The sequence below is a fragment of the Saccopteryx leptura genome, chromosome 9, assembly GCF_036850995.1.
Source record: "Saccopteryx leptura isolate mSacLep1 chromosome 9, mSacLep1_pri_phased_curated, whole genome shotgun sequence".
In the NCBI taxonomy this organism is placed as follows: domain Eukaryota; kingdom Metazoa; phylum Chordata; class Mammalia; order Chiroptera; family Emballonuridae; genus Saccopteryx; species Saccopteryx leptura.
In genome coordinates this window covers 10,273,454-10,401,793 of record NC_089511.1, presented here as the reverse complement: position 1 = coordinate 10,401,793, position 128,340 = coordinate 10,273,454, and the positions used below count along the sequence as shown (strand labels likewise).

Below are 128,340 nucleotides of genomic sequence, written 5' to 3'. Positions count from 1 at the left end.
ACAGGAAAGCCCGAGGGAGGTGCCCACCAGGGCTCGGCTCTGGATCTGATCCGGAGTGCGGGCAAAGGGTCGGGACTCAGACTTTCCAGAGTTTGTCATTGGAGGGTTTTACATGTTGATCTAAGAGTTTGCTGGAGAAGAAAGTGTGTGTGTGTGTGTGTGTGTGTGTGTGTGTGTGTGTGTGTGTGTGTGAGAGAGAGAGAGAGAGAGAGAGAGAGAGAGAGAGAGAGAGAGAACATGCTAGGTGGCAAGAAAAATACCCAGGAGAAAACCCCGCAGAGGCCACAGAAACGGGCTGGTGACAGGAGGGAGAAATAGTGAATCTCCACGACGCAGAGTCAGACAGATGGGGCCTCTGTCCCCGAGTTTCCATTTACCCGCATGGCGACTTGGGCAACGTTTAAAACCAAGCGATGACACCTACCACTCAGCGCTGTTGTGAGGAACAACCAAGTCAGTGGGCATGAGAGCGGCTCATCCACTGGCAAGTTCTCTGCCCTTGGTAGCTATCGGTATTATTTTAATAATGACCGTTTTGGCTGAGAGAAGAGGCCCACGTGTGAGCTCACAGGCCTTTGGAGCCAGAAGCAATGATAGCGGTTCTATCTTCCCTGAGGAGGGCCTGAGAGAGCAAGGCTCTCAGCCGGTGCCTCCCTCCACCAGGGCCCACCGGGGCCCCAGGCTCTCGGGAGGAGTAACAGGTGCACGAGCCCCCGGGTCCCCGGCCTGGAGCTGCAGACGCCCACAGGGGCTTGACCCTGATCACTGAGCTATGCAGTCCACCCAGTTCGTGAGAGGCGTCTTCTGCCTGTCGTGTGGCTCTTTTCCCAAGGCAAAGAGATGCTTTATGGTCCCTAAAATGAAATCCACTTAGGAGGGTTTCTTGTGCTCACAGTAGCCTCTGGGCATTATGGCCTCTCAGTCAACGGATATAGAAATACAACCACCACCTGCTGAAGGGTGAGTGCCTTTTTTTTTTTTTTTTTTTTTTTTTTTTTTTTTTTTTGGTGTAAAAAGGGGCCTTTTTACCTGGCAAGGGGTAAAAAAAAAAAAAAAACCAAAAAACTAAATGACTGTCCATTTGTCTGCTTCCTCCTTACAGGAAAACGACGGGATGGACTCTATCAAATGTGCAGAGTGGTCTGGAAGAGTTTGACTTGAAGTACAAGGCATGTGGCCTTCAGGAAATTTGCCTCGTGGGGAACACAGAAGCTGAAACTGAGCTACGACAAGGAGAGAAGGACAGCCAGTGTGGGGACCGGGGCCCCGCGGGTTCAGGTGCGGCGGTCAGAGAAATCGCCTGTGGTTTGGAATACGAACTCCGCGGCGAGGGAACTGTGTCCATGAGGCCGGGGCAGGGGAGGAACCGGAGCGACGCGCAGCTTTCAGGACGCCCGGCCTACCTCCTTGGGCGACACGGTGAGCGGGCACACCTCCCGGGTCAGGTCCATGAGGCACAGCTCCTGCGAGCCGTAGCCGTTGACGCAGTAGGCGTCGTAGCCGGCGCCGATGAGCATGGAGCAGAGCAGCACGCTGAAGTCGAAGCAGTTGCCTTTCTGGCGCTTGAGCACCGTGGTCGAGGAGAACAGGTGCGAGGGCTGCCCATGGCCGGCGGGTCAGCGCTGCCAGGCCCTCTGCGCCTGGCCCGCCATCCCCACGCCTCAGGGCTGGGCGCCAGTGCCTGTGCAGGCTGGACCCCAACAGGGCTCCTCATCTTTGTCAGGCTGGGGGGGGGCCTGCTAAGGTTGGGGGGGGGACCAGAGACCCATGTCCAGAAAGAGCCATCACATTGGCTAGCATTTTCAGGGACTGTGGGTTTCCTGATGGGAGAGACCCTGTGGGCTGCGGAAGCGCGTGGTCTGATGCTCTCTGGTGGGCAATTGTATGGTTTGATTCCAAAGTTCCCCTCACCAGCTCCCCCGTCCCTTCCTTCTCATCCTTTCCTCGGTTCCCACTAGAGGACGTGTCCCTTCCCCCCTTCCTCCCTCCTTTCTCAACGGCCAGAAGCTCAAAGATGAGGCTGTGAGTCCTGAGTAGCAGGGACCTCCTCTCTTTCCTTTCCCCACTCCCTGGAGTCCTGAAAGGAAGACGCTAAAGGTGGAAAGAGACAAAGAGGTGGGAACCGGAAGACCAGGCTTGCTGTGTGACCTTCGGCAAATGGCTGCCTCTCTCTGGGCCTGTTCCCCCACCCTCCCCAAACAGACTCATGGGCTGAGCCTTTCTCACCACACTTGCCCAGCTTTCCATCGCAGGCCGGTGAGGATGCAGCCCAGAGCGGCACTTACCGGCTTGAGGGGGTCGGGCAGGGGCTCCATGGAGAGGAAGTCGGCCACAAACTGGGCACAGGTGTCCCAGTTGTAGAGCTCGGGGTAGGGCATCAGCGTGGGCCGGAGGGTTGTGCTCACAAACTTCTGCAAGGGCAGAGACCAAGAAAGAAAGACAAGGTGGGGGGAGAGATCGAAGGTCCTGGGAGGGCATTCCACCCGGGTGGAGGCCACCGCGCTCCCAGGAAGCCAGAGACCCTGGGCTCAGCCTCTGCCCCGGTGCCTTGGGAGTTGGTAAAAGGGATTTCTCAAAGCCTTTCAGTCAGCTCCAGAATAAGCTGGTGCTGTTCCCCGGTGCCGGTGCCGGGATGAATCGGCACCTCCCCGTCACCGGAACAGAGTCTGAGCGTCTCTGTGGGTTGCCGTTTTACAGCCTTTGGATTCAACCCTTATATTCCAGGGACGGGCCCTGCGTCATGGGACTGGAAGGAGGGAGTCCAGTGCTTGGGTTCTGGAGCCCGTCCTGGTCGTTTTGTTTTATTTCTCTCTGCCCTTCCCTATCTGTAAGCTCTGATACAAGACAGGGCCGTGCATGGGCCCACCTCCCCTGCCCTCTGCTATCGAACCCACCCCCTGCCCCCCCCCACCTGGCCTTACGGGCACTTCGCACTCATTCAGCGGGTACAGGAAGAGGGGCATGCGGTCCGGGCACAGGTGGCTGTACTGGCGGGAGAAGTTGTCTGCCACTTGCAGCAGGTGCTCCTCCTTGGGCGTGTTGGTTCGGTAGGAAAGGGGCAGACTGGAGATGTCAATCGTCTCCTTGGTAGTGACCCTGTGCCCGGAAGAGGATGGCATTAGTCATGTGCACGAGGCTCGGCCTGGACACAGGAACCCTCAGTCCACCTTAGCTGCCATGGGCTCTGTCCCTTCCTCGTTTAATCCTCACAGCAACCTAGGAGGGAAGCATCACTATGAGCATCGGCCCCTGTAAACAGATAAGGGAACCGAGGCACAGAGAGGCTGAGTGACTTGCCCAGGGTCACACAGCCAGTGAGGGGACAGTGTGGGGACTTGGCCCGGGCAGTCTGAGAGCAGAGCCCTCACTCTTCATGGCCTCCTCCTATGTCCTGGTCCTGCCTCCCAGCCCAGGTGCCTTCCTTCTGCCGGGTTCCGACTTGGCCCCGCCCTGCTATGACCCTCTCGAGGGCTTGTAGGTCTGAAAGCCCCACCCCGACGCTCACAAGGGCTTCTCTGGGACGTCGATCGCGATCTCCGACAGCTTCTTCTCCAGATCTCTGAGCATCTCCTGCGTCATGGGGAGCTCCTTCTTCTGCACTGTCGACTGCCTCGCCGACTTCTCCTCCCTCTCTGCCCGCTCGGCCACCTCCTCCCGCTCGGCCGCCTCCTCCTCCTCCACCTTCTCTGTCAGGACCTCCATTCCGGCGTGTCTCTGGCTGTCTAGAGATGGGGTCTCTGCAGCAGGGATCAAGGCACTCAGAACGGCTGACTTTAGACGGGGAAGGGGCCACCGAGACCACCTGTGTCCCTGGGTGGTGGTTCTCGGTGGATTAGATTGCAGAGGGAGGCTGTGGGTCTCCCTCAAACTCCCTTTCCATCCAGCAGAAAGCCTCTGCTGGGTGCTAACCTGTATGACACCCTTTCTAGCATCCACAAATCTCCCTCCAAAACAAAGACCAGCGGGCCACAGGTCGAGAATCATTGTCGGGACAGGAGAGGGTAGCCCGAACCTAACACTGCTTGCCTTCTCCTGCGATTGTTATAACCCTGTCTTCTCTTTACGGCAACTGATTCGATGCTAAATGGATTACTGTAGTATTGTAAAATTTTCTATTTAAATATATTTATTAAGCCCAATAAGTACACTGGCTTAAAGAAAATTATTCATAACAGTAAGGTGGTAATACAGAACAGGACAAAAGGCCCTGGCCGGTTGGCTCAGTGGTAGAGCATCAGCCTGGCGTGCAGAAGTCCTGGGTTCGATTCCCAGCCAGGGCACACAGGAGAAGCGCCCATCTGCTTCTCCACCACTCCCCCTCTCCTTCCTCTCTGTCTCTCTCTTCCCCTCCTGCAGCGAGGCTCCATTGGAGCAAAGATGGCCCGGGCGCTGGGGATGGCTCCTTGGCCTCTGCCCCAGGCACTGGAGTGGCTCTGGTTGCAAAAAAGCAACGCCCCGGAGGGGCAGAGCATCGCCCCCTGGTGGGCAGAGCATCGCCCCCTGGTGGGCGTGCCGGGTGGATCCCGGTCGGGCGCATGTGGGAGTCTGTCGGACTGTCTCTCCTTGTTTCCAGCTTCAGGGAAAAAAAAAAAAGAATAGGACAAAAAAATAATAATAATAAAGGCAACATCACCAGAGTTGGAACTGAGACACAGCGGGGGCAAAAGCAGGGCTGCCACCAAGGCACCTGGACCAGGGGCAGGTTTGGGGGGGGAGATACAGCGGGCACTGTCCTGGCCAAGCCCTGTGTCAGCCCACAGGGTGCGGTCATTTGGGAGCCACACGGAGATGCCATATATGTATGTGCCCTAGGAAGGCCTTGGCATGGCCGCATAGCCAAACTTCACTGAGGTGGACTGCTAATTCCAGCCTTATGGAATGTAATTCTGTTCCATAAACTGAACCCCAGTTTTATTGGGGGCAGCAATGTGCCTGGTTTGAACTATTCAGCCTTCTCGCCTCCCTTGCAGCTAGAGTCAGCCCAGTGATTTGGACCCAGTTTTGGCTGCTGAGACATGAGTCGACGTTGTAACATGTTAAAGAGATGAGCCCAGCTGGCACAGACCCTTTGCCCTTCTCCTCTTCCTGCCTGGGACAAGGACTCCAAGCAGGAGGTGGGACGGCCACTGCGTGACCACGAGATAACCGCTCCTGAGGACCAAGCTGCCTATGAAGGACGGCAGAGCGAAGACACGGGGGGAACCACGATCCCCAGAGGTGCCGCGGCGGCCTCAAGTCCCACCGTCCCAGGAGGAAACAGCCTCTGGGCGAGCAGGTTCCTGTGACCCCATCTCAGCCGACCCAACAGCCTCCTGCCTCCCAGCTCCTGTCTTCCCGTTACCCCACCTCAAATATCTTCTTTTTTATTCTTTTTTTTTTTTTTTTTTTACAACAAGTACGGCAAAGGTCTAACGAGGAGAAAAACTACACCAATGCCCATGCTGTGGGGGCAGAGTGAGGACTGCAGAACCGTTACAAGGCGCTTACAGTTCACTGAACGGCTACTGTGTTCCAAGCACTACGGGCCTAATGAGAAGGGGGAGACCCAGAAGGATGGCGGGGGTAGGAAGAGAACAGAGTAGGATGCCCTGGCCAGACGGCTCAGTTAGTCATTAGAGCATCGTCCGGATAGGCAAAGATCACCAGTTCGATCCCCGGTCAGGGCATATACAGAAAGAGATTGTTTCTGTCTATTTCTCTCCCTTCCTCTTTCTCTACAATATACAAATTAAAAAAAAAAAAAAAAAAAAAAAAGACGTAGGCTGGGAAGAGGGTCCAGGTGTCAGTGGGCAGCAGAGGCTTACAGCTGGGGCAGGCACTGAGGTGGGCCCCGAGTAGCCCAAGGTCACAGAACACCGTCATCAGAGGTGGTGCTGGACCAGAACCCACAGCACTTCCTTCCCCACATCAGGCTGCCTCGTCAGCTGTAGCGCAGTTTGGGGAAGGCGTCTGGACTCAAAGTTCCCTGGACCCTGCCCAGAGGCCCAGAGGCGTTCCCAGCCCCACAGGCCAGTTTTTGCACCCTCCTCCCTAGAAGCAACCTCTTCTTCCCCAACACACACAGTGAAGACTTCCCCAGAAAGGTCGGGGTTGAAAGATCCCAGGGAGAAGCCCTCTTACCACCAGCACCCTTCCCCTCCCTGTGCCAGGCTTGGGTCAGCCAGCCTTAGTCCCCTGTTCCCCTCTCACCCCTCTGAGGACAGCCTGTACCATCTGTTAGTGTGTCTCTATAGTAACAGCTTTCAGAAGCTGAAGGCTGCCCTGGGAGAGGAGGCTTCTGGGAAACGTAGTCTTCTGTCACTCTCCATGTCTGGGATGCAGGTCCCTTTGCCAGTGATGGGCTGCAACCAGCTTATGCCGGTTTTCAAGAGCTGACTGTTAACATTTCAGGAATGTTGGTGAGCCAGTTGACAAACACAGCCATTGTTAAAAATTAAATGATAAAAACCTAAAAGTAAATAAATTATATTAAAAACAAAGGCAATAAATACCTCAAACGCATCCCTTCCTAATTGTTTTACTACACTGTACTATTATCTAAGCTCTAGAGGTTATTCATGCCTGTTGGATCTGTAAAATAAAATATTATATAATGATGAGCTTCTCTGCGTCTCCCCCCAACTGCTGTTTAGTGATGTCACACTGATAAAAACTAACTTAAAACTGGCCATGGCATCATTTACATCACGGAAATGGGCGATTGCTACAGAACAGGCCTTTTTCTCTCATCGAGTAGTTGTTTGACATTTACCAGGACATCACTGCCCCTGCCCCAGACAAGGTCAAAGTGGTCTTCATCCAGACAAATGATGATTTTTTAACTTGTGTAACGGATACTGTGTTCGGATCTCCTGTTTCTTTTATTTTCACTCAGAACTGTATTTTTAAAATCCGTCCATGTTGCTGTGTGTGTCTACAACAAAGATCTGTACTAATAACTCCCATACTCTCCCAGGGGTGGACATGCCCTCTAGCACCAACTCCCTTCCGTGACAAATAATGCCACCCACGTCATTGGCCTTGTCCCTTTTAGACCCGTAAGAGCGTTCCTTTGGGGTGAGTAACCAGGAGTGGGATAGCTGGGTCCGCAGCAGCTCCCCATTCTTCTGCAGGCACTGAGGCCTACCCTCTCCCCACCTTCCACAGCGGCTGCCTAACATTCGCCAATTTCACTGTATCCCTTTTAAATGTCCATCTCTCTGATCACTCATGCTATTAAATGTGTCTTCATGTGCTAATGTGTTAGTTTTAGGTGCTTGCTTCTCTGGAATTGTTTAAAAACCAGCCCATTTCTCTCTTCTGGGAACATGTCCTTGTTTTGATTGGCAGGACTTCCTGATGTTAGTCACTGGTTTTCAATGTTGCAAGTGTCTTCCTGTATTCTGTCACATGTCTGCTAATACATCCTTGGGTGTCCTTCATTAAACAGAAAAGGCTTAATTTTGATGTAATGAAATATGCCAGGTTTGAGCCTGATGTTTTGTGCTTATGAATTTTTGCTTGAGAAGTCCTTCTTTGCCCAGAGGTTGCAAAATCTTTTCTTACATTAACTTTGTAGTTTTGGCATCTCATTTAAAATACCTTTAAATTTTCCTGGAGCCCATCTCTATATGAGGGGTCTGATAGGGATCTTGCTTTATTTTCCTACATTTAATGAACCAATTTTCTACCACCATTATCAAACCATTTATCCTTCTTAGTGATGACACTCTTGTCATGTATTAAGTTTCCCAGCTGTACACAAGTCTGTCACCAAGCCCTCTATTCTGTTCCACTGGTCTTCATGCCTATCCTTGCACAGACCCCATGTTGGATTTATCATTATGGTCTTGTAATAACACTTCTTAAAGAACCTGTAGATCAAGTCTCCCTTCTGTGCTCTCATTCATTAAGGTTGACTTAGCTATATGAGGCCTTGATACCTCCATATTAATTCTAGAGTATTTTTTAGAAAGTCTGAAAAAAAAAATCATATGGAATCTTTTTAAAATTGCATTGTATTCATAGATTAATTTGTGAAGAATTTTTGTCTTTTGATAGTATCCATCTGAAATCACAGACAAAATAGGTTTTATTTCCTGTGTATTTGTTATATTGTAATAAAAAAATACTAAGAATGAAGAAATTGGGGTAGAGCAGAGGGAACCAGGGAGCCATGGTGGGGATGGGGGAAACTTTTCTGCAGCACATCAGTGATGACTGCAGCCCAGGGCCAGATAAGGTGGTGGCCAAGGCAAAGCTCAGGTTCAGTCACATTCCTGCTGGGCCCTGGGCCAGGCGGGGCAGACGGGCCAGGCGGGCCAGGTGGACCAGGCGGGCCAGGTGGGACAGGCGGGCCAGGCGGGGCAGACGGGCCAGGCGGGCCAGGTGGACCAGGCGGGCCAGGTGGGACAGGCGGGCCAGGTGGGCCAGGTGGACCAGGCGAGCCAGGTGGGACAGGCGGGCCAGGTAGACCAGGCGGGCCAGGTGGACCAGGCGGGCCAGGTGGGACAGGCGGGCCAGGTGGGACAGGCGGGCCAGGCGGGCCAGGTGGACCAGGCGGGCCAGGTGGGACAGGTGGGACAGGCGGGCCAGGTGGGACAGGCGGGCCAGGTGGGCCAGGCCGGCCAGGTGGGCCAGGCGGGCCAGGCGGGCCAGGCGGGCCAGGTGGGCCAGGCGGGCCAGGTGGGCCAGGCGGGCCAGGCGGGCCAGGGCCTGGGCAGCCCTCTCAGCCAGCTCTCAGCCAGTATCTCACTCATTCCTTCGTCAGCCCTGCGGGGCAGCAGCTGCCAGCACTGCTGTCCAGGCTCAGTAGGTGAGGAATTGGTCCACGGCAGCTGGCGGAGGCAGAATTAGGACCAGGCTAGGCTGCTCCTAATCATGGTGCTGTCCCCCTCCTAGGTTAACACTGTGATGGTTCACTTGTGCCGGGCCTTGGGGTACATTTCCGCCATGGTCCCGCCTGGACTTAGCACATGTCCAGCTTGGCACTTGCTGGTTTTACAGTGAGCCCAGGCAATGAGGGACCCAGCCCCTCTGCCCCCACTTGGCCCTGCGGTGGGGAGCCTGCAGGAAAAGAGCACACCCCCATCGTTAACTACACCTCCCCCTGCCTTCTCCACCCGCACCGCGCAGGGAAACCGCTCACTGAGGCGCCGGAAACTGCTCACTGGGGCTTGCGACTCCCACTGAGCGTGTCTGGGAAAACCGCAGCCCAGGTTTAGGGGACTGGGGACAAGGTGATAATGGTCCAACCGAGGAATGCTCTGAGAGGACCGAGCGGGACCCCAGCCCTGGGGCGCCCCAGCCCTCAGAGTGGTCTTGCTCCGGTTGCTGGACCTCTTGGGGCCTTCATGCCCTGTCCCCACACAGGCCTGTCCACTGGGCAGAGCTGTGGAAGAAGCCTGCCAGGGAGCTTCCCTGCCCCCACAGTTCACATACAGGTTGTGGAGGGTCGTGCTTTACACCCCCCCCTCCCGGGTTTTCTTTGAGCCAAGGAAGGGAAGCTCAGGGAGCCGATTAAGTGCCACTGAGTCGTGCTGAGCGCTTTACCTCTGTCACCTCACTTAATGCTCTTAGGACAAGGCAAGGACTCGATCTCAATTTCACAGAGTGGGAAACTGAGGCTCAGAGAGAGGCGATGACTTGGCCCGGGTCACACAGTCCCTACGTAGTAGAGCCAGGATTTGAACCCAGGCCTCTCAGACACTGTTGTCTGTCTGTGCTCCCAGAGCATCGGCCGGTAACTCTGAGACACTGGGGTAAGGAGGCTGAGCTCTTCGGTGTAACAAACACAAGGCTGTGAAGATAAGCCTCCAACCCCACAAAATGTGTGCACAAAAATGAATAAAGTGAGGCAACTAATGTAATGTCCACGCCCTAGGATTTCTCTTCCAGGAACGTAGTGACTCGCTTAAAACAGGGACCCCGGCCTCCCTGTCTTTCAGTCTGCCTGCTGGTCCCGTCCATGTCAGGACTTGGCGTCTGGGTGGCGGCAGGCTGGCAGCCCCGAGGCTGTGAAAGGGTCTAATAATAACTTCTCATCTGTAGAAGGTGCTTGACCATCTCCAAAGCCCACTGGAGAGGCTGGGGGCTGCGTGGGGGCGAGATTCCCTAGCATGGGAATATGAATATGGAAGTGGGTTTGGGGAGGGGACCAAGCCCAGTGCTCTGCCTTCCTGGTCGGGCAGGCTGGGGTGGGGGTGGGGGGCTGTCTTTTTGCATCTGTCCCTCTCTCTCTCTCTGTTTTCTTCCTCTGTGTCAGCTTGTCTCTTAATTCTCTCTCTTTATCTCTCTATCTCTGTATCTCTTCCTGGGTCTCTATTCTCTGTCTCTTTTTGTATCCTACCATGGAAACCAGTACATGATCGCCCACACAAGGTCCAGCCACTGGAAGTGGGGTCTGGCCTCAGATGCTCCCCTGGCTCAGGGCCCTGTCAGGCTGTGCCAAACTCGCACATCCACCTACTAGGCCAGCAAATATTTATTCAGGGCCCTCGACGCAGCAAGGCTGGGCTGAACGGGTCAGTGAGGGCCTCCAAGTATCTGTTCTGCAGGAGCTCCGATTCCAGGGGGCAAACTCCTCCCTTTCTCTGCTCAGCCCAGCCCCCTCCCCGCCTGGCCCCGTGGGGCTCCAGTGTGTGGAGCCCTGCATCTCCAACCCACCGTGACAGCACACCCACTGAGTGGCATCCTCTGAAATTCAGACTCCCAGACACCTGGAGGGCTGGCAGTTCCCTAACTGGTGGGACTTGCTGGGACTAGGGGTAGGGGGGCTGGGAGGACCAACCCCCCCAAAACAAACACCCAGCTCACAACTACCCTGGTGCCTGAGGGGAGTGCACCTGCTGACGCCCTCACTATAGGCGGCCAGAGGGTGGAGAGGCCGGGACAAGGGGCAGGAAGGGAGAGGCGGGGGCTCCTTTGAGGGGTGTGCCAACAACAGACTCCCCTGTTTGGGCTCAGGCCCTAGAGACCAGAAGGTGGGTGAGGGCAGAGATAGGCTATCAAGGCAGGGGGTGGGCATAGCGGCCGGGGTGAGGGTGTCCCTGTGCTGGTAGGAGTCTCAGGACTGAGGATTGTAGGAACCTCAGACTCCCAGGACATAAATGAATCTGGATGAGACCTTCAAGGTCACGTGGTCCAACCTGGTCCCCATTCCCCGCCTCCCCAGCCGCATTGTACAAACATGGAAACTGAGGTCTGGAGGGAAGGCGGGAGCTGTCCAAGGTCACACCGTGGGTCAGAGCTGAGTCTAGAGCGCAGGGACGGCCCCCTAATCGTGTGACACGGTGTGGGTCTGCTCCATGCGGGCGGTGCCGGAAGAGGACTCGGTGCCCTGGCTGGGGAAGTAGAGCACGAGGAACCAGCAGAACATGAAGACACCTGCGGAGAGGAGAGGAGAGGGCCGGGTGAGCCTGGACCCGCCTGCGAGCGGGCGGCCCGGCTGGCCCAGCGGAGGGATATATAGCCTCGCAGTAAAAGTTCAGGCAAAAACAAAACGTACAACTGAACCGGGGTCAAATAGGAATCTGGGAGTCCTTGAAAACATATACAGCAGCCCCCTTATTCGCAGTTTCACTCTGCGGTTTCTGTTTCCCCGCAGTCAATCACCATGGCTGCGTGATCCAGGATTATAGTCCTGCTGACCCGCTGTCAGAAGGTTAATAGCAGCCTAGCGCCGCATCACGGTGCCTACGTCATTCACCGCCCCTCACCTCGTCTCATCCCACAGACACTCGGCCACCTCACAGCAGCCCAAGAAGGGTGAGCGCAGTACAACAGATATTTTGAAAGAGAGAGAGAGACAGAGAGAGAGAGAGAGAGAGAGAGAGCGCACATTCACATAACTTTTATTACTGGATGTTGTCATGATTGTTTTATTTATTTATTTATTTATTACTTTTTTACAGGGACAGAGTCAGAGAGAGCGATAGACAGGGACAGACAGACAGGAACAGAGAGAGATGAGAAGCATCAATCATTAGTTTTTCGTTGCAACACCTTAGTTGTTCATTGATTGCTTTTTCATATGTGCCTTGACCATGGGGCTACAGCAAACCGAGTGACCCCTTACTCAAGCCAGCGACCTTGGGCTCAAGCTGGTGAGCTTTGCTCAAACCAGATGAGCCCGTGCTCAAGCTGGTGACCTCGGGGTCTCAAACCTGGGTCCTCTGCATCCCAGTCCAAAGCTCTATCCACTGTGCCACTGCCTGGTTAGGCATGATTGTTTTTATTATTTAGTTATTGTTGCTACCTTCTCATCATGCCCAATTTGTATGTACATCAAATTTTATTATTTCCTATACGATAGGCACGTATAGGAAAAGACATAGTCTATATAGGGCCTGTACTGTCCACGGTTTCAGGCACCCCCAGGGGGGTCTTGGAAGGCACCCCCTGAGGATAAGGGGAGATATTATTGTCACAGACATACTGGAGGCCTCCTATGTTCCCTAAACACATTATCTCAGTCACTCATCATGGAATCTGGTGAGGTAAGTGTGGGAATATCCCAACTGCAGATGCCAGGCTCTGAGGAGCTGAGTGACTTGCTGGGGTCGTGAGTGGAGCAGGGTTTGCATCCAGGCCTGCCTGTCCTCAGTGCTCCTGGCCATGATGCCATGCAGTTTCATGAGGCACTGGGGGCCAGCCCTGCGTTTGTGGACTTACACCTGCTGGATCCAGGACAAGTGGGTTCCCAGGGGCTCCCCTGGATGGGATGAGACTGAGCCAAAGCTTGGGTAGGGGGTGTTCTCCTCACAGGCGGCTGAGAGGCTTTAAGCCGTGTGCATGAAACGGGGCTGTGAGGACCAAAGAGGACAGGTGCATGCAGGGAAACCTTGACCCATACCCTGGGCACGTGCTGCTTCGCTGGGACATCAGAGGAAGGACCCCGTGGGGGCAGGGAGCAGATGTATCAATCATTTTTTCCACTAGTCACTTCCTTCCTGCTTCCACAGCTCTTCATAGACTCTGTCCCTGTCATGTGGCCATCGCATCACATCACCTTGCCCTCCTGCTCACAGCGAATTGGACCAGAGATGGAACACCCGGCTAAGATGGCCCAATCAGATCCTTGGTTCTCTTAAGAATGCAGAAGAGACTGAATCCGACATTTTCACTAGACTTAGATCATATAGGGTTGAGGTGACCCTATTGAGCAGCCATTTGGGGGCCGTGGGTAGGAAGGGGCCGATGGAGAGAGAAGAATGAGGGAGTTTCCACAGAGAGAAGAAGGGGAGAGAAGAAGGCTACAAGTGGCTCCCGGGAAAAAGATGGAGGAAGTGTCTGCTTTGGTTTGGGTGGCTTTGCCTTGGCCTGACGTCAGCTCCCATGAGGCCAACCAGCCTTTCTGCTCCGAGGTTCCCGGGAGATCCCTGGGTGAGTAAGACCAGCAGCCTTGATGTGAGCATTCCCTCCCCACCTCCCAGCGCCCCCTGGTGCAGACGAGGCCCAGGAGCCTCACCTTGGAAGGAGTTGAACAGGGCGAAGATATAGACAGTGGACAGGCCCAGGGGCGTGAGGATGGCCAGCCCCCAGGTCACGCCCACCAGGCTGGAGAGGCCCAGCACGGTGAGGACCCCCTTCCAGGTCTGCCGCTGCTCGTTGCCTGCCTTGGCGGTTGACAGACTGAAGATCTTCCAGGCCACCAGGCCCAGGACCACCGTACTGAAGAGGAAGGTGACGAGGAAGTAGCCATGGACGGTGACGTAGAGGGCAGAGACACCAGTTTTCTCATGGAACCAGCACCTGGTGGACATGAGTGGCCGTTGGGACTGGGCCAGGTACCCCCTGACCAGCAAGCCCTGGGAAGTCTCCCCTGACTAACCTTCAAGTGACCAAAAAGATGCTTTTTCTTATCCCTTCCCATCAATTGCTGCTCTCCTGGGGCAGGAGCTCTCTTCTGCTGTCTCTTTAGACCAGTGGGTACAAAAGGGTCAATTTGGCCCCAAAGACAAGTTTCGTTTGCCCCACAGCGTGTTGTAAAAAAATTTAATGACCACCCTTTAAAAAGTAGGAGGTTTGGCATAAACACCCAGATTTCTGTGTCTGTTGTAAAACCACACATCTGGCAGCTGCCCAGTAGGTGGCTGTGTGACTGCCAGTCTACTGCTGTCCCCACCTGGGCCACCACCTGCACTGGTGTTACTATTAACGGGAACCCTGTGGCCCCTGCATTTGAGGCCATGCGGACAGGACCAAGGACAGGCACCCCGGGAGGGCATCAGCTCTGCCCCACGACTCCCTGCACTGCAGGGGTGAAAAGCCCAAACGAGCATGTCTATCAGCCACCCCCGTGCACAGATATTGTACAGATGAGAAGACTGAGGCCCAGGGAGAAGACGGGCTTGCCGAAAGTCACACAGCAACTCAGAGGCAGAGCCTTAATCGGACCAGAGCTGATGGGAATGGTTGGGCAGGCTGAGGGGGCTGAAATTCAGCTCAGCATTTGGCATGGCAAGGTGGGGGTGGGCGTGGGGAGCATTTAAAAATATTTGTCCCTAAGTGCCACCCGGGCTGGTGGTAAGCCAGGCTAGAGCACGACATTCTGCCTCCTGGTCCGGTTCTCTCCCCTCCTTCGCTGGACCCCTCGCTCATTGCATCTCCTCTCTCTTGGCCCCGGTTTACCCCTGCAGGTCATAAACTAGCTGGGTCTGAAGATCCTTTGCCTTGATTTACCCGGTCTCCCTCCCGGGGCTCTCTCCCCGCCCCACCTCCCTCTGACCTCGATACGGGCAGCCAGGGACCTGGCGCCGCTCCTGCTCCCCCAGGCGCCACTCACAGCTCCAGTGTGGTCCTGTTCTCTTTGTCCCGGATAGTGTACAGGCCATAGCTGTTGGCACTCCCAGTGCCGATGACCATGACGGCTGGCAGGCCTGGGTGGGAGAAGGAGACGTGGCATGGCTGGCACTCCTGTGGCATGTCCTCCTCCACGACCCCCCGCCCCCAGCGGCCCTTCCCTCAAACCTGGAGCCTGCCTGAGACAGGGAGCCGCCTCTCCCCCCCTAGGCGGTTCCCCTCCCTGACCCTTCAGGGCCAGCCATCCCTTCTGCGCATGCTGGCGGCCCCTACCCCAGCCCACGAGGCTCAGCTTCAGGAAGTAGTGCCCGAAGTAGGTGTTAAAGACCCTGATGACGAGCAGGTAGAGGTGGAAGGCTTCCAGGACCATCCAGGTGAAGACACAGAGCAGGAAGTAGTGGAAGACGGCCCCCTGGGCCCAGCAGGCAATAGAGGACCCATTCGGGCCACGCCCCACATTGATAAAGAAGGTTAGATTCAGGAGAAACAAGCTAATGCTCAGGGCCACGTGGATCTTGGGAGCATCTTCTGAGTTGAACCTTTTTCGGGAGAGCCTGCGGGGAGAAGGGCCAGTGAGAGGCTTCCAGCGGCCACAGCACCCAGGGGCCTCTCCACCCCACCCCCTCTGTGCCACCTCTGCCACAGCCAGACTGTGAATGCCCTCAGGCTCGGGGCCAGGAGCCCTCCCGTGGCCCCCGGATCCTGCTGGCCTCATCGCTCAACTCCAGCTCGATGCTATACAAACTGCCTAGCTTGCAATTCCCTGGGTGCATTCGGCTCTTCCATACCTCCCAGGCTTTGCCCTTACTGTTCCTTCTGCTCTCAGTGCCTTTCCCTGCGCTGTCTTCGACACTCTCCTGGGTGTTTCTCTCTGGAGAGGCTAGATCTGACTCCCCTTACCCCGGCTGTTTACCTTCCCCTTGTCACTGTCTCCCCACGCTGTGACCTGGGGCCCAGCACAGGAGGCAAGAGGGGCCTGGATGGCCCGGTTGGGCGAGTGGACAGACGGCACGGACGCCTGAGGCACAGGAGGCGGCAGGCAGAGTGGGGCTCACAGAGCAGAGCACGGGCTCCAGGCTCCGGGCCAGTGCTTTCCCCCAGTGTGCCCAGGGCTGCTTGGAAGCGGCATGAAGGGTGATGTCTGCTTCGCCTGAGATGCCAGGCACCGGCCCTGGGAGCTGGGGGCAATTCCGCCTGGCACGCCAAGCTAGATCACAGGGCCCAGCAATGCAGCCAGCCGCCAAGTCATGCTCAGCTTGTTGGGGGTGGGCTGGTGTCCTAGGCCAGGTCTTGGGGGAGGGTCGGAGGGGTGGTACCACTTACACCCGTGGTTGGGTCTGAGATGGAGTGGGTGGGGTCAGTAGGAGGGCCCTGGACTGAGAGTCAGGAGACCCCAGGGCTGCTCCAGGATAGGTATGGGTGAGGACGCAGGGGACGGGACAAGCTGGCAGTTCCTGTGGGTCCCTCAGCCACGGCCCAGGCCCGGGAGAGCGTGGACACAGGCTGCAGAGTCTCTGCTGTCCCTACCTGTCCTGTGCTGTGCTCATTCCTCCTCCTCCCAGAAACAGCCCCGGGGTGCCCTGAGGAGCACCTTCTCCACTCTCAGCCATGAAGTTTGGGTGAGGCTGGCCCTTCGTTAGCTCAAACCCATCAGCAGGCACATGACCTGGCCTGGCCAATCAGTGTAGTCTGTTCCTTTGACCAGTGACCTGTGCAGTCATGGGCACGTGGTCCAGGTTAGATCAGTAATACTCAACTCTGATATACATGGGATAGAACTGCCTTGGACACACACACACACACACACACACACACACACGTAAAAAACAGTGAAAACTCAATGAGGTCTGTGTTCTCGTTAGTGTCCCTGTACCAATGTCAATTTCCTGGTTTTCATATTGTACTAGAGTTATAGGAAATGTCATTTGGGGGAAGGCTGGATGAAGAAAGCATGGAGTTCTGTACTATTTTCACCACTTCCTCTTAGTCTACAATTATTTCAAAATAAAAAAAAATTTAAAGACTTCAATTCTGGAACTCAGCTTAGAACATTAACTGTCTGGGCAGCGAAGAGGCTGTGGGGCTGGCATGGGGCTGCCCAAGGCCCCTGAGCGTGGAGACGCTGCCTGACATGACTGACGAGGGAGAGAGCAAGGCTATGAGAGGCAGGGGAGACCAAGTCCTGGGGACGTGGTCCTGGATCGAACCGTACCTGAAGTTTTTCAGTTATGTGACCCACACATTTCTTATTTCGTTTAAGCCGATTTGCGTTGAGTTTCTGCCACTTGTAACTGAAATGGCCCCAACCCACTTCAACTTCTAACCCCATTGCATAGGTGAGGAAACAAAGGCGTGGAGAGAGTATCGGTATAAGTTTGCACAACCAGGGTGCCTTCAACCCTGCACCACTGCGGCCTTTGAGGACAGCAGGGAGCAGGGATAGGTCACCCACCTCAGGACAGTGTAGAAGACAATGGTGAAGACCAGGAAAATCATGGAGGATCCGCAGCCAGCCTGGGAAATTGTCGTGAGGGCCTGCGCGGTGACCTTGTCCAAGATCGGCCTCTGTGGGCAACGCCCCCAACCAGGACCCTATCAGTCGGAGGCCAGGCCCACCTACCCCCAAAGGCTCGGGCCCCTGCCAGGAAGCTCCCTCCCCAGGGCGGGAGTCTGGGCACTCCAGAGCTGCCGGGACCAGGGGGTGGGCTGTTACCAGCAGCAGGGCAAAGAAGGTCAGGTGGTCACAGCGGCAGACAGTCCCCTTGGCTCTGAGCTCTGTGGAGCAGCCCTCTGAAGACCAGTCTCCTGTTGATCCTGGAGGGGAGGGGAGGGGACCATATGGGAGGACAGGGAGGAATAAAGAAAGAGAAGGGGCCAGAGGGGAGAGGAGGGAAGGGAGAGGAGGGGCCCTGCACCCCTCAGGGAGCCCATACCCTCCCCCCCACCCGCCTTTACAGAGAAGGTCCTCCGGACCCTACCTTTAGTCACATCCCAGAATACACAGGTGAGGGTCATGTTCTGAAATCAGACAATGGGAGTCAGGGGAGAGGCGGGGGGGGGGGGGGGGGGGGGGGGGGGAGGGAAGAAAAGGAAGTGGGAGGGAGGAGCGAGGGCAGCATGCTCCCTTGTTGTAGCAGGCGTGTGTGCATTAGGTAGAAAGCCAGGTCACCCCATGCTCACGGAGGAACATGAACTGCAGCATTTGATGGCTGCTGGATCAACGGGTGAGGAGTGTGGGTGTGGTGACAGGCAGTGAGTGGGCGGGTGGCATGTCTGTGGGCCGTGTGCATGCGTGTGGCTGTGCCAGGCCTTGTGAGTGCCTCTGGGAGCACAGGAGTGGGGGGTCCCGGGTAGCATGTGGGCATATGTGCACAGGGCACGTGTCCCTGGCACAACTGTGTGTGCGGGCCTAATGGCTTCTCCTGGGTGGATGTGGAGGGCGTGCGATGCAGAATCCTGGGCACATCTGTTCGCTGCCCAGAGGTGCCCACCCACCCGTCTGCCCCTGAAACTGCCAGGCACGGCGGGGGACTCACAGGAGGCTGGCGCTGGTGGGAGAAGGTGATCTCCAAAGGCTCCGCCAGCCCGGTGACGTGCGTGCGGCCCAAGCTCACGCCCACCAGGCGGTTGTTCAGCACCCTGCTGTCGTTCTCCAGGCTGACCTGGGAGCCCTGTGGGGGGAGATGGGGGAGGCCAGGCTGCAGAGGGGCCGTCCCAGCTCAACCGTGGCAGGGGTTCCTGGGAGCCTCCGGGACCTGTGGTCCCTGCCTGGAGGGCAAAGTCCCAGGCCAGGGGACCAGGGGACCAAGGGGCCATGGGTGACATCCTCCCTGCTGTAGTCTCCTGTTTGGGCGGGACTAGGGTAAGCCCTGCACTCCAGGCAAACTGGTCACAAAGCCATGCACCTGACAGCTGTCCATCACTGGCCTCCGCAGCTCCTCTGCCTCGCAGGGCCAGAGGACCACCAGCCCGGAAATGGAGGGCAGCAGGTGTCTACGGGGTGAGCACCTGACCACGTAAACACTTGACCACACCAGCTCTCAGGCATACACCTGCCCGCATGGGAGCAGGTACAAGCCTCTGGGGACACATAGGACACACTTGCAAGAGCATGGGTACTCTTGCTCATGTGGATTATACATGCACCAGGAATAGGGAATAGTAAAGGGTGTGCATGTGTGTACATGCACAGGGACCCACGAGGGTCACGGGTACACTTGGGATACACATACAAGTCCAAGGGCATTGGTGCCTGCAGTCCAAACACCTGAGTGTGGGTGACCAGTGTGAGTTTGAAGTCCACAGACTCTAGAGACTGTGGTCTGGGATGACCGTGGGCTGCTTAAGAAATGTTCTCCAGAGGTTTATCCCACCACCATCCCCACGGGTTCCTCGGGGAAGACTCCACGTGGGCAAACATTGCCTGGGGGACCTCAGAGCCGCCCGGAGCCTCCCTCCAGCTCCTCCTCACCTTGAAGACACTCCCCGGCCCGATGTCCAGGACAGTTATGGCCAAGCGGACCGCTGACCTGCTGTCCTGCAGGGACGCAAACAGGCTCCGGGGCAGCCGGACTCGGTCAGGGAACTCATGTGTGTCCTCCGTCACCTGCACCGGAATCTGTAACCACAGACCCAGAGGCTCCTTCTTTACCCAGGGATCCCTTCCCCCACCACAGGTCCTGCCACTCTCCTGTGGGCAAGGGAAACTGAGGCACACGTGGTGGGGGGAGGCAGCACCTGAGGACCTTAGCTCTGAGAGACAGGACATCTGGGGGCACAGCCCAAGCTCTGCTCTGTCCAGGCTGTGAGCCCCTGAACAATCACGACACTCACAGAGCCTCAGTTTTCCCAATATGGAGAATGGCCCACAGGGCCACCTGCAAGGCTGGATGTGAGCTGTGAAGGGATGACCTCTGGACAAGCTCATGTGGCAGGCGTGTGAGGGAGGCTCGGCTGTGGTGCGCTGTGGCCAGGGCCCTGACAACCCTGTGGCTCCCAGGTCGTCACAGCCATACTGTCTGGCTTCTGACTCAGGAACAAGCGGAAAGAATAAGGCCATCAGGAAGGGAGATAATGAGGGCAGAGAGGGAGGACAAGAATTCACAGTGAGTGTGATTTCCACCCTTGCTCCCAGAAAACAAATTCTGTAAAAGCTAAGAATGCTCCAATAATAAAATAACGTCCATGGCCCTGACCGGTTGGCTCAGCGGTAGAGCGTCGGCCTAGCGTGCGGAGGACCCGGGTTCGATTCCCGGCCAGGGCACACAGGAGAAGCGCCCATTTGCTTCTCCACCCCTCCGCCGCGCTTTCCTCTCTGTCTCTCTCTTCCCCTTCCGCAGCCAAGGCTCCATTGGAGCAAAGATGGCCCAGGCGCTGGGGATGGCTCTGTGGCCTCTGCCTCAGGCGCTAGAGTGGCTCTGGTCGCAACATGGCAACGCCCAGGATGGGCAGAGCATCGCCCCCTGGTGGGCAGAGCGTCGCCCCATGGTGGGCGTACCGGGTGGATCCCGGTCGGGCGCATGCGGGAGTCTGTCTGACTGTCTCTCCCTGTTTCCAGCTTCAGAAAAATGAAAAAAAAAAAAAAAAAAAAAAAATAACGTCCATGGGTAACTGCACAGCATGTCTTGTTCATTATCCGGCCTCGCTGTTCCCTGGACTGCAGCCTGGTCTCACCTGGTCCTGCCTCAAAGCATCCCACGGGCAGAGGAGCCGGGGAATGAAGGGCTGGAGCTCAAGGCTCCGGCTTTCTCTTCCCAGGCCGGACCCTTGTCAACAGGACACGTGGGTGATTTCTGGAGCCACTGCACGCCCCACGCAGAGGGCTCAGCTCACTGGGTGCCCGAATAAAGGGGGCAAAAGGCCCATCCATCTGTCTCCCCTTCTGCAGACAGACTCGGAGGTTCCTCCTGCCTGTTGCCTGACTCTCTGCCCTCGGCTTCGTTCCTTACAGAGCCTGTGTCCTCGCCATGCCGAGCATCCCTGGGAATGATCGCATCTGCTCCCCCGATAACCTTGAAACTGGGCAATACTACCATCACGTTCCAGGTGGGGAAACTGACGCTAAGGAAAGTTAAGCAATTTTCCCAAGATTGCAAGAGCTGGTAAGGGGCAAGGCTGGAATTTGCGTCTAGATTAATGTAAATTCAGAGACCACCCAGTCAGCCCTTTGCAGGACCACTAAGTGCGGCTTTCCTGGTCTCAGATGTGCCCCTGGGTAGGAGAGCTCATGGGAACTTCAGACTTTGGAGGAGCCGGAGAGCTCATATTACAGATAGGGCTCCCGGGCCCCGAGAGCAGAAGGGATTCTAGCTCTTGTGAGGTGGTGGGGCATCAAGGACTAGAACTTGTTCCTTCACGCTCAACCCAGTGATCTTCCAAACGTCTCATCTTAGAAATCTGGACAATCTGTAATCAGCACCTACTCATCCAACTAACTCACTGGCACCCACCAGCAAGTTGGCAGAGCCTTACCGAAAGGGACACAGGGGAGAGAGGTTTTTTTTTTTTTTTGTATTTTTCTGAAGCTGGAAACGGGGAGAGACAGTCAGACAGACTCCCGCATGCACCCGACTGGGATCCACCTGGCACGCCCACCAGGGACTACACTCTGCCCACCAGGGGGCGATGCTCTGCCCCTCCGGGGCGTCGCTCTGCCGGGACCAGAGCCACTCTAGCGCCTGGGGCAGAGGCCAAGGAGCCATCCCCAGCGCCCGGGCCATCTTTCCTCCAATGGAGCCTTGGCTGCGGGAGGGGAAGAGAGAGACAGAGAGGAAGGAGTGGGGGGGTGGAGAAGCAAATGGGCGCTTCTCCTGTGTGCCCTGGCCGGGAATCGAACCCGGGTCCCCCCGCACGCCAGGCCGACGCTCTACCGCTGAGCCAACCGGCCAGGGCCAAGGGAGAGAGGTTTTAATGAACACCAAACACAGACCATGACTCTCAGAATTCTGCAACATATGCCTGAGGAAAACAGGCCAGAGCCAGCCAACAAGGATGGGGGCACTCTTCACCTCGGAGGGATTCAGAGAGAAGTGCAGGTCTTCTGAGATGTTGGTGCTGAAGTTCATGACAGAAGTCTTCAGGAAAGGTAAGTTCACTGTGTCTGTCAGACTCCCCTCCACGAGATGGGTCTCGTAGTCCAGCCAGTATCTGCAAGGGGTCAGGGGTCAGGGGCAATGTAGGGCCTTGCAAGCAAGCTGAGTTACCCGCTCTCCTGGTCCCCGGCCTGGATGATAGAAGAGAGACCCTGGGCAACGGTCATCAGGCTCTTGGGGCAGGAGGGGTGACCCAGAATATCAGAGGAAAGGCCCTGGGATCACCTAGAAAAAGAAGGGGGGCATGGGGACAATCCAAGCTTGTCCCGAGGGATTCCAGCTGTCCCCTTTAATATTTCATGTTCTTGTCTTTTTCTGATACAATCCATATAACATAAATTTTAATCATTTTAACCACTTTCAAGTGTACAATTCATCATCCCAGAAGGAAACCCTGTCCCCATTAGGCAGTCACTCCTGTCTCTCTTCCCCTAGACCTTGGCAGCTGCTAATCTGCCTTCTGTCCTCCATAAATTTGCTTCTTCTGGATACTTCCCATACATGGAATTATATGACACCTGGTCCTTTGTGCCTGGCTTCATTTACTTAGCATGTTTTCAAGGTTCATCTATGTTGTAACATGTATAAGTATTTCATTCGTTTTTATGGATGAGTAACATTCCATTGTATGGATACATCACATTGTATTTATCCATTCATCTATTGATGGATATTTGGGTTATTTCCCAGTGTTTGGGCCATTGTGAACAGGGTTGCTATGAACTTCACATACAAACGTTTGCTAGACTTTTATTTTTAATTTTCATTTATTTTATTGATTTTTAGAAAGAAACTGGAACATCAATTTGTTGTTCTACTTACTTATGCATTCACTGGTTGATTCTTGTATGTGCCCTGACCAAGGATCAAACCCACAACCTTGGCATATCGGGACAACACTAACCAACTCAGCTACCCAGCCAGGGCCTTGAAGACTTGTTTTCAATTCTTTGGGGGATATACTTAGGAGTGAAATTGCTGGGTCATACGGGAATTCTGCGTTTAACTTCTTGAGGAATCGTCCAGCTGTTTTCCACAGCGGCTGTGCCATGATACATCCCTGCTAACAACGTACATTTCAATTTCTTCATATACTTGCCAATATTCATTTTTCATTTTGTTTTTAATCACAGCCATCTTAGTGAGTATAAAGTGGTATCTCAGAGTGGTTTTATGTGTATTTCCCTAATGTGAAATGATGCTGTGCATCTTTCGATAAGCCTGTTGGTCTTTGTATATCTTCTCTGGAGAAATTCCTCTGAGTATTTTAAACTGTGGGATCATAATTGTGTGGCGTGCGAGCACATCATCACATTTATTGAGTGCTAACTGCATACTGGGAATTCAGTCTTTGGAGACCGAACTGTGTGGAAACTGACTTATGGGAACCGAGCTGTTGTCGAAACCACACAGAACATAGAAATTAATTGGCATTTATTTTACCGCAGCTCCCTCTTGCCTCAGCTAAAATATTTGGGTGAGGGAAGCCCGTAGCGCTCTCCGTGGTACTGAAACCTCCGTGCGAGCCAGGGTTTCTTTTCCTAAACCTGGGGTCCTAACATGCGCTGCCCGGGTTAGGGCTCAGAGAGCAGTGGGAGCAAAAAGCAGATTCAGTCAGGTCAAGGCTGTTGGAAAAGGGTAGCTATGGAGGGCTTTCCAGGGAGACAAAAGGAGGCTTTTATTTTGACATCATTTTTGAACACTCACCATTACCAAGGTAAAAAAAAAACACAAAAAAACAAAAAAGACAAGGAAACCACAGGAAAAATATTGCACAATATGAAGAGCAAACCATGCAAATATGTGCAAATATACTTGGGTGGAGCAGGCAATTAGAACACCATCAAGCCAGAAACAGTGGGGTGGCGTTGTCCAAACCCACTGATTGAGTTACACCAATTGAGTATAGCTTTTATTTACCTTTTAAATATCTAAGCAGACAAGTACTGTGATTGTTGTTACCAAATAAAATTGTAAATCCTATTTTATATATATACATAATATATACAATATATAATATATGTAATATATTATATACAATATATTATCTAAATATATAATATATATTTTACCTCATGCACTTAAAAAATTTCTTGGCTTCATAAAACAGCCCAATTTACTTTCTCAAGGACAGACTGAGAAAGCTCTGGCTCTCAGAGCATTTAAAAAAAATGTTGTAGTTGTGAAATATCACACATTTTTACAGTCTAAAACAACATTGACACCCATTTAAGCATTCTTGTCTGATATTAATATCCTTGTCTGATATTAATTATAGACACCCAGATTTCTTTTAGTTCATGTTTGCCTAATACATATCTTTAAACATTGTGCCTGTTTTGTTTTTTTGCTTTTTGGTTTTATTTTGTTTTCATGGCAAATGGTGTGATATTCAACAATTTGTCTTTTACTTTGGAGGAGATATCTTGACATTACATCTGAATGCCCAGAATATTCAATTAGGTGATGGGCCCTGAACTCTTGTGGGGTTTATCTTCCACCCTCTAGTTCACATATGTCTTCCTAGGACATCTTAAGTATGTGCCACTTTCCTGCTCATCAAATCTAATCAGCACGATGCTGTCAATATGGTGGGCTAGTGATGCCTTGTGGAATGTCAGGGTTAATCCGGTCCCTGTGGACTATGTTATGACAGCGATGAGGAGAATTGGCACAGATCTGAGGAAACACTGTGAAAGAATACTGTTGGCTCTGCCAAGTTAAAACAAACTGCATTTGGTAGTTCCTGAAAACTGGTGTGGAGAAAAGAGTATCAGACATGTAATAGCTGCATACCAATGACCAGGGGCTGTGTTAATTGATTCAAGTAAACATGTTTGTCTGAGACAGCAGCTGTAATTGGACTCACTGTGTGATCAAGTTAATGATGGTCCACAGTCATTCTCCAAGACCCACCTGACTTCTGCTGAGTTAAATGGAGTTGGGATAGGTATTACCACCCCTGCGTCTTTCAGATCTTTCATGGTGGCATTAATCTCTGCAGGGGTGTAGTTTTATTTCTGGTTTACTATCTTAGGAGAAGACAGTCCAGGAGCTTCCACTTAGCTCTTTAATGAAATGCCACCCCCCCACACACACAGTTAGGGAGAATATATCTGCGTTATATATATATATGCTAAGACATATATCCAGTATATATAAAGAATCTGTAAAACTCACTAAAAGAGTTCAAACAACCCCATAAAACAACAATAAAAACACTTAAAAAAGGCATTTCACAAAGAGGATATCACAATGTCCAATAAATATAAAAAAAGGTGGGCCCTGGCCGGTTGGCTCAGCGGTAGAGCGTTGGCCTAGCGTGCGGAGGACCCGGGTTCGATTCCCGGCCAGGGCACATAGGAGAAGTGCCCATTTGCTTCTCCACCCCTCCGCCGCGCTTTCCTCTCTGTCTCTCTCTTCCCCTCCCGCAGCCAAGGCTCCATTGGAGCAAAGATGGCCCAGGCGCTGGGCATGGCTCTGTGGCCTCTGCCTCAGGCGCTAGAGTGGCTCTGGTCGCAATATGGCGACGCCCAGGATGGGCAGAGCATCGCCCCCTGGTGGGCAGAGCGTCGCCCCTGGTGGGCGTGCCGGGTGGATCCCGGTCGGGCGCATGCGGGAGTCTGTCTGACTGTCTCTCCCTGTTTCCAGCTTCAGAAAAATGAAAAAAAAAAATATATATATATATAAAAGGTGTTTCACTTCAATGGTTAGCAGGGAAATGGAATGAAAATTATTTGTGCTACAGCACACACCTGCCAGAATGGCTAAAATAAAAAAGCAGACAAGACCAAGTGTTGACAAGGATGTGAAGCAACTAGAACTAACTATATACTGATCATGGGTGTGAAATTTGGTCAAAGCACTTTGGAAAACTGACGGATTCTGCTAAAGCTAATCACGTGTCTACTCTGTGACACCAATTGCACTCCTAGAAGCACACCTTACAGAAAAACATGTTCACCAAAAGACATGGACAGGAATATTCATAGCACCACTATTTGTATAAGCCAGAAACTGAAGACCACCTAAACATCCTTCAGTGAAAAAATGGATAAATGAGTTATGGTTTACATATTATGTAAAACACAAAATACTAAAACAAAATACACCAAAATGAAAATAATAGTTATCTGTGGAGAGTAAAAAGAGGAATTTTTTATTTCCCTTCTAAAGCTATTTTCTAAATATTTTGTAATGAGTATGAATTACTCTTATAACTAGAATAAGTTATTACAATAAAGAACACTCAAATTTATTGAGATCCTACTATTTGCTAATAAGACTTATAATGTATTATCTCATTTAATCTCAATACCACGAGGAAGGTAAGGGAAAGAGATTAAGAATGAAGGCTTTGGGGCCCTGGCCGGTTGGCTCAGCGGTAGAGCATCGGCCTGGCGTGCGGGGGACCCGGGTTCGATTCCCGGCCAGGGCACATAGGAGAAGCGCCCATTTGCTTCTCCACCCCCACCCCCTCCTTCTTCTCTGTCTCTCTCTTCCCCTCCCGCAGCCAAGGCTCCATTGGAGCAAAGATGGCCCGGGCGCTGGGGATGGCTCCTTGGCCTCTGCCCCAGGCGCTGGAGTGGCTCTGGTCGCGGCAGAGCGATGCCCCGGAGGGGCAGAGCATCGCCCCCTGGTGGGCAGAGCATCGCCCCTGGTGGGCGTGCCGGGTGGATCCCGGTCGAGCACATGCGGGAGTCTGTCTGACTGTCTCTCCCCGTTTCCAGCTTCAGAAAAATACAAAAAAAAAAAAAAAAAAAAAAAAAAAAAAGAATGAAGGCTTTGGAATGGTAGTAAAATGACCACACTGATAATGAGATCATGATAACAGCTCGCCTGTCTGAATTAGGTATTCAATGCTTGTGATAATTCTACAAGTTAGGTGTTATTTCAGCTCCATTTGACAGATAAGGAAAGAGGAATGCAAGCTGCCCAAAGTTTAAGGCCACTTATGAGCACCGGCAGTATGGCCCCAGTCTGTATCAGTATACACCTCCCCCACTGCTTTCTTCTAGACCGAGGTTCATATCTGACTTTGCTATTTACCTGCTGGATAACTATGGCCAAGTTATTTAACTTTTTGGAGCCTTGCTTTTCTTATCTGAAAAATGGGTTAATAACAGAACCTACCTCACTAGGATTGTGACGATAAAGGAGGTAACTCTGTTAAGTGATAGAGCCAGAAACAGAATCTACATCTTCTGATCCCGGAAACCATGCTTTTCCCAAAGTGCTGCCCCCACCATACGGTAGCACAGGGAACAGCTTCCTGGAGCTAAGAAGCCACTGGAGTAGCTTTAGGTGGGGATGGGAGGACATTCAGGCCACAGAAATGAGGTGGTTCAATCAGATTGCGGTCCTGACACTCAACCTAATAACACAGGCTTCCCACTCATGTTTTCAACAAATATGTGCTGAGTGACAACTGCGATTCTGTCATGAGTTTCCCAGAAGAGCTATGGGCAACTTTGATTGGAAGGGAGGGGAGGGAAAGAGAGGATCAAAGTAGAGATGTTTTATTCTAAGCCCTTTCCTCTCCCTCAATCCAATAGCTCTTGGTTTCTTGGTCTTATTGATTCTATATCATACAATCTCTCTAACCCAGTGGTAGTCAACCTGGTCCCTACCGCCCACTAGTGGGCGTTCCAGCTTTCAGGGTGGGCGGTAGCGGAGCAACCAAAGTATAAATAAAAAGATAGATTTAACTATAGTAAGTTGTTTTATAAAGATTTATTCTGCCAAACTTAGCAAAAATCTAACATAAAGTACTTGGTAAGTAATTATTATTATATATATTCTTTAACTTGCTATAACTCTGCTTTATAAATTTTATAAAGTAAAGTTACTTCCCTACTTTATAAATCACCATTACTGTGGAACCGGTGGGTGGTTAGAAAATTTTACTACTAACAGGGATACAAAAGTGGGCGGTAGGTATGAAAAGGTTGACTACCCCTGCTCTAACCCATCCCTCCTTTCTAGGGCACAGTGCCGATTGTTGTTGTTGGTGGTGCTGGTGGTCTATCCCTCACTCTTACCCAGACTACTGCACTTCCATCTTACCTGGTCATGGCTTCACCTGCGTCACCACCTTTGTATCCTTCCCTGGAGCCTGAACAATCTCTCAAAAATGCAAATTGCCTATGCTCTGCTTCTGTGTAAAATATATCATTGTTCCGCCCCCTCCCACATTGGTGTAGCTTACACAACCCTTCATGCTTTGCACCCTACTTAAATTTTCAGTCCCCTAATACTCCCTGAAGTACTGCTGCCTGTACCTCCTAACATTGCTTAAATCCAACTAGAAAACTCCTATGCAATCTTTTTTTTTTTTTTTTGTAATTTTCTGAAGCTGGAAACTGGGAGGCAGTCAGACAGACTCCTGCATGCGCCCGACCGGGATCCACCCAGCACGCCCACCAGGGGGCGATGCTCTGCCAATCCGGGGCGTCGCTCTGTTGCGACCAGAGCCCTCTAGCACCTGAGACAGAGGCCATGGAGCCATCTCCAGCGCCTGGGCCATCTTTGCTCCAATGGAGCCTTGGCTTCGGGAGGGGAAGAGAGAGGCAGAGAGGAAGGAGAGGGGGAGGGGTGGAGAAGCAGATGGGTGCTTCTCCTGTGTGCCCTGGCCGGAATCGAACCCGGACTTCCACATGCCAGGCCGACGCTCTACCACTGACCCAACCGGCCAGGGCCTCCTATGCAATCTTAAAAATCCTTTAATGATATCCCTCCTCTGTGAAGCCTTGGCAGACTTGTTTCTTTTGAGCTAACCTGGTACCTTGTCTCCACTTGTGTATGACCACACTCTAGAGCAGGGGTCCCCAAACTACGGCCCGCCGCATGAGGCCCCCTGAGGCCATTTATCTGGCCCCCCCCCCCGCACTTCCAGAAGGGGCACTTCTTTCATTGGTGGTCAGTGAGAGGAGCATAGTTCCCATTGAAATACTGGTCAGTTTGTTGATTTAAATTTACTTGTTCTTTATTTTAAATATTGTATTTGTCCCGTTTTGTTTTTTTACTTTAAAATAAGATATGTGCAGTGTGCATAGGGATTTGTTCATAGTTTTTTTTTATAGTCCGGCCCTCCAACAGTCTGAGGGACAGTGAACTGGCCCCCTGTGTAAAAAGTTTGGGGACCCCTGCTCTAGAGCATGGTTCTCAAAGTGTGTGCCAGGGCTCACTGGTGCACCCTAGAAGATTTCCAGATGCGCCCCATGGTATTCCAGAGAAATATGTGCCTGTTGGCGACCAAAAAACCAACAGGGTTTTTGGAGTTTAGATTTTTGGGGGACAGAGGTGTGGAGAATTGGCTGTAAGTTGACTGTCTGCCCAACCCCCCACCTCACTTGCCTAATTAAGTTGCAAAAGGCTATTAAGCTGTGGTGCTGGATTGTTTACACTACCCCCCATGTTCTCCGGAAAGACTGGAGGCAAGTTTCTTCTATTGTTTGTTTGGTGTAAAGTTAAGATTTGCTAATGGCCTCACTTTGCCCTATAAATAAAGCAAGATGTGGGTTTTGGGTGCTTTGTTCTTGCCAGCAGCAATTACAGGGCCCTTCTGACTCCATATTTTTTTAATTCCACACCATTCCCACTCAGGACCTGGAATTACTAGCTGTGCTGGTTCGCAGCATGTGTCCAGATATAAAAATAAATATAGTTACTCTATTATACCATTTCACTATGGAAATACCACTTTTTGTTAACACATCATTATATTATTTTTAGATAAATACACCCAAATAAAATGGATAGATTTTTCAAAAAGAAGCATGATATTGAAGAATTCGATTCTGAAAGTGAGCAAAAGTTAAGTGTAAATAAAATAGGACTTGAAGTCAGAATTTAATTTATAGCATTTTTCATCACTTAACACTGAACAATACGATTGAATTAGAAACCCATTCATGGAAGTTTCAAGTGATTTTGGTTTAATATTAACAGAAGAAGAAGAACTGGCAGCTATATCCACTGATCGTGGATTGATGATTAAACATAAGGAATTGTCTCTTGAAGCCTTTTAGATTTCTATAAAAGAAGAATATGTGACAATATCTAAAAAAGCTTTGAACATTTTACTACAATTTTCAACATCCTTTTTATGTGAATTAGGATTTTCTACCCTCAACACAATTAAGAGTAAAAAGAGAGAAATTCTTCAATGTATTGATGAGGAAATGAGAGTTTGCCTTTCAAATATATGCCCAAACATTGAAGAAATCGCTAGGACACATCAGGCTCATGTTTCTCATAAACACAAGAATGAAAAAACTTAACACATTCACGCCAGGACCTGCTGAATTTACTAAATCTTACTAAGAATGTATTTATATAAGCCCTGGCCGGTTGGCTCAGTGGTAGAGCGTCGGCCTGGCGTGCAAGGGGTCCCGGGTTCGATTCCCGGCCAGGGCACATAGGAGAAGCGCCCATCTGCTTCTCCACCCTTCCCCCTCTCCTTCCTCTCTGTCTCTCTCTTCCCCTCCTGCAGCGAGGCTCCATTGGAGTAAAGATGGCCCGGGCGCTGGGGATGGCTCCTTGGCCTCTGCCCCAGGTGCTAGAGTGGCTCTGGTTGCAACATAGTGACGCCCCGGAGGGGCAGAGCATCGCCCCCTGGTGGGCAGAGCGTCGCCCCTGGTGGGCGTGCCGGGTGGATCCCGGTCGGGCGCATGCGGGAGTCTGTCTGACTTTCTCTCCCCGTTTCCAGCTTCGGAAAAATACAAAAAAAAAAAAAAAAAAAGAATGTATCTATATATATAAAAAGATAACTTTTTTGTCATTTTTAAAATTTTTTAACTCCTCTTTTTTACAAATTCTAAAAAGCATAACTCAAAAATGTAACATAAAATAATGTCAGAATAAATTTAATTTTGTCGTATTTATTTCTTATACCATTAAAGCACACTTGGACTTTATTTATTTATTTTTATTATTTGACTTAATTATTATAACATATTTCTCAGAAGCTTGTATATCGTGCACCTACAATTATTTGTAGGATCTTAAATGCGCCCCGACTTCAAAAAGTTTGAGAACCACTGCTCTAGAGTCATCATCGTTTGGGTTTGTACCTGTCCCTCCACAACTCCCAATGGGCAGGGACAATTGGTTTATCTTTGTATTCACTGGGTCAAAGGGGTCTCAGTGGGTGGGCCAGAAAGAGTGTGGGTGTCAAACAAGAAGGTGGAAGGGAGAGACGGGAGCAGCACTTTCTGGGATCATGGGGGCTAATAGCTCCCCTTTCCTCCTCCCCATCCTTGCAGGAACCCCAGATTCCTGCTCCAGCTCAGGGGGCCCCATTACCTCTGCAAGTTTCTCAGATCACAGGCTTCATCCCCCGACTGGCTGCACTTTGCAAAGCACTGAGCAGTCCCCCCAAGTTCGAAGTCTCCGTAAAGGTTCTCATTGATGCGCCCCAGGCAGACATTCCTTGGCTCCTCCTTCTCAACTAAGGGAGGAAGGCAGAGTGTGAATGGGCTGGGTGGGGGGGGGGCAGCAAGGACCCCAGAGTCTCGCTGTGTGGGCTGGAATCCCAGCTCTGTCCATCCACACTGTGTGCACTTGAGCCGGACTCCTACCTACCTTGGGCCTTGGGTCCAAAGTGAAAGGAGACACTACTCCCATTTTACCGGGCCAGGGGGATATTTTGGAGAAAGTGTGTATGAAGGACTTGGGTATGTGACTCTGTAAATAAAAGGGTTACTATATTAGTGGTAGCACCCTTTACCTCCTCCTCCAGGGAGTCTGCCTGGCTTTTTTGCAGTTTTTCTACATGAGATTTTGCAAAGCCTTTGCAACTCTGGCCTCACGGTATCACCCTTGGATGAGTTGGTCTCCGTTTCCCTCATTCCCGTTACAACCCTCAGGGCTATCTCCTGAGGTGAGTAGGGAAGACAGCAAACTGAGACCCCTTGAGCATGGTAACTGGGTAAGGTCATCAGCTAGGTGAAGATGGCTCCAGGACGAGAGCCCAGCTCTTATGACTTTCAGTTTAGTTCCCTTTCACCTGGTACAGGGGATGGAGAGGAAGCTTTGGGTCACTTAGGAGCGGTGTGACCCCAGACAAGTTATTTCAAGTCTCTAGCTGCTCAATCTTCTTATCAGCCAAATGAGGCTAATGAGGCCTCCCTTGCGAGTTCTGGGGAGGATTAGCGATCACAGCACAGAGAACATAGCTCAGTGCAGGTGTTCAATAAACCAGTTGTGTTTACTCCGGGAGGTGAGAACTTCTTTGGAAAACTGGCTGTTTGTATCTTTATGCATTTATGCTGGATGAATAGATGTGTCTACATATTTATCTATCGCTCAACAAATGTAATACATACACAGTGTTAAAAAAAATTAAACCTTACCCAAGGACATAAAATAAAATGAAAAGTAACAGTCCCCACTGCTCCCAAGTTACACTCCAGAGTTCACCAACTGTAACAGTGTATTGCACAACTTTCCGGAAATTTTCTTTGCAAATATTTATATGTAAACCATCTCAAAATTTACATGGAGGGGATCAGCAAGTATAGGCGTCATTTTTTATACATATATGCGAGCTATTTCATGGGGTGTTGCAACACTAATTCGATGGCTCCTCTGCTGGTGAACATTTAAGGTTGTTGTTTTTCCATTTTGAACAATGCTGCTTACACCTTTGTCAACTGGTGGTAAGAATTCATAGAAAATATTTCTACCACAGGAATTTCTGTGTCAAAACATATGTGTCTTTAAAAACTGCTAGGTATTATTAAACTTCCTTCTACAAGGGTTATAGCTCTCACTGACTCCCAAAGTGAGCAAGCGTGACTATGAGAAATACTCAATTTCTCTGAATCCTAGACTTTACCAAACTTTCAAATCTTTGCCAATCTGAGAGGTGACACTGAACTTTCCTTTTTGCTTAGGAGGGGTTTGAGCATCTATCATTAAGTCTTTTCCCATGAACAGCGTTGTGTCAAATCCTTCACCCACTTTGAGGGGGGTTCTTGACAATCTGTCCATTTTCACCTCCCCCGGCACACCAGGAACTATTGGGGGGCTTCCTCTGGGGGGGTACAGTGCTGGGCTGAGGTGGCCAAGGAGACATTTGTTTTTTATTCCCTTCTCCAGGGTTGATTTTTTTTTTCTTAAATCATGTACATGATGACTTTTACAATGAAAGAAACTAATTAATTTTAAAGAGAAAAATAAAATAGATGGTAAAGATACTGACAGACCAAAGTTAGAGTACATGTAATGTTAAAAATAACATTTTAGAGTGAATTTTATAATGACGAGCTCTGTGTGTGACAAGGGTACACATTGTTATAAAGCCACTTTAAGTCCCTGGCTGGTTGGCTCAGCAGTAGAGCGTCGGCCTGATGTGTGGAAGTCCTGGTTTGATTCCAGGTCAGGGCACACAGGAGAAATGCTCATCTGCTTCCCTACCTCTCCTCCTTCTCCCCCCTTTCCCTCTCCTGCAGCCATGGCTCATTTGAGCAAGTTGGCCGCAGGCGCTGAGGATGGCACCATGCCTCTGCCTCAGGCGCTAAAATAGCTCAATTGCTGAGCAACAGAGCAATGCCCCAGATGGGCAGAACATCACCCCCTTGTGGGCTTGCTGGGTGGATCCTGGTCAGGGCATATGTGGGAGTCTGTCTCTCTGCCTCCCCACCTCTCACTTATTAAGAGGAAGGAAGGAAGGAAGGAAGGAAGGAAGGAAGGAAGGAAGGAAGGAAGGAAGGAAGGAAGGAAGGAAGGAAGGAAGGAAGGAAGGAAGGAAAGAAGATTTTAAATTGCTGTTAGACGTTAACAGCATTGTTAATGTCTGCATTAAACTGGTGCATTGTTTAATGGGAAAAAGCACATAGAAGATGAGCGTGCATATAATACGATCCACATTTGCTTTTTAAATAAAAGAGGACAAGAAAGAAGGAGGGATGAGAAGGGAAAATGAGGGGAAAGGAGGGGAGAAGAGGGGAGGGAAGGAAATCATCAACTCGAGGGGAGACACTGCGCTCTATACGAGCCCACTATGTGGCTGAGGGTTAAAGAACAGCTACTATGATGGGAGTTAAAGAGCCTCCCACCTGGCCGGCCATTCAGTATTATCTCAATCATGTGTGTGAGGATGTTGACAACAAGAACATCGTGCAGAGAAGATTATGAAATACCATTTTTGTGATTATTTCTGGAGGACACTGGAAGCATTTAGCCCAGACAGGGAGACCGTGAACCAGGCCTGTGTGTGGAGGGTGCCAGCCCCCTGCAGGTCGTCTCTCCACATCTACCATTCCGCTCTGCCCCGGAGGCCGGACTCTGAGGACTGCCTCAGTCTCGATTCAAATGGGGGGCGGCTGGATGGAGGTCCAGGGCAGGAGGGCAGGGCGGCACTGGCCGCTCCTCCGGCCCACACAGCCCCTCCGCAGGGCTCTCCCCCAGTGACCTGCTTTTCTCTTCCGTACCCACAGCCTCCCTACCCTGTGACCTCTTCTTGGTTCCCCTGGCCCTGCCCACACCTTTGTAGAGTGTCCCTGTATTAGAGTGTGTCTGCCTCCTGCTGGGCCCCCCCTAGGCCCGCCCTGGATTCCTTTGAAGCCCCTACCCCATCACTGCTAGACTGTGAGCCCACTGAGGGCAGGGACACGTGCTGTACCCGCACAAGGCCGGGCATTGTGCAGAGGGCACCATCGTGCTTCACGAATGGGCACTAAGCCATAAATACACACAAAGGGCGGAGCCTCACCTTCAGGTATAAACATCCCGTGGCCCCTCACGCCATTCAGTGGCTGGCACTTTCCCTGAACCAGAGCCCACACGTCACCACAGGGTGAACTTGGCCAGTGAATTACAGCTTTTGTGAAGGGCCCAGAGTCCTTAGGGTGCCCAGTGAGACCATGGGACAGCCATCATTGTTTATTAAGTTAATTGATCCATCAGGTGTTGCCCGATGGCCTGCTCTGCACCGCCCCTCCCCCCCCAAGCCACCAGAAGGACAGCACTGTCATTTTTCACCTTTTCCTTGGGGGGGGAGGGGGTAGAGACTAAACTTTGAACTTCTCTGCATCTCCCAACATTTGAAAAGGAGAGGGCTCTTTAAAGCTCAAAGTGCTTAATCCACGTGCCCAAAGCCACACGACCCCGTGTGACCAGACACATGGGGGACAGGCATGCGGGCCACTCACTGGGGAGCCAGCAAGGCGCCAGCTGACAGCAGTGAGCAGAGAGCGCCCCCTCTGCCTCAGGGGCCACTGCAGGCGTCCCAGAGCAGCAGGAAGGGGACGGGGAGCTGGCCAGCTGGGTGGGGGCGAGAGGACGGCGTTCCTGGGAGAGGGGACAGCAAGGACAAGGCCCTGGAGAACGGCCCCCTGTGGACAAGGCCGAGAGTGAAGGGGGCAGAAGAGCCTGTTCTGGGCTTGGGTGACTGAGAACTACGAGGCCATTGTGGGGACAGGGAGAGGGGAGCCGGTGGGAGGTGTAGGCGGGGAGGGCAGTGCAAGCCCCATCCGCCTGCCCCTCTGCCAGGCCTCAGCCCCGGGAGCGGCCCAGCCCCTTCCCCCAGGAGCTCAGAAGCCAGCTGAAGAAGAAGAGCTGGTCTAGGGCCCACCTGTGCCCCAGGGCCAGGCCTGCCAGGAGACACAGTCCAGGCGGGGGAGTGGGAGTCCTCTCCACACTCCCTCCATCTCCGGGGCATTGTGGGGAAGCAGAGGGGATCGGAGGCCCATGTGGACCAGAGCTTATCGTGATGACGTCGAACTCAAGGACGAGGTTAGAGAAGGTACTCAGACCTTCAGGGTGAGCTCCTTGGACACCCCTCCCAACCCTGTCCTTGTCCCTGTCACTGGGTCTCCTGGGCTCGGCAGGAGGGGATGAGGAGCAGCTGCTCACCTGAGGCCAGGAGCGGAAGGGGCAGGAGAAGCAGGACCCCCAGGGCCCGGGGTGTCACCATCCTCGGCCAGCCTTTCCCGCGCAGGCAGGAGCCTTGTGGCTGTGTGTCCGCTGTCCCGGCTATGCAGGGCCCTCCTGCCCCCCTCCCCTGCAGCGTCAGAGCTTCCTGTGGCCTCTTGGTCACCCTTCCTGCTCCATGGCGCCATCAGTTGGGTTGTGAAAGGTGTGGGGAACTGGGCAGTGCTCCTCATCTCGCCCCGTCCTGTGACCACCTGCAGAGGAAGCCAGACCCGGCAGGAGCTGCGGAACCCACCCAGGGACCCGCTCCAGGGCCCCACCTGGGAGGCTGCAGCGGGGCTGGTGACCACGGGGCTGGCGACCAGCGGTCCGGTGCCCACAGAGGCCTCTGCACAGGGGCAGACCTCTCGGGAGTGGTGATAAGCACAGGCTTTGGAGTCAAGCACTCCTAGCCCAGGCTTTCCTCTCCCAAGCGGGAGCCTCTCTGGGCCTGTTTCCTCCTCGGTAAAGCATACAGCTGTGGGCTGCCTCCCGTGACGGGGTCGGGGTTGAGGGCACTCATAACATGTGGGACACAGAGCCCGGCTCTGGGGATAGGGATGAAGATGCGGATGAGACCTCGGCTCACGCTTATGGTTTGAACAATGCCGGGCTCCACTCCATGCCTACCGGGGGCCCGGGAGAAGAGAAGGAGCCAGCCCAGGGGCCCTGGCGCTGCCCCTCCGGCCTGGAGAACAGGGGAGGCAGGATGGGAGGGGGCGGGGACAAGAGCATGGGCGCCGGGGATTGGTCAGGCCCGGGCTGACCTCCGTCCTGGCCACTTCCTGGCTGGACCAGCTTTCCTCAGCTGTCCTTACTCTGACCCTCTCACAGGGCATGTGGAGAACACATGAGATGAGGCCTGTGGAACTGCTCAGTCAATGTGCATGGCCATTATCATTATCATGTTATGATTATCACTACTGTGAAATCATGGCCATCGTGGCCCAGCTGGTCACAGTGGCCCAGACAGGAAGTCGGGGCAGCAAACACACATGGGGTGCGGCATGAAGGAAAGGGAGGGGCTGGCCACTTCGGTCCCAACACTGGTGGCCCCAAGGGAGCCTGTGGATGAGGCCAGGGCCCTTGGCACGGTTTCACCGCCATTCTGGGATCAGAGGGTGCAGGGCACCCTGCTAAGAGGTGTGTTTCACTAGTGTCCCCCCTCCAGCTCAGCCAGAGCTAGATCTGCTCTGCTTTGGGGGCCTCATGGGGACCTGCCCCGCCCTGAATAGCCACTATTTCCCCTTCCTCCCACCCAGTGTCTAGACAGGATTCAGTCCCCTGCTGGGCCCTCTGCACCTGAGGAGGGGGGGATGGAATGGTGGGGTCACTCATGGGGTGTGGGGAGCGGGCAGGGATTTGGCGTGGGGCCCTCGGCACATCCTCTGCAGGGAAGGCAGGAAGGACAGACGGGAACCACGGCCTGCTCCTCCTCCCCACCCAGCAGCCCGCCAGCCTCCCCCGCCCTCAAATCCCAGGACAAACAGAACTATAGGTTTCCCCTCCTGCCACTTCCCACACCAGCTTGTCCTAATGGTTGGGGGTGGGGGCGGGGGTCCTGTTTCCAGGGCCAAGGCCTCCAGTCCTCTGGGTGGGCTCAACCAGCACTCACCCCTCTGGCTGTTCCCGTCCAGCTCCCACACTAAAGGGACATTTCCAAACACAGACCTGGTCATGTCCCAGTGGGAACAGTGATCCTGTTGTCTGAGGTCCCACAGCCCAGGGAAGTGCAATGATAGGAGCCACCAAGGTCAAGAAGAGTCACAGAGCTGTCGGGTGGTACATCCAGGGCCGGTCGTGAGAAGATGCCACCCGGGACACCCTCCCCACTGCCTGAGCTGGCCTGGAAATCAGAAGCTGAATGTTGAACAGTGTTCAAGAATGGAATGACTGAGATATTCACCCATCACTGCTCCCCAGGGGCAGCCGGGGCAGAGGGAGGCGACCGTGGAGGGCAGAAAGCCCGGTGTGGACCTCAGCGGACGTGCACTGGCCTCTAAGACCTGGACACGAACAGTGATGATCAAACACGCCTGCTATTGTAACGCCACGGGGCGGAAGTGCACTTGGTCTGCCTCGCCTGTTCACGGGACAGGGAGGGGAGATTTGACTGGAGTGATGGGAGAATAGCCCAGTCACTCCATTCTAGCAGCCCAACTACCTCACACTGGCCCAGAACTGGTTGCACGCGTCACATGACCAGCCAAGAGCTGAATTCAGCCCTCCAATGTGACTTCTTGGACTAGCGAATTTTTTTAGACTAGCCAAAATTTTTAAATGAAAGAATTTGACTCCAGCACAATCTGGATTTCTCATTTCTCATTTAAGGCAGGTAGTCTGGCTCCACGGACCCCCATCCTGTAAGACAGTGAATAGCTGGACATGAGTCGCAGCAGCTCCCTCAGTGTGCGTTTGTCATTTCCAGTTCACCGCAGACCACACTGCTCCCTATTGCCTCCCCAACACTGAATTAAGTTGCCCTTTATCTTCCCCTTGTCCTGATAAAGTTTCCACCAGAAGATTTTTTTTCACACACGGTCCTCTTCTCTCATCCACATGTCCCAATCAGTGACTCTAATAGAAACAGAATAAAACCCAAAAGGCAATGCTCCAAGATGTTGACATTGGTTCATTTGGAGATGACAACAGCTAATTTTTATTTTCTTCATGACACTCTTCTATAGTTTCCAAATTATTTACAAATGTGCTTCTTTTCAAAATGAAAGACAAATAGAATTAGTAACTAAAAAGAAAATCTTCCCCATCTTTAAGGCTGAGATCCAGATCACATGCTGCCTCCTGCAGGAAGTCTTCCTGGATTCCCAGCCAGGATAGCTCCCCCAACCCCATGCCTGTAGCTCCAGGAGTTCTTGCCCTTGAACACACCTCACACACTAGATTGAGAGCTTGCAGGGGGAGTGACCAGTCTGACCATCTATGTCCAGCAGAATTAATGGCGCTGGGCTCTAGACCAGTGTGCCCATGGGAGATATGTCTCAGTCTTCAGAGAGCTTGAGTGGAAACAGTCAGTCTGCTATGCTGCATAGTTCTTGCCAGCAGAGGGTTTTAGGAGAGGCGGAGGTCCCCTGAGAGGTATAGGCTTGGCAGTGGTGAGCAGTTTATAGAGAGTCCCAGATGGACAAGTGGACCTAGCCCAGAACATAAATACTAAGCCTGAGTCAGGGGCCAGCAAGGCCCGTGCAGTAGATAAAGGGTTACAGCAGGCACCAGGCAGCTCTTGGGAACCACCACCCAAAATACACCATTGAAACTGGGGACCCCGGGCTGGGGAGGCTGATGGAGGATGAAGCCCTGAGCTCAGAGGCAGGGCAGCTGCTCTGTACACTGGGGGCGGGCTCACTCCCCTCCTCCAGGGGTCTAAAGCTTGGCCCAACACCTCTTGCCACGTGTACCACCCTTGGGTTAAAATAATGGGGGCTGCAAAGTACCCTCCTGGTGGTCACCAGAAACAGAACAGCTATGGCACATTTCTGTCCTGGGTGGGGGCACAGGGCCAAAGATGCCACCCGGCCTCCATGGTCCCGGACCCAACTCTGGGGCCTGCGGGCTCCCAAACCCCAGCCACGAGGGCTAAGCCCAGTGCAGGTGAGTTAAGACTGGCCTTCAGCCCCAGGTTAGAATGGCCAGGAGGATGGCCCCACTCCTGCGCCCCCTGTGAGCTGAACCCGTGAGCTGAGCAGTCCACAGCCCAGTACAGAAGGCCCAGCCTGGGAGTCCAGCCGCCATGGCGACAGCTCCAGCCTGCTGAGATCCTTGGGCCTTCTCGAGTCTCGGGCCCAGCCGGGGCTGCGGTCAGTGGTGAGGAGAGGCCGCGTGCATCTCTCCTTCCTCACACGGGTCCGGGCGTCCTAGATGCAGCTGGACGAGGTGCTGCCCGAGTTGATGGGCAGCCTGCTGCTGTCCGAGCTGCTCTTCAGAGGGGTGGGCCCGGTCTGGGCCTGCAGCCGCATGGACCAGTACCAGAGGAAGATGAGGAAGCCTGCGGGCAGCGAGGGGCACGGGCTCAGCAGGCGGGTGGCACCTGCCCCAGCTTCTCCCTCCAGAGTCCCCACTCCCCACCACTGCCTTCCTCATGACACAGGCGACTGGCACCGGTGTGACCCTGCGGTCACCTACAACGTGCCAGGCCCCGTGCAATTCACTGTGCGCCGTCTCACTGTGTTCTGACGTTCCTGTGAGGACAGGCCCATCCAGCACTGTGCTGTGCTACAAACACAGAAACCGAGGCCCAGGGCAGTAAGGGGACTCGGCTGAGCCAGGAGTCGAACGGCAGTGGTTGGGTTCCAGAGTGCATCCGCTTAATCAATCAATCAATCAATCCATCCAGGCCCTCTCCGAACCAGGGCACAGCATAGGGCCTGCCCATAGTAGGTACTCAATAAAGACTTGTTGAATGGGGAAACTGAGGCCCAGAGAAGGGATGCCTTCAGGTTGCCCGCCCGGGCCGGGGGGAGGGTCCTCTCCACGCCTACCTTGGAAGGAGGTGATGATGCTGAAGAAGTAGAGGACCACAAGCTGGAAGGTGCCGGAAGCGAAGGAGAAGAAGACCAGGGCCCAGGGCAGGCCGAGGACCAGGCTGAGGCCCAGCAGGGTCAGCACGTGGGGCCACTTCTGCGTGTGCGGCTGCAGGCGCAGGATCTGCACCACCATCGTGCCCAGCATGGCCGTGTTGAACAGAAACACCAGGCTGAAGAGGCCCAGGTTGGTGATGTGGCTGACCAGGGAGTCCCGGATCCAGCACCTGCGGACCAGGGCACCGGGGCCCAGAGAAGGGCGGCTCAGTGCGCGGCGGGGCCGGCTCAGTGAGTTTAGGGGAACTGCTTTAAACACCATCGGCTCATGGGGTGAGCAAGTCCCTCTCTTCTCCGTTCTCCATTATTCCTTCTCTGCAGTCAAAGGACAGGCTCGGTTTGGTTCTACTGTGTTTTTAACACCTAGAACGCTTCCTAGTCTCCCTTCTCAACACAGAGCCGGTCTCAGGTTCACAGCCTGCAGCCAACAATTAGAACCAGAGCCTCCTTGCCCCTGCGTTTATTCTTATGATGACTCACTGTTTCTGACAGTATGCTTGCTTCCTACTTGTAGTTGATATGATAAATTGTAAAAATAGATGTAATCTAACAAGTTAGATACTTTAAAGAAAAACATTAAGCAAGTACTAATATAGAGGTAACCAAGGTGAAGCCCCCAAAGGCCCCAACTCCCGTCCCTACCACACACAGCCACTCACATGGAAGGGTAGATGACGCTCTCTGGAGTCCTGTGCACGGACAGGATGATGGAGCCATAGTTGTTTACGTCCACCAGAGCCACCAGTGTCACCAGGAAGAGGGGGAAGCCTGTGGACAGCCAAGCATGGAGCTCCGTCTCCCACCCTGTGAGGCTCGCCCCTCCGCTGCCCTCGGCTGAGACCTGCTCTCGGGCCTGGACACCCAGGGCCCACCCAGTCCTGTCTGGGGTCGGTGTCCAAGCTTGGACCCTCCCCTTCTCCCCTGCAGTTTGGGTTCTCCATAGAGGAAGCCCATCTCTCCAGACCTTACCCCCGGCCCCTCACCATCCTTGGGGCCCTGAGGAGGAAGGTTTTTATATGTCACATGGAAAACGGGAGGAACAAACAGGACATTGGTGGGATAGGAGACAGTCAAAGGGGACGTCCGGAATTCTGCCCCCAGGGGCTGTCCGCACTGGGCCTTGACCTCGTCCATGAGGTGGATGGACACTGACAGCTCCCTGAAGGGGTCTCTTACCACCCATACCTGGTTCTTCACACAGAGAGCTACCTCTGAAGGAATTTCGGGTCAACCAATGGAGTGAAGCGAGAAGGGGCCGAATGAGAACCGCAGGACAAGCAGCAAGTTTGGGACAGGGACATGTGGAGGCTGGCGGGCCTGTGCAATCAATGCCCAAAGGACTGTGTGTGCCCCTGGGCCTCCGAATCTGACCCGAGAGAGGTCTGGGTCATGGGTGAATCGGATCATCATTGGCCAAGGACAAGAATGCCAGAGACACTGCACCTGTTACCCGAGGTTTGAGGGTGTCCACAGGCAGGGCCACCGCCGGCCTGAGTGAGTCAGGCGAGTGGAAGACTGGGTTACAGCCCCACCCATCCCCCACAGGGGTGCCTCTGAGCAGCGCACAACCAGCACCTCCGTATGTGGTCGCTGTCTGCAAACTCCCCTTTAACGGAGTGAGGGACGCGGAGAATGTATCAGTGTTTCCCGGGGACAGGGCTCATCCCCTCCTCTTCCTACAGGAGACCCTGGCCCAGCCAAGGGGAAGAACGCCTGAGGGTGGGGCCGGGATGGAGGAGGCAGTGAGGAGGCAGACAGAGGTGGGTGGAAAAGCGTAGCTAGGTGCCAGAAGCCAAGGCAGGTCCGGGGGACCCCCAACACCCCCCCAGAAGCTTACCCCAGCCCACAGTGCTCAGCTTGAGCACATAGCCGGGAACATAGGTGCCGAAGACCTCGACTACCAGTCGGTAGAGGTTGTAGCCCTCGAGGCCCATCCAGGAGAGGCAGGCGAGCAGGGAGAAGTGCAGGAACATGGCGCTGGCACGGCAGCCGGCCTCGGAGCCTGTCAGAGCCACCGGCTCGCTGAGCAGGAAGCTCACGTCCAGCAGGAAGACGGCCAGCAGCAGGTTCATGTGCACCTTGATGGTGTAATCCCGAGTCTTCCTCCTGCGGCAGGGGGCGGAGGAGGGTTACCCTGTGACCAGTGTGGGCGGTATGGGGGGGGGGTACCTGCTCCTCCTCCTCCAGGCAGCCTTCCCAGGCTACACACATACAATCCTATGGCTGCAGCCAGGTGGATCCCCACTTGTCCCTGTGTACCTGCTATGTGCCCAGCACCCACGGGCTCGGGCACTGGATATGCACTGAACCGCCATAGCCAGACAGAGCGAAACAGACACACTGGCCACCACAGTCAACCTGATGCTCCCAAAGTCAGAGGGGAGAGACTTTGGACTTATTGTTGGCTTGGAGAATACAGGCCACCCATGCAGTAATAGTGCATGGTGTGTGGACAGCTTGATGTGTCAGCTAGTACCATTATTATCCCTTTATTAAATGTGACCCCAGCAGTATCACATCTGATCATGCAAAGGGCAGAAATCTAGATTTTTGTGTCAATTTTCCTACTCTTCAATATTTGCAGTTAATAAAATTGGTAAGTGCTGTTATGCAAAGACCACGGAGCTGAGGAGGAGACGCAGCCCGGGAGGGGAGCTGCTGTTCTATAGAGCAGGTCTCCATGGCAGCGGGGTTCCAGCCTGCGGTCTGGAGTGGAGCGTCTCCCTGCCCTCCCCTCTGCCACCCCCTCTCGGGTCCTACCTGGAGCAGAGGTAGGCGGCGATGGTGAAAACGCAGGCCAGGGCAGAGATGACACAGCCCACGTAGGAGAGGAGGGTCAGGTAGTGCTTGTGCACGGCGTCCACCTCCACGGAGGCCACCTGGGTCCAGGAGACAGGTCAGGGCTGGCCCCGGGTGAGCCTTGGGAGTCTATGAACTGCCTCCCCAAACCGCGCAGACTGTGGCCCCAGGAGTGCATTTTTCCTGGGGGGACATCGCTTTCATCGCATCCTCCAGAGGGTCCCTGGCCCACAAAAGTCAAGAACCCTCAGCAGCTAACCCTCTTCAGTCCTGGCACTAATCCTTCTCTACAGCATTCAACACAGGATCAAGTTTCCTGTGAGGGAGAAAGTACTGCCCCCTGGAAGAGCTAAAGGCCGCTCTGGTCCCTCAGCTGCTGGGTCCTAAGATTCTGGGAATGTGAACCTTGGACACAAAGCTTCTGAGATCTTGGGGGCACTGATGCCCACCTCAAAGACCCCACACTGGGCCGCAGTCCCCTCTCAAGGGCTCATTAGAAACACACACCTGACCTGTGGAATCAGAATTCTAGATTAGGGCCAGGAATCTGCATTCTCACCATGGACCAAAACTTGGCAATAAACAGCAAGGGCTTTAGAGTCTAGCTCTTTTACTTATTAGCTGTGTGACCTTGGGTAAATTGCTTAACCTCCCTGAGCCTCCGTTTCATAGTCTATAAGAGGCGACAACAAGAGCCAGCTCGGGGGTTGTGAGGAGCAGACAGCAGTGTCTGACAGCGGCTGGCCCACAGCCTGCGTACGGCTGCAGGGCAGGCGGGGACACTCACACAGCCTGCAGGGCAGGCGGGGACGCTCACACAGCCTGCAGCACAGCACAGCTGCAGGGCGGGCGGGGACGCTCACACAGCCTGCAGCACAGCTGCAGGGCGGGCGGGGACGCTCACACAGCCTGCAGCACAGCTGCAGGGCGGGCGGGGACACTCACACAGCCTGCGTACGGCTGCAGGGCAGGCGGGGACGCTCACACAGCCTGCAGCACAGCTGGCTGCAGGGCGGGCGGGGACGCTCACACAGCCTGCGTACGGCTGCAGGGCGGGCGGGGACACTCACACAGCCTGCGTACGGCTACAGGGCGGGCGGGGACACTCACACAGCCTGCAGCACAGCACAGCTGCAGGGCGGGCGGGGACGCTCACACAGCCTGCAGCACAGCTGCAGGGCGGGCGGGGACACTCACACAGCCTGCGTACGGCTGCAGGGCAGGCGGGGACACTCACACAGCCTGCGTACGGCTACAGGGCGGGCGGGGACACTCACACAGCCTGCAGCACAGCACAGCTGCAGGGCGGGCGGGGACGCTCACACAGCCTGCAGCACAGCTGCAGGGCGGGCGGGGACACTCACACAGCCTGCGTACGGCTGCAGGGCAGGCGGGGACACTCACACAGCCTGCAGCACAGCACAGCTGCAGGGCGGGCGGGGACACTCACACAGCCTGCAGCACAGCACAGCTGCAGGGCGGGCGGGGACACTCACACAGCCTGCGTACGGCTGCAGGGCAGGCGGGGACGCTCACACAGCCTGCAGCACAGCTGGCTGCAGGGCGGGCGGGGACGCTCACACAGCCTGCGTACGGCTGCAGGGCGGGCGGGGACGCTCACACAGCCTGCAGCACAGCTGGCTGCAGGGCGGGCGGGGACGCTCACACAGCCTGCGTACGGCTGCAGGGCGGGCGGGGACGCTCACACAGCCTGCGTACGGCTGCAGGGCGGGCGGGGACACTCACACAGCCTGCGTACGGCTGCAGGGCGGGCGGGGACACTCACACAGCCTGCAGCACAGCTGGCTGCAGGGCGGGCGGGGACGCTCACACAGCCTGCGTACGGCTGCAGGGCGGGCGGGGACACTCACACAGCCTGCAGCACAGCACGGCTGCAGGGCGGGCGGGGACGCTCACACAGCCTGCAGCACGGCACGGCTGCAGGGCGGGCGGGGACGCTCACACAGCCTGCGTACGGCTGCAGGGCGGGCGGGGACACTCACACAGCCTGCGTACGGCTGCAGGGCGGGCGGGGACACTCACACAGCCTGCAGCACAGCTGGCTGCAGGGCGGGCGGGGACGCTCACACAGCCTGCGTACGGCTGCAGGGCGGGCGGGGACGCTCACACAGCCTGCGTACGGCTGCAGGGCGGGCGGGGACACTCACACAGCCTGCAGCACAGCACGGCTGCAGGGCGGGCGGGGACGCTCACACAGCCTGCAGCACGGCACGGCTGCAGGGCGGGCGGGGACGCTCACACAGCCTGCAGCACGGCTGCAGGGCGGGCGGGGACGCTCACACAGCCTGCAGCACGGCTGCAGGGCGGGCGGGGACGCTCACACAGCCTGCAGCACGGCTGCAGGGCGGGCGGGGACGCTCACACAGCCTGCGTACGGCTGCAGGGCGGGCGGGGACACTCACACAGCCTGCAGCACGGCTGCAGGGCGGGCGGGGACGCTCACACAGCCTGCAGCACGGCTGCAGGGCGGGCGGGGACGCTCACACAGCCTGCGTACGGCTGCAGGGCAGGCGGGGACACTCACCATCAGAACCGCAAAGTAGGTCAGGTGGTTGCAGAGGCAGGACGTCTGCGTCTCTCTCCGGAGGGTCTCACACCCAGCACTGCTCCAGCTCCCGGGGCTGCTCCCTGAGGAGGGGACAGCACAGCTTTCTGATCAAGCCCAGCCCCCCAGGGCCTCACCGCACCCCCAAATGCATGACGGTGGCACTCTTCTGAGCCTTTGGTCCACTTGGCAGATCTCTCATCTGCCATCACTCCCTCCTAAAATCCCACCTTTCCCAGGAAGCCCTCCTGATTAACCCCAGCTCCCCCATCCTCCAGGACCCCTTCCTCCTCCAGATACCTTCCCAGTGCAGGGACCCCTCCACACTCACATGCCGAGTTTTCAACCCAGAATACACACTGTAAAGTCGTGTTCTTCTGTAGGGACAAGAAGGGAGAGGGGATCCCTTTACAGTCCACCCCTTTGTGGGCCAGACTCAGGAAGTCAGGGCCAGGCCACCACCCCATTTGAACCCAACTGGCTGGTACCCTCAGCCTGTCAATCATTTCCTTAAAGACAAGTGATTCAGAAGAGAGGAGAAGAAAAGGAAAATGTGGCCAAAGGGGAGCCTCGTCTCCTTGACGGGTGTGCTCACACTCACCGGCTGTGGCTGGTGCTGGAATGTCACCACCACAGGTTCTGAGAGGTTGGCCACTGTGGTGTCTGGCAGAACAACACCCAAGACCTTCTCACCCAAGACTTGGCTAGAATTCTTGTCCTAGACATATGGGGTGGGGGGGGGGGATAAAAAGAGGGCTCAGCACTAAAAAGAAAGGCCCAGAAGTTCCCTAGGCTCTCTAAGCTCCTGTCTCTGAGATGCTGGATCTCCCTCTGGAAACAATTATTGCACGTGTAGTCATTTACACTGTAGTGAGAACAATACCATTTAGACCTTGCCCTGGGGAGATTTGCATGTTGCATTCCAGTTTCTGACTTTACCAGGGAAAGGCCCTGACTCTCGGAGGAGGGGACTGGGCTCCATGCCTTCCTTCCATCTTTCCATCAGACAGACACTACTTTTCCCGGGGGAAGGTGCCCCGGTGCAGGCCCCATACCTGGAAGAGAGCTTGACTGCTGAAGTCCACCAGGAGGAGCCTCTTGGCGGCCCCGCCCCTCCGGCCTTTGGTCCGGAAGAGCACGCGGGGCAGCAGCACCGAGTACGCCAGGACCTCACCTTGTTCCTCCTGCAGACAGAGCGAGCGCCATTAGCCTCAACCAGGAGGTGTCTAGACAACCTGCCCCCTGCCCCCCCCCACCTTCCTGGACGCTGCCATCTCTAAGCACACCTCCTTCAGGCAGCCACGCCTGACTCACAACAGCCCTTCGCACCCCCTCCTTCGTTTGGCAGCGTTAACTGGGGAGTTTTGTGGTTAGAGCCCAGGGCCCCTGGGGGCAAACAGGCCTGGGAAGGTCACATGGCATCCTGTCATATGGGCTTCAGACACCAACTCTGCCTATCTATGGCATCCTGGTGAGGTGGGGTATGGGTGGCCCCCGGCTAGCCTGGCCCACTTGCGGTCTCAAGACTGGGGTGTGTGCCCAGGCATTTTGGGGTTGGTCTTCTGTTCACGTAGGAGTGTCACAGAAGCCCCTCGTGCAGGGAGCAGGCCCCCCCACCCCTCCGTCCCCATCACTGGTCCAGGAAGGGTTCTCAGGCCACAGGGTAGCCACTGACTGAGGGTATTTCTTGGGCCTGGCTCCTTCCTCGTCAGCACACATCTGGCTCTAGAAGTCCCGGGGAGGGGCAGGCTCATGGCGTCCACATCTGCTTCCTGCCCCGGCCCGCCCCATCCTGAGCCCTGACCTCCTGCCCGGAGTGGATGTGCAGGTCCTGGAGGCCGGCTGTGGGCGGGAGCTTCCACACGGTGGCGTTGACCCGATCCTCCTCGAAGGACAGTGCGTCCCCTGCGAACCTCAGGGAGCTCAGCTTCGACTCCAGGCTCTGCAGCTGCCTGGCAGGGGAGACGGACAGGGGTCACTGCGCGGGAGGGGATCCGGGCTGGCGAGCCAGCGGAGAGCCAAAGAGAGAGGAGAGACGCAGGCAGACACGCAGGAAAGAGGCAGAGAGAGGGGAAAGAGCGTCAGGGGAGAGGAGGGAGGGGCAGGAGAGGAAAACAGCCCGGTGAGTGTGGGACTGGGAGAGAGACCTGCAGGAGGGAGAAAGCAGGAGCATCCAGGCAAACAGGAAAGGAGCGGGGGTGGGCAGGGGGCTGTCCTGGGCCCAGGTCCGCCTGGGCCGACCCACTCTGCGGCCATGAGCAGTGCTCCTCTGGGCTACAGCCTGCCCAGCTGTAAAATGGGCCCCTCACTTCTCCTTTACTACTGGGGAGAGGGCTTGGGCACACTGTCCAGGACGGCAGCAGTGGCATCTGTCTGGACTGACTCGGGCAGCTGTGGGGCTTGGCCTGCAGGCCGTAGCCCGACTCCTCCAGGAGGAGAGGGGAAGACAAGAAGACCGTGCTGGCCCCAGGGGAGGTCTGCCTCCTCCAGGAGGAGAGGGGAAGACAAGAGGACCGTGCTGGCCCCAGGGGAGGTCTGACTCCTCCAGGAGGAGAGGGGAAGACAAGAGGACCGTGCTGGCCCCAGGGGAGGTCTGACTCCTCCAGGAGGAGAGGGGAAGACAAGAAGACCGTGCTGGCCCCAGGGGAGGTCTGACTCCTCCAGGAGGAGAGGGGAAGACAAGAAGACCGTGCTGGCCCCAGGGGAGGTCTGACTCCTCCAGGAGGAGAGGGGAAGACAAGAGGACCGTGCTGGCCCCAGGGGAGGTCTGACTCCTCCAGGAGGAGAGGGGAAGACAAGAAGACTGTGCTGGCCCCAGGGAAAGTCTGACTCCTCCAGGAGGAGAGGGGAAGACAAGAAGACCGTGCTGGCCCCAGGGGAGGTCTGACTCCTCCAGGAGGAGAGGGGAAGACAAGAAGACCATGCTGGCCCCAGGGGAGGTCTGACTCCTCCAGGAGGAGAGGGGAAGACAAGAGGACCGTGCTGGCCCCAGGGAAGGTCTGACTCCTCCAGGAGGAGAGGGGAAGACAAGAAGACCGTGCTGGCCCCAGGGAAAGTCTGACTCCTCCAGGAGGAGAGGGGAAGACAAGAGGACCGTGCTGGCCCCAGGGGAGGTCTGACTCCTCCAGGAGGAGAGGGGAAGACAAGAGGACCGTGCTGGCCCCAGGGAAGGTCTGACCTCCAGGAGGAGAGGGGAAGACAAGAAGACCACCGTGCTGGCCCCAGGGAAGGTCTGACCTCCAGGAGGAGAGGGGAAGACAAGAGGACCGTGCTGGCCCCAGGGGAGGTCTGACTCCTCCAGGAGGAGAGGGGAAGACAAGAGGACCGTGCTGGCCCCAGGGGAGGTCTGACTCCTCCAGGAGGACAGGGGAAGACAAGAGGACCGTGCTGGCCCCAGGGGAGGTCTGCCCCCAGCCTCCCCTCCAGGTCCCAGCGCCCAGACCCAGTTCCAGCGATGCCCCTCCCCAGCCCCCAGGCCCAGAGCCACACTCACTGGCTGGCGGCTGGGGGGTGCGAGGGCCTCCTCGAGTTCTTCCGGGGAGGCTTCAGAAGCTGGCTGAGGAGCTGCAGGTCTCGTTTCAGCTCACACATGCCCACCGAGTCGTTGTGGGAGGCCTTCTGGGGGGGACCTGGGGGGACAGGCGGACCCACCTGAGGCTGTTGGCTGAGGTCCACACCCCACTCAATCCTCTCAATCCTCCTGCGACCCTGAAAGATTCATTCCTATTTTATGGAGGAGGACACTGAGGCTCCACGAGGTGGGGTAGACTCCCCAACGTCACTCAGAGATGCAGCCAGCCTGACAGGGGCTCTGTCACGTGGAACCTCCCGCACCTGCAGCCTCGGCAGGGTGGGATGGGACACACACACACACACACCCCAGGTGCCCTCTGCACACACGGGAGCTGGGGGGGCCTGTGCCAGGGCTCCGCCCAACTCCGCTCTCTTCTGGAGGAATTGGGGGGGGTCCATGTGGTGGCTCTGGGGACTCCATAGGGCCAGCTGCCCTGACCCCAGGTGCCAGATCCTCCACCTGGGTACCCTGCATCCCAGGGCTGCGACTCGGGTGCCTCTAGGGGTCAGACAGGACTCAGACAGGGACGGGAACACGCTGGGAGTACGGGGCATGCCCTGTGCCATGAAGGAAGGCGGGCCCTGGGTAGCTACATTTGAATTTATAAGGAAAAGGCCTGATTTTCTGGTGGTTTGAAACCTATGGCTCCTGGGTTTTTTGTTTTGTTTTTCAATTCTTTATAGGCAAATAAGACAGGCCAGATCTGCTCTTTGGGATGCTGAGTGGCAGCGGGGCCTGACTTGGCCCTGAACCCTCTCAGGCTGGGCCAGAATCCCAGAATCTCACTGACTACTGGGCAGCATCTTCGTGGGCTTGGAGCTGCTAAGTATTCAACATGCTGTGCCCCCCAGCCCCGACCCCTAGGAGACCCCCACTCCAAACCGGAGCTGCCTGGAAAGAACAGAGTCAGGGAAATTCTAGACACCCCCCCCCCCCAATAAAACCTCCAGCTCCTCTGCCACCCTCCCCTCCCCCCCACCTCCCACTCAGCACCTGCCACACCCAGGCAACACACGCGGTCTGCCCCCCAGAGACAGCCCCACGGCTTTCCTGAACTTTGACCTCTCTTGCTCTTCCCAATCCCACACCCATGCCAGTCAGCTGCTGGGCCCACATCTTGGCTCCCTCACTAACTGTGCAACTTTGCACCTCTCTGTGCCTCAGTTTCCTCCCCTGTGAAATGGGGACAAACCACCTGTGGTGATGCTGATGAAGCAGAATTTTCCCTCTGGCCCCTGCCCGCCAGCTCCCTTCCCCATTCTCTCTACTCCCACCCTGTTCGGACTCCACCTTCCTTCACCTGGCCGTTTCTGGCAGCCCCTGGATGGGACTTGGTTCCCGCCATCCTCACCCCCTCCCTCCCACAAACTTCCGAAGCACACCTGGATCACGCTCTTCCCCAATCCGACACCTTCAATAGCTCTCACTGCCTGTGAACAAAGCCCAAGCTCCATGAGTGGACCGTAAGACTCTGTCCACTTTCAAGTCTGCCTGGCATTCTTCTGCTCTCCCTGCCTCAGGGCCTTTGCCCAAGCTGTTCCCAAGGCCTGGCTTACTGTGGAAGAAGAAGGTGAAGTTGGCAGCATTGGGCAGGCTGCTGTTCTGGGGGCTCCACCAGGAGCTGACAGAGGTAGCGAGCATCAGGGGTCCCTGGACCAGGCTCTCCTGGTGCCCGAAGCACAGGAGGCCAGAGGCTTGGTCACTCAGCAAGAAGTCATTCTTGCCATAGCGAAGGTGCAATTTCCCAGCATGGCGGTTCCAGTAGAGGCAGAAATGGTAGAGGCCCCTCGGGTCAGGGAAGACTTGGGAAGCCGAGGAGACTGCCGGGAAGGGGGCATGGATGGTGAGGGCCTCCTCGGAGTTCTCGATGGAGATGCGCAGCTGTGTCGACTGCTGGTAATGGAGGCTGCTCTTCTGGGTCTGGTTCCGCTGGCCGCAGAAGCGGAAGTCCTCCCGGAAGCCCCCACCACGGGCACCTGAGGAGGCAGAGACAGCAGATGAGACTCTGGGGCCAGGGTCATGGGAAGGGGACAGGCCCTGGGCCCAGGACACAGGAGCCCAATGCCTGAGACCCACACACATTTCAAAGGCCTGTACCTCAAAGGGCCTACAAAAAAAATGTGAGTCTACTCTGCTCAAAAATGATTGGTTTCAAAATATGAAGAGAACAAACTCAAAATTAATAATAATGTCAAAGGTAAGCACATTTAAATGGCAATGGGGTATTTAATGGGGCCATGCCTACCACAGATAACTGTGCAGGCTTCCGAGGTGAGGGGGGCCAAACCTAGTCTGTGTCCCCCAGCCCCGGCTGTGCCCTGCCGGAGAATAAGGGGCGTCTTTCTCTTTGCTCCAAGGTAATATCCACTCGCTAAGCTGCAAGGCCTGTGCCTGCCCAAAGGGGTGAGTGGGTATACTGACAGCTGTCCTAGACACTGGGGCGTTTAAAGGTAAGTCACACCCGTTCCCGGAAATCCCACCTTGAACCAGGAAGAGCAGGCTCAGCAGGAGCAGCGCTGTCTGCCCTAGCTCTTGGGCAGCCATCTTCCTCCTTAGAAGTCACCCTGAGAAGTCACTGCCTGAAAGACACCAGGGATGAGTGTTAGCCAAGGGCTGACCCACAGGGTGGCCGGGCCAGCCCTGCAGCGAGGGAGGCCAGTGTCGCATGCAGGACGCGAGGAGGGGAGGCGAGTGTGGAAACAGTCCGTGGGCCGCCCCCAACCCGCCAGAAGCTGAGCATCAGGAGGCTGTGGCTGTCCAAGCCTGGCCAAGTTCAAGTCCTGGCTCCACGTCTTGCTTGCACATGACCCTGTATTAGTCACGGAAAACGGGGCCAATGACAGTGCCTCCCTCTGAACCCAGCACCATCCCCGAGACCCAGCTCAGAGGACACCTTCTGGAAGCCTTCCTCAGCTACCTCTGCTGGCTGACCTTCTTTGGTTCCCACCACTGGCCAGGGCACTCTCTGTGAGCCTCCAGGGGAGGTGCAGGACAGTGCATGCCCTCCTCAGCCAGCCAGGGAGCTTCGTTCTGATCCATCTCTGTGGACAGGGCCCAGTGCAGAGAGGGTGCTAGACCAAGGCTAGGTGAGTGAACATGTCAAGAAGAGTGAAGGATCCGCGTGCCCACGGCGCCCTCTACAGGGGCCGGAGGGGACTGAGCTTCCTGTCTTGACCACCAGGGGGAGCCAGTTTCCATGGCTCTGGGCAGCTGGAACGGTAGGGGGACCTCCCAACCAGGCAGAGAGACAACTCCCCTTATGGCTCAAGTATGGCTGGCCCAGCTACCCTCACCTCCACCTCCACTGCGGTGTAGAGGGGGCACTTCTGACCCATTATGGCCTCTGTTAGCTGAGCACCTACTATCTGCCAACCTGTGGTGACCCACCCCACCCTCATACCTACATTAATCTTCGCTCCAATCCCGTGGAGTGGGACATACTAAAAGTCCAAGAGTTTAAATGACTTGTCCAAGATTACTCCAGAAGCCAAGAGTTTTTCCTGCCTGGCAGGGAACCTGCGTGCCTGGCACTCATAGAGCGATGCCAAGTGGCTTGGTCCTCCCCGCTGCCATCTGGCCCTGTGACCAAGTTGGATGGTGACAGACACAGACAGGCATCCTCATCCTGTGAGGAACTGCATATAGCTGTGGTAACAGATGCAAACATCTACCACAAGCCAGAGGAAGGGAAGCCTGGCAACTTATGGGCATGCGAGGAGTCTGAGTTCAGGAGAAACCAAGGAGGGCTTCCAGGAAGAGGTGGCTTTGAGACGGCCTATTTGAAGGTAATGTTAAAGGGAGGGATGGCCCAGGAAAAAGCTCATTGTCTCCTGCTTGAGCCAGGCCTTCCTCGAACAAACCTGGCCCTCTCAAGTTAAAGCCAGTTTCCTATGTCCTACCATGTATAATGGAACCCTCATTTCTTGGGCTTCATCATTCTAATGACTTGTCAGTTGGACTCATTCTCCTGCTATGGTGGCATCACAGGATCCCTTAGAAGGAGGATGTGAAAGTGTTTTAGGGAAGAGCCGCTGTTTCCCAGGTTGTGATTTTTAAGGTTTCACTGCGTGGCTTCTCTAAGCATTCTGGCTCCTTTTGAAACTGCCTTTTGCCACCCCAGACCAGCAAAAGAACACCCAGCACTGGGACAGAAACGTCCCTCCTAGACCCCATCTTTCCTTCTCCTTTCTTCTAGTCTGTGTCACTTCCTTCCTGCTCCCAATCCAAACGGCACCTCTTCCAGGCGGCCCCCTCCCTGTGACCACTGCTCTGCACTAGTAAACTCACATTTCACAGGTCACTTTGAGAATCTGGCCCAAAGTCTCTAGGGAATGGCTTTGAGATTTGAGGCCTAGAGAGTGCCGACGATCTCCTGACATCACGCAGCAAGCAAGGATGGAGCTGGCCAGATGGATGTACCTCTCTGGCACACTGACCTCCAAAGTTACTGCTGTCAGCACACAAGATCCCAAGAAAGGGCAGAACTACCCACTTTGCATCAACCTTCCTGGATCAGCCTTTGAGAGCAAAAAGGCAGAGACAGAGAGTGAGTTCCCCATCACTGGAGGAGCACAAGAGAGGCTATATGACCATGGTGTGCCATGAAAGGGGTTCCCACACAGACGAGGAAGGGACCAACTGCATGACCCTGGCGCTTCCTGGCTCATCCCCACTCTACTCTTGCTGTTTGAACAGCCACTCCATGGTGGACAACTCTGTCCCCATTGACTTTCTCGGGATTTGAGGGGGGCGGGGCTGCCTGGCTTCCTTTAATCCACCTTTAGTAGAGTAGCCTCTGGAGTTAGACTGCTGGGGTTCACATCCAGTCCCTCCTGTCACTAGCTGTGTGTCCTTGGCTAGTCCCTCATCCTCTCTGGCTCTCACTTTCTTCCTCTGTAAATAGGACTAAAAATCAAGTCAATGGTCATTGTGGGAATGGAATGAATCAATAGTCATAAAGGACTTCGAACAGAGCCGTGCGTGTGGTAGGGACCACTGGTGTCAGCTAAATACCTCCGTGTCTTTTCTGACCAGCTCACGCCAGCCCCTCATGTACCCCCCAGGCCTGGTAGAGGCCCTTGCTGTCTCACCGCACCCCCCTGCCCACCCGCACGGCCTCCACGGCCAGCTCAACCTCCATCGCACCTTTCCGGGAAATTCTCCGAGCCTGGAACTTCCTTTCCGGGAGTGTCACGGGAAGACTGAGACCCCACCCAGAAAAGTTCCCTCCTCGCGGCCCGGACCTGACGCTGTCCACAGAGCCGTCCGAGGGACAGGAGCGTGGACCGGGGAACAGAAGATTCCAACCCAGCCCGGGCAGGGGAGGACACTGACTGCTTGTGCACTGGGCACTCCCCCACCTCCACCCCGCACTGCAGCCCTTCCCACTGCCCGTCTCACCGGCCGCCCCGGGCAGTCCACTCGGGATGCGGTCAGCATCCACATGGACGTTGTCACATACTCCTGCCCCCCACCCGCGGGGCCGCAGAACACCCTGGTCACCACTCTGGGTGCTCCTACCTGGCTCAGCCAAAAACGAGGGAGGGGGCTGAGGCTCTGAAGGCTGAACCCCACCCGTGAGCCTCCACACAGGACCACGTGGCCGGAACCTTGCCCCTGGTCTCTGGAGCTGCGGACTCGCAGAGCTGGGTGGGCCTTGGCCGTCAAATACGCTTAGAGCGAAGCACCGGCCCCAGGCCAGACCCTCGTCTAACCTCACGCAGCAGCTGAGGGGCGGTTCTCACAGCAGGACCACCACGATAACTACAGCAGCCCCTCTACACTACCACGTGAAATCCCCCGAGCCACCCACCAGGCTGGCCCCACTGCTTTCCCGTTGTACAGATGAGGAGACTGAGGCTAGGAATGGGCTCTCTCTTTCACGATCACCACGGGCTGGAGAGCTCCTCGCAGACCTGATGCCGGAGAAGCTCCCGGAGATGGAGACCCAGGCTCCCCTGGCTCGAAGGATCCCCAGAGAAAAGGAGAGAAAAGTGGAGGGCAGCCCAGGCAGAGGCCTTGGGGAGAGGGGGTTTGGGGGCCGAGACCCCAGGGCGCTCGACTTCCCAGCTCCCCTTCCCGAGCAGCTGCCCTTGATCTCAGGCTTTCCATAATCATGCTCAGAGGACACAGCTTGACACAGCCGGGGCCACCACCACAGGGTCCCCGAGGACCCAGACAGCGAGGGGGGTAGACAGGGCTGTCTGGGCCCAGGAGAAGGGGCTCTGGCTCCAGCTCAGGCCCAGCCTCGCCCAGCCTCGTGGCGGGGGAGGGGGCAATGGGCAGGAGACCCACACCTCACTTTCTCCCCTGGGGGCCTGAGTCACTTCCTCTGCCAACCATGTCCTGCCACGAGTCACTGCGAACCCAGTCCAGGCTCCTGGAAAAGCCATTTCCTCAGAGGATGGAGGTGGAAGTTGAGTGTACCGGACCTGGGCGGTTCTGGGCTTAACCCTTTTCTGGGCAGGCACCTCTCCAGGAAGATGGCCGGGGCCTGGTTCCCACTCCTTTCCTTCCCCTTCCCTCACGCACACTGTGGGTCGCTCCCCACCTCCAGTGTCCCTTTGCCTGGAATCCCTTCCCTATCCCTGTGACACCTGGTGAAGACACTCCTTCTCCTTGAAGCTCTACCTAACCTCCCATCCCCCATCAGAATAAACTTCTGCATTCTTGAGGCCAGGGTTACCGTGGCCCACACTCAACCCTATGTGCCCCCCATTGTCATAAGAATTCACACTAGAGGTGCCCAAACTTTCCTGAGGTGTGGACAGAGCCCCCCAGGGAGTTGACATGCATTTTCACAGCCCCACCCCCGAACTCTGAGGGTAGACGCAGCAGGTCTGGGGGGGGGGGGACTGGGGAGCTGGCTTTAGCAAGCGTCCCCCTGACTGACACTCCGCAGGCTTAGGGACCAGTGGGTGACACGCCTGGAATAAAACCAGCAGCCCTGTTTCACAGAGAGAGTCAGAGAGGGGTGGGGCTTGGCCCAAGATCACTCAACTGGTAAATGGCAGAGCCTGGAATGGGGGGGGGGGGCAGGCAGACTGAGACCAGGCGGAGCCTCTTCTCAACCCAGTGGCCACGATGTGTCACGCTTTCTGGAACCTAGGACAGGCCTCCCTGAACACAGCTGGCAAAAGGAGGGTGAGGGTGGTGAGGAGGGAGGGACCCCCAGGGGGTGTGGGTCTGCAGGATGAGCCGGGCCTTGCCCCCATGGGGGTGGGACTGAGGGAGAGGACCCACTCAGCATCCCTGCTTCAGCCCTGGTCCTGAGCTGCTCTCCAGGAAGAGTGGGGGGGGGGGGGTCAAGCAGCTGGCGACCCCCTTGAGCCCTGGGCAGAGGCCCTAGGAAGGAGGGGTTGACCCAGGACAGGGACAGGGGAGAGGGGTGCGTGAGGACAAGGATGAAGCCTTGAGACTATAAGGTGACATATGAGTGTGAGCACGGGTGTGCGTGCCCGCACGGGTGCCAGTGCGCAGGGGAGCGCAGGGGAGAGAGAGAGGGCTGGGCGGGGGGGGGGCGGGCAGGCAGGCTCTGAGGAGGGCAACAGAGGCCGCTCAGACAGGCTCCGAGGCCTGCTAGGACGGCAGTTAGTCCTGCAGGTGTTTCCTCCACGGGGCGGGGAGGGGGGCTGAGAGGACCCTCCCCCAGCAGTTCCCAAACTACTTTATAAAAGTCAACCTGACTTAGAAACATCTGTACCCAGCAAGTCAGAGGAGGTGCCCGCCCTGTCACCCCAGTGGGTCCCAGGGCCACCCCCCCCCCTCAGCCCCCAGCCCGGGGCTCCTGGAAGCACAGCTTGCAAACACTGAACCTCTCTTTCCTCCCTCCATTCCTGCTTGCAGGTGGGGTGACTGAGGCTGGCGCTAGGTGACCGCATAGCGTACCCCCCCCCCCAGGAAGGGTGATCCGGCATGGCTGGGGGAAACGGCGTGACTTCAGTTTTCAGGAATTTCTCGACAATAAAGGAAAGTAAAAATTAAGCAAGCGGCCTTCCCCCAGAGGCGGGCGGGAAGCCCTGCGCACTCACGGCCCAGGGTGAGTCTCACATTCCTGCTCCAGACCTGTTGGGGGGGCTGCTCCTGCCAGCCTGCCCGCCCCCCGCACTTCCCACTGCGGGGCCAGCCAAGTCCTAGGGCCATGACTCCCCTGCGTGCCCAGATGGGCCCTGGCGCTGTGGGAGACAAGGAATGGGAAGGAGAGGAGGGGCATGCTCCCCGCCAGCTCGGAGGAAGGGGCCTGCTCATGGGAAGACTCGGTTCCCCAAGAGCCCGTCACCCAGAGCCGCCCCACCCCTGCAGCTTGCTCCATCTGGAAAGGGAGCATTTGCTTAAGAGACCCCAGACAGGTCAACATATAGTCAGCCAACCAGAGAGCAGCCTGGGTTTGAGTGTTCCCATCTCCAGGCTCTCGCACACCCGGGACACCAGCCTCGGGACACGTCTGTGCGGTCCGACGCCGATGTCCTGAGCCTCTGGCCTCCACATCCTCATCTGACCACCTCCCTCCCCCAGCCACACGGTGCCCGACAGACAGAACACGGGATGGCGATGAGAGTGAACAGGGGTCTCTCTGGCACCGTGAAAAGGACCCTGGAATCCCAGCAGAGGAGGGGGAGGCAGCTCCTACTGGGTAAAAGCTCCATTCAGACCTGGCGCCCTGCAAAGCCCTTCCACAAACTACCATTCAATCCTCATCATAACTCCATGAAGCAAATGCTGTTATATCCCTACTTTAAAGATGAGGAGACTAAAGTCCAAAGAGGTTGAGTAATGCTCAAGATCTCACAGCAAGTAAGTAGCCCAACCAGGACTCGAGTCCAAGTCCATGCAGCCTTGAAGCCCATGCCTTTAGCCGCTGTGGTCTCCGGAGTCCCTTCCCTTCTCCGGGACTGCCTCCCGGAACTTCCCACGGGGTAAGGCGCCAGAGCGCTTTCTAAGAGGGACTATTTCCCCAAGTTAGAGAAGTCCTGCTGGCCGCACTTGGTCTTGTATATTATTAGCAGCACCGTGAAAAGTTCTGACAAGTCCTGCAGGAAGAAAACCCACAGAGCGTGGCTGGCCTCAGTTTCCCGACTCGACGTGGTGGTGTATCCTTCCCTTTGCACGGACAATCATGACCAACATGAAGATAAAGCTCTCAGAAATCTTGACACCACACAGACATGAAGCCTGTCGGCCTCCCCCACCCTCCCAGCCTCCAGCCCCCTCCCCTGCCCTCTGAGCTGTCCCAGAGGCCATTAGCTAGCACAAGATGGGCTGCAGGAGCCATTTAGGCTGTGATGGTCCCCAGGGCACCTCATCATCATCCTTGACACTTCCAGGCAAGAGGCCCCGGGGAGCCTGGGGTATACTCAGCCGCATCCCACCTCCCTTCGGCCAGCCTCACCAGCTCTTGGGGAAAGGGCACTGCCAGTCCCGTCTCCAGGTTGGCTGTTCCATTAAAGTCAACCACAGACAGCTGGGCCCTCAGCCTTGCCTCAAGCAGCTGAGACGCTTAGAATGTTGGAACTGAGAGGGAGGAAGGGAGGGAGAGAGGGAGGGAGGGAAAAGGAGGGGAAGGAAAGAGGGAGTGAGGGAGGGAATGAGAAAGAGAGAGAAAGAAAGAAGATGAGGATGCAGGAGCTGTTAGGAGCTGAGAATCAAAGTCTCTTAGAGTTCTAGAGTGGCCTTGGCCGGTTGGCTCAGTGGTAGAGCGTTGGCCCGGTGTGTGGAAGTCCGCGGTTCAATCTCTGACCAGGGCACACAGGAGAAGCACCTATTGGCTTCTCCACCCTTTCCCCTCTCCTTTCTCTCCATCTCTCTCTCTTCCCCTCCCGCAGCCAAAGCTCCATTGGAACAAAGTTGGCCCGGGGCACTGAGTACGGCTCCATGGCCTCCGCCTCAGGTGCTAGAATGGCTCCGGTTGCAGTGGAGCAACACCCCAGATGGGCCGAGCATCGCCCCCTGGTGGGCATGCCAGGTGGATCCTAGTTGGGTGCATGCGAGAGTCTGTCTGTCTGTCTGCCTCCTCCCTGCTTCTCACTTCGGAAAAATACCCCCAAAAAGGAGGGGATTATAGAGTGGATTGAAGTGACATAGACCCTAAGGGAAGAGGAAGAATCCCAGGGGGGTCCCTAGGAGGGGGTCCCAGATCTGGCTGAGCCTGGGGTGGGGCTCGGCACCGGGGTTTTGCATGAGCAGTCCAGGGACTGGGTGCCAGTCCCAGTCAGCTCCACACTCTAGGCCAGTCGGCAGCCCTGGCCAAGTCCCCCACAGCGCGATCCCCAACCCCAGGGCACACACCAGTCAGCACCTGCCCAGGAATGCCCCTGCTCGGAGCAGAGGTGGCGGGAGTCGGACACACAAGGTCCAGAGCCAGCTCAGCAGCTAGCTGTCCCTGGGCCTTCGGGCCTGTCTGTCTTCAGTCTGGGCCTCATCTTCCTCTTCTGTGAAGTTAGTAACTATGATCCCTGTCCCCTGCCTGCCTTCTCAGTAGCCCAGGGCCTCCGGGGGCTTACAAGAGAAGGGCAGGGCTTACCTCCCAGTTGGCGGCCAAGTCAGAGAGTATACAGATCATCCCCCTCCATCCCGGCCGGACTCCCTTCTCTGTCAAACCACAGTCGGACCTCAGCTGTCTGGCTGAAGTTCCCCTTCCCCATCTGTGCGCCCGCACTGCCCGAGGCCGATGGCAGGCCCACAGGCTCAGCCCAGTCACCTCCTCGCCGGCTTTCTGGGGGTGGCAGTTCGGCTGCCCTGCGCCAGCCCAGCAGATCACCTGTCTTTGGAGTGCAGGACCCTTCGTATCCCTTCCCAAGGTCCGCCACCAACCCTCCCTTTCTTTCCTCCTCCTCCAGGCCCCTGGTCCACGGCTGAGGGGCAGACTGGACACACAGCCAGGCGTCCTCCCCCCCCCGAGGGCTCGGGCCTGGGCCAGACTAGGGCTCAAGGCTCAAGTCTAGGGACACTGTGCCTGGAGCCCCTCCAGGGAAGGGCAGACCAAGATCCCATCCAGCTCCCTGAGCCCGCAGCACAGCCTCGCCGGGTCCACCGCTGCTTGCACACCCCATGGGCCGGGTGCTCACTACCTACAACATTAATTAAGTTCTTAGGAAATGCAAGACTTGATTCTAAGTTCTTTACGCAGGCTAACACATTTAATCCTCCCCAGACCTCATGAGACAATAACAAATAAGACAACTGAGGCCCCAGCAGGGCCCCAGCAGGTCCGAGTTACCTGCTGGAGGTCACAGGCAGCTAGCAAGAGGTGGAGCTGAGATGCGACCCTAGGGCCACCCCCACACTGCACCCCCACAGCTCCAGAACTCATGCCCTTGATGTTGCTGCCGTTTCCCATTGACCTTACCTCACTGTGAGTAAAATTCACAATAAAAGTTGCTTCAAAAACTGCATCCCCTCGGGGTTAGCTGAATAGTCCCCCAGGGCCCTGGTCCTAGGGACCGTCAGAACCCCCCAGGGGGCCTCTTCCCAGCTCAGTTTCTGTGCGCCATCCTCTGCAGGCCCTGGACCCTACCCTCAGAGGCTTGTCTTTGACCATTGCGGTGTAGAAAAAAATTTTAGCTGGAAAGGGAAGGGAAGGGGTGTGTGATGTGAGGACCTCACCCCAACCACTTCCTCGCTATTCTTGGGGCTGGTTAATAAACCGATTCCCCTCACAGTAGCATCTATGACTCCCCCAGGGTCCCATGTCACCCCGCCCCGTGGCCAACCCACCCATCAGCCTCATCATCAGTGGTGAGAAGAGGGAGGAGGAAAGAGAGAGGGAAGGGGAGTGTGTGGGGGGGAAATGGAGAGATGGAGGGAAGAGAAAGGAGAGGAGAAAGCTAGACGGGAGGCGAGGAGAGGGGAGAAGAAGGGAATGGAAAGAGCGGGTGGGAAAGAGGGGGAGGAGGGGGAGCAGGACCAGGAGTGAGCAGGACGGAGGAGGAGGGGAGGCGGACTGCAGGGGAGGATCGTACCTGGACTGCTGCTCCATGGAATCAAGTGGGCTATAGATACAGGAAGGGCTTGGACAAGCGAGCCGAGGCTCACGCTGTCTAACGGCTGCAGCCGCTGGGGTGCTGGTCAGTTCCCCCCCCCACACGTGCGAGAGGCCAGAGGGGGACTTTGAAGCCCAGCCCCCTCTGCCCCTGCCCCCTCCCCTCACGGAGCTCCAGACAAAGGGGGCAGCAGGGAAGGTGGGCTGCGTGGGAGAAGGGGTGCAGGGCTCACCTTGTCTGCAGCCGCTGGGGTGCTGGTCAGTTTCTCCCCAGTGCGAGAGGCCAGAGGGGGACTTTGAAGCCCAGCCCCCTCAGCCCCTGCCCCCTCCCCTCCCGGAGCTTCAGACAAAGGGGGTAGTAGCAGGGAAGATGGGCCAGCCCGCCAGCCCGCCAGCCAGCGCGGGAGAAGGGGCGCAGGTGACAGCAGCCCTTGGCAACTGTTCCCCTGGCAACCGTTGGCAGCTTCAGAAACTACGTCACTGCCCGGCTCCGACCCAACACAGCTCAGTCCCCTTAACTTGTCCCTACCCAAGTCCCCTGACTGGGATGCTGGCCAGGCCAGGCTGGGCGCTGGCAGGAGGGAGGGCAAGGTTTAAGGCTGCAGGTGATGGGGAGCACTTGTCTAAGTTTGTCACCATTAACTTGGAACCTAAATCCCTTTAGAACCCACTGGGGGGCTAACCCGGTGACCCAAAATGCTTATTGTCAGCTGCAATTGCCTCGAGAGGCTGCCAGCCTGTGGCCCTGACCTCAGCCCAGGCTGCACACTTCACTTCTCTGATCCCCACCACTGGCTCCATGAATGCAGAATGTGCATCATACTTTCCTGGAAGCTTCTTCTTCTTTTTTTTTTTTTAATTATTATTTTATTATTTTTTAATGTTTATTTTATTGATTTTCAGAGCGAGGAAGGGAGAGAGCAGGAGAGAGACGGGATTGTCTGCTCCTGTATGTGCCCTGACTGGGGATCAAACCAGCAACCTCTGCACTTGCTAGCTGCAGATGCTCTAACCAACCGAGCTACCCTGCCTGGGCCCTGGAAGCTTCTTACGGAGCCACCTCCTCCAGGAAGCCTTCTTAGATTGCCACAGCCTACCAGGAATCTTCCTTCTGAGTGATCCCTTCTGGTGATTCCCTTTGTTGTTTTTGTTTTTTGGTTTGTTTGTTGTTGTTTTTTTCAGACCTCCTTGGAGGCCAAGACTGGGTCAGACCTTCCTCTCGTGTCCTGGAGTAAGTGCCAGTCCTGGGAGGGAGGAGAATAGAGGCCAAGCTTCTGAAACCCCACCTATACGCCAGGCACTACACTGAGCATTTTGGAGGTCCATTTCCATCACTCTGAGAAGTTAGCCCTGTTGAACCCATCTTAGAGATGGGGAGACAGAGGCTCGGGGAAATGATATGACTTGCTCAAGGCCACCATGCTGGTGAGAGAAGGGATATGGAATTCAAACCAAGATCTCCTCTGAGACATGAAGACTTGGAGACCAAATGTCCACCTGATGCTTGACTAAGGCTGGCCCCCAGCCGAGGCACAGCCAAGCTCACTTCGATCACCTCTGTGACAGGGAACTCACTTCCTTCCCAGAGGGCACATCCCTTTGACCTCTAAAAAGTCCCACTGAGTCAAAAGGAAAAGAAAATCAGAGCTATGGGGTGGCCTCCACGTGCCAGAGAGGGCTCAGAAAAGAAGCAGGGCGGGGACCTCCACCACGGCCTTCGGCTGCAGACCAGCGGCAGATCGGGAGACAGTGTGGGTTGCCCAGGGGGCCGAGGGCCCAGGGTCTCCGCCAAGCAGCTACAAACACTTTCCCAGAACAAGTAGGGCCATCACACGCCGAGGGAATTTGGGATGATTTCTGGCAGAGGTCATGGGAAAGACAGCAGGAGCTGGCGGCCATGGGGCCGGAGTGCCCATGCACCCCCACACCTCCGCCCCCCACCAATGGACCAGAGCCAGGCGGCCTGCCTCAGTCAGGAGGTGGCTATTGTCTTGCTGCTGGCCCAGAGCTGTGTCCCATTCAGGCACTATTTTTGGCCCCCGGAGGAAGCGGAAGAGAAAGCAAAGAAAGGAGTTGCTGTTCTCGGTAGAACCTTGTCCTGGAAAAGATTCCAGGGCTACTGGGCCAGAGAAGGCAGTCGCTGTCGGATCAAAAGATTCTGTGCTTGAAAGAGGCTGGCAGGGGGCTGCGGCTCAGGGGAGCCAGGGGAGGGCACAGATGGGGCACCCCGGCCTTCTACACACACTTGGTGCTCACCAGCGGCAGCCACACAGAGAGAAACAGAGGCACAGAGTCCCGGGCCCCACCCACAGTCACTAAGCTCTTGTGATAATAAAAATACCTACAGTAGCACGTAGCTCACCGCTGCCCAGAGCCAAGTCTCTGCCAGAGAGATTGACGGCCCTCACTTAACAACCAGCACACTGCTGACCAGAGTGGACGTGGGAAACAAAACGACCAGGCTCGTGTGATAAGTCAGATAACGGGCTCGGGGGCAGCACGACCACCAGGACAACAAGCTGGTGACCCCACTGCACTCCCTCCACCTCCGGCACCCCAGCCTTCTGTGCATTTGCCGACTCCAGCGTGCCGGTCTTCTTTCTGTCCTCCGGGAGGTGGACATGCAGGTCCCCATTCTGCCTGGATGGCGGCTACTGCAGCCCCCCTTTCTGGTTCCCCAAAGCAAGCTGGGGGAGCTGGGGGACCCCAAGGCGTGCTGGCACCTGCCGCGGGGTTCCCACGGGGAGGTGTTGCTGTCCCCCACCTCCACCACAGCTGGTGATTGGCGGCTGCACCCAGGCCCGGCTGCCCCTCCCCAGCCCGGGCACCAGGACCCGGGCACGCTCGACTCCCAGACAGGAACTGGAGACCAGACCCTGCCCATCTGGTTTGGGGTGTGGACACAGGTGGCGGAGCCAGGGAGGGTGCAGCGGGCACCGTCACGGACATAGGATAAGTACAGCTTTGAGAAAACCACACGAGGATTCCTTCCGGCTCTGCCCACAGCGATGGCTCTCCAAGGCGATGTCACATGCAGGTCGGTGGGAGGAGAGGAAGTGGCTCAAGGTGAGGGTCGCCCCCACCCAGGCACAGACTCACTGGGTCAGGGAGAGCTCCATGGTGATGACGTAGGAGGTGGGTGTCCCCTTCCCCGCCCTTCCCTGCACCCTCCAGCGCCACCCCAGTCCCACACTCCGGAGACCCTCTCTCTCTCTGTTTCCCACCAGCTCTCCGAGTTATTAGCAGACTAGTAGGAGCCCCCGGGATGTAACTGAGTGGCACTAATGGCGGAAACCCGGGCATGGTGAGGGGCAAGGTTACAGAGAGGGTTTCTAGATGGGGGCACCCCCTGCCCACGACCACCGCCTGATGCTGCCCCAGTGACCAACGCACTGTCCGGGGCTTGATCCCTGGCAAGAATGTGGGAGCTGGGTGTCCCTGTCCCCCGGGGACAGAGAAGCTCAGGGCTGGAAGGAGCCCTGAAGAACCCCACATGATGCCTAAGTTCCCTCTACAATGCCCTGCAAAACTCAAACACCTGCAGAGACGGTGAACTCACTACTGCAACTGAGAATACCATCTCGGTGGCCCGGGGAAAAGGTCCCAGCTCAAAGGAAGGAGACCCGGATTCAGGCTCCCCGGACCTCCAGCTGAACTGGGGACCTGGGACCTGCTTCCTCATCTGTGAAATAAGGAGAAGAATTTAAATCTCGGAGGACTCACAGCAGCTGGGTTTGAACGAGGGTCTCTGTCGGCAGTGGAGCAGTAGCACCAGGGGTAGTCCCTTGGGTTACGAGTTGCCTCAAGGGTGAGACTCATATCCAGATGGTGACACAGCTAGAGACACAGTGGGTAGAGGGCAGTGGGCCAAGCATGACTCAGCTGCCCCAAACAGCCCCTGGGTTACCCCATGCATTTGTTACCAACGAAGCAGGTGGGTCTGGGCAGTTGTTGCCCCTGCCACAGAGTCAGAGACCCAGGATGCCAGCCACAGAGCCACACCCTGAGGGTCAGACTGACCAGGGACCCAGAAAGGGTCGGCCATTAGGGTCCAAGGGGACTCGTCCCAGTAGAGAAGTGACCAAAGCGTGCTATCCTAGGAAACTAACCCAACTTGAACTCAGGTCTGACCTGCAGGCCCGGGATAGTGGCCGGGCCGGGCAGGCCTTGGGTCTCAGGGAGCAGGAGGAAGTCCCAGGCTTGGACACCAACTCAGGCCAGCAGATCAAGACCCCATTGGATGAGACTGTCATGGCAGCAGGTTTTCTGGTGCCTTTCCCAGTGACATCATTGGGAGGACAGGGCCATTGCTCGGGGATAAACTCGCTGCTGCTCTCTAACAGAAGGGCTTCGGGGCTGGCCCAGAACAGTGACAATGACAACATCACCTACAGTGTGCCAGGCACTACACTCAGCACTTAAGATTTGGTGGCTCACTGAACCTTCTCACAGTGAGGTTACCATCCTCATCTTACAGGCGAGGAAAACAAGGCACAGAGAGGCTAAGACACCTGTCCAAATTTACACAGCTGGTGGAGCTGGGGCAGAGCCAAGCAGCCCCAGGGCTCTGCCCACCTTGCGCTGCCTCTCCCAGGGAACAGCCGAGCTGGGCGATGGGGCAGCAGAGGTCCGGGACAGCTGGGAAGTCTCTCCCTGCCCATGGGCCTTCACAGCACATGGCTGTCTCAATTAACCCCCACAGGGGTCTCATCTTCATCCCCATTTCACAGCCTAAGTAACGAGGCTTAGAGGTTTTAAGCTACTCGCTCGAGGTCACTTTCCAAGGGTTGGAACTTAGTTCTAACCCAACCACCCCACGGCTCTGAAGACAAAACCTTCAGCTGAGGTTTAAGGAAGACCTCTCGGCGGGGCACAGGTGTGCTAAGTCAGCCCACTTTTTGCAGAGATCAATTGCCCCAAATTCCAGCAATAGCCCTGCCAGGGGCGATGCTGTCCTCCCCACGTGTAGGTAAGGGCACTGAGGTCCAGGTGGCTGGGACGCTGGGCAGCAGGCAGGCTAGGAGCCCCGCTTCCCCCAGCGCGCTGAGGCCAGGGCTTCTGGGAGAAGAGAGGCAGAGCTCTGCCCGAGGGCAGGAGGGAGGGGACTGAGGGATAGCACAGGCCGCTCTCGTCTCTCACTGCTGCTGTTTCGGAGTTGGGTTAAGTGGCCCTGAGCCTGGGGAGCCACAATGGAGCTATTAGCTGCAGAACCTGCAGCCTTTTAGGGGACTGGAGCTGGGCAGGCTTCCGGACAGTGAGGCCCCCACCCCCAGGCCATCTCCCGCTAATGCAGAGGCCGGTCCCCTCATTCCCGGAAGCTGTGCCAGCTCCTCCAGGCCTCAGCTTTGATCTCCGCCTGCCTGGGACTCGCCACAAACCGCCTGAGCTGGTATCAGCCCAGGAGCTCCGGCAGGCCCACCCCACGGGCCCCCCGCTGATGCACAACTCAGGCTAGGATGGGGCTTTACCCAGAGCCCGGGGTGGGGGCGCTGGAGGAAGTCCCCCAAGCTGTTCCAAGGTATCCCTGGGCCTCAGTGAGCCCATCTGCCCAGTGGGGCGATCATGATAAGGCTAATATTTATACAAGGCAGGGCTGGTCTAAAGGCTTCAGTACAGCAGCCCTTCACCCTCACAACAGCACCTGACATAGATACTGTCGGGATCGATTTTCTCCAGAGGAGGAAACTGAGGCAGACGCCCAAGTTCACACAACTAGACAGGAACAAAGCCAGGGTTCTACCCAGGAAAGTGGCCTTGTGTTCTCTCTGTGGGTCCTAGAGGATTTGGGCAGCGGCAATGATGCGGTTCCAGACAGGGGCACCCAGCATCCAGAGCCTGGCCTGACCAAGGTGCCCCCTCCATGGAGGGAACAGGAGGGCTCCTGGACAAGAGCACCGACTCTGGAGCCACAAACACGACAGGTCACCCACGCCTCAGTGTGCTCGTCTCTAAGTGGGCTCAGCACGACCCCTGCCTCGCAGGAGTAAAGGCACATGCAAAGCACTGAGCCGGGCCGACAGGCTCTGAGGGCAGGGAAGGGCTGTGCGAGCCCGGGCTGGGCCACCAGGGAACCAGGGGGAGCCTGGGGCTTGAGGGGCCTGCGAGGGACCTCAGCCTACCTGTGACGGGCGGCTGGAACTGAGCAGGGGTCAGACAGCGTGTGTCCCAGGCTCCTTCCCCACCCGTGGCCCCTCTGCCCAGCAGCCCAGGCCTGAGCCCAGAATCTGCAGGGCTGGCTCCCAGGAACCTCAGGACCTCCAGGTGGGGCATGAGGACCAGACAGGCAGAGGGCCAGCCCGGGAGGCAGAGCCCAGCCAGGACCCCGCCCAACCACGTTTGAGAGGCCCCTCTGTGCCAGCCACGCACCCCCCACCTGCCATCTGCCTGTTCCCTGGGGCCCTGGTCCCCTCCCCACCGCTGCCAGGCTTGCTCACATGATGCCCCATCTGCTGTGAGTCAGAAGGAGGGGTCCACAGAGCGGCCCCGGTTGGGGCCGGGGGAGCAGAGCCCGCTCAAGCTCTGAGGGCGGGTGGCACTGGGGTTTGAGACTATGCTGCCACATTCCCCTCACTCCCCCAGCAGCTCTGCGCATCACTCTTCACCGCTGCCATGTAGAAGTCCACCCACATCCCTGAAGCGCACGGCTCCCACTGCCCACACACTGTCCCCCAAGCACGAGCCTTGAGCCTTGTGCCAGGAACCCTGCCCTCCCCTTTCTGCTGGGTCCCAGCCTGCCCCTGCCTACTGTGCTGCCAGAGTCAACCTACCATCCCTTCTCCCCCTCCCCCGAGTAGATTAGAACCTCCAGACCTGGCACTTAAGTCCCCATGAAATGACCCATGCCAGGTCTCCGGTGCCATCACCTGCCCCACCCCCCAAGGCTCTCACCATTCCCAAACCTTTTCCCGTGCCGTTTCCTCTGCCAGGAATGCCCCCCCACACCCTGTCCCCTCCCTCTCTCTCTCTCTCTCTCTCTCTCTCTCACACACACACACACACACACACACACACCTCCCACCCTCCTCGCCCTTCTCACCAGTCCGCAAGCCCAGCCGAGACGTCCTCTGCTGAGCATCCCAGTCCTCCAGGCTCAGAAAGTTCTCCTGCCTCCACCAGCAAGCTTATCTCACTGCTCAGCCTCAGATCCCAACTGCCTTATTTGTTTGTGTCCCTGACAAGATTCGAGCGTCCCAGACAGGCTGACCGGCCCCTGCCCAGTGGCCCAGGGCAACAACAATGCAGGCTGCCGTGCAAGGTCTCTCCCTCACAGACCACGCCTGCAGGAGTGTCCTCCGTGACCTGACACTCCCGGGAGCCAGGAGCCGGCCCCAGGACCACGGGATGCAGGGAGCTATTACCACCTCACACACCCATTTAGCATCCGGGCAAGTAAGACCCAGAGCGGGAGGCAAGGCACGTGGGTCTGTATCTTAGTCCCAGCAGCAAAGGGGGGTCAGGTCTGGCCCCAGGAGCGAGTCCCCTCCCTGGACTCCCAACCCCTCTCCAGATCCTGGCCTCGTCTGAGCTGGGAACCTCACTGACTGGAGACACTTCTTCCCACTCAGTCTTCTGAGAGCAGAACCAACCCTCTGCCCTCGGGGTGCGCACGGGGGCGGGTGTGGGGTAGGTGAGCTCGAGGGCTTGGCTCTGGATCTGGACCGCGAGTTCTCAGACACCATTCACTACCACGTCCCCCACCTCTGGGACAGGGCCTGGCACGCAGTAGGTGTTCAATACATGTTTATATGTATAGCTTCCTTAGCCCTCTGGAGCCACCAAGGCTGTTAAGGCTATTTCTACTCACCCCTCCCACCCAGGCCAGAGCTGCTCCAGGCACGGTAGGGGTGAGCGGGGCCATCCTGGACTCATGCCTCCTCCAATCTTCCTCAGTAAAATGAGCACAAGCCCTGCCCGTGGGGCCCTGGGAGACCCCAACTCAGCAACACGGAAAGAGACTGGTGGGGGAGACGGGGAGGACAGGAACCAACAGTTTCCCCAGGGTGGAACAGGTCAGCCCCTGGGTGAGAAGGTCCCTATCAGTACCCAGCAGGTGGGAGCTCTGGGTCTAGTGGTTAGGGTCCAGGGGCATGCTCTCCAGCCCACAGCCCATCTATCTGCCCAGGACATTCTATTGCCCCAAGTCCCCCGTGTTCAAACCCCACAGCCAAGACCATGTCCTCCCCAAAGATAGCTGCATGACAAAGGGCCCCACTGCCCCTGGCTTACATGGGAGCCCAGCCCCAGCGCAGCTGCGGGCGAAGTTTCCCTCAGTGCCCGGTGCTGGCCCCTGCGCAGCCTCCCATCTCCAAGGCTGGACCCAGACTTGTTATGTGACCTTAGGTAAGCCGCCCGACCTCTTAGAGCTCTGGTTCCCGCATCTGTGCACTGGGAGCAGGAGTGAACAGTCATCTCACGGCCGACGGAGCCCACCCCAGCTTACTGTGCCCAGTGACTGTACCACTCTGAGCCTCAGTTTCCCTGGCTAACAAATGACTAGCGGTTCTGAAGGGTGTCATCTTCTTGGACCCTGTCCCCTTCCTAGGCATCTACCGCCCTGTCCATCTCCCCCCAACTCTCGAGACCCCTCCCCACTACAGCAATGCTCCTCTGGGCTAGCTCCCACAGAGGTACGAACACCTCCCAACTCCCCATTCTCCCACCACCCCTGTCACACACGCCCCTTCCCTCCTCCCTCCATGATCTGGTACCTGGTGCCAGGGAGAGGGTCCTGCGTAGATCAAGGAGCTGAGCTGCCTTTTGCGATTCACCTCCGAGGCTTACCCGGCCAGCGGCCAGCGTGGTCCTGCTGCGGCGGAGGGAGCGGGAGCCGCACTTGCGGAGGGAAGGAGGGAACGCGTGCGGGAGGCTCCCTGCCCCTGTGCTGCGCAGGCGGGCCAGCGGGCAGGCGGGCAGGCAGCCAGTGCGGAGGAGGAGCCGGGGGAAGTGCTGGGGTGTGTTTGGTGGGGGGATGCCTCCACCCTCCTCCCTCCTCCCGAGCTGGGCTGGGGATGACGAACCATAAGTGACTCATGGGTTTCTCAGAGGGAGGCTGAGAGGGGGCATGTCTGTGAGCTGAGGGGGTGACCCTGGGGGATACCTATGACTCAGCATCGGAAAAGGGGGCACCTCAGTTTCACCCGTCATGCAGGCAGACAGATGCCAGACTTCACGGACAGACAGACAGACAGACAGACGCTGGCCAGGAATAACCCTGCTTCCTCGCCCTCCATCTGTCACTTCCCCAGGACTCTGCTCCCCAAAGTTCCCGCAGAGGCCAGGGTTGCTATGGCAACAAGCCGCTTTGATGCTGCCCCCACCCCCAGGCCCAGGCGACAACTGACCCTTCCTGAAGGAGCGTCCAGCCTCCTTGACAGCAGGCAGGAGCCCGTGCTGACCAGCAGAGCAGAAGGCACTGGGTAGGGGACAGGAGCAGAGGGCATCAAGTACCTGGCACGCAGTCAGGCAGTCCACGCACAACTGGCCACCTGAACTTGAGTCTTCCCTGAACTCAGTCCTCCCAGCAAAGGCACCCATCTCGGTGCCGACCAAGCACACACAGTTTCAACATCCCAGGACTCAAGCTCTGGGTACTGAGGCCACAGAGGCTGCTGGAAACGGCACCCTTTAGTCCATCTGCTGGGCCGAAGAGGAAGCTGAGGCCCCGCGCCTGCAAAAGCTCAGCGAGACACTTGGAAATGGGCCGATGCCCCCACCCGCTTTCTGGTCTGGTCCGGGGCCCCTGTCAGCAGCCTGCCCCCATGCTGAGGTTCTGGGAATCAGAGGCTTCCAACGGCTAAGGGCGACCCCGCAGGCTGGGGACTCCCGGCCTCCACTCATCCCTACAGCGTGGATGAATGGTTGCCAAGTCACCGGTGCTGTAAGGATGTCACCACATTATGAGGCTAAGTGATGACGATAACAGGATAATAATGAGGATTACAGTCACTGACCATTTACTACATTCCAGACTTTTCCCTCCCACCCTTGCCACCGCCCACGAGGCGTGTGTGTGTGTGTGTGTGTGTGTGTGTGTGTGTGTGAACGTGCTGCTCCGCCCAGTGCCTGGTGCTTGAAAAGCCCTCAAGAAATATTTGCTGTGAATGTGGTGATGAGGCAGGGAGAGCACAACACAGCGAAATGAGGCCCAGAGAAGGGAATTAACTTGCCTAAGGTCACACAGCTAGAAGTGGCGGAGTTGGGACAGGAGCCTGGGCGGTCTGGCTCCACAGTGGCTCTCCTGGTCACTCACAAAGTCAGCCTCCCCGGACTTCCGGAGTGGGGCCTGGACACAGCAGGTGCTCAGGGCATTGTAGGTCCCTACTCTACAAGGGAAAAGTCACCTGTCCTGGCACAAATGGAACTGTTTGGGCAGCCTAGGGGGCCGGGGGACCAAGCTGCAGGGAGGAAGAATCACAGTAAAGCTATCCACTGGGGTGCAAGGAGGCCCCCAGGGCAGAGCTTCCAGAGAGCAGTGCGGTGCTCGCCACACGGTCAGCCCCGCTGTCCAGGCTGTGGCCGATGCCTAGGGCAGGCAGGCAGTGTGGACAGTTGGCCTGCCGTTCCCTCCCATGGTCACAGCGGGTCTCCCTCATTATCAGAGTGGAAAGGGCTGGTGCATACTGAGGGACCAAGAAACAAGGGGGCAGAAGCAAGTTATCCAGGAAAAGATGGAGAGACCGTTACATGTCATGTCCCCAGGCAAATCACCACTTTTAAGCCTCAGTTTCCCCAAGGTCTGTCCTTCAGGGCTGGGCCTCCTGCTAAAATCCCAACTGTGCTCTTGGATCCAGGCCAGCAGGGCAGCCATCCCCCCAACTGCACACACCCCAGAGGGTGCTGGCCAGCAGGGCACAGACGGAGAGCTGGAGGCGCCGCTGTCAGCCCATGGCAGGGTCCTGCCAAGCTGCGTGCCCGAGCAAGGGACGCAGAGGCCTGGAGCCAGCTGCCACTCTGGCCACATAGAAAAGGCCTGTGAGGCAGCTGGCCAGGGCAGGAGTTAGGTTACCAAGCTCTGGCTGCCCTTCCACCATCGGGCTTCTCAGAGACCTACTATGTGCTGGGCACTGTGCCAAGCTCCAGGGCGGGGAGAGGGAGCAGGCCCCAGCTCCGAGTCTGACTATGACATTGGGGTGATACCAGGGAGTGAGTTTTAGCACCAGAGAGCTCCCAGAAGCCTCTGGGAGTCCAAGGAGAGAATCCAAATAAATTCTTATCAATCACAATACTGCCTGTCATCAGTCCCACTAACAGGACTGAGAATAGCCGCTTTGTCCATCGGGGTCGCTGTGTAAGACACTCTGCTTTGCGTGGGCCACTCCCATTCCATCCTCCCAACCCTGCGGCCGGGTCCCCCTGGCACGTTAGAAACAAAGTAACGCAGCCAAGGACGCACAGCTGGTATGCGCTGGGCCCCCCGATGTGTGGGCGCCAACCAACACCCATTAGGTGCCCAGCCCTTCAGCTTCTTCATGTGGTTCTCACATGAGGCCACCACCTCTGGTTCTCACAGCAGTCACGTCTCCGCTGCGTAGAAGAAGGACAGAAGCACAGAGAGAGTGAGGGATAGAGCCAGGGTTTGAACCAACTGCACTGTCCCCAGAGTCCCAGCTGGGTCTTGAAGGAGGTCTTTCGATAAACAGAGACCAATCGGAAGGGCATTCCCGATGGAGGGAACAGCATCCGTGGAGGTGGAGAAGAGAAAGGGGACATGGGAGCCGTTCTTGGAAGGAAATGGGATCTAATAGGGGAGTAAGGGGCAGATTCTGGAAGACTTTGAGAGTGTGGAGCTTGCATTTAATGGGGTTTCATCCAAGGCACTGGGAAACCAGGGAAGGTGTTTGGTGGAGGAGGGGTCTGTGAGCAGCATGCAAAATGCAGGCCACCGACCTGCATGGCCCGAGGACTGGTTGGAAACCCAGGATCTCAGGAGGGCCCCAGACCTGCCGAGTGAGAGTATGCATTTGGACAAGATGCCTCTGGGATTTCAGGGGATGCCCTGATCTGGACTCCAGAGGCGTGTACCAGCAATGGTGAGGTGGGATGGGGGGGTGGTCCAGCCGGGCCACTGGAAAATATGGAAGCAGAGAGGAGAGGCTGGAGAGCAAGCTTTGGTCTACAAAACAGAGTGAGGACCCCCACCACACATGTGCCGATAAGAGGAAAAGGTGTCAGAAATCGCCCTAAAGCATGGTGGGGCCCCGGATGGGGTGCAGATCTGAGAGGCGGGGAGGAGGCTGCCCTCAGGCTCAGTGGAGTGGGGGTACACCCTGACATGTGGGGTAGCCTCCTGACAGGCAGCTGCAAACACATTGCTGGGGCTCGGGGTGAAGGGCTCGGGGTGAAGGGCTCGGGTCCCCCAGGACCAGAGAAGGTGGCGAGCATGACTGGAGGTGACAGTGGCCAGAGACAGGGTGGGGATGCAGAAAGGCCTTCACTGTCAAGGATGGAGGAGAGGAGTCCGTGCTGCCACTGAGAGGTTGGTCTCAGGCCAAGTGGCTTCTACTCCTGGCTCTGCCAGCTGGGTGACTCAACTGGGGGCAACAACAGCACCATCGGTAATAATAAACAAGGCTACATACGAAAAGCTCACTGCCCAGGCACAAATGGGCACCCCTGATGCATCTGCAAGGGTTTTACTGTTCAGAGCAATCTGCGAAGGAGACAGAAATGGGGCCACCAGGGAGGAAGGAGAGCTGGGGGCACGTGTGGACCTCAGGACAGGGCGATCATGGTGCCCACTGTGACAGAGGCCCGGGCAAGGGGGAGGACGCAGCCTTGTTCCTGGAGCCTTAACCCTTCTCCATCTCTAGGCCCCCAGCCAGCCAGCGGGGTGTGAACCAGCCCGGCAAACAATGCGGAGCTGGGCCGCCTGCAGGAAGGGTCACCAGCAACCACTGCCTGCTGGGCGGTGAGTTTCTATTGGACAAGAGCGGCTCAAGTCCTGGCTTCTCTCCTTGCAAGCTGAGTGGCCTTGTAAATCATTAAGCACCATGCCTGGCACACGGTAGGTGCTCAACAAACATTGAGCCAATGTCATTATGATTATCATAAATTCAACACGATTGCCAAAAAGCCTAGCACTCCACAGCTTACAAAGCACTTTCATGTCCAGCAGCTCTTCCACAAAACAATGACGACTGTTCCCATTTCACAAAAATGGAAACTGAGGCTCGGTGAGACAACCTTCCCAAAGCTTGACAGCATATCATCAGCAGAGTCAGCACTTGAACCCAGGTCCTGGGATCCCAGACCACATGCTTTTCAGCCAATGCTCCCAGCCTCCTCCACATTCATTCCCGTGGGAACGGTTCCCAGCCACAGGCATGGGGCGGCCACAGCCCCACAATAACGCCATCTCCCATCACACTGCCCCAGGGCCCAGGGGGATGGCATTGCCTATGTGACTCAGCCACAGTCACAAAGGGAGCTGTGTGCCCTGTGCCCTACGCCTGCCTCTCCCACCCTCCACTCATCCCCCAGCTGGAGAAGAAGCAGAGAGCCTGACAAATCCAAGATGTGGGGAGAGTGAGAGGAATTGTCAGCCATTAAAGTGGGACAAGTCTAATGAAGATTCAAGCCCAGGCTTGGGGTCCAAGAGATTGGTGCAGCTCCAAGGATAGAAAGAAAGGCCCAGGTCCAAGCCTGTCTTTGAGACCTTATTTGGAGCTCCAAGGACAGACTCAACCTCATTGGCTCCCTCTGGGGTGGAGCTCAGAAAGGGGCCCCGCCCACATATACCTGGATCAGGTTTCAAAACTCTGGGGCTTGTGCAGGACAAGTCATTCATTCCCTGATGCCAGCCAGACTCCTGTGTCCACACAAGTGTCCCCAACACTGACCTCTGTCTGCCCCTCTCCTGAAGCTTTCAAACCCAGAGCCCATGTGTCCCTATTGAGCACCGATTGTGTGGAAGTCAAGAAGGAAGCTTTGTCCCATCGGCTGGAGGAGGAGACTGAGGCTCAGAGAGGGTGGTGTACCAGCCCAAGGTCACACAGGATTTGAGTCCAAGATCTGACTTGAAGGCTGCTTGCCTCCCCCTTCCTGGTTCCAATGGCATCTTGACCACTTGCCAACAAGAAGTGACCTTGGGCCCAGCCTAGACAGGCAGGCAGACAGACATCACCCCCACAATAGTCACCCTATTCCTGTCCTGCTGGAAGGAGGGGGCACTAGAGAATACAGGTCCTTAGATAGAGTTCAGGCCGACTGAGCCTCCCGGGGCCGCCTCTGCTGACCTTCCCAGGAGGCGGGCACGCCTGGGTGCCTCGCTGCCCGAGATAGAAGGTAGACAGGGCATCCGCCCCCTCTAACTTGGCATGACGGAATGTCTGCCCTCAGCCCGGCCCCCGCCCGCACTTAGGAGGAGGGTTGGATCCAGCCAGAAAAGGCCTGGAAGGTCACTGTGGTCATACTTTTTCCTCCCAGCCTTCCAAAGTCCCTGAGACCAGGACAAGGATGGGCCCACCACAGACAGGCCCAGCGCTCTCCCCGTTCCCATGCCGGTCAGCCGTGGGGAGCAGGTGCCAGGCCGTGCACCCAGAGGCCTGGGTCTCTCAGGTGGGGCCCTAGCCATAGACATGTCGGGGCCCCTTTTGCAGCTCAGAAGATTGGAGCTGGGTGGGCTCACCCTCTTCAGACAGAAGTGCAGCCCCTCCTTGGAGTATGACTATGGCTGGACTGGTCTTCCCAAGGGGACCCTTGACACCCTGCTCAGGTCTAAGAGAGACCTGGTGGTTGGGAGGCTCCAAGATGCCCCTTCCCCCACTTAGACTCCTCCCAGCATTTCCCCAGAGCCCTCAAAATAGCACAGCTTGGGACCCGGCATCAAACTGTCCAAATCTGAGCCGCCCGTGCCTCAGCATCCACAGGAGTACAGTGGAGACAGCAGACCTGTCTAGCAGGTCAGACAATAACAGGCACGGCCACTATCCTAGGCTCTCTTTTAAATGCAAATTCCCCCAATACAGGAAGTGGAAGAGGCTTCTGGTTTCTCCATAGGAGCCTCCCTTCCTGGACACAGGGCCCAGACAGGCCATCCCAGCCACTGTTGGTGTCGCCATGGTTGTGTCCCTGTTAGCGGCTCTTGTCAGCGGCTTCCTGGGCCCTGGCCTGTGAGGTTTGTGGGGCAGCTGCTCTGATGCCCAAGACTTGGTCCAGGTGTCTTTGGTAGGGCAGTGAGGCATTGTCACTCTCCTGCCATGGTTGACAAGTGAGGCCCAGAGAGATTTAGTGCCTGCCCACAGGGCAGCCCAGCATGGGCAGGAATAGCAGCCTTCGCTTTGTCATGAGGGTGACCATGCGCCATCTCACTTGACTGCCATAAGGTCTGCAGGGTCCATGATCTTGACTGACCTCCCCACGTGCCCCATTCCTACGCCTGCATGTGCGCCGATTGGTGCCCAGCAAAGAACAAATTGTGTTAAGGTGTGGGCTGCCGGAGATCACGGGGCTGGGAGGGGGGCGTCTAAAGAGGGTGCCTCAGTTTCCTCACCTGAAAACTGGGCTGCCCCCACTCCTCTTTCAGTAAATAAAGAGTTGGAGTGGGATGTCCTTGGTGGAAAGCCTTGCTCAGAAAGGCACCCCCCCGCCCCCCGCCACCAGGAGCCCTGCCTTCTGCACGCGCCTGTGCCCCGCAGCCAGGGTGCCCCCGGGTCTCCCGCTAAGTGCTACGGCCCAGATGGCTCAGGAGGCGTAATGGAGAAAGGATGACAGCTACTCATTAGCAGGGGTGGCCTAATTAACGGAGGGAATGTGTAGGGGGGCCCATTTTGCTGCCTCTACACCCCAGGGAGCGACACTGTGTGGGCAGAGCTGGCCAGGCGCCAGGGCCCCACCAACGCCAGCCAACCCCTCCCCTCCGCCAGGCTGCCCTGTGAGGCCAGGAGACCCGGTTGTCCCGGTGGGGGCTGCAGGGGGAGGCTGGGCCCCGGGTTGCAGGGATGCTGCGCTAGTCCCTGGTTACAGACCGCTGCCCCTGCCCACGTCCCCCGGGTAGAGGAGGAAGCAGCCCAGCCAAGCAGGGCCTGGCCCAGGGCCACAGCAGGCACCGGCAGGAGCCGAGCTTTCCTCCATGGTGGCTCCCTGTCCTTGGCCACCATTTCGGAGTCTCATCACAACAGCCTGGCCCAGAGAGGGCAAGCGGCCAGTCGGGAAGCAACTTGACTTTCACTGCCTGTCCCTCGAAGCCAGGGTGGGAAGGGCCGTGCTGCCCGGAGAGGGGGCCGGAGACAGGCCGAGGACCCTGGGCTGGCCAGCTGGGCAGGCACAACCCCAGGCCTGGACCCTGCCCCTGCTGCACAGCTCATGGGGGGGAGGCTGCCTTCCTCCTCCTTGTCCTGTGAAACAACCCAGGCCAACCTGCTCCCAAACCGGTTTATCATGGGATCTCAGCAGGAAACAGGCTCTGAGCACAGGCTCTGCCTGCCCATCCAAACACCAGGGTGCCCGGCCTTGCCCTGGCCCTCACTCGTCTGCAGTCCCCTCATCTGGGCACTGGGGGCACAACTCCCACCCTGCCAGCTTCCCTGGGCCAGGAGGACCACCACGTGAGCATGCCCAGCTCACACCTGGGGCAGCAAGGGGCAGCCCTAAGAAAGCCAAGGCCCCCAGATCAGCCCAGAAGCCTGAGCAGGCTCAGAGCTGGGCCTCACACCTGCCTTCAGGTCACTGAACTAGACCTGGCGCCAGCCAAGTTCAAGAAGGCCAGTCACACCCTAATGACCTTTCCCACCTGGTCCCCCACCCTGAGCAACAGCTTCTTACCTTCGTGTCTAAGCAGGCCCCTGGCCGGACTCTGCACGGGCTGCCTCCTCCCCTTCCACCTCCTCCCAGGGCTCCAGGCTCCCAGTCTGAGCTTGTCCAGGCAGGTGGCTGCGGGCGAGGCTCCGCCTGTCCTTCTTGCACCATTTCCGGCTGGCCCCGCAGCTGCGACGGCCACCTCCCTCTCTCATTCCTGGGTTTCCATGCAGGAGCTGAATTGGCCCCCTGAGTGCTGAGCACCCCCGGCCCCTCACCTCAGCCTCCATGGGCTTTGCATCTCTACCCAGGACGCACGGGCTGATCCATGACCCCTGGATTAGTGTGCAGTGGGGGGGTTCTTGAGTATCTCTGAGCCTCAGTAGCGCCCCCAGGGCATTTGGAGGGGGTGCTGTTTCCCACATGTAATTACGAACACTGCGAGTTCACTCCTGCCTCCTCCCTGAGTTCAAGCCCCACCTAAAGTCTGGATCCAGATGGACCGCCTGCAATAAAAACAAGGCAACAGCCCACGCTGTCTGGATGCAGGAGGCATGGGGTTCAGGGAAGTGGGGACTGGGAGGGGGTCACAGGGCTTTCAGAATATCCAGCCTCCTGCAGGGCACAAAGCAAGAACAGAAACACAGGTAGGGGTAGGGACTGGACCTGCTGCTCCAGGCATCCCAGGGGCACAACATCCCCACATCCCAGGGGGAGTGGTCCAGACAGGCTCTGCCCCACCCAAGAGTTCCCCATGGAGACGCAGGCCACACCTCTCCCAGCCTGCTCCTAGACCACTGGCTCCCCGCCCTGCCTGTCCAGCCCAGTGCCACCCTTCAAGCCTCTACTAACCAGCACTTCTCCAGGGGAAGCTTTTCTTTCTTTCTTTCTTTCTTTCTTTCTTTCTTTCTTTCTTTCTTTCTTTCTTTCTTTCTTTCTTTCTTTCTCTCTCTCTCTCTCTCTCTCTCTCTCTCTCTTTCTTCCTTTCTTTCTTTGAGAGGGAGAGAAAGAGAGAGAGAGGAAGAGCAAAGAGGAGAGAAAGGAGAAACATTAACTCGTAGTTGCTTCACTTTAGTTGTTCATTGATCGCTTCTCATATGTGCCTTGACAGGGGTGGGGGAGGCTCCAGCTGAGTCAGTGACCCCTTGCTCAAGCCAGTGACCTTGGGCTTAAGGCAGCGACCATGTGATCATGTCGATGATCCTATGCTCAAGCCGGCAACCCCATGCTCAAGCTGATGAGCCTGCGCTCAAGCTGACAACCTCAGGATTTCAAACCTGGGACCTCAGCATTCCAGGTTGACACTCTATCCTCTGTACCACCAGCAGTCAGGCCCAGGGAAGCTTTTCAGAGTTCTTACACCCAGGCTCCCACTCTCCCAGGTGGCTCCTGATGTCCACCTCTATCCCCAGTGTCCCCAATATTGAGAACTGAGCCTCTATTTCTTCTAAAAAGCTGTTGATTCATTCAACAAAGCCTGTGTCAGGCAGGTACTGGCCCCAGCAAGGCACTGCGTGTCTATGCCATCTGGGAAACTGCCCCATCTGCCTCCGGAAGCCCCCTGGGCTCCTCTCACTTGGGGTCCATCCCCCAGTGCCAGCATTATTTCTCTGTGTGCGCTGCCAGATCACCAAACCCAAGCCCCAGCACAAGGCCTGCTGCAGAGAAACTCTGGGGGACTGGTGGGTAAAGGAGGAAATGTAGGATGAAGGAATGGGTGATGGATGGATGGATGGATGGATGGACCAGTAGATGAATTCAGCCATGCATTTAGCAAGTGTTTATTGAGGGTCTACTCTGTACCAGGTACTGCTCTAGGCACTGGGGACTCAGCAGTGAACAAAACACAAACATCTCTGCCCTCTTAGAGCTGGGCAAAACCAGATAACAAATTAATAAGCAAATAAATATGAAATATATTCAGTGGTAAGAACTAGGGAGCAAAATAAAACAAGGAGAGGAAAAGAATGGTGGAGGGTTGACATTGATGTAGATTATCTTGGAAAAGTGACACTTGAGCACAGACTGAATGCGGCAAGGGAGGTGGACTTGCAATGTCTGGAGTAAGGGCATTCCAGGTAGCAGAAGTGGCATGTGCAAAGGCCCTGTGGTAAGAAGGTGCTTGGTGTGTTCAAGGAACAAGGAGGAGGCAGACATAGGTGAATGAAGGAGTTGAGGTAGAGATGAGACCAAGGAGGTGAAGGAAGGATATAGAAGGACAGACAGACAAATGAGAGTAAAGGTATACACAGGTCTGGTGATGTGTTGGAGAGCTCCAATCCTGAGGGTGTGGTCTATTGGCCACAGCTCAGATCCACACATGAAAGCTATACACATTCACTGGGGTTCCTAATCCCCGCATCAACTCTTCACTCCTCTTCCTCCTGACAAATTTCCAACAGCTAGTAATACCTCTGCTCTGCTCTGCTCAGCAGGAAGCTGTGTCCCCCACCACCACCTCCACAGGCTGAGCACGGATGAGGGAGCACCAGGAGAGACCGTGTCTGAAGGCGAAAGGGGCCGGCAGGAAGACAGCCTGCCTCCTAAAGCCCCGGAGTTTCCCCAGAGATGCCACCCACCCTGATAAGGACACGAGGGGAGTCCCAGCGACCCAGTAGTAATTACCCCACTTCTGACAACCACACTCCACCCTCCCAACCACAACACGTTCTGCCCTCGGGGGCCCCCAGCATGTGATGCAATCACCGAGCCCTGCCAAGCACGCAGCGGGGGCTGAGGCTGGAGCCCTCGGCTCAAGCCTTCACTTGCTGCGTGCACTTGGGAAGGTTGCTTAATCTCTCTGCCCCTCAGGCCATCTATTAAATTAACAAACACATGCCTTTGCCCTGCTTGCCTTTTAGAGGCAAAGGGAGAAATGGGGGGGGGGGGGGGGGTCAGGAAAGTGCCCTACCAGAGTACAGCTCTGACGAGCATTTGTGGGGCTGGGAGCTTGGTCTCTCGGTCCCCTCATCCAGGACCTCGACTCCTCAATACACCCTATGAGGCACGAGCCACTTTTTAACGCGGGTTTTTCTGGTACTTGTGGGGGGCGAGGTTTTGGGAGGGGTGGGGAATGTTAAGTAACACATCTGAGGTCATAGGCAGGCAGTCTGATCCAGACCTCCAGCGCTTTCTCATCTGAGTGAGCCCAGCCTCCTCTGCTCAGCCCCACCCCCACGCAGTGGGGAGCTTCTGGAAATGCAGAGCCCCCCTTCTTACCTGAGTATGAGGGACAGGTCGAGGGACCTGAAGGGCCCTCATCTCATGCTCTAGCAGGACCTCCGTCTCAGTCTCCACGCTCCTTTGAGAGTTAGTGCTGCCCACAGAGTTAAGAAGTGAGCTCCCTGTTTCTAGGGAAAACCAAGGAGGTGCTCAGCCAGAGCACAGACTGACAACCTTGGGATTGAGGAGACACCTGCCACATTCACAGGGAAGACTCTAAAATCATTTGTCTGTACATGTGGGCCATTTGTTTTACTAATTCATGTATTGGGTCACTAAACTGATATTAGCAGAACAACGACTAGCTGCCAGGACTTTGTGTTAAAAAAAAAAAAAAATTGCCCACAGGGCAGGCAGCAGAGGGCATGGGGATCCCAGCCCCACTTGCCAGTTTACCTCCCTTAGCCTGGGTTTGCTTATTTGAAACATGGGGGTGATAGTGTATCTATCCATGACGTTGTGAGGTTAGATGAGGTTAAGTGCTTCCAGCGGAGGCGGGCACCTGGTCAGGACCCAGTAAGTGCTTGCCATGCCCAAATGCAGAGGGGGATTCAAGCCACTGATCTTCCAAAGCTCCTCTGGTCTTCGGCGTTGCCTCTCTATTGAATGGAACTGGCCTCTGCTCCTTCCATTAGAACAATAGGAAAGCCTGACCAGGCGGTGGCGCAGTGGATAGAGCATTGGACTGGGATGTGGAAGGACCCAGGTTCGAGACCCCGAGGTCACCAGCTTGAGCACAGGCTCATCTGGTTTGAGCAAAGCGTACCAGCTGGGACCCAAGGTCGCTGGCTCAAGCAAGGGGTTACTTGGTCTGCTGAAGTCCCGTGGTCAAGGCACATATGAGAAAGCAATCAATGAACAACTAAGGTGTCAAAACGGCAACGAAAAACTGATGATTCATGCTTCTCATCTCTCTCCATTCCTATCTGTCTGTCTCTATCTATCCCTGTCTCTGACTCTCTCTCTGTCTCTGTGTAAGAAAAAAAGAAAGAAAAGAACAATAGGAAAACTTTCCCTTATTTGGGCCACATCTGGAAGAAGGTGATCTCTGTGGCCAGATGTGGGCTGGGTATGCAAGCTCACAGCTCTGGAACCAGCCCTAAGATAAGCCCCACCTTCCTCACCGGGCCGGGATGGGCTTCCTCCCCTTAAAAAAGAGGAGAGCTAGCCAAAGGCATTACCCTGCTTCCCACAGTGAGTTCACTCTCCATCATCTGCATACTTGCTGACACTCACCTTCTGGGTTCTGTCCATATCTGATGGTTCATCTGTGTCCTGTCTGGGGATCAGGAAACCAGCTTCCAGTCCCGGGTCTGCCACTCACTGGCTGTGTGGTGCTGAGCAGGTCAGGGCTCTTCTCTGAGCCTCGGAGTTCCCCATCTGTGAAACAGGGATAAGAAGAGGACCCATCCTGCCAGGTTTTCAAGTGAGCCACGTGAGGAGAGGAGGGGCAGGGAACCACTCTTAAGTGCGCTGTGCCAAAGGATTCATCTCATCATGCCAACAGCTCGGAGGTGCCTTTCCCCATTTCACAGACGAGGGGGGCAGCCCGGAGAGTCAGAGCGACTCGCCCAAGCCCACATGAGTCAGTGGCATCAGGCCACATCCTTAGCATTCCGTGACACTGCGGGAGCTGGCCTGGTGCAGTTCCAGGGGGCACCTCCACATTCGTCCCATGTCGAGTCAACTGAGTTCTATCAGGGTTGGAAACAGTGCAACTGAGTGGCCTCTCCGGGGGCACTTCCAGCCAATTCGAATCTCCCCGTGTCTCCTGAGTCAGCACTCCATTTAGCAGCCAAACACAGGACCAGAAGTGGGCAGAAACCCGGGGACAGGAGGCTGCCAGCCTAGAACAGAGAGAAGAACCGAGAGCATCGTGTCACAGCCCGGCGCAGTCCCGACCGGCGCCCCGGGTCTCTTCTTAGGACCAGGTGTGCCCCCTTTCTCGTGATCTCCCCACCCCCATCTGTGCCTAGAGAAATTCCAGCCACCCCCAAGTAGAACCAAGTTTAAATGTCCCATCTTCTGAACCTCAAAAGTCCTGCAGGTCTTGACCTACGAGAATACTAAGTCTCTCGGGTGCCTCACTGTGTACCAGGCCCTTTCCTGAAACTCTGCATAGATGGATTCGTTCAGTCCCTGTAGCAATCCTATGAAGGGCTGCTACTGTTACAGACAAGGAGACTGAGACCCAATGAGATTTAGTAACCTACCCCAGAGTGCATGGCCAATAAGCGCCACAGGCAGGATTGGAACCCACGTCTCCATTGAAAGATTTACCTCTTTGTTATGCAGTAAATGTATTTCATTGGCTGACTCAACATTTTCCAAGTGCCCACCAAGTGCCAGGCCTCACGCTGGGCTCTGTGAGACAGATACCAGCCCTGCCTTTCATGGAGCTTATAGCTTGATAAGGTGAGGGATACACATAAATCAATGAGGTAATTAATTCATCAGGCAATTCAGTAAGTTATAAAGACAAATAATTACATATAATGTAAGGGCAATGAAGAAGGCAAGCAATAGAAAACCTGCCTTACTTAGCCAGGTAATCAGGGAAGCCTTCTGGGAGGAGACAACATTTGTAACAAGATCCTGATGGAAGGGGAGGAGTCAGACTCGGGAAAAGTTTGCACACCAGGCAGAAGAAACAGCATGTACAAAGGCTCAGAGAGGGGGACGCACTCAGAGTGCTGAAGAAACAGGCAGCTGGTAAGTGTGGCTATCGGCCGAGGCTGAGTCAAGCTGCCTGTCCTGCATCACAGGCCAGATTTGGTCAGGAAATCAGCGGTTAACACCACAGGGTCCCATAGGGAAAGGGAACTTAACCAGGCACCAAGCGGGAGTTCTGTAGAAGTCCTCCCAGGGCAGAGAACAGGCCGGCCTCCCATCTCCTCCGGTGGGGAGACACTCTAGTCTAGCCACAGTACCTGGTTCCCACAGAACTGGAAGACAGGCATCCATCCATCCTTCAGGCAGTCTGTCTGTCCATCCACTGGTCGACCTTCCACAGGCTAGAGCCCCTTGGTCCAGCGCAGGGCAGAGCTGGCCTCCCCTGTCCCTCACCAGTAATGGCTGCTACATGGTAACAAAGGGCTCACTGAGTATTGTTTGTGCACATGTGACTTCTGATGGATACTCTCATTTACATCGACAAGTAAGATAAAAATGAGAAATGACAAAGACATACATTGGAACTTCACTTGTTCATCAGTGACGTGAGCAAGCTTTTGCTGGATATAAGCCCCCAAATACTGGAATCCTTGCTGACTCAGATAATAGCGCTTGAATACACTGCTGAATAGGACAACAGTTTCCCTTTGTGTGTGCGTGCTGTTCTTGACGTAACCACCACAGACATGACACACTGGATTGAATGTGCCTTCTTAACATTTTCTCCACCACTTCCTTACATCTATCTAGACAACCAGCAAAACCATAAATATCAAGGCCTGTCGTGTAGCATTTGCCGATTTCCATGGTGTAAATACTCCCACCACTGTTGATTTCAGGATGCATGTATTGAATGTGAAACTAGGGGAAAAAAATGTGCCTGGCTCACCAATCTATGCTGTTTCCATTACACCAACACAGTAGATGTCAATAACCTCAAGGGCACACATGATTGGTGTGTTAGGGCTGCTGTGGCTAAGTACCACAGGCCGGTGGCTTAAACAACATCTTATTGTCTCGCAGTTCTGGAGGCTGGAAGTCCAAGATCAAGGACTCAGTCGGGTTGGTTCTTTCTGAGGCTTGTGAGAGGTGATTTGGTCTGGGCCTCTTTTCTGTCTTCCAGCGGGTTGCTGGCAATCTCTGGCACCCCTGCCCTTGTAGAAGCGCCACCCTGTTCTCTGCTTTCCTCTTTCCATCACATTCTTCCTGAGTGCGTCTATGTTCAAATGCCTCCTTTTATAAGGACACTCGTCCTATTGGATTAAGGCCCACCCTAATGAGCTTATCTTAACTTGATTACGTCTGTAAAGACTTCCATCTCCAAATAAGGTCACATTCTAAGGCACTGGGGATTAGGACTTCAGTATATCAACTGAGGGTGGTGGGTGAGATACGATTCAACCATAACCGATAGATAATAGCCTATTCGGTGTGACATTAACAATTAGAATGTAACATATTTAGAGTATTTACCATTTTTTAAAATATAATTGAATTTTAAATATATGTAACTTACATTCTTAAAATACAGTTAAACGTAGTTCAGCAACCAAGAACCAGCTCTCGAGAGCCAGTATAAGCAGGTTCCAATACATGACGGACCTCGCCCCCCTCAGTCCTGTCCCAAGTCCCCCGCCTGCCTTCCTGCCAGTTCAGATGAGGGACAGGTCAGGAAAGCTGGGGTACAGTCTTGTACAGCTCCTCTGAGGAACCCCAAAAGCCTGGTCCTCTCCTACCTGGCTCCCAAGAACAGGATGCTCCAATGATAAACTGAGTCACAGACCCGCCCAGCCAGCCCAGCCCAGAGCTGGCGACACAGCCCAAGTGCTGAGCACTTGGAAACGGCCAGATAGCACCGTCAAGCTCTGCCCGCCTAGGGTGACCCATTTGCCTGGACTGTCCCTGCTTTACCACTGAAAGTTCTGGGTCCCAGAAAGTGCCTCCTTACCTGGCAAAGAGAGACAGTCAGCTGCCTGCATCTCCTGGTGATACAGTCATGATAAAGAAATGTTTATAAACACCAGCCTGGCGGGTGGTGGCACAGTAGAGAAAGCGTCAACCTGGAACGCTGAGGTCGCCAGTTTGAAACCCTGGGCTTGCCTGGTCAAGCACATTCGACAAACAACCAAAGAACAACTAAAGTGAAGCAACTATGAGTTAATTCATCTCCACCCACTACCCCATAAAATCAGAAACACTAAATTCAGTGATAATAAGCAGGGAACAAAGATGTTGTCTCTACATGTCCACATGTCCCCAGGGTCAGTTTCTCTGCTTTGAGGCAGGGCTGGTTATGCAGGGGTCACTCAGAAATGTTCTGCAGAGCATGCACGACGCTATACACATGGTTTCTCTGGGCCAAGCCTAAAGGTGACAGGGGTGAGGGGACAGAAGAAGCCATCTTGAGCAGTAGGTAAGCACGGACACTAGAGTCCGTTCAAGTCCTAGCTCTACCACACACTAGCTGTGTGACCTTGAGGAGGTGACCTAACAGCTCTGTGCTTCAGTTTCCCCAGCTGTAACCTGTTCCTACCTCATGGGGGTGGGGGTGGGGGGGGGGGAGTGGTCAACCCCAGAAAAGCAGAGCGCCTGGTTTTGTGTAACAAGCACTTAATCAGTGCTATTAGAAAGCAAAGCCAGCTGGTGGGACCGTGGGTGTCTCTTTCCATTTTAGAATTGTTGCCATTCTGGCTCTTCTAATGTCATTGGAACACTAAAAACAAAACAAAACAAAACAAAACAGAAGCCCTAAGTATCTGTGCAGGTAATGCGTATAAATAGAACCTGAAACCCAATGTAAGACTGTGGTCAGGGGATGTGGCGGGGACAGCTCCCAGACGCTGCCGCTGCGGCTCGCCCAGGAGCTGCCATCCTGTGAGCCGGATCTTCAGAAGGGAGACCGAGCGGGACGCCCTCTGATGTTCCGCCCACTCATATCAGAACTAAAACCCGAGCCAGAGCTCCAGCTGAGGAAACAGGAGGCGGGCAGGCGTGGCTCCTGAGTCAGAGAGGGTGTCTGTGTTTCCAGGGCAGCCCAGCACGGGCATGACTCAGGCTCACCTCTCCGGCTGACACAGATTCGGTCCCCACCGCATTCACCCTCCCCTGCCACAGCCCAAGGGAAGAAAGTCAGCCCTTTGGCACACAAGGGACAGCCACACCCTCCCGACTGCCTCCCACCTGTCTCTGAGCTCCCGTCCCAGGGATGAGAATGTCTTGTGAAGGGTGACCGAGTCAGGGGAAGCACCTAGGGTGCAGAATTTAAGGAGGTGCTCGCAAACAGGTGCCAAGGGCCCTGCACCTCCCTTAAACCCTCTGTGGCTCTCTGGGGCAGGCTCTGTTGTTATCCCTTCTCCCAGTCAAAACAAAGCGAAGCACAAGACTCAGAGGCCGCTATCACCTGCCCTGGAAAGTGGCAGGGCCAAGATTTAAACCCAGGCCTGTCAGGCTCCAGTGCTCACTCACTGTCTTGACCACTGGGCCACCCATCTCCCCTGGGCACATGGGTACCTGCTGACTACTCTCGGGTGGCTGGTGTGGCAGAAGGAACACAAGCTGAGTTCACCAGCTGGAGCCGGGGTCCCAACTCTGGTCCACTGAGTGACCTTGGCCATGTTCCTTCTTTTCTCCGTGCCTCAGTTTCCCTGTCTGTGGAAGCTGATGGCTGTTCTAGAGCAGAAGTTACAAACTACAGCCCCCACTGGGGCCAGGCAGGCCAAGCTAATGAGAGCAAGAGAGAAGTGGGAGTGGGCGGGAGGCATTAGGGAGTGGGAAGGGACTGGGGGGAGCCGGGGAGCACGGGCCATCCTTGGGGAGCACTGTCTAGCTTGGCCAACTGTCACTTCAGGGGATTTGAGCCCAGTGTGGCCTGAACTTCAGTTTTAGAAGAGAAGCCAGAAATCTAATGTTTACGTGACAATCTAAATTGTTAAAAGTTGGGAATTAATTCAAATAGATTTAAAACCCTTTAAGACTCTATTCAAGCCTATGTAGGGTCAAATACCACCCTGGGCCTCCAGCTGGCAATCCCTGGAGCCAGATCAGATGCTTCAGGGGCACCCCCATATTCATTTCTTCTAGAGAAGTAGAACCTCAGGTTCTAGCTGGGCTCATAGTCCGTTCCCCTCCACACACACCCCCGACATCATTCCTTGATTTCCTTTGCAGCTGAGTGCAGCCACATGACCAAGTGGCCCCATCTGCCCAAAGGTAGATCAGGGTGAGGCTAACATTTGTACAGGTCAGGGGCCACTCTAAACACTTCATGACAGGCTCACAGCAGAACTGCAGATAGATGCTATTGTTATCCGCTTTTCCAGAGGAGGAAACTGAGGCAGACGCCCAAGTTCACACAACCAGACAGGAACAACGCCAGGGTTCTACCCAGGAAAGTGGCCTTGTGTTCTCTCTGTGGGTCCTAGAGGATTTGGGCAGCGGCAATGATGCGGTTCCAGACAGGGGCACCCAGCATCCAGAGCCTGGCCTGACCGAGGAGCCCCCTCCATGGAGGGGACAGGAGGGCTCCTGGACAAGAGCACCGACTCTGGAGCCACAAACACGACAGGTCACCCACGCCTCAGTGTGCTCGTCTCTAAGTGGGCTCAGCACGACCCCTGCCTCGCAGGAGTAAAGGCGCATGCAAAGCACTGAGCCGGGCCGACAGGCTCTGAGGGCAGGGAAGGGTTGTGCTAGCCCGGGCTGGGCCACCAGGGAACCAGGGAGAGCCTGGGGCTTGAGGGGCCTGCGAGGGGCCTCAGCCTACCTGTGATGGGCGGGCGGCTGGAACTGAGCAGGGGTCAGACAGTGTGTGTCCCAGGCTCCTTCCCCACCCGTGGCCCCTCTGCCCGGCAGCCCAGGCCTGAGCCCAGAATCTTCAGGGCTGGCTCCCAGGAACCTCAGGACCTCCAGGTGGGGCATGAGGACCAGACAGGCAGAGGGCCAGCCCGGGAGGCAGAGCCCAGCCAGGACCCCGCCCCACTGCATTTGAGAGGCCCCTCTGTGCCAACCACGCGCCCCCCACCTGCCATCTGCCTGTTCCCTGGGGCCCTGGTCTTCCCCCCACCCCCTGGTTGCCAGGCTTGCTAACATGTTGTCCCATCTGCTGCGAGTCAGAAGGAGGGGTCCACAGAGCCGCCCTGGTTGGGGCCGGGGAAGCAGAGCCCGCTCAAGCTCTGGTTCAGGGGGAGGGATTGCAGCGAGCTTTGGGGCTGTGTTGCCACATTTTCCTCAGGTCGCCCCCGGCACCCCTGACATGCCCACTGCCTCCTCCACGCCTTCCCTCGGAGCCCTGCCCTGTACTCCGCCTTGCCTTGCAGAAGCCCACCCACCTCCCAGAAAAGGTGCAGCCCCCCACGCTCCCCAGGCAGCGCTGGCTGAGGACTTGACCTGAGGCGGGGCTCAGCTGGAGCACGTCCCGGGGGACCTCACACGTCTGTCCCTGCCCACTCCCCTCCTGTCTTTGTCGTGCTAGGTTCTGCTAGGACGGCCATCCCCACAACCCACAGACCGGGCCCACAGCTCTGCCACCTTCCCATGCCGTTCCCTCCAGAGGGCTGCCCCTCCCACCCTGTCCCCACAGCGGTGAAGCCGCCACTACCCTGCATTCCCTCGTCACCCTGCCCCCAGCCTGCTCTCCCCACACTGAACAGGCCTTTGGGCCCAGACTCCTGTGTACTCATCCACGGTTGCTGTGTGATCCCCAGCAAACCACTGTCCTCTCTGGGCTCCTCTACATCTAGACCCACAGCCTCCCCTGCAGTTTTTTATTTAATTGATTAGGGATGGTGGCCAGCTTTGGTCATTTGTTTTCAAGCTTCTCCCTCCAGGTGACTCCAGAGTCAGGAAATGCAGAGGGTGGGGCTTTCTTCCCAAGGCTCTTGGGTGTCAGGCACCCACCTCTCCGCGGCCCTCAGTGAGTTCTCTGCCTTCCCCCTGGAGGTGGAGGGCCCAAGGGGGCAGTGATCTGGAAGGCAGAACCCCCAGAGGGTCAAGGTCTGGGCCCGTCAGCCACGGAGAATGAAACCCTTGGCTGGCCCAACACCGTGAGACTGCCCCAGCAGCTCCGCAAACAGCCTGCCGCTGCTTCCAAGGAGCAGAAGGCTCCAGACCGGCCTCCCACGGGCGCTCGGCCAGGGCCGCCCCGCCCCGGCCACGCTGAGCCTCTGCCACAATGAGAGAGGTGGGCCACAAGGTATCAGAAACAGAAACTGCCTGTCCCTGGAGACACACGGACCAAGGGTCCAGCCCCCTTTCCTTTTCATCACCGACTTGCAGTGATCTTGGGCAAGTCTCTTTTCAACTCTGAGCCTCAGTGGGCCTAATCCTAGCAACACAATGGTAAAGTGCCTAGCCCAGGGTCCAGCCTCAAGTCAGAACAGCACACAGCACCATAACAGGAAAAGGGGGGATAAAAAACAACAACCGGCTGAGCTGATTTTTCTTTTTTCCAGAGCTTACAGAAGTCAATGGAGAAGGTCCAAGGTTAATAAATCAGGAAATAGTAATATAACTGTGTTATTTATTGCTCTGAAGATAACCACCACATGAACTACAACCGCTAGAATGGTTGCCTCTGAGTTGGCAGGAAACTGGGTCTTTGGATAAGATCCTTTTTACCAGTTCAAGTTCATGAATATCTCTTTATTAAAAAAGTATTTATTAAAAAGCAACTTCTGCCTCTCCAGTGTTGTTTTGAGTGGCCACCACCGTTAACAGAAGTATTTTTAACCTATGAAGCCAAAATAAGGTCAAACGTTCCAGCTGCGGAGTCAGGTTGCTAAGGTTCAAATCCCTGCTCTGCAACTGAGGAGCTGCGCCACCCGGGGCCAGTTACTTAGCCACTCTGGGCTTCAGTTTCTTTATCTACAGAATAGGAATGATAGTAGCTCCCCGGGGCTAGCATGTATAACTGTGAGGCATTATTAAGTATACCTTTAACTCACACGTGCGACTGTTGTACAAAAATAGGGTTATTCAACTATGCATAGCTCGTGCTATTTGCCCTCCTTCTTCTTGCCAAGATATTATGGCTATTGTTCCAGATCAGAACACGGAGTTCTGTTTCATTCTGATTGATGCAAGAATTCTACAGGATGTAAAATTGACCTACCCATAACCTTCTATTGAAGGAAATGCAGGCATTTCCCAATTTTTAGTACAATATACTTCTCAGCAATAAACATATTTGGGGGCACATGTGTGGCTATGTATGAAGCATATATATTCCTAAGAGGGGGATTGCTGGGTCAGAGTTCATGTAATCAAAACTTTTATAGATATTGCTCAATTGCCATCCTTAAAAAAGGGATACCAATTTATTTATTTATTTATTTATTTATTTTTGGTGGCAGAGACAGAGAGTCAGAGAGAGGAACAGACAGACAGGAAGGGAGGGAGATGAGAAACATCAATTCTTCGTTGCAGTTCCTTAGTTGTTCACTGATTGCTTTCTCATATGTGCCTTGACCACGGGCCTTCAGCAGACTGAGTAACCCCTTGCTCGAGCCAGCGACCTTGGGCTCAGGCTGGTGAGCTTTTGCTAAAACCAGATGAGCCTGCGCTCAAGCTGGCGACCTCGGGGTCTCGAACCTGGGTCCCCCACATCCCAGTGCAATGCTGTAACAACTGTACCACTGCCTGGTCAGGCAGGGGGTACCAATTTAGATGCCCACCAGTACTGGACAAAAGTGCTGTTTTCTCATACCTATACCACTGATTTTAACCCTTGCTAATCAACAGAGGAGTGGTATCATTGGTTCAAAGTCCTGTTTATCATTGTAAAGGAGACCAAACACCTTTTCATAACTTCATTATCCATTATTGTTTCTTCTTGTGTAAAATAACTGTTTAGATCCTCAAGCCATTTTTAATTTGGCTTTTCTGTTGCTGAGTTATTCATATTCTAACTGGTTTATAGGACCTCTTTTCATATTAAAATCCTTAATTTTTAAATACAAATGAGGCAGTATTTTCCAGTAGTCTACTGCACGCATTATATTTATTTATTTATTTTATTTTTACAGAGACAGAGAGAGACACAGAGAGAGGGATAGATAGGGACAGACAGACAGGAACGGAGAGAGATGAGAAGCATCAATCATTAGTTTTTCGTTGCGACACCTTAGTTGTTCATTGATTGCTTTTGCATATGTTCCTTGACCGTGGGGCTACAGCAGACTGAGTGACCCCTTGCTCGAGCCAGCGACCTTGGGTCCAAGCTGGTGAGCTTTGCTCAAACCAGATGAGCCCACACTCAAGCTGAATCTCAGGGTCTTGAACCTGGGTCCTCCGCATACCAGTGTGACGCTCTATCCACTGCGCCACTGCCTGGTCAGGCTACTGCACACCTTTTAGAAAAAACTTTTTGGTGTCTTTGGTCATAAGTAGTTTTGCACTGTCATATAGACAAATGTCACATTCCTTTATGAGTGTTGGTTTTTGTGGCTTAGCTTTCTCTGGTTGAAATTGATTTAAAATAGTCTCTTATATTTTCTTTTAATACTTTTATAGTTTTTGTTTAACATTTAGTCCATCCAGAGTATTTACATATATAGAGAGAATGTGAGGTAAGGATCTAACTGTATTTCCTCCTATTTTATTAATCAATCCACTATTTTCTTGATGACTTGTGATGTCCCTTTACCAAATGTAATTCTCTGACATTTTAATCATTTTTGTTGTGACCCAGCACATAACAGAACTACCAATGCTGACTTCGGGAGAAGCTGAAATGACATCTCAGTGGGAACTTGCATAATACTATCGGGCAGTAAAGCATGGGTCTCAGAACTCAGAACTGGCAACGAATCTGAATGGCTCCTGACATAAATAAATATTTGTGGCTTTGCTTGACCAGGTGGTGGCGCAGTGGATAGAGCGTCGGACTGGGATGCAGAGGACCCAGATTCGAGACCCCGAGGTCGCCAGCTTGAGCGCAGGCTCATCTGGTTTGAGCAAAAGCCCACCAGCTTGAACCCAAGGTCACTGGTCCCAGCAAGGGGTTACTTGGTCTGCTGAAGGCTCGTGGTCAAGGCACATATGAAAAAGCAATCAATGAACAACTAAGGTGTTGCAACGTGCAATGAAAAACTACTGATTGATGCTTCTCATCTCTCTCCGTTCCTGTCTGTCTGTCCCTGTCTACCCCTCTCTCTCACTCACTCTCTGTCTCTGTAAAAAAAAAAAAAAAAAAAAAAAAAAAAAAATATATATATATATATATATATATATATATATATATATATATATATATATATATATATATTTGTGGCTTTGATTTTGTTTTCAAATCAGCTTTATAGACCTACAATAGAATTTCCACATTTTCAGTGTACAAGTTGATGACTTGACAAATGTGTACACTTGTGTAACAAACACCCCAATCTAAATAGAGAGCATTTTCCTCTTCACAGAATGTTCTTTTGGGCCCCTTTGCTGTCAACCGCCCCTCCACCCCCGCCCCAGGCGACCATAACTTTTTTTAAACTGTGCGCATGTGGTACAGTGATAACGTTTTCAGAGGAGTAAATAAGCCAGCTGCAGCGGGAGCCCGTTGGCTGGGAAGGAAGGCGGACTTCCCCTGCAGAGAAGGACTTCTGTCTTGGGGCTGACACACACCTCCCTAGACCAGTTCGCTTAACAAGGCGTGGGTCACCCAAGCCAGGTCTCTCCAACCTCAGGCAAGCAAGTTCCTTCTCACATTCTTTTCCAAGTCCACAAATCAAATCTGCCAAATATTGACTTCATACGTTCTTTTAGACCTACGGATCTTTTTTAATTGAATGCAAAATGATTGCTTTTCAACAGAGAACATGATGCTCCCGTGTTAAATAACAGGGGTCACATGCGACAATTAACAAGTTTATTAATGAAACTAAACTTGGAAGTTAATCTCCCTGTGTCATTTAAGATCACGTTGATACAGCCTCATGCGGCAGAACCGCAGACGCCGGAGAGGTAAGTGAGCAGCAGAGGAAGCATCCGGAACAGAAAGATGGAGCCTTGTGCCGTGAGGGGCAGGAGAGCCGCTGGAGGGGACGGGTCAGCCTCAGAGAATCGGAGGGCCTGGGGGCTTCCTTCAGCGTTGCTTTGGGAACCAACCTAAATCCACACACCCCTTTGCTGCAACAGCCCCTTAGCTCACAGGTTCTGTGGCCTTCCATCCATAAAAAGGACACAGGAGAATTTGAGGCACCACTCAAGGGGAAAATATCTTTGGAATCAGACAGACCGGGATCCATTTGTACTTAGTTCTGGGTCTTTGGGGAAGAAAATAATCGTTCCGAGCCTCTATTTCCTCACCCGCAAAATGGGCAGAATGATATCTGAATGGAAGGACCAGGTGAAATGGGGTTTGTAAACCATAGCACTTGACACAGTCATGGCTCCCTGTAAATGACAGCCATTCAGTTCCCTTTTCCTTCCCCTGGGACCTTGGAGGACGCAGACCACAGATAACAGCCTTTGTCCGAGGGACAGAGTAGTTAATCAAGTCAGTCCATGCTAAAAGAAGTGGTTCTGCAGTCACCAGTTTTATTTATTAATTGCTTATTAAAGTCTTCTATTTTGCTAATAGGAGCAATTAACTGCCTGAAGGCTGGTGGCCCTCACCTAATGATAACTAATTGGGGTTCTGGCTTGGAGGCAGGGCAGGATTTGAGTGTGTGGAAGCCCTTGGCCACAGAGGAGGGACTGTGACACCTCTTCTAGAACCATCACAGCCAAGGGTCCCTGTGGGGGTAAGAGACCAGGGACCAGGAAGGGCCTGGGAGCTGCCTCTAGCCCAGGGGTCCCAAACTTCTTACACAGGGGGCCAGTTCACTGTCCCTCGGACCGTTGGAGGGCCGGACTATAAAAAAATCTACGAACAGATTCCTATGCACACTGCAACATATCTTATTTTAAAGTTAAAAAACAAAACGGGAACAAATACAATATTTAAAATAAAGAACAAGTAAATTTAAATCAACAAACTGACCAGTATTTCAATGGGAACTAGGGGCCTGCTTTTGGCTAATGAGATGGTCAATGTGCTCCCCTCACTGACCACCAATGAAAGAGGTGCCCCTTCTGGAAGTGCAGGGGCCAGATAAATGGCCTCAGCGGGCCCAACCGTAGTTTGGGGACCCCTGCTCTAGCCCCTGAGACCCTTCAGGGGTCAGGAGAAGGCCTTGGTGGGTGGGAGTTCCTTTTTGCATTACTAAGCACTTCCGCTGTGTGAGCCCCCCCCCCCCCCCCCCCCCCCCGGCGGGTAGCTCAAGCAATCCTACCAGCCCTGCGTGTGGGCGCTGCAGGCTTCTCCACGCACAGGGAGAACCACCGAGGCTCAGAGAACAAATGATAGGTGATTGGGGACGGCATCCCCCTGCTAACCATGGGCGCTGCCTTTCCGCTGCAGTGGAGGAGGGGGAGGTCCAGGTGACATGCTAGGAGGGACCCGATCACACACTTGCCGGACAGGCAGATCAGGTGGGGCCCCTGACACTTATCTACACCGTCTCCCACCCCATTTCACTGATGGGGAACTGAGGCCCAGAACTGGGCAGATACTGGCTTACAGCACAGCACTGGAGGCCGGGCCCTGCCTCAGCTCAGGGAAGGCGAGACCGAGTGGGGCTTGGAGGCCCAGAGAGGGAGGCCGCCCGCCTGCCGCCCCCCGGGCCCAGGAGGCCAGGCCCTGCCTCAGCTCAGGGAAGGCGAGACCAAGTGGGTCTTGGAGGCCCAGAGAGGGAGGCCGCCCGCCTGCCGCCCCCCGGGCCCAGGGCTGCAGCGGGTTCTCCCCCACCCCAGCTGTTGCTCACTCCTCTGTCAGAAGCTGCTTACCCAAAGCCAGCTGTTGGGTAACACTTTTCTGAAGTGTGATGGCAGTTGGTTTGGAGCTTCGCAGTCCTCGAGCTTGTGGGTTCATGTGACAGCTTCACTGCCTGTTCCCAGGCCCTTCTGAAGACAGCTCAGCAACCAAGACCCCCAACCTCCCCGTACAGATCTTGGCACTTGGCCATAGCACCTCCGCCCCCAAAGGTCAGATGGAGCTGGAGGCAGACAGAGGAATGACAGGCCCTTCCTCTTGGTTCTCCAGTGGGGAAACCGAGGCCCAGAGAGGAACCAGACCAGGCAGGCCGCTGTCACCCAGCCAGTTGGGCGGTGGCAGAGCCAGGACTAGAACCCTGGAGTGCGGCTCTCCAGGTCAGGGAGCCAGGGGCCTGCTGGGCGGCTTGGGCTGAGTTCCCCTGAGTCTCTGTATCTGTTTCTCATCTATAAACTGAAAGGGCTGCACCAGATAAAAAGTCCAAGCACAACAACAATAGTGTGCCCATTATTTCAGTTGACTTGGAGAGGAGCATGAGGCAGTTTTTCCATCCCATTTTTTAAAACCATTTTTTTTATACACCAGGCACTCTCTTAAGGGCATTGCAATGATTAAGTCTCTTCTCCTACCATCTTTATGAGGTACTTAGTTACTATCATGATCATCCTCATATTGCAGATCTGGAAACTGAGGTCCAGAAAGGTTAGGTAACTTCCCAGGGGTCGCACAACATCTGCATGAGGGAGCCAGGATTTCCACCCAGCCTGCCTGGCTTCAGAGTCCACGTGCTTATCCAGCCCGCCACACTGCCCGCAGTTCATAAACTCTCCAGGGAGGAGGAGGAAGGAGGTTCTTAGGGAAACTGTATGGGGACAGATGGACATAGGAGACGTCCTTGAGAAATATACCAGTATCTGGGGAGTCAGGCTCCACTTGTCTGCCCCCACCGAAGGAAAGGAAGTCATCTGATCTTCGCTGAGTTCTGCCCACTGTAGCCAACGCACTTCTGCTCACGCCGATCAGAGAACACAGGTTCCTAACAATGGAGACAAGTTGTAGGTTGGACAGGTGTAGAAACTAGCACTAAAACAATAGTATTTTCTTTCATGCAACCCAACATGGTATGGCCACTTGATGAAAGTGTCCCCTTAGACACTCAACCTTAGTTCATCTATAACTGATCTTGAAATTTCCATTGCTGGTGATAGCAGATTTGCTTTGCCTACAGTTTAAAGTGCTGAGTGACATAATTTACAGTGTTGAAGAGTTAAAGAGACCCCAGGGAAACAGCAGGCTAAATTCAAGGAGAAAATATCAACCCAGAGATGTAAGCAAAATAACGGAACCACCAAAGTGACTTCTGTATTAATGGTGTTTGCAGGTGCCACATGCTTAGGCCTAGGTTTGGGGGCTTTCAGGGTGAGCAGGGTGGGAGTGAAGGTCAAGGGCCGGCCAAGGGAGGAGAGTCTTAAAGCAAAGCCTCTCCATGTAGGTTGAGACCCCCACCTCAGGAAAAGGATAAACCAGAACTGAATCAAGTCCCTCCCTCTGGCCCCAGGAAGTGATTTGGGACTGAGAAGAGGAGGAGCAGAGAGGAAGGGGAAGCAGCCCGTTCTGAAAACTGGTCCCTACAGACTGACACTCATGCACTTTGCCCCCAAGTACAATGGTCTGAGACAGACCAAGAACCTCAAGCAGGAAACTTGAGTTTGGCCTGAAATGTTTCTACTTATATAAGGTGTCCCAACTGCTTATCAGAAACAAAAGCAAGGCTGAAGGGAACCACATCCTTTCCAGTCATGGGGGGAAGCCCCACAAATAATTTTTCACAGCTAATTACCATGACAAGGTCAAAGTTCACAAAGGAAACAAAGACAAGAGGGGATGCAAGCCAGGGCCAGCAGAAGTCCATCCATGGCTATTGCAAATATTATAATCATCGGATAAAAAGGATACAATAACTAGTCTTACTATCTTTTAAAAAGTGAACCACAAGCTGAAAATATCTGCAGGGAATAGTAAAGTACAGAAAGTGGCATGGCAGGCCTGACTGGTGGTGATGCAATGGATGGAGTGTTGACCCAGAACGCTGAGGTCACCAGTGAAACCCGAGGTCGCTGGTTTGAGCTCAAGCTTGCTTTCTTGAGCAAGTGATAATCAACATGAGCCCCAGGTCAATGGCTTGAGCACAAAGGTCAGTGGCTTGGGCCCAAAGTCACTAGCTTGAGGCCAAGGTCACTGGCTTGAGCAAAGGGTCACTGGATCAACTTGAGCCCAAGGTCACTGGTCTGATCCCTAGTCATGGAACATACAAGAAGCAATCAAGGCACAAGTAAAGTGAAGCAACTATGAGTTGATGCTTCTCACTCTCCCTCCCTTCCTTCTCTAGCTCTAAATAAAAAGGCATGGCATGGCATATTTTTAAAAGAGTCCTGGGCCCTGGCCAGTTGGCTCAGTGGTGGAGCATCAGCCTGGCGTGCGGGGGGTCCCGGGTTCGATTCCCGGCCAGGGCACACAGAAGCAGATGGGTGCTTCTCCACCCCTCCCCCTGTCCTTCCTCTCTGTCTCTCTCTTCCCCTCCCGCAGCGAGGCTCCATTGGAGCAAGGATGGCCAGGGCGCTGGGGATGGCTCCTTGGCCTCTGCCCCAGGTGCTAGAGTGGCTCTGGTTGCGATGGATCGATGCCCCGGAGGGGCAGAGCATCGCCCCCTGGTGGGCAGAGCGTCGCCCCTGGTGGGCGTGCCGGGTGGATCCCAGTCGGGCGCATGCGGGAGTCTGTCTGACTGTCTCTCCCCGTTTCCAGCTTCGGAAAAATACAAAAAATAAAATAAAATAAATAAAAGAGTCCTGGCCAGTTGGCTCCATGGTAGAGCATCGGCCTGGCATATGGATGTCCTGAGTTTGATTCCTGGTCAGGGCACACAGGAGAAGTGCCCATCTGCTTCTCCTTTCACTCCTCTCTCTCTCTCTCTCTCTCTCTCTCTCTCTCTCTCTCTCTCCACCCTTCCTGCAGCCATAGCTCAATTGGAGCAAGTGGCCCCAGGCACTGAAGATGGCTCCATGGCCTCCACCTCAGATGCTAAGAAGAGCTTGGTTGCTGAGCAACAGAGCAATGCCCCAGATGGGCAGAGCATCTCCCCACGTGGGCTTGCCAGGTGGATCCTGGATAGGGCACATATAGGAGTCTGTCTCTGCCTCCCCTCTTCTCATTGAATAAAAAAAAATTTACAATAACAACCAAAGAAAACTTTTACTTTATTTATTTATTTACTTATTTATCTTTAAAGAGAGAGAGAAAAGCATCAACTCCTTGTACCACTTAGTTGTGCCATTGATTGCTTCTCATATGTGCCCTGACCAGCAGTCATAAGAGGAAATTTTAAGGCACTTTTATCAATTTCATAGAGAAAGGAGACAAGGATATAGAATATTTTAATTCAGTTAATAAACTAGACTTAATAAACATGAACAGAACCCTTTCCACAACAACTGTAAAACATATTTCAAGCACATCCAGACATTTATAAATATGGCCTATATTCTGAGCCATAAAGCAAATCTCAATACATTTCAAGGGATTTAAATCATTGAGATAATTTTCCTCTTACTATAATGTAATTAAGCTAGAAATCAATTTAAAAAAATAAAAACTAGTAAATCCCCATATATTTTTAAAAATTTAAAGGCACACTTTTTAATAATATATGGCTCAAAGAAGAAATTACAATTAAAAAAAATAAAAACATTTCTAAGAGAGCAATATTGAAAATAGCACCTATCAAAACCAGCAGTAGATTTTTCTAAAGTAATATTGATAAGGAAATATACAATATATTTTAGCAAAGAATAAAGGTTTAGCCTTAATTAGCTAAGCATCCATCTCAAGGAGTTAGAGAAAAAATAGTAAATTAAACCTTACAAAATAAGGCAAAAATTATAAACAAAATAGTACAAATTAATAAAACAGAAAACAAATATATATTTAAGACAGTCAAACAAAAATCAAAATTGGCTTTTGCAAGGTAGATTTAACATTAGAAAAAAAATGTAATTCACAACATTAATAGGTCCAAGGTGAATATTTTAATGATCATGAAAATATACACAAAAGAAATGCTCAACAAAAGTCAATATCCACTCATGATTTAAAAAGAAGAAAAAAAACCCTTAGCAAACTAGAAATGGAAAGGAACGTCCTAAATTTGATGAAGGATGTGTTTTGGTTTTTGAGTGGGCACCGCCTTTATTTCACACATACACATTGTATTTGTTTTCTTCTGCTGCCCTAAGAATCACCACAATTTAATGGCTTCAGACAACATCCACCTACATATTATCTCACAGTTCTGGAGGTGGAATGGGCTCAGGATGTCTTGGCTGGCTGTCTGCCTAGGTTGAAATCACGATACCCCTCAGTAGTGCTGAGCGGCTTTCTGGGGGGTCTGGGAACAAGTCTACATCCAAGCTCTTGGCTGAATCCAATTCTGCTTGGTTGGCTGTAGGACTAAGGTCCCATTTTCTTGCTGGCTCTCAGCTGGCTCTGGTCTCTGCTTCTAGAGGCTGACTCGTCCCTATTCATGCTTTCCATGCAGCCCCTCCAGCACCAGCGGGTCAAATCCCTCTCAATGTATCTCTCACGCCAGCTGGGGGAAGGCTGTGCTTTTTAAAGTGCTCATGTGATTCGACTGGGCACCCACAGATAATCCCGGATGATACTCCTATGTAAAAATCTGTAACTGTAATTACACCTGCAAAGTCCTTTTGGCAACATCATGTAACGTCTTCCTTTGTTTTTACCTTCCTTCCTCCTTTTTCATCATTTGAAGAAAAATCCAGGGACGCAATCCTTTTTTTGCAGGAGTAAAGAAAACAGATGGGATGAAATGGAATGCTTTGTTGCGCTCCAACTGTTAGGGAAGCAGCAGGTTCTCAAGAGTAAGGGATGTTTATAGCAGCTTTATTCATAATCACCAAAACTTGGAATCTATTAAGATGTCCTTCAATAGGTGAATGGATACTAAAATTGTGGTCCATCCAGATGCTGGGAAGGAAAAGTTATCCTCCACCCTTCAAGGTTCTTCTGGCGGGACTAGTCTCTGCAGGCTGCCATCAAAGGTGAACCAGACTTCCCTGGACTCGCGTTGGGTCAGAGAATACGGATGCGAGGTCTGACAAGGGTGTTGACCCAGCAGGACAAGCTCCAGGTGCTGCCTGGGCTGGAAGTTCCGCCTGCCCCTCCAAGCGCGCTCTCCATTGGCTACATCGCTGAAAGGCCGCGTTCCCATTGGCCGAGGAGCTGGCTGGGGTGGGGCCACCTGGAGACCCGGGAGAGGAGTGCCGCGGTTTTCAGCGGAGCGTGGGGCGGGCTCACCAACCACCTGCTCCCAGCCTGCCGTGTCACCCCCTGGTCACCTTGAAGCGCCTTCTACCGGGCTCGGGCGCTGCATCAAGGGTGTGTATGTTGGGGTTTTTTGTTTTTTGTTTAAAAGACGCTATAGCAAATATTATACTTTAAGGTGAAACTGTCAAAAACTTTCCCTTTGAAATGGGTAGCAAGATAAGAAAGCCTGCTATTATTATAGCTGTTTTATATTGTTATATAAGACCTAACCTGTACAATAAATAAAGGAGAAGAAATAAAACATACAAGAATTGGAAAGAAAAAACGAACTTCCTCATTCATAGATGATCTGATGAGTACATAAAACAAAAAATTACAGATAAACTGTTAGAATTAATTAAAGTTTACCGGAGTTGGATACAAAAATCAGCATTAAAACATCATTATGTAATACAATAAAGTAGCCCCAATTAGTAAATTTTTAAAAATTTAAATCATTGAAAAGAGCCCTGTTCACTATAGGATGTTCCCAAATGCCCCCCACGTCCTGGTCATTGTGACGACCCTGCCCCTTGCATGAACTGTATTTAGTAAGTTCTAATGAATAGAATATGGCAGAAACAATAAGTGTCATTTCTGGTATTAGATTATTAAAAGACTCGGGCTCCTATCTTGGGTCCTCTATCTCCTTCTCTCTCAGATCCCTCGCTCTGGGGGAAGCTAGATGCCGTGTCATGAGGCAGCCCTGTGAGTCCCCTCCACAAGTCAAGCCTTCAGGTGAGACCACAGCCCTGGCCATCAACCTGACTGCCCATCCAGGTGCCTGACCTGCAGAAACCTGAGATAAGTGTTTGTTGTTTTAGCTGCTAAGTTCTGGGGTAATTTGTCACATGACATTAGGTAACTATTACAACCATCATTGACAATACTTTAAAATCTGGCAAATAACTAGAAATAAATCAAACCAGAAATGTGAAAAACACATAAGATTCTAAAACTTATTTGGGAGTGCAGAGATAGACTAGAGCACTCACCAACAGCCTCACACACATGCGCTGCCTCTCTATGGCTGAGATGGCATTTCTGAGCATTTAAGGAAAAAGATGACTTTTCAATAAATGGTGCCAGGACCATTGGGTATCCATAGGGGAAAAACAAAACTTGACCCTAGCACATGACCCTAGTAGTTATGAAAATCAATCGCAAGTGAATGACAGATCTGACTGTGAAAAGCTATAAAACTTCTGGGCAATGGCATAAGAAAGATGTCTTCCTGACTTTGAAACAGGAAAGGATTTCTCAAACACAAAAGCACTAACTGTAAAAAAAAAAAAGTATTAATCAATTAGACTTATTAAACTGAAGAATTTATGATCAACAAAAGATCATGGAGGAAAATGAAAAAAACAAATATTGGGGGAGAATATATTTGTAGTAATATATTACACAAAAGAGTAGTATTCAGAATATGTAACTATCTGCTACAAATCAATAAGAAAAAGATGCAAAGCAAACCTGAAGTGCTTGGGTGCAACCGTGAATCTAGAAGAAACTGCCAGAGGCAGCAGTGAGGGGTGGGGAGAGTGTGACAGGTAGGCAGACACCCCGATACAAAGGCATTATCTAGGCTGCTGCTGAAGGCAATGGGGCCTCCATGACCTCTGAGGAGCTCCAGAGTCCCTGCTATGAAGGTCAGGAGGCTGGAGTATCTTTTCATCAGCTAGCATCCCCCATTCCAGTCTTTCCATAGCGTTAGAGAAGACCCTGGTGTAAAATGTGGAAAGCCTGGCTCTCTGAGAATGGGAAGTGTGTCCACCACACACTGAAATCAGAGTCTGTCACAAAGATAAATAAGCCAATAGAACACAGGCAAAAGATATGACACTTTTTTAAAAAAGAAAAAGAAGACACTCTCAAAAAAAAAAAGAGAAGAAGAAATTCAACCGGCCAATTAATATTCAAAGGTGCTCTATCTCCTTAGTTGCCTTGGAAATGCAACTTACAATGGCAATGCGATACCACTACCCACTCAGCAGATTACCAAAAATTAGCAGGACCAACGACTGGGTGGGACTTTCACTTTAGTTAACCACTTCAGAAAACTTGTATTTTCCTGTAAAGTTGGAGATACCTATGACCAGTAGCCCAGAAATTCTGCTTCCAGATATATAGCTTAGGAAAAAATAATGTATATATATGTACCACAACTTATGAGAATGATCACAGAGTATTGCTTACAGTAATAGCCCAACCTCAAATGTCCCAGACATCCATCAGCAAGAAAATGGGCTCACAACTTGTAGTGTGGTCCTCGCTGGAATAGCATACAGCAATGAACACAGATACACGATATCTACACACAACAACCCAGATGACTTCGACAACCAATGGTGAGTGAGGGAAGGTAGGTTCTGTTTATACAGTCTTCCAAAACAGGCTAACCAGAACTCTATTGTTCAGCGATGCAGATTCAGTTGGTAAAACTATCAAAAGTGAGCAAATGATCCCTTTAAATGTCAGGATGTTTCTCTCTCCAGGACAGGGAAGTGTGGAATCAATTTTTTTAATGGTCCATAAGTGCTTGAGAAAAGGCTGATGTGGGACACAGAATTCAATTACTGTCCATTAGATCAAGCTTTGTGCTCATGTTGTTCAAATCTTCTATATCTGGTACAATTTTTTCCAGCATTACTATCAATAATTAAGAGAAGCATTTGAAATATCCCATGTTGATGGAAGCTTTGTCAGTTTCTCTTTAGTTTATCTTTTTTTAAAAGTCCGTTTTATGGAAGTAAATGTACACACAATAAAAATCACCCATCCCTGCCCCCACATCTGGTGGGGCATTGCCAGGAAGTGGTCCCAGCCCAGAGCCTGGACCCCAATAGGGATCACATGCCTGGGACCATTTCCTATAACCACCAGAAACCATTCTGTGTCACTGTGGCCACATCCTTTCTTGGGCAGCCCTGGGGTTAGACCCCTGGCAGGATCTAAGAGGCCCGGGCTGGGCTGGGGGTGCAAAGGGAGGTCCCAGGCAGGCCCCACTTCACTGGGCTGCCAACCAAGCCTGGGTCCCTGCTTCCTGGAGCTGCCCGAGAGGGGCTGGAGGTTTCATGCTCCCTGAGCACCCTAATTAGCATAGGAGTCACCGCAAAGCCTGGGGAACCTTGTACAGGTCCAGGGTGGGCTAAACCAGGGGGACCCTACTGGGAGCTCACATTACCCTGCTAGGGGTGGGGGTCCTCTCTGCTCGAAGTCGGAGCGGAAAGACACTCTTCTCTGCGGGGCAGCTGGAGAAATGTCACGGAAGAAGTGGTAAGTAGCCATCAGGAATTTAAACAGAACAGAGGATTGGGGAATTGAAGGATGGAGGACCAGGCCACAACAGCGTGGACACTGCAAGGTGTGGGGAGTACCCTAAAATAGCAAAAGGCCAGTAAGGCTGGAGCAGAGACCATTCTGGGGAAAGGGAGAGCAGGTGGCCAAGCCAAGGGGCCACAGAACGTGCCCAGTGAGGACCTGGGCCTGCGACGTTGAGCAGGCCTGGGGCTGGGGCTGAGACAGGCTGGCCTCAGACTCAGCTGACACTGTTAATGAAATAATAACAAAAATATTAATGATAACAATAATAGCCATTTATTGAGTATTTACCCTGTGCTAAGCCTCTAACCTTCAAAATAAGTCCTACTATTATTGCCCTTATTTACAGGTAGGAAAACTAAGGTACAAAAACGTTGAGTGGCTTGTCCACAGTCAGTTAGCAAGCGGCAGAGCCAGCATCTGAGCTCAGACAGTCCGGCTCCAGAGCCGGCAGCACTCACCACAGGCTATTTGCATCAAGAAATGAACAGAGGGCATAAAAAAAGGGATCCAACCTCATTTCCTTCCTGGTGCCATTCAAAGTCATTGAAATCTGTCCAATGGCCTGGGTTAGGGCCCATAGAGCCTCTCCCAGCCCACTGTGCTAGGGCCAGCTACACCCAGAGCACAAGACCCCAAGAGCTAGGGGAGACAGCTGTGTTGGGTAAAGAAAGAAATGGCTCTGTGAACAGCACTGACATTTCTCCTGGTCACCAGCAGGTGCAGTCCCTGGATGGAGGTAGGACTGCTACCTCTGGCGTGAAGTCATGTCCGCAGACAGGTGACAGCAACATTTCCATCCGGACCCGTTTTGGTGCCAATAGCCTCTGCGTACGGGCCAACAGCGCCCCCTGGTGTGCAGCCTGGGAAAGGCCCCGGCTTCATGAGTTTCCCACTTGGTCTGACAGATTGAGAACAATCAATGGTGATTCTCTGCAACTGTGCCAAGGGCATTCTGGGCATTTCCATCTGAGTCCAGAGAAGCCATGGAGGTGGAAAGCCTCCCTAGAGGGCACAGGGCTTCTGGTGTACAGCAGCTGGCCCACCACCTTCTTTGGTGGAAGCCAGGGCCACAGGGCCAGGCAGCCAGAGAGGCTGCGGGTTCTGGGCCAAGACGTCCAGACTACTGCATGGTCTGGGAGGAGCTGAATGTCTCCATCTTTGCCTCCACCTGAGCCTCTGAGCGACACCTCTGGGAGCAGAACCACAGGAAGAGGAAGAAACCTGCAAGCAAAAGGCTGGTCAGTGAGGGCTCCGTGGGAGCCTCGTGGGGCCTCTCCCAGAACCCAGGGCCCTCCTTGGCGGGGGCGAGGAGTGATTCTCAGGATTTCTTACTATTGAGGGCCAGAAGGGTGGAGCAGAGGAGCAGGAGGCCCCGGCCACTGCCAGCCTGGAAGGTGCCTCCGTGAAGATTACAAGGCAGCGCTCCATCCTCTGGGAGGGTGTAGCCCCTAATCAGCTTGTCAGGGGGCTGGATTTCAGCCCGGACTCGCCCCCTGGACCTGAGCCCCCTGGCAGTATGCAGGTACCAGGTGTGCATGGCCCCCAGGGCTTCCTCTAGGCCACCCCCAGGACCCACCGTAGAGCGAGTTGAAGATGGTGAAGAGGAAGAGCTGGGGCAGCAGGAAGACCCCAAAGGAGAAGAAGGCCAAGGCCCAGGTGGTGCCCAGCAGCACGGTGAGGCCCAGCACGGTGAGGGTGTCCCTGCAGGCCCGGGGGCCCGGCGCCTTCCCCCGGGCCTTCAGTCGGCGCAGGACCCACATGGCCCAGGCCAGCACCACCAGGTTGAAGAGGGCTGTGAGGCCACCGTAGCCCATGACCAGGACACCGTGCACCCCAGGGCTCTGTACCCAGCATCTGCAGAGGAGGGGCGAAGTGTCAGGGTGGGTGTGGCTGTCAAGGCTGGGGGACTCGGGACTGCCTCTTGAACCTGGTCTGGACTCTCGGCTCAGACCTGTAGGTTCTTGCCTGACTGCATGTGGGGTGAAGTCCAGGGCCCGGCTTTCCAGCCAGGCCACCACGACAGGACCCACCTGCCACCTCGGCCCCCTGCCTGCCGCCTCCATGTGGCTTCTTCTTTCCAGCCCTTTGCCTCCCCAAGACAGCTTCATGACAGGTGTTGCCTTGTCCCCAGTTAGACACTTTTGGTAGATTAACCCATTCGAATCGCATGATGACTCTATGAAGTAAGTATGTTATCATCCTCATCCTACAGATGAGGAAACTGAGGCCCTGGCTTAGGAACACACACTAGTAAGAGGCAAAGGTGGCACTTGAAACCCCATGGTCTGAGCCCAGGGCCTGTGTCTCTAATTGTCACAATCACCTGCTCTGGCTCCTGCTACTGCAGTCACAAGGGTCCTTGAACATTATTATTTTGGGCTTTCATCCCAGTTCATCAGTATGGTCATGGACCATTCCTCTTTACTGCCGGATAACACCATATTTATTAATCCAATGTCTGGTCAGTGGGCATTGGAGTTATTTTATGTTCAAGAGTTTTTTAAATTGCTGTTTGTGTTTAGGAATACATATATACCTGTTAGAATGGCTATTATTAAAAAGACAAGAAATAACAAGTGTTAGCAACGATGTGAAGAAAAGGGAACCCTCGTGCAATGTTCATGGGTTGTAAATTGGTGCAGCCACCGTGAGAACAGTAGGGAGGTTCCTCAAAAAATAAAAAATAGAACTACCTAATGGTCCAGCATCACTTCTGGGTATTTGTAAAAAAAAAAAAAAAAAAAATGAAAACACTAACTGGAAAAGATCTATGCAGGTCCATGTTCACTGCAGCATTACTCAAAATAGCTAAGATGTGGAAACAACTGTCCATCAATAGATGAATGCATAAAGAACAATGTGTTGTGCGGTTGACCCTTAAATTCATGGGGCTTGGGGCGCCAACTCCCTATGTAGTTGAAAACTCCCCCAAAACTTAACTATTGATAGCCTGCCTCTCACCAGAAGCCTAACTGATTAACTCATCTTTTGTATATGTATTACATACTGTATTCTTTTTTTAAAGACTTTATTTATTGATTTTAGAGAGAAAGAGAAGGTGGGGAGGAGCAGGAAGCATCAACTCCCATATGTGCCTTGACCAAGCAAGCCCAGGGCTTCAAACCAGCAACCTCAGCTTTCCAGGTCGATGCTTAATCCACTATATGCCAGCATAGGTCAGGCACTGTATTCTTACAATAAACTAATTATAAGAAAAATAAAATGTATTTACAATATTGATTGGGGAAAAAAAAATCTGTTTGTAAATGGGTCCACGCAATTCAAACCCACATTGTTTAAGGGTAAACTGTACACATACAATGAAATATTACTCATCCATAAAAAAAAAAAAAAAAAAGAATGAAATCTTGCCATTTGCAATACCATGAGTGGTCCTGAAGGGCATTATGGAACATTATACTTAGTGAAATAACTCGGGCAAATACCAAATGACTTTACTTAGGTGTAGAATTGACACAAAAATAAAATCAAGTTCATAGATACAGAGAACAGATTGGTGGCCGCCAGAGGCAGGGGGTGATGGGCGGGAGACATGGGTGGAAGAGGCCAGAGGGAACAAACTTACAGTCACAAAGTAAGTGAGACACAGGGATGTGGTGTACCACACGAAGACAGTTAATAATGCTGTCTGCATATTTGAAGGTTGCTAAGAGAATAAATCTTAAAAGTTCTTACCACAAAGAAAAAAGTATAAGTATGATCACGGAGGTTAACTGGACGTATTGTGGTGATCATTTTGCGATATATACGAATATTGAATCATTATGTTGTACACCTGAAACTAATATAATGTCATATGTCAATTATATCTCAATCGAAAAAAAAAAAGACACTAAAATTTAAAAATAATGTAAAGAATACCTATATATGTAGTAAGAGTTTTTTTAAATGCAGGAGATTGAAAGTCACAGAATCCGGAGTAGGAGAGGAGAGGGAGCAGCGAGGAAGACGGGAGAGAAGCTAATTCTTGGGGTGGGAGTTCTCTGACGGCCCTGCGTTAATATGCTTCTTGTCCCGTGGAAGTGTGACTTAAGTTCTTTTGTCCACATCACATATTATATACTAAAATACAGGGTTATTAAAGAGTCCTAAGTCACACGTCCTCTGAGCAGCCAAGCTGGCCCTCACAGTGAAGGAATCAGTCCCTCCTCGGCCCCAGAGACCTCACCTCCGGAGGGCCAAGAGGGACAGTGCTTGGGGGCCAGCTCTGCCACTGACCGGCTGGGTCTCCTCGGGCACTGATGTTGTGCCTCGGTTTCCCTCAGTGTAAACAAGGGCTGACAGTAGACCTCCTTTTTTGTCATGAGGATTAAACAAGCTAATACCACAAGGCCTACCACAGAGTCAGCCCTGGGCCCTCTTGTGTCAGCTGAGCAAGGAAAAGAGGCCAGGTGGCCCACCGCTAGCGATGGTTCTACAGGGTTTAGGGAGCTATTCTCTCTATGTTGGCTGCAAGGTTAATGTCCTAGGGTGCAGAAGAGACAGCAGAGTCTCTCCCTAGACCCTCAGAGTCGGCTGCCTCTCCTCGCCCTCTCCCCCTGCACGTGCTCAAGCCCGGTCCCTGGGGTGTCCCGCCCCGAGTCCTGGCAGTGCCAGGCAGGCACAGGTCAGGAGGAAGCCTGAAGCGAGCGGGCAGGACAGCAGCACACGCAGGCTCAGGCGAGCCCCACAGCAGGGCCTGGAAGTAAGCTGGCAGGGTCTGGGCTGCAGCTCTGTGTTGCCGGGAGGCAGAGGCCCTGGAGGCAGTAAGTGGGTGCTGCAGTCCAGGCCACAGCTTCTTAGAATTAGCTGGCGTAGAACCTGAGCCTGCCCCACAGGAAACCTCAGCAACACAGCAGAGAGGGCGACAAAGCCCCCCGGGGAAACCAGCCCCATCTAAGCAGTGGCCCCTCCTTGTCCCACAGCCAGTGCCCCGCCTGCAGGACTCCCTGTGCAGAACACCAGGGCCTGGTCCCTCTGCCAGGGCCCGGGAGCCTGCCGCAGCCGGTGTGCACTCACATGGACATGTTCCGGAAGCCCGTGCCGTTCCCGTGGCTGTCGGAAAGTGGGATTGCACGGGGGCCATAAACTGAGCTCTTGATGGCAAGGAGGAACAGTACCAGGAAGGCTGGGACACCTGGGGGGGGACAGAGGCGGGGCATCTGTCAGGAGACCCCAGGGACAGGCTGGTTGTGAGTCCCTGGGGCTGCCAACACAACTCCACCAGGCGAGGAGAGGTAGGGACAGAGACTGTTCCAGCCCCCAGCCCCTGTCATGGGGGCCAGCTGCAGAGCAGTCGGCCTTAGAGAAGGCCCTTCTCCAAGCTGACGGGAGTGAGGGCTCTAGGATGAGCTATAGTGGCAGCAGTAGTGGTCACAGGTGGGGCGGCAGCTGAGAGCTAATGGGAGAGAAGGTGGGGGAGCAGATGAGAACAGAGAATAAAGAGAGGCACGAGGATGGTGCTAGAGATGACGACAGTGGTGCTAAGATAGTGGTGAAGACAAGGAGGATGGTGATGATGGAGGTGGTGTTGGAAGTGGAGGTGGTGGAAGTGGTGGTAATGGAGGTGGAGGTGGTGATGGAGGTAAAGGTGGTGGAGGTGGTAGTGTTGGAGGTGAAGGTAGTGGAGGTGGTGGTGATGGAGGTGGAGGTGGTGGAGGTGGTGGTGTTGGAGGTGAAGGTGATGAAGGTGGTGGTGATGGAGTAGAGGTGGTGGAGGTGGTGATGGAGGTGAAGGTGGTAGAGTTGGTGGTGATGGAGGTGAAGGTGATAGAGGTGGTGGTGATGAAGTAGAGGTGGTGGAGGTGATGGAGGTGAAGGTGATGAAGGTGGAGGTGGTGGAGGTGAAGGTGATGGAGGTGGAGGTGGTGGAGGTGGTGATGGAGGTGAAGGTGGTGGAGGTGGAGGTGGTGGAGGTGAAGGTGATGGAGGTGGAGGTGGTGGAGGTGAAGGTGATGGAGGTGGAGGTGGTGGAGGTAGTGGTGATGGAGGTGAAGGTGGTAGAGTTGGTGGTGATGGAGGTGGAGGTGGTGGAGGTGGTGGTGATGGAGGTGAAGGTGATGGAGGTGGAGGTGGTGGAGGTAGTGGTGATGGAGGTGAAGGTGGTAGAGTTGGTGGTGATGGAGGTGGAGGTGGAGGTGGAGGTGATGGAGGTGGAGGTGATGGAGGTGGAGGTGATGGAGGTGGAGGTGGTGGAGGTGGAGGTGATGGAGGTGGTGATGGAGGTGGAGGTGATGGAGGTGGAGGTGGTGGAGGTGGAGGTGATAGAGGTGGTGGTGATAAAGGTGGAGGTGGTGGAGGTGGAGGTGGTGGAGGTGGAGGTGGTGGAGGTGGTGATGAAGGTGGTGGTGATGGAGTAGAGGTGGTGGAGGTGGTGATGGAGGTGAAGGTGGTAGAGTTGGTGGTGATGGAGGTGAAGGTGATAGAGGTGGTGGTGATGAAGTAGAGGTGGTGGAGGTGATGGAGGTGAAGGTGATGAAGGTGGAGGTGGTGGAGGTGAAGGTGATGGAGGTGGAGGTGGTGGAGGTGGTGATGGAGGTGAAGGTGGTGGAGGTGGAGGTGGTGGAGGTGAAGGTGATGGAGGTGGAGGTGGTGGAGGTGAAGGTGATGGAGGTGGAGGTGGTGGAGGTAGTGGTGATGGAGGTGAAGGTGGTAGAGTTGGTGGTGATGGAGGTGGAGGTGGTGGAGGTGGTGGTGATGGAGGTGAAGGTGATGGAGGTGGAGGTGGTGGAGTTGGTGGTGATGGAGGTGGAGGTGGTGGAGGTGGAGGTGATGGAGGTGGAGGTGATGGAGGTGGAGGTGGTGGAGGTGGAGGTGATGGAGGTGGTGATGGAGGTGGAGGTGATGGAGGTGGAGGTGGTGGAGGTGGAGGTGATGGAGGTGGTGGTGATAAAGGTGGAGGTGGTGGAGGTGGAGGTGGTGGAGGTGGAGGTGATGGAGGTGGTGATGGAGGTGGTGATGGAGGTGGTGATGGAGGTGGTGGTGATAAAGGTGGAGGTGATGGAGGTGGAGGTGATGGAGGTGAAGGTGATGGAGGTGGAGGTGGTGGAGGTGGTGGAGGTGGTGGTGATGGAGGTGGAGGTGATAAAGGTAGAGGTGGTAGAGGTGGTGGTGATGGAGGTGAAGTTGGTGGAGGTGATGTGGTTTGGAGGTAGAGGTGGCAGAGGCAGAGATGGCGGAGGTGACAGCGATAAGAATAGTAATGCCGGAAGCGGGTGAGGTGTTGCAGGGATGGTGTCCGGTGGCCATAGCAGTGCTCACTATGTTGAGGAGAAAGAGGAAGACAAGGGCGGGCAGGGGCAGATGGCCAGTCCAGCTGGAAGTCTCAGGAAGCAAAAGGAGAGGGAGGCTAGGCTTACCCCAGCCCACTGTGCAGAGCTTGAGCACATATCTTCGGATGTAGATGTTGTAGACACGCCCCAGGAGAAGGTAGAGGTTGAAGCCCTCGATGGCCATCCAGGTGAGGCAGCTGAGCAGCGCGTAGTGCAGAACGGCGGCCAGTGCCACGCACACTGACCCAGGCACAGGGGGTTTGGCCAGCACAGGGCTCAGCAGGAAGGTGACATTCAGGAGCAGGACAGAGGCATGCAGGTTCATGTGGATGCATGTTATGGAGTCACTCTGCTTCCTGTGGGCGGGAGCAGGGCCCTTGGTGGCCTGAGGACATTACCCAGACAGCACCATCCTTGGGGCTTGAATACACGCAGTGACAGGGACACAGGTCAGGGGGGTAGGGAGCCAACGGCAGCCACACAGTGAGGCTGGCCTCCTGCCTTGTGGCCTCTGCTCCTGGAGAAGCTCATCCCACTGTGGGGGACCCGGTAGGAGAGAAGGGGGAGCCCTGAGCAGCTGGCCCGGGGCTGGGGCACACCTGGTGTGGAAGTGCAGCAGCAGAGTGAGCAGGGAAGCCACGATGGAGACGCTGCAGCCCACCAGGGAGATGTACGTGAGAGGCGCCAGCAGCTCCACAGGGAGCGGCGCTGTGGAGAGTTGCTGTGGGAGGGAATGGAGACTGCAGGCCAGATGCATGGAAATGCCTCCCCCACCCTCAATCAGAGACATCTGCCAAGATCCCAGCTCCAAGTCCCCTGCCCCACAATCCTCACCATGGTCCTGGCTTGAAGGAAAGCCATGGCAGACAGAGTGGCTTTACCCCTCCCACTCCCATCTCCCCCTCCTCTGTGAGAGCCTCCCTCCCCTCACTGTCTATACACACGGGTGGACCCATCACTTCTCCCATTGTGTGTGGACAAGTGCACCACTCCTGGCCTGTCAGAGCCCTCCCCGCTCCTGCCCGCAGTGATTGATGTAGGCTGGTGTGAGGGACTAAGTCATAAGACTTTGGCTGGCAGAATTGGGTAAAAGAAGCTCTCATTCTACTGGCCTAAAAGCTAGTAAAACATGAGGCCTGTCTTGGTGATATTGAGCCCCTGGATCAAGCCATGCCTGAAGCCTAACCCACACTTTTCAGGAACATAAACCTGTTTCCTTTTTTCCCCCCCTACAACCATTTGAGTTGGATGTTCTATTCCTTACACCAGCTTTTGCCCTGCTTCTCTGGCCTGTGGGGGCCTTCGGCAGCTCTGACCACCCTCGCCCAGGCTGGATGCACACATACCATGAGAACAGCAAAGTAGCTGAGGTGGTTGCAGCGGCAGAGCACCTGGGAAGGTGAGGGATGCTCAGTGCGACAGCCTTCGGGGCTCCAGACCCCCCAGTAGCGCTTGCTGGCTCCTTCCTTCCAGTAGACACAGGTCATCGTGTGGCTTTCCTAAGGGAAAATGTTGGAGTTGATTGCATCCAAGGGGTGCAGGGAAGGGATCAAGGTCCGGAAATCACAGGGACCAAAGGTGACTCAATGGCACCCTTTTCAACATTTTACTAGGCACTGTCTGGGCTTTGCCATCAGGCGGACCCAAATTCTAGCTCTACCTCCATCACGGACTCTGAAAGTGACTTGGGCCAGTGCACAGATTCTCTGAACCTCAGTTTATTTATCTGCAAAATGGGTTTATTTATACCAAGTCTTAAGGATAGTGGAATGAGAATCTTGAGTGCTCAGCTCTGGCCCACACAGTAGGTGCTCTAGAAGCAGCTGTCCGCTTCCGCCTCCTCCCTGTGGTGAACGATGGGCCAGACCCTTCCCAGTAGGGGAGATATATTCATCCACAGACAACCCTGACACCAAGCCACATGGGTGGAGGGGTGGGGGATATGACACAGGCAGTGCCATGGGAAACCACAGAAGAAGGGGCAGAGGGGTCCTGAGAAGGGAAGGGACAGCTGGAACACTGAGGCCTTGGAGGACACGTTGGGTTGCAACAGAAATGGAGCAAGAACATTCTGGGTGAAGAGAACTGCAGGGGCCAAGGCCCAGAGGAGTGAATAGGAAGGAGGATGGTGAAATGGAGAGGCGGAGAAGAGGCCGATGGGAAGAAAGGGCCAGAGTGCAAAGGCTCCGGGCTTTCAGGAATGCCGGAGATGCGAGAGCAGAGGTATCAGGGCTTGCCCTCCCCACAGCCCACCTCCTGCTTCCTGTATCAGCAGCTGCTCATCTCCTGAGGCCCACCCCTCCCACAAGGGCAGGCCAATGAATCTAGCCCTGTCCCTGAGCCATGTGACCCAGGCCATGCCACTTCACACATTCCATCCTCCTGGGCGCAGTGATGGTTTGGGGATGGGCATGTGACCCAGCAGGACCTTTAGGGCTCCATGCTGGGACCCTAGTGCCCTGGCGAGGAAGACCTTGCTAAGAAGAGGGGAAGAAAGTCCAACACTTCAGCTGCCACCTTTTCACAGTGTGGAAAGCCAACACAGGAAACCATTGCTGAGAGATGGAGAGAGACTGAGTGCTTACGGCATCATAGCAGCCCCTGGATCCAGCCATGCCTGAAGCTAGACCAGCCCTGGACATTTCATTTACATGAGCCAATAAATTCCCTTTTGTGCTTACACTGGCTGGAGTTGGTTTTGTATCGCTTGCAACTCAGAGATTCCTGACTAATGCCATGAGTCAAAACTTCTCTCTTATTTCTTCGGCAGGAATTTTCAACGTGTGTTGGATTTAAAACAGTTTGTTTCCAAGATGGTTTCTCAGGTTTGAGTTTTGTCAAACCAGTTTTCAACAGGATAGTCTGACGGGCCCGGGGATGGGTGGAAAGAGAGCGTCCCCACAGTACCAGGCTTTGGTTGTGCCAGAAGCTGATGTTGATCGGCTCCTTGAGGTTGATCACGTGTCCATGGCCTAACTGGGCCCCAAGGACATAGTTGTTGAGCAGAGATGAGTTGTTGTCATTCTGGAAGGGCAACAGAAGAAGGGCTGACTGGAGGGGACATGAGGAGACCTGGACATGATCCCAGAGCCCCCCCTTCTCCAAGCCCTTCTCCCGGGTGAGAGGAGCAGCATGCCTTTCATATGTATAAATATGGGCCAACCTCCCGGCCTTTGCACATGCTGCCCCCTCCACCTGGAGAGCTGTTCTTTCACCACCTTCCTGCTCCACCTGCCCTCTGTTGAATGCAGTCCAGGCTTGTATCCTCCACTTCACCACTATCCTAACTCACTCTCAGAGCCAAGGTTAAAAGGCACCTTCTCCAGAAGCCCTCCTGGATTTCTCATTGGGAACAACCCTGACCCCACCCTGACTCACGCATCACTTTGTATCTCCCTGGTTAAAATCAACCCTGAGCTAAAATAAAGTCTCTGAAGTCCTAATCTATTTGTCAAGATAGAGAATTCTCTGAGGACAGGGATCTTGTGATCTTGTTGTCCGTCTCCTGCCCACGGACACGCGTGTACATAAGTGGGTCTCCCAGGTCTCATCTGCGTGTGATAATTGCGCCTCCCACCATTCTGCTAAAACTGAGGCCCAGACGGGCAATGACAGCTCACTGATGCTGATCCCCATGCAGGCCCAGGCTGTGGCACGGATGTCTGCAGCGCCCGGAGGAAGGGGCATGTACCCATCCTCCCGGGCCCACCAGAGTGCCGACCTGGAAGAAGCGGTTGGTGAAGAAGTAGATACAGACGAGACGCAGTTCCTTGGGGCGCGTCCTGCAGGCCTTCTGGGTCAGCTCTGTCGGGAACTGCATAGCATGCCGGCCCCAGGTCTGTGGAGGGCCGGAGACAGGCTGAGCCTGGCGTCCGAGGTCTCCAGGCCGGCCCGGCCCCCTCCCCGGCCCCCACTCCCTGTGAAGTCCTCCGACCTCATCCCCACATTTCTACCCCTGGAGCCTCCATCTACGGCCCCCATCCTGGCTGCACCTGCTCTCAAACTTCCCGAGATCCAGGCCTTCCCTCCAGGCTGCTCCGGCCTTGAATTTGGTTACTGGACCCCCCCCCCCTCACCCCAGAGGATGGAGCGTCTCAGGCCCTCCCTGTCAGCACCCGGGCATTCTGCTGGAAGCGCACCAGGCCCAGATCCCCTGGCCTCGCCCAGCGCTGCCACTGCCCCCAACCCCACCAGACCTGCAAGAGCAGAAAGAGCACGCTGACTTCGAGGGGCCACACTGCACCCTCATCTCTGCCATTCCCATGAGGAACATCAGCCGCCTTTTACAGAAAAGGCAACTCCAGAGGTTAGGACAGGCGAGTGGTGGGGAGGAGGGATGGATGGGTCAAGGGGGGGAAGTTCAGACCTTAAAGCCCAGGAGGATTTCTGAGGTAGAGGCTCTGGCCACCCTCCCATACACCATCTCGTGGCTGTCTCTGACCTTGGGAACATGCTCCAGAGCATCGCTGTTCAGCGAGAGGCCAGCAAAGTTGCAGCCCAGCTTGAAGACCAGCGTCTGAATGGTGGGCGTCTCCAAGGTGAGGTTGAAGCCGCTGAAGTTGATACCCAGCAGGCTCCGCTCCAGATCATGGATTAAGCTGAGGATGAGAGAGGCGACCAGATCCTGGAGTGGGGATGGGTGAGAGGGGGTCCAGACAGCCTGGGGGGGGCAGGGCTGACCCACCTCACCCCCCTGTCTCTCCCACCGCCGGGCCTTGGCACACACAGTGTCCCTGGTTCACTCTCTCCTCCCCACCCTACCCACCCCCTTCTCCTGATTAACTCTTGGTCAGGTCCCAGTTTGTTGACACCTTCTCTAGGAGGCCTTCCGCGGCTGCTCCCTGTTGATGGATTGAAATGCTCCCCGGTCCCCAGCTTCCCTGGCCAGTCACCAGCACGGGCCCCTCGCCCAGAGCTGCTCAGACTTTGGGCCACAAACACTGGAGAGCCCAGCTGAGTTTGGGAGCCCTTCCCAGAAACATGCACAGAGACCCATGATTCTGCAGCTGGTTTCATGACACCCTTGGTTAAGGGTCGTCAACCAGGCAGTAAACTTGATGAGGGCAGAGAGACACGTCGATCCTGCATCTCCAGAGCCTAGTGTCAGGCGCATAGTAGGTACTCAGTAAATGCATGTTGGATAAACGAGTTAATGGTCTACACTAGACCAACTCTGGACCACTGATTCAAGGTACAAGCTGGGGGGTGGGAGGCACTACTGACCCTTGGTAGGGAAGGAGAGACACACAACTCACTAAGAAAAATTAGTTGAGCCCGCTCTCCTGGGCATCCTCTCCAAATTCTTCAACAACATCAGGGGTTCCTCTGTGGGGTGCAAGTCAGACCCTGTTGGGCAGATAAAATATATAATGCTCACTTTGTTAAAGATGGCGCTGCCCACGTGGAAGCCCATCACCCAGGTGATATTAGTTGCCCTTCTTGCTTGGGATGGGCATGATTATGTTAATATGTGTTGGGGGAGGGCTTTTAAATGCCAAAAGGTTTTAAAAGGAAGAGAGATCACGTTGTTCTGGGGAAGAGGGATTACGTTCTTGGAGGAGAGCAGATAAAGGCCACGTGGAGGAGAGGAGAAGCAGCCAAGGTGGCGGAGTGCTGAAGGAGAAGCCAGTTTGTGCAGAGTTTGTGCAGAGATAAGGAGATGGGGAACAGAGGTGAATAAGGCTGGTGAGGTACAAACCTTTGATTCTAAGAAACTCGGATAAGTCAGTGGCTTTGGGAGCCCTGAATGGAAAGGGAAGTGTCTTCCCACTGTGTATATTGCTTGTCTGCTGGGTGCAAGCTAGGATTAAAGCCGATGGCCCACCAGTTTTTTGGCTCCATTGTTTTTTGTGGGGGATTTTTTGTATTTTTCTGAAGTTGGAAACGGGGAGGCAGTCAGACAGACTCCCACATGCGCCCGACCGGGATCCACCCGGCATGCCCACCAGGGGGCGATGCTCTGCCCATCTGGGGCATTGCTCTGTTGCAACCAGAGCCATTCTAGTGCCTGAGGCAGAGGCCACAGAGCCATCCTCAGCACCCAGCCAACTTTGCTCCAATGGAGCCTTGCCTGCGGGAGGGGAAGAGAGAGACAGAGAGAGGAAGCAGAGGGGGAGGGGTGGAGAAGCCGATGGGCGCTTCTCCTGTGTGCCCTGGCCGGGAATCGAACCCGGGACTCCTGCACGCCAGGCCGACGCTCTACCACTGAGCCAACTGGCCAGGGCCTGGCTCCATTGTTTCATTACCGTCTGTCCAAATCTAATGCGAACCTGCATGGGCCAGGCGGCTGTGATAGTGGCCGTGGCTACTGGCTTTACACCGTGGATACTGGCTTTACAGACCCCCACTTCAGCCTCTGTCTGGAGCTGCCCCCCGTCCCCAAGGCCTGAGGCCTTCCACCCCGCAGACTGCTGGTTCACCATGCGGCTGCCCCAGAAGGCCTAAGTGCCCCCTCTCAATGTCTCTTGGTTTGAGGCCACCCCTTTTCCCGTCACAGCCAGGAGTCTGGACTCGGATTGGCCCCGTGGCTCAGCAGCGCCCCCTTACCTGCCACCCCGCCCTGAGAAGTCACGAGACACAGGCAGAGGAAGAGGGCCGTGCGGCAATCCATGTTCTGAGCCAGGTCTTCTCCACGAACCAGCTCCTGCCCTGGAAAGGGGACAAGCCGTCATCGCCCAGGTCAAAGAGTGACCTCTAACTTCTTGGTATCTGGCATGTCCCAAACATTCACAACATCTTATTTGATCCTCATTACTCTTGCATTTCACAGATGAGAAACTGAGGCTCAGAGAGCTGGAGGTCTTGCTTTGCTCAATGCAGCCTGAAGCCAGGTCTCTGTGAATCCATCATCCATGACCACGTGCCTGCCATTAGCAGTTCCGCCTGAGTCACTCCACCCTCCTAAAAAACGGTCTTTCTAGGGGCTTTCCCCTCTACCCTGACCTCACCCAGGGGGAAGTTACTTGGAAGCAAGAAACACGTAACCCTATCCAACCTTGTCGTTAAGCCACCACGTGACTTTGGGCAGCGATCTGGCTCTCTCTGTCCTCTTTTTCCTAGGTTTTCAAATGAACTAATAAACTTCTGCTTAAAGGCAGAAAATTTACAGCTATCCCCCGAAGCTCCCAGGACAGGAGAGTGAGTGAATGAAATAGACCGCGAGCCACAAAGACACAACAACAGGAAAGAAGACAACAGCAGAGGAGTGATGTCAGCAAAGCTTAGGAGGCTACAGTGCCAGTGATCGATTTCACAGACCCTGAAAGGTTGAACCCAAGTGCCTGCAGTGGGGAGAGGTGAGGAGGGGTGTGGGGAAAGGGGCCGTGAGAAGCCAGGTGGCTCAGGCCTCACAACCTCGGAAGCACTTGAGCAGCAGAGGCCACAGGAACCTCCCACGGAGGAAGGGAGGGTAAGGCTGGAAGTGGGATTGTTGGTTGTGAGTCTTTAAAACGACCACCTTGGTCCCCAGATCGCCTCTGAGTCATCCAGGAGCCTTCCTCAGCGTATTGCCGTCCTCACCCCACCCCACCCCAACACGCGTCCGCTCCGTGAAGATGACGCTCAGAGAGAATCTGAGGGCAAGGGCGGGACGCCATTCCGGTACAGGGAAAACGCAACCATATCCCCTTCCCACCTCCTCCTGCACTCAGCTTCCAGGAGACAGCGGAGGCTGCAGGGATGATGCCCCGAGGCAGGAGAGAATTCTTCTCTGAAACACAGATCATTCCAAGCACCGTATCCTATAGTCACTGATGTTTTGGTGTTCCTAGATAAAAAGGGGTTGGACCAAATTTATGGTGAAGCTTTACCAAACAGCAAGCCGTGCCAAGCATTTAAGTTGTTCATACTCCGGTCTTAAAGATGAATGGTCAGCCATGGATCACGGGGTGTTTTAAAACATACCGTGTATCCTCTCTCTTCAGAAGCTGCTGGAGGATGTGCTCCAGCAAAACGAGGGAGTAAATCACGAAAGAAGATATAGGGTACAGGAGACCCTACCAGGAGGGTGGTGAGGCTACGCCTCAGAGAATAGGTGAAAAGAAGGCCCAGACCGATGGCTGGACAGCAGGAAGGGGGCACATCCTGTCCAGAAAGCAGCAGAGGCCAAGAAGGCTCCAGGAGAGAGGGCGGAATGGAATATACAGAGTATCTGGCAGGTTGGAATGTATAAAAAAACATTTATTTTGAGAAATACCTTATAAAAAGCATACAAATGAAAAATAAAAACAAGCCATTAATTTTAGGGGAAAAAAAAAACAAGTTGTGCAAGAAAGAAAATGTAATCTTGTGACACAAATTGACTTAATCAAGGATAAAATTTATATAGCCCTAATGAAAACATGGAACGGGAGATTTATTTTTTTAATTGTGTAAAAACCCTATTAAAATGAATCCAACTTCCAGTTACCATGTAGAGAGCCACAAGAGAACATCGCTGTCATCGTGACAATGGGAAAAAGCCAAATAATGTACCAAATTAATTTTGGAGCCCTTTAGAAAGCTGCAGTCATGAGGTCACCGAATAAACTGATTTCCGATGGCCAGTAAACCCTTCAAGGATGAGCTGTTTCACCTTTTATAGAACACAGGAGGGAGGGGAAGTTGCCACAAAAGCAGAAGAAAACATCTGTTATCTTAATGAATTCTTAAAAACTGTGAACTGGAGCAGTAGCTTAGAACCCCTGGGAGCCCCAGACATAAGAAGGGTCCATTTTTTCCTACCGATTTCTACTGGGTGCTCAGGAGGGTGACTGGGGTGGGGCACAGACCCGAAAGAGTTCCTAGGATGACACAGGCAGGCAGGACCTGCCAAGGTTTGAGAGTGGAATAGCAGTCCCTGGAGAAGCCACCTGAGCGCCGGGCCATGCATGAGCGCGAGGCAACGATTGGCTGCAGCTAGAGACAGACCTCGGCCCCCTGGCCTTCCTCTGACGGGAGGCCCTCATCCCATTGGTCCCTGACCTGCTACCAGGCAAAGGGCTGCTGCCTCTGGTGGAGAAAAACCCATTATAGACAAGATGAGAAACCTACCTACTTCGGACCCTGCACTGACGCTAGGCCAAAGCCACCGGTCACTGGCAAGGAGCAGGAAACCCACTCGTGTCAGGACTTCGCACTGATAAAAAGCAAAGGGCTGCTGCTGCTGCTGCTGTTTCTGCTGCTTCTGCTTCTGCTGCTGTTTCTGCTGCTGCTGCTGCTGAAAAAGCAGGAACCTCACTCACCCCTCCACCAATATAAGGCAGAGTTCGATTCCCATGGGGGGTGGGGGGAGCACAGGAAGTCTGCCTGCTCTGAGTAAGAGGCAGAGGTTGTCAGTCACTGGAGAAGAATCAGAAAAGCTAAGAAAGTCCCACTCCTGGACTCAGGTAAAAGGCTACCTGAGACTGAGGTTAGAGCAAGAGGACCAAGAATCCACAGCCTCTACCACAAGCCTCGCACCAGGGGGCAAGTAACAGCAGTCTGCCGCTGCCAGAGGGGCTAGAGCACAGAGGAAGATCCCCTCTGCGCTGCGCACCTGCAAAGCGGACAGTGAGCAGGAATACTGGGAAAACCCCTGTGAGACTCAAGGCCCCACACTAAATACCAGAGGCTGATTAAGGTTGGTTGAGGCTCCGGGTGCAGAAGAAAATATTGGGCCCCTTAAAAAAAGAGAGAGAGAGACAGGGAAAATAAGAATACATGTTAACCATATTTTTAAATAAATAAAAAATATTATGTACTATTAATGTTAAAATTGCACATATGAAACCAAACTTTGTGTCATTAGAAAAAAGTATAAAGTTGGGGTTTTGCGGGTCCTTTCAGAAGTCGGGGCCCAAGGCGCATGCCTGGTGCACCTGCATTTAAATCCACCTCTGCTGAACACTAAGTAGTGGCAGTCCGTCACTGCAGAAATGTGAAGCTCGTGGAGCATAGAAGGTAACTATGGCGACAACAAACTTAAACCCAATTCAACTACAGACTAGATTGACTCAATGGGCTACACCAAAGCCTTAACATAAGAAATATGCCCATTTCTAGGGATGAGTATTGTTTACCTCACTCACTATTGTTCTTTTATGACCTTTTGATTGAATGCCTGATGTTCAGTCAAAGATTAGCACACATATATAAAATCAAGAAAAAGAAAAGATCCATCAAAAAAAGATAAAAGAAACAACACTACCAGACCCAGAAGTGGCCAAAATGTTGGAACTATAAGGTCGATAAATCTCTAGCCAGAATTATCAAGAAAAGAAGTAAAGCATAATTACCAAAATCAACAAGAGAAAAGAGGCTGTCACAGAACCTACTGACATTAAAAAAGATAAGGGAGTAATATTAACAATTTATGCTAATAGCATGTTATAGCTCATTCTCTGTATGCATTGTTCTATTATTAGATTTCCTAAACTGGTTAAACTGACAATGCTCCTGCATATGGAGCAAAAGCATTTACTGTATTTTGTCAAACCTTTCGAATTATGTGTTTTTCTTACAATCTTTAAAGTCAAGGTATTATTAAAGTGTACCCAGCAAATTTTTTTTTTTTTTTTTTTGTATTTTTCTGAAGCTGGAAACGGGGAGGCAGTCAGACAGACTTCCTCATGCGCCCGACCGGGATCCACCCGGCACGCCCACCAGAGGGCGATGCTCTGCCCATCCTGGGCATCGTTCTGTCGCGACCAGAGCCACTCTAGCGTCTGGGGCAGAGGCCAAGGAGCCATCCCCAGCGCCTGGGCCATCTTTTGCTCCAATGGAGCCTCGGCTGCGGGAGGGGAAGAGAGAGACAGAGAGGAAGGAGAGGGGGAGGGGTGGAGAAGCAGATGGGCGCCTCTTCTGTGTGCCCTGGCCGGGACTCAAACCTGGGACTACCGCACGCCAGGCCAACGCTCTACCACTGAGCCAACCGGCCAGGGCCCCCAGCAATTATTTTAAGGTCAATTTAAAAAAATTTAAAATGGGGGAGTCATATCCTGAAACTCTTGCGGGTCTACCATATCATGCTTTTTACTTAAAAAAATTTTTAAATTTCTTTTGAATGTGTATGAACAGGAGACACCAAATCTTTTTCTCCTGCAAACTACTACCTTCTTTATTTGATCCAGCTAATAACACTGTTTTGTCTTTTTCCAAATAGCTCCAGATATATGGAAAAGATTTATATAGGCAGATGGGGATCCTCAAACCCCTCAGCGAGATCTTCTGAGCATGGCTTTTAAGATACCAAGGGGCAGAAAAAGCCCAATAGAGATCAGGGGAACTACCAGCTTTTAGGATATGCCCTTAAAGGCTCCAACGCCCCAAAGGGGTCTCATAGGATGCCATCTGGGTCCTGCTTCAATAGTGGAAAGGAAGGTCATTGATCTAAACCCTGCCAGACTTACCTGCCTTTGCTGTGAGGAAACAGGGACACTGGAAGGTAGGCTTCTCCCTTGCTCCTCTAAGGGAGGGTTCAGTCTCTTCCAGCCCTGCTCCAGCCACCTATGACCTAACCTTGCCCAGAATGCTGGGGTTTGCCACTGAAGGCTGAAGGTGCCCAGGGCCGTCGGCCCCATCTATGACACTGTGGACGAGCCTAGGGTATTTCTTCCAAGAAGCAGGTAAACTGATCTCATTTGCACAAGGGCCACTTAACTATGTCTTGCCTGAATAGTCAGGTTTTTTATTCTTCCCTCGAAGATCTCTGTTGTGGTTATTGATAGTCCTATTTTCTGCTGCTTTGTTTAATATATAGTGTTTCCTTTATTCCTCCTACCTCAATGCCCCACTCATATTTCAGGCTGGGACCTACTCTTTTTTTTTTTTTATAAATAAATTTTTATTTTAATGGGGTGACATCAATAAATCAGGGTACATATGTTCAAAGAAACCATTTCCAGGTTATCTTGTCATTTAGTTCTGTTGCATACCCATCACCCAAAGAGAGATCGTCCTCCGTCACCCTCTATCCATTTTTCTTTGTACCCCTCACCCTCACCCTCACCCTCTCCCTCCTCCTCTCCCCCCACCCCCTGTAACCACCCCACGCCTGTCCATGTCTCTTAGTCTTGTTTTTATGTCCCACCAATGTATGGAATCCTGCAGTTCTTGTTTTTTTCTGATTCACTTATTTCACTCCGCATAATGTTATCCAGATTCCACCAATCTGCTGTATGTGATCCGATGTCATCATTTCTTCTAGCTAAATAGTATACCATGGTGTATATGTGCCCCATCTTCTTTATCCAGTCTTCTATTTTTTTTTACAGTGATTAAAAGCCTTTAAGCAAACTCTTGGCCAATACAGCAAGAATCCATAAAAGAGTAGTGTCCTTAACATGTTCACCAAGTCCAAGTTGGCCCCATCACCATGCCAAATTCCTGAAAAATGCAACCCAACCACAGTTCAGTCTGTTAAGAGCTGTCACAGGGAGCAGGAGTCCAGGAAAAGTCCACATCCAGGAAAAGTCTGCATGGCACTGGAATTGTTGTCACCATTCTATACTTTGCAGCTCACGTCCAAGTCCCAATGACCGCTGCTTCTAGCTGGTAATGATTCAGGTAGACTGGAAAAGCCATCTGCAGCATGTGTGGAGATGGAGCTTCTGTTCTCCTCTGCCTGGAGAGATGAGACCATGTTGCCTTTCCCTGGAGCTCTGCGACTGTGGCGTGGTAAAGAGAACCTTGGGATACACTAAGCTGGGTGGCAAAGGTAGATTCATAATAGAAGTTTGCAAAAGGGGGACTGGGACCTACTCCTAATTTAGAGCTCTCTTTCCCTCTTTTGCCAACTTCTATTATGAATCTACCTTTGCCACTCACCTTAGTGTATCCCAAGGTTCTCTTTACCACGCCACAGTCGCAGAGCTCCAGGGAAAAGCAACCTGGTCTCATCTCTCCAGGCAGAGGAGAACAGAAGCTCCATCTCCACACATGCTGCAGATGGCTTTTCCAGTCTACCTGAATCATTGCCAGCTAGAAGCAGCGGTCATTGGGACTTGGACGTGAGCTGCAAAGTATAGAATTGTGACAACAATTCCAGTGCCATGCAGACTTTCCCTGGATGTGGACTTTTCCTGGACTCCTGCTTCTTGGGACAGCTCCTAACAGACTGAACTGTGGTTGGGTTGCATTTTTCAGGGATTTGGCATGGTGTTGGGGCCAACTTGAACTTGGTGAACATGTTAAGGACACTACTCTTTTATGGATTCTTGCTGTATTGGCCAAGAGTTTGCTTAAAGGCTTTAATCATTGTAAAAAAAAAAAAAATAGAAGACTGTATAAAGAAGATGTGGCACATAAAAAAAATTTATGCTAATAAATTATATAACAGAAGAAATGGAAAAATTCCTTGGAAGATACAAAGTACTAAAGTTTACTTAATAAGATATAGAGATTACTAATAGTCATTTATTTATTAAATAAATCAAATTTGTAGTTTAAACACCTTCCCACACAAGGATATAAAGTACAGCATAGGGAATATAGTCAATAATATTATAATAACTATGTATGGCGCCATAACAGTGTTAGACTTATTGGAGGAACACTTCATAAATTATATAAATGTCTAACCACTATGTTGTACACATGAAACTAATATAATATTGAATGTCAACTGTAATTGAAAAATAAAAATACAGTTCTGGCCAGTTGCTCAGTGGATAGAGTGTTAGCCTGGCATATGAACATCCCAGGTTTGATTTCCAGTCAGGGCACACAGGAGAAGTGACCATCTGCTTCTCCCCTCTCCCCCCCTCTCTCCCTCTTCCTCTTCCACAGTCAGTGGCTCGACTGGTTCAAGTGTAGCCCCAGGCACTGAGGATAGTTCAGCCTCAGGCACTAAAAATAGCTCTGCACTCAAGCATTGGCCCTAGATGGAGTTGCCAGGTGGGTCCCAGTCAGGGCACATGTGGAAGTCTGCCTCACTATCTCCCTCCTTCTCACCTTAAATAAATAAATAAATAAATAAATAATAGATAAAAGTAAACCTTCCTACCAAAAAAAACCAAACATTTGGCTTAAATGGCTTCACTGCTTAATACTTCCAAACAGTTAAGAAAATAATAATACCAAGTCTACAAAAACTCTCCCAAAAAATAAAAAACAAAGAGAAATAACAAGATCCTAAACATATCCCTTCAGAAAATAAAGGAGGCAGGAATGCTTCCAAACTCATTTTGTGCCAGTATTATTGTACTGCCAAAAACAGCCACAGACAATATGAGGAAACTACAGACCAATATCCCTCATGAATATAAATGAAAGCAAAACAAAATCCCTGCAGAATATTTTTCTTTTCGAGATTGACAAGCTGGTTCTAAAATGCACATGGAAAAGCAAATGGCTCAAACAGCCAAAACAATTTTGGAAAAGAACAACAAAGTTGGAAGACTCACAGTACCGATTTCAAGGCTTACGATAAAGCTACAGTAATCCAGATAGTGTGTTACTGGCATAGAACAGGCATACAGATGAATGAAACAGAATAGAGAGTCCAAAAGTATACGGAGAGAAATCTGACAAATTGATTTTTTACGAAGATGCAAAGGTAACTGGATGGAGATAAGATAGTTTTTCCAATTCGTGGTTCTATAACAACTGGATATTCTGTGACAGGAAAAATGAAAGAAACTTTGATCCCCAGTCAGGGCACATACAAGAGCAGCTTGACGTTCTGTCTCTCTGTCTCTCTCTCCCTGCTACTCTCAAAAATAAAAATAAACAAATAAATAAATAAAAGGAACTTAGATCCATACTTTGCTGCATATACAAAATTTAACTCATAGGAGATCATAAATTGAAGTGTCAAAACAAACTATAAAATTTCTACAAAAAAATGAGAAAATATTTCTGACTTTGGGTTAGGCAGAGACTCTGAAATAACACCCAAATCACAATCACAATCCATAAAAGAAAAATTTTGATTAAAAAAATGTAAGGGTATGATCTTTGAAGGTCATTGTGAATACAAGTCATAGACTGGGGAAAAAGTACCTACAATCACATATCTGATTTTTTTTTTATATTTGTATATCTGGACTATATTAAGCACTCTAACAACTAAATAAAAAGACAAATAACCTGATAAAAAAAATGGAAAAAGACTTGAATAGTCACTATACCAAAAAGATATATAGATGACAAATAAGTGCATAAAAAGGTGCTCGCCATTGTTAGTTGATGATTAGGAAATTCAAATAAAAACAACAATGAAAGATCGGTACACACGTTTTGTAATGGCTAAATTAAAAATGGCTGGTAATACCAACTGTCGCTGAGGCTACAGAGGAGCTGGAACCCTCAGACATTGCTGGAGGGAATGCACAATGGGGCAGCCACTTTGAAAACAGTTTGGCAGTTATTTATAAAGTTAAGGATACTTCCATACAACCAGCAATTCTACTGCTAGATATTTTTCCCCCCAAATTGAAAACATCTGTCCATACAAAAGCCTATATGCAAATGTTCACAGTAACTTTATCCACAATAGCCAAAACTGGAAACAATACAAATATCCATCAAATGGTGAAAGATAAACTGTGGTTAAACTTTAATCTAAGCAGGACAGCAAATCCTAGAGGAGAGGGGGGAGGGTGCTGAGGGGAGGGGGGCAAGGCAGGTATAAAGGGGGACATGGGGGTGGGGGGTGAGGGAGTTATATTTGGTGGGACACTTGAATCCATGTAAACACAATAAATTAAAATTAATTTTAAAAATTTTTAATTAAGAAAAACATTAAAAAAACTTTATTCAGTAGAATACTATTCAGCAATAAAAAAAAGAACGAGGTCAGGGCATATACAGGAACAGATCAATGTTTCTGTCTCTCTCTTTCCTTTTCTCTCTCTCTCTAAAATCAATCAATAATTTTTTTTTTTAATAATGAGCTGCAAATATATATATTATATATCTTTGAGACCTTGGATGACTCTCAAAATCATTGTGCTAAGTGAAAGAATTCAGACACAAAGAACACTGGGATTCACTTATACGATCTTCCAGGAAACTCAAAACTACAGTGCTGTAACACAGATCAGTATTTGCAAGGGGAAGGGAGAAGGTATTGATTACAAAAAGACACTCTTCAGAATGATAAGAAACATTCTTTATTTTGATTATGATACACAAGTATGTATAAATACATGACCATATATCCATTTGTCAAAACCTATCCAACTACTCTCCAAAAGGATGAGTTTTATGGTATGTAAATTTATACCTCTAGATACTGGACTTTTAGAAAGTCACACCAAAAACATACTGAGACAACAAGGACAGGAGAGGTAATCCTCCTCTTGTGGAGTAGGAAGTCACAAAATAAAAACAAACAAACAAAAAACATCCCTCCCAGGGCTTCAAGGAGGGAGAACCACAGAACTCAAACACCTATTTGAGGGTGATGGCAGAGGGAAAGTAGTTAAAAGCATGGGCTTTAATTTTTCCACCACTGAATTTGCAATGATCTGAAATATGATAGCACCCAATGAGAGACAGGCACACTCCCCTCCCCAAGAGGAAAATGCAAATAAAGAGTCGAACCCCCGAGGGAATCGGTTGGTGACACATACAAACTTTTCATTCTGATTATCCTCTGACCCAAGAAACCCATTTTTATGAATTTAACCTATGGAAACAATAGGGCAAGCCAAGAAAATACACATAGA

The 128,340-nt window shown here is 53.7% G+C and overlaps 4 protein-coding genes across 7 annotated transcripts in view; all 4 read right to left on the bottom strand.

The window, feature by feature from the left end:
* Nucleotides 1-3,702, bottom strand: part of DRC7 (dynein regulatory complex subunit 7) — an 18,159-nt gene extending 14,457 nt beyond the window's left edge. The window contains exons 1-4 of the mRNA XM_066348739.1: nt 3,506-3,702; nt 2,922-3,096; nt 2,286-2,411; nt 1,404-1,598 (exon numbers count right to left, since the gene is read on the bottom strand). Of these exons, the coding sequence (XP_066204836.1) occupies nt 1,404-1,598; nt 2,286-2,411; nt 2,922-3,096; nt 3,506-3,702 (693 nt within the window). The remainder of the gene's footprint in view (nt 1-1,403; nt 1,599-2,285; nt 2,412-2,921; nt 3,097-3,505) is intronic.
* Nucleotides 3,703-9,997: 6,295 nt separating this feature from the next.
* Nucleotides 9,998-35,859, bottom strand: ADGRG3 (adhesion G protein-coupled receptor G3). Its single transcript, XM_066348597.1, has 12 exons — nt 35,733-35,859; nt 31,179-31,323; nt 21,789-21,927; nt 19,253-19,399; nt 18,318-18,452; nt 17,760-17,799; nt 17,495-17,595; nt 17,234-17,346; nt 15,055-15,335; nt 14,765-14,858; nt 13,448-13,731; nt 9,998-11,364 (listed from the first exon to the last, which is right to left on the bottom strand). The coding sequence occupies exons 1-12, from the start codon at nt 35,791-35,793 to the stop codon at nt 11,255-11,257; spliced, it is 1,650 nt and encodes a 549-aa protein (XP_066204694.1). The 5' UTR covers nt 35,794-35,859; the 3' UTR covers nt 9,998-11,254.
* Nucleotides 35,860-38,420: 2,561 nt separating this feature from the next.
* Nucleotides 38,421-78,188, bottom strand: ADGRG1 (adhesion G protein-coupled receptor G1). Of its 4 annotated transcripts, none has more exons than XM_066348695.1 (14): nt 78,062-78,188; nt 51,804-51,902; nt 50,880-51,299; nt 49,243-49,378; nt 47,554-47,701; nt 46,805-46,933; nt 46,351-46,467; nt 46,081-46,126; nt 45,729-45,832; nt 43,145-43,263; nt 42,222-42,490; nt 41,044-41,152; nt 40,286-40,554; nt 38,421-39,792 (listed from the first exon to the last, which is right to left on the bottom strand). In XM_066348695.1, exons 2-14 carry the CDS (start codon nt 51,865-51,867, stop codon nt 39,662-39,664), a joined length of 2,061 nt encoding a protein of 686 aa, XP_066204792.1. In that variant the 5' UTR covers nt 51,868-51,902; nt 78,062-78,188; the 3' UTR covers nt 38,421-39,661. The 4 variants fall into 4 exon arrangements, with proteins under 4 accessions (XP_066204792.1, XP_066204794.1, XP_066204793.1 ...); XM_066348697.1 differs by lacking the exon at nt 78,062-78,188 and adding an exon at nt 70,009-70,155; XM_066348696.1 differs by lacking the exon at nt 78,062-78,188 and adding an exon at nt 68,337-68,499.
* A 26,548-nt stretch (nt 78,189-104,736) lies between these two features.
* ADGRG5 (adhesion G protein-coupled receptor G5) lies at nt 104,737-117,055 on the bottom strand. Its single transcript, XM_066349047.1, has 10 exons — nt 116,968-117,055; nt 116,154-116,310; nt 115,434-115,550; nt 114,620-114,736; nt 113,059-113,211; nt 112,312-112,433; nt 111,800-112,068; nt 109,461-109,578; nt 106,018-106,295; nt 104,737-105,662 (listed from the first exon to the last, which is right to left on the bottom strand). Exons 1-10 carry the CDS (start codon nt 117,024-117,026, stop codon nt 105,562-105,564), a joined length of 1,491 nt encoding a protein of 496 aa, XP_066205144.1. The 5' UTR covers nt 117,027-117,055; the 3' UTR covers nt 104,737-105,561.
* Between the last annotated feature and the right edge of the window lie 11,285 nt (nt 117,056-128,340).

Coding starts and splice junctions, on each gene's coding strand:
- ADGRG3 (XM_066348597.1), bottom strand. CDS start 35,793: ATGGTGACACCCCGGGCCCTGGGGGTCCTGCTTCTCCTGCCCCTTCCG. Junction 31,324..35,732: donor CCTTCCGCTCCTGGCCTCAG/GTGAGCAGCTGC, acceptor TTCCTCCCTTAG/TTGAGAAGGAGGAGCCAAGG. Junction 17,596..17,759: donor ATTCTGGGATGTGACTAAAG/GTAGGGTCCGGA, acceptor CCTCCCCTCCAG/GATCAACAGGAGACTGGTCT.
- ADGRG1 (XM_066348695.1), bottom strand. CDS start 51,867: ATGGCTGCCCAAGAGCTAGGGCAGACAGCGCTGCTCCTGCTGAGCCTG. Junction 46,468..46,804: donor GCAGTCAAGCTCTCTTCCAG/GTATGGGGCCTG, acceptor CCATATGTCTAG/GACAAGAATTCTAGCCAAGT. Junction 42,491..43,144: donor GCCGCCTACCTCTGCTCCAG/GTAGGACCCGAG, acceptor CCCCTGCCGCAG/GAGGAAGACTCGGGATTACA.
- ADGRG5 (XM_066349047.1), bottom strand. CDS start 117,026: ATGTTGTTGAAGAATTTGGAGAGGATGCCCAGGAGAGCGGGCTCAACT. Junction 112,434..113,058: donor GCTACTTTGCTGTTCTCATG/GTATGTGTGCAT, acceptor TCCCTCCCACAG/CAACTCTCCACAGCGCCGCT. Junction 112,069..112,311: donor CTGCTGCACTTCCACACCAG/GTGTGCCCCAGC, acceptor TCCCGCCCACAG/GAAGCAGAGTGACTCCATAA.